This window comes from Chelonoidis abingdonii, chromosome 9 (assembly GCF_003597395.2).
Source record: "Chelonoidis abingdonii isolate Lonesome George chromosome 9, CheloAbing_2.0, whole genome shotgun sequence".
Lineage (NCBI taxonomy): Eukaryota > Metazoa > Chordata > Testudines > Testudinidae > Chelonoidis > Chelonoidis abingdonii.
In genome coordinates, this window is record NC_133777.1 from 59,241,163 (window position 1) to 59,347,405 (window position 106,243).

General features: G+C 42.7%; 1 protein-coding gene across 2 annotated transcripts; it reads left to right on the forward strand.

The window, feature by feature from the left end:
• The first annotated feature begins 19,343 nt into the window (after positions 1-19,343).
• ALDH1A2 (aldehyde dehydrogenase 1 family member A2) lies at positions 19,344-92,708 on the forward strand. Of its 2 annotated transcripts, none has more exons than XM_032774117.1 (13): positions 19,344-19,430; positions 52,223-52,327; positions 52,540-52,680; positions 54,432-54,561; positions 61,912-61,973; positions 65,441-65,569; positions 65,697-65,810; positions 78,574-78,676; positions 82,157-82,341; positions 83,216-83,380; positions 83,832-83,989; positions 84,831-84,905; positions 90,435-92,708. In XM_032774117.1, the coding sequence occupies exons 3-13, from the start codon at positions 52,606-52,608 to the stop codon at positions 90,505-90,507; spliced, it is 1,269 nt and encodes a 422-aa protein (XP_032630008.1). In that variant the 5' UTR covers positions 19,344-19,430; positions 52,223-52,327; positions 52,540-52,605; the 3' UTR covers positions 90,508-92,708. The 2 variants fall into 2 exon arrangements, with proteins under 2 accessions (XP_032630008.1, XP_032630005.1); XM_032774114.1 differs by lacking the exon at positions 19,344-19,430 and adding an exon at positions 21,520-21,678.
• The last annotated feature ends 13,535 nt before the right edge of the window (positions 92,709-106,243 follow it).

A 106,243-nucleotide genomic window follows, 5' to 3' on the forward strand; every position in this document is an offset into this window, starting at 1 on the left:
TTTTCAACCTTCTGAAATAAAAAGTTGTCTGCAATGCAGTCCAGGAACTTATTGGATAGTCTGTGCCCCGCGGTGTTATTTTCCCAATATGTATCTGGATAGTTGAAGTCCCCCATCACCACCAAATCTTGGGCTTTGGATGATTTTGTTAGTTGTTTAAAAAAAGCCTCATCCACCTCTTCCACCTGGTTAGGTGGCCTGTAGTAGATGTCTAAACCTTGTTTATGCTATTCCTGTCTCCAGTCGTGCTGCACTCATAGGGTGTTAGGTGTCTGTGTATTAGGTGCTAGTGTAAAAAACGCTATGTAGAAGGCACCAGCACCTAGCACCATCAGGAATATAGAGCCTGACCTAAAGCCGACCAAAATCAGTGGGAATTCCCATTCCCATGAACATCAGTGGGTTTTGGATCTGTCCCATCCAGAAGAAGGGTCTGATTCTGCAGGACCAGGATAAGGGTAAAATTCACTTCCCTCACTCAGAAGTCTTCTACTCCATTTGCTTCAACTGAGTTATTCCAGAGATCACTCTGGTTCGGTGCAACTTTGGGGTGTAATGTGATTATAGCCCAATTTATTACATTTTGGGAGACACCTTTGCACCACTGCATCACAAAGCTACATGTTCAGGATATTAGTTAATACAGCACATAAAAGATACAACTTTACTATGGCTATGAAAGGAAAAGATCTGTGTAATTATTTGTGTAAAAAATTGCAGCAGGTTCCCGAGGACATGTTCATTACAGCAAGAATGAGGTGAACATGGAGTTTCTTCCTTGAAAGATGTGACATAAGTGGTGTACTTAAGAAAAGTAATTGATTAAGAAGACTGTCGATAGCAATTCCTTCTATAACACAGGCCTAGCTTGTGGCAGGTAGGCACAGCCCTGCGTAGGGAGACAATGAAGATCTGCATTGTTCTAGAGTTGCACTGCATTTCTGTACCCCTTTTTATGCTCAGAGGGTTGTGTGGTGATCACCTCATTAATCCTCACAACAGGTGTGCAAGGTTTGGTAGCCCCATTTTTGGTAGCTGGAGATACATTTGGGAGGGAGAGTCGTCTGAAGCCACAGGGTAGAGTCAGTGGCACATCCAAGATTATGACTCAAGAGCTCCTCATTCTCAACTCTATGCTCCTTTCTCTAGAACACATTGCTTTCCCCATAGTGCTTTTGTTCCTTAGCTAGGTGAGCATAACTCTGAGAATCCGCTTTCTAGTGCCAATACCTACACTTAAAAGATCAGAATTTGCTTTCTTCAAATATTCTTTAATATTTGCTTCCAATTTTCAGTTTTCACATATATTCCTCCCATTGAAGTCATTGGCTAGACTCTTTGCAGAAAGCCAATACAAAAGGGCACAGACATAGCTATAGTGAATTCAGTTTATCGTCTGAGTGATAATCACAGCAGGTTTGTTGAAGTATTCTCCCAGTTCTAACAAATATCTAGATGGCATTGGGAGGAAAAAAGAACACATGAAATTTAAGGAAAAAGAAATGCTATTAAACATTTAAAACCTTAGTTAGTAATCCATGCAACCTATCTTTCCTGTTACTGCTCATTTACTACATAGAGAGCTGGACTGTCCAGTTAAACAGTGGTCATATGATAACACGATGATTACTGTTTTCTACTAATCTCACTCATTCTCAGGTTTACCATCTTGGCTCTGCTCGCAGTGTCATAATGGTAGGAATACTGGCACTGCCAAACAGATGACATGAGCATCCTTAAAGACTGTCAGGGTACCTTAGAGCTTAAAAAACTGACTACTGGAATGTAACTCCTCAGGTCCATGCAGTAAGCACCACTGCTCTGCACCAGCATCTCTGGACTGTGATTAATCCTGGCCTTTGAGCATCACTCATGTGGAAAGGCTGCTATTACTGCAAAGGGGTGGAGAGGGTCACACATGTGCAGAACAGCGCAAAGAGGCTAATACTCCCTGCCTGTAGTTTATTGATTTTTCCTAATGATGTTTCATCTGGACTTGAGTTTCCAATTTGTGTAACATATACAGTTTAAGTATCATTAAATGGAATTCAGGTGACTGAAAGCAGGGAGGCCAAAGCTTTTCAAAAAAGGGAAAGAATGTCTACAATATTAATGTGATCCATTCTTGAATGTACCTATACTGTAACCTCAGAACGGGGCCGCATAAATTGTGCCATTACATCCGTGAAATCTGCATTAAAGTACTTTGGCCCTATGTCTATATCCAAGCAGAATAGGAATGAGGAAAGGTTATATACAGACTGCATTGTTCTACCTTCTTTACATTCCCCCTCATGCTTTGTCCTACAGAAATAAAGAATAATGCTGCCGCATATTGCTCCCAGAGCTTAGTTCTGAGGGGTAACAATATATACAGCACTGAGTTCTTAACAGTATAGTACTCCGAGTATCGCATAAATCATTATTGATGTAAGCGATAAACCCAACATAGCCAGGGTGAGCAAGTTTATTAACATGCAAAAGAATGCACCTTTCAGTATTTGTATAATATGGGCCAAATTCTTCCCTACTGTAAATCTGTTGGTTTTAGTTGAGCTACACCGAGGCAAATATGCCCATTAGCAGTATTTCCTGTCCATATGCAAGTTTATTCACCTAACTTACATTTTCACAGAAAAATTATTACACAATCTTTGAAGGATTTTTCTCTAAAGTGAATCATTGCTATTGCTGGTACATTCAAAGAAAGCAATTATTTTATGATGAAGAGCTGAATAGATTCAAATGCAGCATTACTGATTCTCTGCATACCTAAGGAACACTTTTGCAGACCCTCTTTCCCTTTCTGGTCTGTCTCCATCTATCCTTTGCTGTGATCTCTGATGCATTAGTGCTAAAGTGAATCAGATAGAGGAGTAAAAGGTCTCAGTCCATAGAAGAAACATCAGCCCCTTGGAGTGACAAACCTGAAAGATTCCTATGAATTTATGTTACTTCTATTAGTAAACACTGTAAGCATATTCCACATTGGCTATAGCCTTAAGGGCCTGATTCAAAGCCCACTGCAGGCAGTGAGAGTCCTGTAAACTCCTTGGGGCAAAGCCAACAGCTCTCTGTTCTGTAAAAGGCTGAACACACCATCAGGTCTCAGGAAATAACACATAATGATAACATTTTAGAAGACACAGAAGTGCAGTGTGACAGGGTGCTGGGCATGAAGTGCTTAATCACCCCCTGCCATGGATTGGGGCTGGCTGAATAGCCCTGCCTGCTTGGCAACTAGAAACAGTTGCCAGCCTAATTAGGCAGGGGGGCTATAAAGGTGGGCAGGGGGGAGAAAGGGCAGAGGCTGAGAGGCGCTGGTGGCTCTAGCCTGTTGTTGGTGAAGTCTGGCTGTAAAACCCTGTACATAGATAGCTGCTGGTGGGAAAGAATTATAATTAAAATACAAAGGTGATTGCATGGACCTAAGGTGTTCCTGTTTGGTTTTGTAAGGGCAGCAAGGGCCCAGCAGTGCCTTGCTACACATGGGGGCTTGTCTGGGATATGAAGCCAGCATGAGTGCATGGCGGCCTGGAGAAGGAAGGGGTCCTGCAATGGCTAGCGAAGCAGCAGAAGGAGATGCAAGCCTTCCAGCAATCCCACCAGCTAGAGAGGCAGGTCTTACTCACCTGGCTGCTGGAACAACAGAGAACCCTGCAGGACTTTATAAGAGAGCAGGCTAACATGCAGCAGCAGCTCCTACAGCGACTGGTGAGTCCCATGTGGGGTGATGGCAACAGGATTGGGCCTGTGTAAGATGAAACCCACCAATGACCAGGACGCCTTCCTCTGCACCTTCAAGCAGATAGCCCTGGGTGCCAGATGGGGTAGGGCAGCCTGGGCCCTATGGCTGGTTCCCTATCTGGCTGACACGGCTCAAGCAGCCTATATGATGCTCAGTAATGACCAGGCCAAAGACTATGAGGCAGTGAAGGGAGCCATCTTATCCTATCAGCATAAAAATACCGCCAGAAATTTCAGTCGGTCAGGTGGACAGGGGGGTTGCAGCCCTGGGCATTCACCAGAAGCTGACGGATTGGGCCACTTGTTGGCTGCGGCTGGATACCCAAACAGTGGGAGAAATTATGGACCGAGTGCTTCTAGAACAGTTTTTACAGGGCCTCCCAGAGAGCGAGTCTGGGTCAGATGACACCAGCCGAGCACAGTGGAGGCTTCAGTCAAGCTAACAGAGGAGTATGTGGAAGCAGACTTATCCCGGAAGGAGGATCAGATGTGCAGGGACAGGGAGTTGGGGGGGAAAACCCAGAGAAACACCACCTGGGAAGGGGCCAGGGAAAAAGAAAGAGGAGCCCCCAGTCGTCCCAGTCAACTCGTGTGCTGGCAGTGCGGATGACTGGGACATAAAAGGGGTGACTGTCCGGAGATGGATGCAGCCTAGCCGAGTTTTGTGGCTGGACTAACATTGGAGGGTGGGGGAAGGGGCAAGGACTGCCACCATTCTGGGAAGGGTGGGGAGGAAGCCCCGGATGGTCCTAATGGACATGGCCTCGGCCTGCTTGCTCATCCATAGGGGGCTGGTAAAGTCACACAGGCTTATCCCTGGGGTGAGGTTGATGAAACTTGAGTACGTCCATGAGGATAGGAAGCACTGCCCAATGGACCAGGTGCCCCTGGAAGCATGGAGCAGGTTTTCCTGGAAACAGGTCAGGGTAGTGGAGGGGTTACTGTACCCAGTGGTACTGAGGACCGGCTGGAACCCCTTCCCAAAAGGGAGAGGAGGTGAGGGGAGGAGACTCATGGGAGGAAAAAAGAGAGGGACCCCAAAGAAGGGAGGGGCGCCCCCTACGCTAGTGAACCCCAGGAAGGGGGAGGACCAAAGTCCTCAGGAGAGAACAGAGGAAAACCCTAGACAACAGAGTCTGAATAGGGAAGAAAAGGGAGTAGAGGAGGAGGGGCCAAAGGAGTGCCCCAAAATAGAGCCCCCAGACAAAGAGACCCAGACCCCACTGGACAGGTTGGAGGAACCTTTGGCCCTTGGTGTCCTGGGGGAAGTCTTGGCTGATCCTGATCCCCTGGTTAGGGGGAAAGGAGGAGAAGCAGGGGGGCCAAACCTGGGGAGGTGATTGGTGTGGTGTATGTTCTGTGGGTGGGAGATGAACGAACCCGCAAGAAGGACCCTGAGGAGCACCCAGTGGGAGGCAAGAGACTCCCCTGGAGTAACCCCACTTGCAAAGGAGGAGAGGCCTGGGATGGACCAACCTAGTGGTTACCTAAAGGGGGAGGTGTGTGACAGGGTGCTGGGCACGAAGAACTTAATCAGCCTCTTGTCACACCAGAATGGACTGGGGCTGGCTGAATAGCCCTGCCTGCTTGGCAACTAGAAACAGCTGCCAGCCTAATTAGATGGGGGCTATAAAGGCTTGTGTGGGGGAGAAAGGCCAGAGGCTGAGAGGGGCTGGTGAAGTCTGGCTATAAAACCCTGCACATAGAGAGTAAGCTGGTGGTGTGAAAGAACTATAAATAAAATACATGGGTGATTGTATCAGCTTAAGGCACCCCTGATTGGTTTTGTGAGGGCAGCAGGGGCAGAAGCAAGAGGGGCCCAATCTCGCTACGTGCAGCCATTCCATTGATTGACATAGCTTTAAGGAGCATACAGTATGGCACTTCCTATGCTCATGTATGTGACGACTGTGCAATGATTTGCTGAGAATGTGTGTGCTCTGAGATTATCTAGCTGAAATAGTGTGACCGAGATAATATTTCACATTCACAGGGCTCTAAGAGCTGGGCAGAGGGCAGTAGTGAAATGCTGCTGTATCGCTGCTCTTGTTTCAAAATGCAAGTGTAGTAAACACGTTGTACTTGTACTGCTATTTTTTGTGTCCATGCCAATGTTCTATGTTGGGTTAGTGGTGGCTTTTCCTTCCACCTGCTGGTTATAATACTAATCTAAGCTCCTTTTGTAAGTTACACTACACATAGCTCTATCTTACTGTATGCACATGGGAGAGGGGCGTGTAAATCGGCAGGATTTGGCCAGTGATTTTTTTGAGAATGGATTGATTGAGTAGAGAGAAGTAGTTTATTCTGGCCAGTTCCCTGTCCATTTTCAGACATACACTCCCTTTTTCAGAACAATTAAGGTCCATGAGTTGTGCATACCTTTCTCTGCAAGAACAGAATATTGTTGGCTCATTTCATATTTTTTTATTAATTTCAGACCCCTGAAGAAGAAACACTTCAAAAGGTAGATCAAATGGGTGTTGCTATGAAAGCAAAAGGTTTCTTCGTAAATACATTTGTGCTGCATGAAGAAAGCAAGACAGCCTTGAAGTATTTCCAGCGGAGTTTTCTGATGGTGTAAGTTCTACATTTTCCTAATCAGAATGGGATGCATTATCAAACCCTTTTACCCTGTTGAAAAGACTAAATTCCTTATGGTAGCAGGAACAGTGGGCCTTGTTATGGCTGCGGATAAGACAATAAGGATTCTAGAAGGGCAGTCGATCTAAGCCTTCCTAGTGTGAAATATTATTTTAAGAAAACCCAAGGAAAGTGAGGACTTATTTTCATCTCCACAAAAACAATATAACATGCTGCATTTGGCAAGCAAATCTTTGAAGATGGATAGGGCAGCATCTTTAGGAGGGCAACAAAACTTCCTCCATTTACATTGCAAACCACCTTCCCTTTACACTGCCAGTCCACTCCCAAGGTCAACCCCCCACCCCCGCCCCCCGAGATCTCCTTGTATCCAGGCACTGCTTTGTGCTCAGTGCTTCTACTTCCCTACTTCTAGTAGGACTATCCAGCAATTAACAGCTTGTGGCTGGATCATGCCAGCTGACTTGGGCTTACGGATCTCAGGCTGTGGGCCTGTTTAATTGCAATGTAGACAGCCGGGTTCAGGCTGGAGCCCAGGCTCTAGGATCCTGTGGCTTGGTCCCCCTTTATCTTCTTACTTGGGTCATCTCTAATAGCAGTGTTACACTCACTCCATTGAAAGCTCATTCAGTCCATTACCTGCCACCTAGCAGGTGAGAAGCTTCCTGTCTTGCTGTTTCTAGGTGCTCTCAATCAGGGTTGCCCTCCCACTTTGTTCTCTCCAGAGGTCCCAAATTTTCTGCCTCTCCAGAAACCGAAGTGTTGCTGCTTGGGTTCATTTTGCATGGGGGAATCTATCAGATGCTAGAATGAGGGCAAAGACCAGAAAATTGTCCAATTCACGCTGTAGAGAAATGTTAGCTTGCATATGCGCTGTGCTCTTAGCACTCTGGTTTGTTTAATTGAAAAAAATTGCTCTGAGATTCATAGCATGTTCTTTACAGGATATATAAGTAGGAACACTCCGACACAGCAATCTGCTGTTGCCTCAGTGCTGTATCCATATTCATTAAGGTATAATGAATCTATTAATTGAATATGTAAGTTCAGTTAATTAGATATAAGACTTATTCCTTTAGTTTAAAGGGTAATAATAAAAAATTTAAACTGGCAAACCAGATTGAGCAATTAGAGATGATAAATGTGAACTGGAAAGTGCAATATTCCAATATGAATTAGTTAATTGCATCCGTTCATTAGGTGATATACATTAGCAGAAAGGTCAGTCCATTTGAGGCTTGATGTGTTTTTCAAATAGTAAATTCAAAAAAGCAAATTGAAGAGAAGTTCAAAGTAGGAAGGTACGTTATATATGTCGCTCAGCATAGAGTATGTGGAACCAAAAGCACACCTGGCACAACTGCATAGATGTTAGCACACACTTTATAGAGCACTGACTCAAGACACTGCACATTGTCACCATCCCTATCTGAGGTTTAGTGATGCTCAGCTGACAGCAGTGGGCCAGATTGTGCATGTGGCTCTTCACCTGCTAGGCAGACAGAGGACACCCACATGAGTGGCTATGGCCTCAGGCAGATCTCAGGAGACCTTCAAATGTTGAGGCTACTCCTTGTGCACATTCCATAGGGGGTAACATCAGCCTCAAGCAGACCAGACTAGTGATAAATCTGTGCTGGGAACATTATGTTTAAACTATAGATTTAAAAAGATAAAACCAAACTTTGCAACTGACCATTTCTAATATGGGCCAAACCAAAACCACAGACCCCAACCCCTGCAGACTCTTTCTGCTTGCACCCATCTATGGGTTATAGGTAACTGAATAATTTGTGGCTTGACTAAAATCCTGACTTTAGGCTTAGGATCAGATTAACTGCAGCAGTGAGGAATAGATCTGTGGAGCGTGAAATGGACACTATCACAGGTTTGAAAGCTGATCCATTGGTCTCATTTACAGTAAATAGTATATCAAATCTAGTTTTCGTCATTGGTAGTTTCTGGACTTCCAATGGTCAGGAATCATTGCTGATGATTGACATCACCATCTATTTTGGATTCTATATTGAAACCATTAGTGTAAAAAGTAAATCAAAATATAAGTATGGTTTTGTAGTATTTGTAGAACTTACGACAGAGCTAAAAATCCTCATTAAGTAATTACCACTACAGATGCGTAATATTCAGACACTGGATCCTTTTTGGTATGTAGAATCTTTTTATATTGAATTAATATTTCTCTGTAAAATCCCTGTAGTAAGTTTTAGGACTGTACTTTTATCTGGAGTAAATATCGAGATCGTTCTGCATGCAACTGGAGGAATGTAATTCTTAAAATATTTCAAACAATAAACCTCTCTCAAATCATCGGGCTTGGAGACATTTAAAGAAGTGATTCAATTAACTTGGGGGGGGGGGGAGAAGTGCTATAATGTGTGATTTATTTTTGCAGATAAATTACAATACCAGTATCTGTGGAAGAGCATTTGCTGCCATCATGGCCAGTAATGAAAATACCAGGCAATTAATATGAGACACTTTGAGGCTGAAGCATTGACTCCATGAAGTTCAAATTTTAAAGTGGAAATCTGATCAGAAAAAAAGACTTAGTGGAAGTGGCTTTTTGGTCCTTATTTATTCTCCAGTTCTAATTCCGAAGCATATTTGATCAATTTTCCAAGTTAATTGTTTTTAAACTAACAAAATGTAAATGGAAACCAATCAGCCTATATTCTTTCTTAATTTGCAAGTACATCAACACAAAGCATTACCTACAACTAACAGCCTGGAATAGAGTTTTGCTGTCAATTTGGTTGATGAGTTTGTTCTGCTCTTATGCACCTATACTGAATCAGTGCAAGGATAGAAAAAAAAGTAAAATTATTTTCCTGGAAAACAAAGTGCAGCACTATACAACATTGTTTTTATAATGCCTTTATGCAAACTGAATCCCCAAAGCTTTATGGAGTTAAATGACATAATTACAAAGTTAATGGTGGGGGAGCAGGTGAGAAATATGAAGAGATGAGATATTTGCAGATAAGACTTGAAATGAGAGAGAGATTTAATGAGGCAGGTTATTCAAGATGGCAAGAGCTGCAGAGGAAAAGGGTCTCACACCCACAGTGGTGAGACCGGAATGAAGGAAGTTCATAAAACAGGCTTATATCAATCTATGGAGGGCTTTGAAAACAAGGTCTGTTTTCAACTGGGTCCTGAAATGAATGGGGAGCTAGTAGAGTCGTGAGGGGTTTATCATTCTTTTTACTGATTTTTATAAAGAAACAGACAATGTAAAGTACAAAAAGGTAAATGACTTACAGCTTGTATATGTTTACAAATACCAAGCAGAGTTGTTTGAGTAGCAGAGTGATGTGATCAGACTCCTTTGTGTGTCTGAAAGGGTGGTGATAAACAGTCTGGAGCTGCTAGGGGAGTCTAGGAGAAGCCATTGGGTATAGAAATAGTCCAGGACCAAGGAGCTGAAGGCATAGACGAGAACCTCAACAGCCACGGAGGTGAAGCAATGCCTATAAATGCCAGTGGTGGGTCAGCATTTACATACCCTTTGTTATTTTCTAATAATAGTGGAATACTATTGCATATTTTTGTATAAAATACTTAGTGGGCTTTAAGTGAACAAAATTTAAGATGACCAGGAGCTCAACTGGATAATGATATTAATGAAAATCCTGTCAGAATAATGCCCAACTACAAATCCTTCTCATTGCCTAAGATTTGGTAGGTTTGCTTAGTTATTTTCTGTATGACCTAGACTCTCAGGACATATGAGTAGAGCTCTACCAAATTCATGGTCCATTTTGGTCAATTTCACAGTCACAGGATTTTAAAAATCATAAATTTCATGATTTCAGCTATTTAAATCTGAAATTTCATGGTGCTGTAATTGTAGGGGTCCTGACCCAAAAAGGAGTTGTGAAGGTGGTCTCAAAGTTATTGAAGGGGGTGTGTGGTTCCGCTGCCCTTACTTCTGTGCTGCTGCTGGCGGCAGAGCTGCCTTCAGAGCTGGGCAGCTGGAAAGCAGCGGCTACTGGCTGGAATCTCAGCTCTGCAGGCAGTGCTCCACCCAGCAGCAGCACAGAAGTAAGGCTGGCATGGTACGATATTGTGACCCTTACTTCTGCGCTGTTGCCTGCATTTCTGGGCCCTCAGTAAGCAGCCGCCACTCTCCGGCTGCCCAGCTCTGAAGGCAGCAGCGCAACAGTAAGGTGACATGGTATGGTATTGCCACCTTTACTTCTGCATGGCTGCTGGCAGGGTGTCACCCAGCTCTTAAGGCAGAACAGAAGTAAGGATGGCAATACCATGACTCCCTAAAATAAATTTGTGACCCCCTTACAACTCCCTTTGGGTTAAGACCCCCAGTTTGAGAAATGCTGTTCTCCCTTGTGAAATCTGTATAGTATAGGGTAAAAGCACACAAAAGACCAGATTTCATGGTCTGTGATGCATTTTTCTTGTCTGTGAATTTGCTGGGTCCTACATATGAGCGATGGTCAGCATGAGAACATAGATGACTTTCTGCCACCCTGATCCTGAAGACAACCTGGTGCTGGGTTGGTCCCTTTGGGACTGCTTTTCCAGCCCAGGATCTTTGCAGCACAGATTACTCTACCCACACCTCCTCTCAGCCCTAACATTCCCTGGGAATGGAGGAGTAGTGGCATAGAGCTGCTATGCTGACATTATGCCTGGGATTTCTTTGCATGAGCCATCATCAGAGGCACAGTTAGGGAAACATTCCAGTTGCTTTCTGGACTATTGATAGCCCCCTACACCTTTTGAGTAGTTTTACTTTCTAATGGTTCACACTTGCTGACAGTAATTTGCGCTCTTGTTGCTTCTGGTACAACACAGGTCTAAGGCCCCGTCTACACTGGCAAGTTTGTCCACAGTAAAGCAGCTTTGAGCGCTGTTAACTCCTGAGGTGTAGATGCTGCCAAGCCACTTATTGCGCAGAAACTGCACAGATGCAGCACTCTAAAGAAACCACCCCGAGGAGAGGCATTCAGCTTTCTATTCCAGGGCTCCAGGGCTGCGGTGCCAGTGTAGACACCGTGGTGATTACAGTGCTGCAACTGGCCTCCGGGAGGTGTCCCACAAGGCCTGTTCTCACCTCTCTGGCCATCGGTTTGAACTCTACTGCCCTGCCCTCAGGTGACCAACTCTCAGCCCCACCTCATACATTCCTTTGCAAATTTGAAAGTCCCCTTCCTGTTTGCTCGGTGATGCGTGCAGCGGTCTCAGCGATCCCCTGCTTGGAGCAATGCTGAGCTGCTAGACCTCATTGGCATTTGGGGAGAGGAGGCAGTGCAGTCACAGCTGTGCTCCAGCCGTCAGAATTATGATACTTACGGACAGATTTCTAGATGCATGATAGAAAGTGGCTATGACCGGGACACACTACAGGGAAGGGTCAAAGTGAAGGAGCTGTGAAACACCTACCACAAGGCATATGAATCAAACTGCCACTCTTGTGCTGCACCCATAAGCTGCCGGTTCTACAAACAGCTGGACGTGATACTTGGTGGCAACCCCTGCTCCACTGCGAAGGACCCTGTGGATACTTCGTTGGCTTGCATGCCAGTCAAGAGTGGACTGAGTCAGGAGGAGGCAATCTTCAACAAAGAGAAGGAGAGGGGACCCAGAGGGAATGACTCGGAGGCCAGAGATGCATGCAGTCAGGAGCTCTTTTCTACCCCAGAGGAGCCTAGTCAGTCACAGCAGTTGGAGCTTGGCAAAGCACAAACAAGAGAGGAGGCCCCTGGTAAGTGGATCTGATTTGGGGAATTGCTGAAGCGAGTCGTTGGGGGCAGGAGGGTTGTAGAAACCAGGCTTGTCTTCCACTTCATCCTTAGCCTGAGCAGCGGAGTAGGCTGTTGATACACTCCCTCACTTCACGGGAATCTCCCTCAGAGATCTCGAGGAAACTCTCGTGGAGATGCTGGGCAAACCACTGCTCGAGGTTCCTCAGCAGAGCTGCTTTGTTTCTTGCCCCATTAATGATAACTTTCCCGTGCCAATTTGCCATGACGGGTGGGGGGACCATTGCTGCACACACAGGGCCGGCGCTTCCATTTAGGTGACCTAGGCAGTCGCCTAGGGCACCAGGATTTGGAAGGGTGGCAGATTGCTCCAGTGGACCTCCCGCAGGCGTGCCTGCGGAGGGTTCGCGGGACCAGCGGACCATCAGCAGGAACGCCTGCAGGAGGTCCACCAGAGCCGCGGGACCGGCGAGCCGGCCCTGCGCCTAGGGCGCCAAAAACCCTGGCGTCATTCCTGTGCACACAGGCTAGCTGTATAGGTGCTGTATAGGTGCCAGGGCAGAAGCCACAGGCTTGGAAAAGACCCTCCCTTGATTCCCTGCTCACCCTCAGCAGCAAGATATCTTCCATAATGATCACTCCTGTGGAAAGTGTGGAGACAGGAATGATTATCAGGCCCACCCTACAGTGCTGGCTCTCCCCAAATGCCCAAGAGCCACATACCCATTGAACAGCAGGGTTCTGGAACAGTGATTTACCTTGCCCCTGTGGCTACTCACCATTTTGGGGGTCTTGTGGCTCATGTGTGCTTGCCTGCGGTCATCCAGTTAGTCTGAGTACTGGCTGTGTTTTAAAGCACAAACAGTATTGTCTATGTGGCAAACAATACTGCTTCTGTAAAATGTTGCATTTAAACTTCACAGAGATGGCATGGCTCCTCCGGCCATGCTGTTTCCAGAGCCGGCCAGCAGGCGCCACTTCCGTTCCACCCTGCCGCTGCCGCCCCACGGCTTCTCCGGCCTTGCTGCTGGCAGTGCCAGCCAGCAAGCACCGCTTCCACGCCGGCCGGCTGCCCCACGGGTCCTCAGGCCATGCTGCTGGCAGCGCCAGCCAGCAGATGCTGCTTCCGCGCCTGCCGCTCTGAGGGGAAGCAGCTGCTTCCACTGAACCCCGCTAGCTACGCTACTGGCGTAAGGTTATGATGCACTCTGCCACCAAGAAAAAAGAACTGAAGGAGTGGTGGGACAACGAGAAGGGGACCGAAAGGAGAATGTGTCACACCAGAAAGAAGCCACAGAGCGTCTCTTAACAGTCAGGGGCGGCTCTAGGGATTTTGCCACCCCAAGCACGGCAGGCAGGCTACCTCCGGCGGTTTGGTGGCTTTGTTGGACCTCTCTCAGGCACACCTGCGGGAGGTCCACCAAAGCCACGGGACCAGCAGACCCTCTGCAGGCAAACTGCCGGAGGCAGCGTACCTGCTACCCTTGCAGCGCCAGCAGAGCGCCCCCCGTGGCTTGCCATCCCAAGCACGTGCTGGAGCCGCCCCTGTTAACAGTTATGCAGCACCAAGCAGACATGCTCCAGGCAATACTAGCTCTTCACACTGAGCAGCTCCATGCCCGTCCTCCCCTGCAGCCTCTGTCTCAAAACTCTTTCCCATGTGCCCCCCCCACACACCACCAACACACTGTAATCAACCTCCTGGCTCCACTCTCTACCCACAGCATTCCACTCCTCTCTCCTCACAGTCCAGCAGTGTGGACTCTCAGCACCCATTGCTCTGCAGTTTGGCCCTGCTGAAGTCCAGCACCTCCTGCATCATACTCCAAAGGAGAAGGTTGGGTATGATCCTTGTACATACACAAATCTGTAGCCGTCCCGGGACTCTTCCTCCTCTTGATACCTTCCATTGCCCCATCACCCTCCCTGCTGATGATTTTTTTCATTTGACTCTCCCTCTGGTTGTTGTCTTTCAATAAAATAATTGTATTTGTTTGAAAGCAATCTTTATTCTATTAAGTGAAAACAAAAACAGCACTCCAAAGCAACATACAATAAAGTTAAGGTCCCTTTTGCATCGTGTGCACCAATCACCTCTTAGCATTACAAGCACTGCAATCCCAAGCATAGCAACAAATATTAGTGGCTTTCAGCTTTAAATTGCTCTCTTAAAGCACCCTGATCCTTATGGCCCCACGCTATGCCCCTCTAATAGCCCTGGTCTCTGTCTGTTCAAACTCAGCCTCCAGGCACTGAGCCTCTGCGGTCCATCCCTGAGTGAAACTTTCAGTCTTCCCTTCACAAATATTATGGAGCATACAGCATTTGACTTCCCCTATGGTGATCTTCTGGTCAGGGAGAAAGTCCCTGCTTGCAGCTTCTTGAACAGGCCAGTGTTCCAAAAGATGCATGTGTCATGCACCTTTCTGGACCAGCCTGCATTAGTGTCTGTGAAATGCCTATGGTGATCCACAAGCACCTGGAGAACCATTGAGAAATACTCCTTGCAATTAATGTACTTGATGGCTAGGTGGTCTGGTGCCAGAATTGGAATGTGCGTGCCATCGATCACTGCTCTGCAGTTAGGGAAGCCCATTTGTGCAAAGCCATACACAATGTCACGCACATTGCCCAGAGTCAGGATGCGAATAATGGCCCTGCACACTTCCATCAACATGACTCCAACGGTCGACTTTCCCACTCTGAACTGGTTAGCAACTGATCGGTAGCACTCAGCTTCCACACTGCAATTGCTACGTGCTTCTCCAATGGCAAGGCAGCTCTCATTCTCGTATCCTTGCACCGCAGGCCTGAGGCGAGCTTGTCACACAGTCCCATGAATGTGGCTTTCCTCATGCGAAAGTTCTGCAGTCACTGCTCGTCATCCCAGACATGCATCACGATGTGGTCCCACCACTCAGTGCTTGTTTCTCAAGTCCAAAAACAGCATTCCACTGTGGTCAGCACCTCCATGAATGCCGCAAGCAATCTCGTGTCATAGCTACTACGCATGGCGAGATCAACGTCGCACTCCTCTTGACTTTGTAGTTTAATGAATAACTCCACTGCTACTCATGACATGTTGGTCAGTGCGAGCAGCATACTGGTCAACAGCTCGGGTTCAATTCCTGCAGCCCGAAAGAGGCAGGGCAGGATGTGCAGTACACAAACTGTTGAAAGATGGTTCCAAATGAGGACGGAAGTACAGGGATTGCTGGGATGTGAAGCAATGCATCATGGGGCATTGGGACAGGACCCAGGATGCCCTGCGAAAGAGGTGCTCTCTGGGATAGCTGCCCAGAGTGCACCACTCCGAATAGCGCTGCAAGCGTGAACATGCTATTGCGCAAGCAGCTGTCAGTGTGAACCTGCAACAGCGGTTTCTCTTCGGTGCTCTCTGAGCGGCGCTGTAACTGTCGACACTGTAGCTTTGCAAGTGTAGGCGTGCCCTAATACCTAATCCTTGGAGGAGTGAGCCCATTACACTGCAATGGCCAAACCTGGAAGGTGCTGAGTGGGAATGCAATAGGTAGCAAAGATGGGATCCACGAAAGTATTTAAGCCCATAAAACCCAGACTTAGGTGCTTTAGTCCCTGTTTTAGGTACCCAGGGCCCAGTTTTGGCTCCACTGTGATCCATCAAACTCCTGCCAGAGCCTGTAGATACCTAAACTCACTCTGTGCCTTAAGTTTCTAAGGGTAAAAGTCCCCTAAGCACCTATGTTTCTGGCTCTGGGCATGCCTCTGCTACATCTCTATAACTGTCCAGATACTTGCTTGCCACCTAACCTCCAGAGCAATCCATGAACCAGGGGTCCACAGGCATTTGGTTGCATAAGTCATGTGTGAGGCCCACCTGGATCTGGTGCTCAGAGGGCACTTACAGGATTGGGTCCCACTCAAAATCTGGCTGGAGGAGGTGGTGCTGGTGCCCATCTTATAACTTTTTGCTTGGTAGTTAGAGCATTCACCTGGGATGGGGGAAACCCAGGTTCAATTCCCCTCTCTGCCTGAGGGGAAGAAAAGAATAGGGGTCTCCCAGCTCTAGGAAAGTGCTCTAACCACTGAGCTATGGGATATTCTGATGTGGGGGACACTCAGTATCTCCTGTTCCACTGTGGGTAAATGACAGTGTGATTGGGGCAGGGGGACTGGACCCAGGCTTTCCCACCTCCTGCGGGGAGGGTACCCTAACCACTGGGCCTCAGAGTCATTCTAATCCTCTTGCTTTCACCCAATGGCTGTGTATTTATCCACAGTGCAACAGTCTGTGGGCCAGAGAGAGAGGCAGAGTGGGGAACTGAAGCTGGATCTCCCCCGTCCCAGATGAGTGCTCTAACTACTCGGCTAAAAATTACATGGTGGGCACCACCGCCTCCTCCTGTTTCTTGTGGAGCGAGGCAGGTGCCTAAGTCATTCCTACAAGAAACACCTCAGGTGCCTAAGGTGTCTAACTCCAGGCAGTGGGTTCCTGTTCGTGGATCACTAGGCATGGATAGACACCTCCCTGCAGCCTGGACTGAGGCCTGGTCTACACTGTGGGGGGTGGGGAGGGATCTAAGTTATGCAACTTCAGCTATGTGAATAACGTAGCTGAAGTCAACATACTTAGATCTACTTACCGTGGTGTCTTCACTGTGGTAAGTCGACAGCTGACGCGCCCCTGTCAACTCCACCTATGCTTCTCGCTCCAGTGGAGTACCAGAGTCGACGGGAGAGCGCTCGGCGGTCGATTTATCGTGTCTAGACTAGATGCGATAAATTGACCCCCGCTGGATTGATCGCAGCCCATTGATCCAGCGTGTAATGTAGACATGCCCCTGGCTTTGTGGCACAGTGGTGTTGCTGGATTTTGTGTGTGTCATGATGCTCAGTTTGCAATGCCTAAGTCCCTTCCTGGATGCCACCCTAAGACACTAGGCAGTAAGAGTCCCAACTTGCTAATGTAAAGGATGTTTGTGAAGTTTGATTTACTAGAAGTAACAGTAACCATTGCATTCTGGGAATATTGACCTCTGCCATGTGACAAGGGACTGTTTGTAACTCTAATCCTTGTCATGTGAGTGGGATTACAAGCTAAAGTCTTACCTTGACTCTTGGCTGTCACACCTTTATTACATTTGGGTCAGGAAATATACTGCTTCCCATGCCACAGCACTCAATCCTGTGCCCTGTATTACTGTCAAACACCTTTATTTCTGATCTTTGGCAGATGGCATTTATATAAGTGATGCAACTTATTTGACTATGAACAGTACAATTTGAAAATAGAGGCATTAAGGTTTGGAAATGGAGTCAATTTTTTTTTTCTAAATGTTACCTATCTTTTAGATCCACCTGAGCAGAACCGATAATAAAGAAGAATTGTGACAATTATAGAATAAATTTGTTATTGGCTAGATACTAACCTAAATCCTTCCCTTGAAAATAAGGGAGACAATTACTCAGGTCTTTCTCCATTTTGCCGATGACTGTTTCTTTACAAAGTGTGGAGGGACCGTAATATCTTTGTCTTTACAACCTGACACAGAACAAATTTGTTTCCAGATTAAGTGATTTGAAGTTGCTGTCTAAATAGGTGTTTAATTAAAACCCATTCACATGGAAGAAAGTAAAACAGACTGATTTAATTACTGGTTTACTTAGCACTCCCACTCAGAAAAGGAATTGAAGTTGCAAGAGTTCAGTAAAATATTGTCATTTGTGGAACTCCTCAGGTTTAAGCACAGATGGTTGTTTTTTTCCTTTACTATGCAATACAGTTTTTATTAGAATTATTTTGTTCTCCCATGAGAAAGCAAATCAAGTTTAGTTCTATATTCATTTCTATTTATTTATTGTGATAGCAACCAAAACATGGTTGGTACAGACACATAAGGAGACAGAGTCCCTGCCCCGAAAGATTACACTCAAGAAGAAATATTTATATTACCTTAGTGGGGGCTGAACCTATAATATTATAATCAAATACTCATAGTGTTGGGCTATGCTTACAACATTGTTGTTATGTCCAGTGTAGCATTTTGTATTTTAGACCTTGCTATTACTCCCATTTGGCAAAGCTTCCATTGACTTCAATGAGAGCACGACCACACTCTGCTTCAGGCCCAAATGGTTGCCTTTGTAGGAAGAGTGAACACCAATCTTTTCTACTTCTTGTCTTGGAATCCCTATTCAACAATCTGTTCACAAGCAGTGGGCTCAGGCAGGACTAGGGTGGTGCCAGTCATCATCCCCTCCAACCCTTTGGGGAATCCACATAAAAGGTAACGCTAGCAGCCAGCCCCTCCGCATATTAAAAGGTGGTTGGGGTCTAGGGTCTGAGACTGTGTGATAGACAGAGGAGCCTCTAGAAACAAGGGGCACAGAATCTGTACTGTCATGGAGCTGGAGGAAGCTGGGAGGTAGTGCAAAGTCACAGGGCCTCTGTGCAGACTGTCCCAACCCAGACTGAGCAGCATCTAAGCAGGTTTTCCCACTTCAGTTAGTGAGTGTCTTCTGACTTTATCTCCAGCAGCCTGTATTGCTTAAGAATTAAAAGGCCACACCGGCTCTCTCTCTCAAATCTTAGCCAATAAAAACCCCCTAAATACAAATCCTATCGAGTTTCACTCATTTGGGGGGAAGACTCCCTCCTTTGGTTCATTTTAAGGCAGTTTATGGAATATATCACTCATATGATAAAGCGCTGGCTCTGTGTTTTCGGTGTGGCATTATAAACTGCATTGCTAAATTTTTGAAATCACTGGTTCAAATTGTCACAGCTTGACAGTCCTGCCTATCCTATAAAAACACAAAATTATGAAGCCATCTTCACTGAGAGGAGAATAAAGGAAAGAAAGAAGCTAGACAAATATATTTTGACCTTCCTTTTTTGTTACACAGCTGGAACTGTTACTGTGGGTGAATTCACAGATCAGCGCTGTGGCCTATACACCACTGAAGTCCCACTTGAGCCCTCACATGACACATACCTTTTGCAGGCTCGCTGTGGAGGAGTGAAGTTCATCTTGTGTCCTTACATAACCCCTTTTGACACTCTATATTTGTATTTGCAAATTGTCCATGAACTGTGGCCATGTTTGTACAACAAAGAGCAATAAGGATTTGTGGACTCTGCAACCATGTAACAAAACCAGATTATATTGTTTATTCTTAGCTAATTCAATAAACAGAATAACCTGCTCTTTTCCTGGGTGCTTTGATGTGTATTCTTTGTCCTCAGTTCCAACAGAGGGCGATAGTTCTGCGGCGGGAGCTGACTATGGATATGAGCCACGTGGCCCAGTAGAGGGCAGCAGGCTAACAGAAGATGTTGCTGCCTGGACCCAGGTATCTGCTGCCGGCCTCTTTCTTCGGAGGATATTTGGTTTGCATTTATCACTGTCACGCCCTGCGATCCAGCCTCTTTGATGTAAGCGGCCGCAAAAAAGCTAGGCGATTTTGAGAAAATCGGTACATGCTGAGAATAAAGCTGGGAGCGATAGAAGGGAAAAAACACCAGGACCTGTTTACTCTGGTTCCCAAATTGCAGCAGCCTGGGAGACCAATGCAAGAAGAGGCAGGGTCCCTTTTCTGCAAAAGTATATGATGGGGAAGTGGAGATCCGTTTGGTTAGATCGCTTGAAGGGGAGGGAGAAAAGAGGATAAATAAAATAATTAGCAGATGAGAACAAGGGGCTGGGTTGTGCAAGGAAACCCCTTTCCTGTAGTGGGGTGTGATGCAGGTGGGGCAAGGGGAGCAGACCTCCATCTAGAAACAGATCAGGAGGGAAACCAGTTCTAAAGAAACTTTGGGAGTGTACCCTGTTGTCCCTCTAATATCCTGCCACCAACATGGCTACAAGTTGTATGATGTAATATCTGCCTCTTGGTCCAACTCTTGTTGACCAGAGACTAAAGCTTTCCAGCTTACACAGAGGGAAGAGCTCTATGTCAGCTCCAAGCGTGTGTCTCCTCAACAGGAGTTGGACTAATAAAAGCTATTACCTTACCCCACCTTTGCTAAGGGCAGGGCAGTGTGGGAAGAGGGGGCTGTTTCCTAGTAAAGAGGCAGGACTACCAGCATCTTCACTGGTATCAATTCCCCTACATTCTCCTAAGGTGGAAACAAAACGTGTGTCGGCGTGCGTCTGTGCTGTGCCCCTCGGGGGTACTTTTGAGTCTGTGTATATAAAAATAGTGTATGTATCTGTGTGTGTATGTCTCTGGGTCTGTGTGCGTATCTCCGCATCTGTCGGTGTGTATTTGTGGGTCTGAGTATCTGTGTGTGTGTCTCTGTTTATCTGTCGGTATATATATCCATGCCTCTCTGTGTGGGTCTGTCTGTCGGGGTGTATCTCTGGGTCTGAGTATCTGTGTGTCTCTGGATATCTGTCGACGTGTATCTGTGTGTACATCCGTGTCTGTGTGGGTCTGTCTGTTCGGGTGTATCTGTGTGGATCTGTCTGTCGGGGTGTATATCTGCGTGCGATTGTGTGTGTGTGTGTGTGTGTGTGTGTGTGTGTGTGTCCGTCCCGCTGCCTGCCTGGCTGTAGCTCTGTCTCTCCGTGTGTGTTGGTGTGCCTGGCTGGCTCTCCCTGCCCTACCCTGGCCGAGGGCAAGCCGGGGACTGAGCCGCTGCTCGGCGCTCTGGGCTGGGAGGGAAGCTGCTGTTGGCACAGGGCTGAGCCTGTCCCGCGGAGCTGGACCAGCAGCTGCTCCGGCCCCGGGCTGTGGGAAATGTTCCCCCGGCTGTGCGGGCTGCTCCAGGCCGGGAGCGCGGTGTCCTGTGCACAGGGGTGGCCCGGCCCTTGGGGATCCGGGGGCGGGGGTCGCCCCTGGCGCGGGTGTCCGCTGAGCCGTGCCTGCCCCCGGGCGTGGGGGCTGCCCCGCTGGGGCCGGGGCTCGTATCGCTCTGTCCTCCCCCCCTTGCCAGAGCGGCTCTAATGAGGTTCCCAAGTGCCCCCTGCGGCCGGGCGGCGGAGAGCCTGTGCGCCCCTCAGAAACCCGCTTTGATTTCCGCCGGGCTGCACCTAGCACCCGGCTGCTAATGCTCCTGCCCTAGCGCATTTCCCCTGGCATCCGAGCGCCGTTCGCCTGGGTGCCCAGCTGCTGGCTACCCGGCCCATGGGGGAGAGCCGGCTGAGCCTGCTCCCGCTCCAGCCTTGGCCGAGAGAAGAGACCTGTTGAGCGCTGATCTCCTGCGGTGTCTGCCAGCCTGGGGCTGAGGCTGAGCGGCTCATGGAAAGAGAGAGCATTTTAATTCTGTCAGCCTAGGTAGGATGGACCTGCCCCCCTGCCTCTGCCCTCATGGCCAATAAGAAGAGACCCGGCTTGACACCTGCCTATATACAGAGGACGAGAGCAAAATCTTCAGCACTGATCTGTGCAAGGGGGGGTGGGGGGAGGAAAAAAAGAAAAGGGGGGGAAAAGCCCAGGTCAGATAAGGGGGAACGTTTGTACTATAAAACCCCCAAAGACTATGACTTCCAGTAAAATTGAGATGCCAGGAGAGGTGAAGGCAGACCCTGCAGCTCTGATGGCATCTCTGCATCTGCTGCCTTCTCCCACTCTCAACCTTGAAATCAAATACACCAAGGTAAGTTGTGTTCGTTTATTCTGGCAGGAAGCTCACAGCTTTCCCCCCAGAAGAGGGATTTTGCTTAACATCGGTTCCAATGTGCCCTAACCGACTTCAGTGCAGAGATAAAAAACTGCCTTGAAACACTAATAAAGGAAACGGATTGTTGTAGCCCTGTAACCATCTGGAAAGCCAAAGGATAATAGAAAAGCAAATGAGATTTGCTGAGGTTGGCTGTACCATTTCTATGCTTCTTTAAATGTTGTTTTCCACAAAATTGCTCATTTTTTTTCAGTGTAGCGGTCAGTGCTTCCCTTGTATAGTTCAGTTGCTCCTGATGGAAATCAGAGAAACTTACATATACTTATACTTCTCTGTCAGAAAATAAACGTTTTCTTTCTTGAAATGGTCCATGTACCCCTGGGACTTTTTAACAATTCCTGGAGGGCTTTTAATCCTACCAGGTTGTTACAGCCTTGAAACAGGTCTCTTGACTAACTTCCTCAATATCTGAGTATGCCCTTGAAATGACATTGTTTAGAGGGCAAATTATCTTAATATTTAAGACATATAGTGTCATATTATATTTTCATTAAGAATTATCCAGTTGGTTCACTGTAGATACATACTCAGGATTTCTATATTACATTATAGAACTGAACAGTTTCCAGAGGCTAAAATAGGCTTTTAGACCAGTTGTTTGTAAATGCAAGTTCAATTTTTAAATTCGTTTTTATGTTTTGAATCTTTACACCTTTAGTACCTTGAACTGAAGTATGTTTTCATTCGTGTGGAGAAATATCAAATGCATTGTATGAATAGATTTCAATGTTTAAGGTTTTATTCCTAATTACTGAGTAACTTAATAGGAAAAGAAAACACATGGACATTAGAAAAAGGTGCTAACGTTTTTATCTACTGGAAATACACCTTCAGGTGTCTTAGCGCTGATAGGAAACCCATGTTGGCCAGTCCATTGTAATATTTTCTTTCCAATTATCACTTTAAAACCTTTTTTGTCTTTGTTTTTTTGAAGCTAGTGCCAAAACGAATTTGTTCTCTAATTTGTTATTTTTTCCATGTTTTAGAAGAATGTTTTAGGGGAAACTCAACTACTTTAGCCTTCATAATTTTTTAATGAGAAATGAGAGATACAAATTAAGAGTGTGTATATTTGTTTGTTTATAATTTTCCAGAAGGTAATTTAAATGAAAATAGAAAAAATATGTGGGTGTTTGAGGGTGATTGGTGTGTCAGTTGTAAGCACGATGATATTGAACAAATATTTGGCATGAATTTTATTTACCGCTTAAAGTTATTAGTTCTTGTATTATAAAATATGTGTCAGGTATTATGAGTACTCTGACTGATGTTGTGCTTATCTGAGACAATTTGTATAGTAATTGTATATACATTTCTCAACCTTATGCAACTGGGAAATTGGTTTAAAAATCTTTCACATGCAAATTTGTGAGTGACCATATGCTTCTTTTTTGTTTTAAAATATTACCAAGGAATATAAACTCTAATACTTTAGAATGAAAATGCCATAATCTCAGAAGTGTGTGAAATCTGACTGATTTTAGCCTAATAGTTGAAGTAAGAGAGTTCATTTTTCAGTATTAAAGCAACAACAAAAGTGTTTTACCAGAATTTGAAATATCAGGTAACTCGTGATTGCCCTTGAAGAAAGAAATTTGGTATAGAAAAGGTATCTTTAGTATTTTATTTGGCATGTCTTCTGTCTCTGTTTTTCTGTCTGTCTCTATCTCTTTCTCCTCCCCCTCCCTTTTCTTTCTCTCTGCAGGAAAGACAAGTGATTTATAGATAATTGGAGTCTTCAATTTGGAGTCTTGTCTTGGTCAGGACTTTTATCCAGGATCCACTTTCCCACCTATTACAAAGAAAAACAATCAGAAATGAAATAATGGATTGAAACTTGATTCTTTCATTTGGGGGAGGGGTCATTTCATGTCTTAAGTGACAAACAACTTCCATAAACAATAAATAATGCTAGACTAAAGCACTTTATAAAAAACTTGTAAAATCAGACATCTGTAAGCATTTCCAGCAGCCTCTTTCCTCTTGCTTGTTAGCTGAGACCTTTAAACACACAAGCAGTGCTCAGAATTCTTGAACTCCTTATTACAGTTCTCTCTGACTGTAAAGTCTTAACCATTTGGGAGTTAATTCTTTACATAAAATAAAGGTATTCATGGTAATACAGAGAAATTAAAGTTATTTGAAAATGTTTTTTCTACTTAAAGATTGCATTTCTGCTCTGTTTTAAATTCTAAATTTGAAAAATGCTTAGGAAATTTTGTTAAGTCTAAAAGCTATTAGACTTCCAGGGAGCCTTAAGTCAGAATCAATATAGATTTTAAAAATGTGCATCGAAAGAAAGTATCATTTTTTTACCCAGAAATTTTTAAAATAGTAGGATGTATATTATTTTCCCAGGAAAATACCACACTCTTAAGGACCATTGAGTGACATACATAAAATAAACACTGCTTGTGTTTGTGTGTTTAAAGTTGGATATATTTCCACTAGTTAGCAATCAAATATCATAAAATTGTTTCTGAACATCATTAAATGCTAGATGTAGTGAAATGAATCAGCAGAGAATGTTTGAGTTCTATCACATATACTTTTGCTCCATGCTTTGGAACATGCACACTGTACATTTCTTCACTGATCAGGAAGAAAAAAATATTTGCAATGACTCAGTTTCCTGAGGCGCAAATGCAGTTTTCTTTTAATGTATGCTGTAGTTTGCTCTGAATGCCATCCTCAGAAGAGAATGTAGTCTTATTTTTAAAAACTAGTCATAGAAATATATCCCCCTAGATCAGGCACTATAGAAAATGACTAATTTAATATGTAAATAATAGAAAAATGCTGGAAGAGAAACAGCCAGATTCTGTCCAGACTTAAACAAGATTAATGTCCACATGTAGACAGGCTTACAGGTTTAAGGTTAAATATCTCTCCTTCTGATGACACGCACTGGAACTGCTACGTGCAAGACACTCAAGATTTTCATTATAATTATTATTTTTTAAACTTGTTCTTCATTTCTGAGCCCCATATAAATATGTTGGGCGGGATCATTCCCCAAGGATCACCAGAGAGGAGAGTCTTCTGCTCTTGCATAGAAGCAAAGTCATTCTACAGTTCTGCTTTTCTGCCTTCCTCATCACCCTGCTCCAAACCTGTGGAGACCTCTGTCAGTCCAGGGATCCATGTGTAGGGAGGGGGCAGGCAGGAGGGAATACCAGGCTGATACACACCCTCTCCCTGGCAACAAGCAATGAATCCAGTTGTGTCATCTCCATGCTGGGAACTCCTCTAAAATGGGGTGTTCCAGGAGCATCAGATGTTGAGGGAAGCCACAGCAGTGAAGCCACGCCGTCTGAGCATTCTGAGCATGTAGTAGAACCCTGGAGATCTGTGTGCATGTAGGGGGACTCTGCGGTCTCCAGCATCTGAACCCCCTTATCATTTGATCTGTTCTTCTATCTAGTGTTTAAAAATAGACATGGAATTATTCCAATGGAACTATTTCCCCTTGCAGAGTTTTCCTCCCATAAGGCCACCTCTAGTGTTTTTTTCTGCAGGAATTCTTCATCTCTTGCTGCTGTGTAATCAATGCTATTTTATAGATAGGACTTCTGATGTTAGGTTTTAACCAATAAAACAACCCCAATTTGGAAAAAAAATGTGTTTATCCAATAAACACTGGAAAAATACCAGAAATGGTTACTCAATTTGTGTTGACTTCACCCCTTTCAGCAATATTGCTGATCCTGGCTTGTATCTAGATGGAGCAGTAATGGGGATTATGGGGATGTGATTTCTAATGTGTTGCGCATTAATTGGTCTGTGTAGTCCCTGCTGGTGGGCACTAAAGGTTCCCTGCTGCACTTTAACATAAATAGAACCTCAGAATTATGAACACCAGAATTACGAACTGACCAGTCAACCACACACCTCATTTGGAACCAAAAGTACACAATCAAGTGGCAGCAAAGACAAAAAAAAAAAAAGAAGAAAAAGAAAAAAGAAAAGGCAAATATTGTACATTACCTTGTTAAATGTAAACTACTAAAAAAGGGTGGGGAAGTTTAAGATTTGACCCGGTAAGAAAACTCTTTCTCTGCTTGTTTCATTTAAATTAAAATGGTTAAAAGCAAATTTTTCTTCTGCATAATAAAGTTTCAAAGCTGTATTAGGAATGTTGAATTGTAAACTTTTGAAAAAACCATAATGATTTCTTCAGAGTTCCGAACATTTCAGAGTTACAAACAACCTCCATTCCCAAAATGTACATAACTATGAGGTTCTGCTATAGTGCCATTTGAAACAGTGCTATGTTAAAGCTCAGTAGGGAACAAATGCACTGAATGCTAAACCAACCGTTCAATAACAAGGATAAAACTTAAACTAACACATAAGTCATTTTTATACATATAATAAAAATTAAAGTAGATCTGCTTAGTCAAGAATTTTGGGAAGTATCTCCACAAAAAATCTTCATTACAATATTAAAGAGAGACTCCCAAAAACCTGATTTTTGGACATCTACACAGAATTCAAAAATTGCTAAAAATAAACCCCGAAAAATAAAATTAATAGAGCCTTGTTAAATAGAAGCCCTATGTGCAGAGCATTGTCATAATGATTTTAATGTCACATTAACATGAAGGGACAGGGTCGGGTAGGGTGATTTGAGCAGGAATAAAGAGCCAGGACTCCTGGGTTCCTTTCCCAGCTCTGCCGTTGGCTTTGAGTGAACAGCCTCATCCTTGGTGTGTTTCACTTTACCTCTGTATAATGGGGATGATAATGCTCAAGTTGATGTTGAGTTCTAATTCTTGTTTGCATGGCATTTTTAGCTTGACCTTGAGCTTGAGTAAGAGATGCTAAATTAGGTCCCTTGAGATCCTCTGATAAAAGGACTGTAACAGGATGAAGTTGCTTTATTATGAAAAGAGTGAGTATATAGTTCTATTAATGGCTCTTTGTTCAGAAAGAATTATACATTAGGATTAGGTGAATAGACTGATGGCCATATTAAACCTGTAACAGGGATCGTCTTCCACTCCTAAACTATAAACTGAATTTAGGCCAGTTACAGTTCAGACAATTTAGCCAAACTGTAAACCCAGCCCTACAGTAAAGCAGTAAAATTACACAGTTTGTCCTAGGGATGGGCAAGTGACTTCTGGTGAAATAAGAACTGAACAGAAACATTTGAACTTCCAAAAAAGTAAGTGTTCAGGCTTTTTATTGGTTGATACTAAATTCTCTTGCCCATCTCCACTCCGTGACATTGCCTAGAATCCCTTTTCTGCGGGTTTTCTTGCCTGCCGGAGATTTTCAGAGTAATTTCTTGACCAAAATTCAGATTAGGGGTGGCAGGGAAGATGATTTATTTAGAATAACCTGAATGTGTTGAACTGAAGCAGAATGTTTGAAAAAATTCAGGTGAGTAGATTTCTCCCCAGCTACCTTTATCCTTTCTGGTAGCAGATCCTCTTTGGGTTGACGTGTCTTGTTTCATGTAAAAAATATATCAATCTATCTGTGTAACTGACCATTATTCGCTGGCTAATTTCTTGTAGATTTCTTGGTTGAAGTTGCTCTCGGGGAAGTATTTGAATGGGAAGGGGTTAGTGGCCTTGTGGGTCAGCTCAGCTGGAAGATTCCAGGAGTAGGCGGTGCCTGGATGAAAGACATCAGAGATGGGATCTGAGAAGTGGACAAATGGAACCCCTCAGTTCCTCTGTCCAGAGGGTTCAGTTGCAGAGATGCTGCACTCTGTGATGCTTTTCTCTCTGCCAGCCTGGGTCGCGGGTTGGCCACAGCTCTGCCAGTCTGCTCTCTGTGCCAGCATGGACTGGAAAAGTAGCTATTGGATTTGATGCTATGTGGATCCACAGGCCTAATCTCTCAGCATTAGGAGTATTCTGGAACTGACCAGTAGACCAACTGGTGTGTAACAATCTCCCACTGTGACCAGGTCTGTATGTTTCAGAGGAAGGCACACTGAACTGTGCAAAACTACATTGTGGTCTAAAGGGGAAATTTCTTCCTGACCCCTGATACTTTGAAGCTTGAGTATAGATAATACAATTGAAAATACTATTATTTCCATATAAATGTCTTTATCTGTTCTTAGACTCATAGAAGTTGGAGACCGAAAAGGCCTGTTAAGTTAGTCAGTTAATCCATCTGCCAGGCAATGCAGAATGCCCTCCCCACTCCTTAATCAAATCCTATACATGTTATTATCTGCAATAAACTGAATATAGTATTCCAGGTGAACACATTTATTCCACTGTATGTATCTTCTTCTGTTCACTTCTTTGTGCTACCCATTAAGATGTGTCTTCAATGAACTGTCCACAATAATGCCTAAATCCTTCTCCAGAGGTTACAACTAATTCAGATTCCATTAATTGTACTAGTAATTTAAATTCTTCCTTCCAATGTACACTGCTTTGCACTTACCTGTGATGAATTTCATCTGTTGTATTGTTTTCCAATTACCTAGTTAGGTTAGATCCTGATGGAATTTCTCACAATCCCTTCCAGTCGCTTGACTACTTTGAATATTTTTTACCTGCAGCCAATGCAACTCACTGTTAATGATCTAGTGAACAAAGATATTGATTGCCACTAGTCATAGTAATGATCTCAGGGCACCTTTCTATTAACCTCTTTCCACAGTGAGAATTGTCCATTTATTTCCACTCTTTGCTTCTTATCTCTTAACCAGTTTTTAATCCATGACAGGACTTTCTCTCTCACCATGTGGTTACTAACTTTCCTTAATAGCTTCTTGCAAAGGACTTTTTCATCAAAAGCTTTTTAAAAGTCTAAATAAATTATAATCACTGATTCTTCTCTGCCTATCATTTGAATAATTCTTTTCAAAGAACTCTTAACGGGTTACAGAGGCACAATGGTAGAATCTATATCAGTTTGCTCATATAGCCAAATGGTTCATAAAATATCACAGTTTTTTATGATTTTTCTCAACTATTTTTCCTTGTACTGAAACAAGAGATTTTGCATCACGTCATTTTTTTTAAATGACTGTTTTTCATTGTTTTAGCTTTTCCAGTATAAGAGTACCACTTCCTCCCTGAAGCAAACAAAACTAAAAGCACAGATGCAGAGACAAAGATACACAACTCAAGAAAATGAAAGATTGCATAGGCCAATGTGACTAATGCATTATTATAAATCAACATGGATGCATCAAAATTCAATCTGGCTGAAAGAGATGCATTGTGACAGTCCAATCGTGTATTTATTGAGAAGTACCACTATAATGGGGCTATGTAAAGACAAGGTATTTTTATTTATTATCAAAGAAAGTCAATTTCTTCAGCAAATTAAAGCTCTTGAGCACTTTCATGCTGTTTGCATATAAATCTCCCTCCACCTTCTTCTTTGGAGAGGCATCCTCAGTCAAGAGATGAGGGGTACCTAGGAACAAACACAAATAAGTGGCTAAACTGGCTACTTGAAGACTTTTAAACATTATTTGTATTTTATATAATATATTTAAATGATGTAGCTTAAAAAGTGATTGCTTTTTAAGGACCTAATCCTGCATTATTTGCACACTCATTACTAGTGAAGGGCTGGCTGCTCTGATTGTATATGAGCAGCTTGTTTCACCCAGAACACAAGAATTTCTGTACGTTGGACTGAGTCAAAAATCATAATAGCCCTGGCCAGTGTTTTCTGTTATTTTCAGTAACAATCTACACTATGTGTAGATAAATGTGACATTTATTTAAATTAATACAACGTGGTCAAATTTTTAGTGCACAAACAATTCCTTACTTAACTATGCAGTACAAATCGCCACATCAAAGTGAAACAAAGTCAACACTAAAATAGTCTCCAACAAAAAAAACAGAATTCCTCCGAATTCACTCTGAACCCTGCCCATAGGGTACCTGGTGAACTAGATTTTGCAACATGATCTGAAAGTCAATGCATTCAGGTGTTGCTGGACTGAAGTAGGAGTAATTTTCAGAGGGGAGGGCCCTCCAGTGAAAATTCCCTGACACTCGATCTGATCTCAACTTTTACATTGAAATACAAGGAGAGAGGCAAGCTCTGGGATACACAGGAATTAATCCATAAAGCAATTAGTAGGTCACAGTCAACACTCTAAATTGCACTTAGAACCTAAGTGGAAGCCAATGTGACCTACTGAACAGAGGTATAATGCAGTCCCTGCACACAAATGTATGCAATGGGCCACATTTTAATCCAGCTGCAATTTTCATGTGGTTTTCAGGTGTAGCCCATAGTAGAGTTGCAGGAATCGATGCTGGAGGTGGCAGTAGCATGGAGAATTGTAGTGAAGTCCAACTCTGAATGAAAAGGTTACCACCTCTTTGCCAAGCTCCGATGAAAAAAGAAGCACTCTTCACTGTTCACTGGACATCCAGCAGCAGGCAATGACTGAACATTCCTAAAATTGCAAACGTGGGTAATAAAAAGTGCTTTTCAAAACAAAGAAACTCCAAACACACCTCTCTCTATAAAACACTTTATCCATCGCTGAAGTGAATCCACTTCTGGGGTGCAACACATTAGCTGTGTAACAATGCAGAGCAACACAAGACAACAGTTTGAGACTGGAAGTGAAAAATACTAGCATCAATTGAACTTGGAGAGGATTTTAGGACGGTGAAATGTAATTACCCAAACTAAAATGTGACCATAACACAAAGGCTAACAACCCAAGCCTCCCCTTGCTCTCCAGATGAAAAATGCCACAGGATTTTAAATGACAGTGGTTGGTAAGGACCTCAAGTCTTCATTTCATCTGAAATATGACATCTCTAGCAGTACCATGCTGGGGCATTGTTTCAGTACTGGCTCAGTGGGAAGTATGCCACGTACTAAATCACCAACTCCACTTTTAGCAGCACCCTGGGATTTCCTAGGAGGTTTCTCATGCAATTATTGGCCATGCCTCAGCCTGATTAGGTTGTGAGATTTGAGGTAGGTTAGCATTTGGGGCTGCTTGTAAGATCTCCGAATTAATCTCTTTATAACTTATATGAAATGGTGGTACCTTTGTCTAATAGGTTGTTGTTTAAATAGAGTAGTAAAGAGCAGTCCCTCTGACAGGTATTTCCCCATTCTCTTCTGTGGTGAAGACTTATGACCCCCCTTCCTCCAGGCTCCCATTTTTTAATTTAGGTCCAGACTGCCTAGAAAGTCTTCTAGCTTTGTGTGCTTCCAGATATGGGTATTCAGCTTGAGACACCACAAAATCAGGGGCCAGTTCTGAAAATGTCAGTCTTAGCTTAGTCTGTGGCCTCCTTTATTCTCCCGTTCACAGCCAGGTTGTCTTGTGATCCTGCTGACTCTCCTAAAGCTGCTTTAAAAAAAAAAAAGTCTACACTTTATTTTTAATTTGCCTTTACATCTTCAGTATTTTCTCATCAAATACCTCAAAGCAGTTTTTTAATTTCCATTTTATATCTTGCTGCCTCTACATTTTATTTTCTCTTCTATTAGCATCACTTAGGCAGGATTGCTTTTGTTTTTATTAAGGATATTTTCTGGCCTGCTTAAACCCTTGTATCTTTCCGTTTAACCATCCCATTTGTTTTCTTGTCTCTTTTGTTTCCTTTTTTTGGCCTTGGGAATGCAAATCTTCTGTGACTCGTATACTTCGTAAGCCTCCATGCTGATTCTATGGATTTTAATTTCCTAACTTCAAGCAGGAGGTTTCTAACTTCCTTCCTTTTCTTAAAAAAAAATAAAAAAATCCTCTCTTGAAGTTTTAGTATCCCAGAGAGTAGTGCTTCTTCATGTGATCCTCTCCTGCAATGATACTGAAATTATTTATGTGGTAACTGTTGCTCAATGGTTCAGCTACAATTACTTCTTCAACGAACTCCTGTATGACAGGACTAAGTCAAGTGTGGGTTAGAATATAGAGAATTTTTTTTTTACACTCTCTTTCACAGCAGAATATTCACGTGGGTAATATGAGGTTATTATTCTAATAGCTTTTATTGCCTCCCTGTTCTTTTTCAAATTTAACTTCACAATTATTGTTCTGATCCAGAGGTCAGGACTATGCCCCTGATATTGTGTTTGTATTTTATGATCACAGATTTGTATCCACTGCTGAGTCTACCTCAGAGTCCTCTCTACTAAGACATTTTCGTTCAATAGAATTCATGGAATTCTTTATGTATGTGGCTACTCCCCCCATCTTTGCAGCCTAACCTGTCCTCCCTATGAAGTTTATAGCTAGAAATTATGGTATGCCACTGATTATTCTCACCCCACCATGTTTCAAACATGCCAGGGTTTTTTTCTCGCAGTGAGACAGTCCAGATCACCCATTTTTCTCTTAAGCTTTTTAGCATTGGTTTATAGGCACTTCTACTTTTATAACTGTAAGATGACTTGGATGAAAGCTGCAGGCTGACCAGCTGAAAAGCCTACAAAGCCTCTTCAACTAGATCACTATGGCATTTCCTGAGACATAGGACCTATTTCTCATTTACCACCCTGGCAGTGCAAAAGGTCTTAAAATGGAAGTAAGTTATATTTACAGCCACTTTAAGCCCCCTTTATGCTGCCACAGTGATGTAAAGGGGCTTGGAGAATCAGGGCTCATGGACCTGAAAAGAGGCATTTTATTTTGCATTTTGAAATCTAACAAGAGTGTTGTCGCTGCTCTTTTTGATCCATTTTAGAAGTGCCTTCCTCAGATCCCACCACTTGCCACTGTGCATCTCCACCAAGCACCAATTTACCTTATCATGCGAAATCTCTATTTCCTCCGAATTGCTCTGAATGCTAACCAACATTAAGCCATCTGTATAGGTTAACTTAATGGAGTGGGTAGAAATGAACAGTGTAATGGGCTGTCCACCTGTTCAAATCAAGGAAAAAGGAGAACTTTCTTTAATGGTTCCCTCTTCTTTCAGCTGGAAAGTGTGGTTCTAGCAATTTCTGTACTGGGGCACCCTGAAAGCTCTGACAAGAACTTACAGCTCCTGAAGCTAACAAAGGGGCTCATCCAAAGCCCCCACAAGTTAGCAAGTCTTCCCATTGAGTCCAGAGGAGTAGGCCCAAATAGGAGCCAATAACTGAACCCAGGATCATCCTGTTCAGGGACCTACAATGGTCTTCACTTGTTTAACATTGTTTTTCTTTAATTGTAATTTTTGCAAACTTAAAATACCTGATCCAGCTGTTTTTCTTCCTAGGTGCCTGAGGTGCTGAGGCTACCATTACGCTGTGTCTGTGGCATATCTTAATAAGATTTCAGCCCTGACTTCTCCGTCACCCATGAGACTTTCTTGGGCTTTCCTCCTTGTCTCTACCATAATTCCCCAGCCACTTCTACTAAGGGTCTGATCCAAAGCCCATTGAAGTCAATGGGACTCTCTCCATTGACTTCACTGAACTGGAGCAGCTCTAATTCCCCACCTGTACCTTTTAGGCAAGCAGCCCAGGTCTCAACTGGCTGTCTGAGGCTCCAGAGCAACGTGTCTGTGCTGTGCTAACCTGGTTCTACTGGTCTGAGCCCTTTGATAGTCATTTTAAAACCATTTGTTATTTTGGTAAAGACATTTTTACCTAAAATCATTCCAGTGCAATAAATAATACTCAGCCCTTTCCCTCCAAGGATCTCGAATCTTCTAACAAACATCAATTACTTCAGCCTCCCACCATCCCTGGGAGACTCGTGAGTGTTAGGTCTGTTTTACAGCTAGGGAAGCTCAGGCCTGAAAGGTGGTCATGGTGATCAAGGTTATACAAGTCAGTATTGGAGTCAGGATTCAAATCCAGCTCTCCTGACTTCCCCATCCCTCACTGCATCAATTAGACCATGTGTTTTCCTGGTCTTTGAATAGAGAAATGGCATATTTTAAATAGTCCAAGTGGCGAGTTCTCTAAATTACTTCCTCTGCAGAGATGCATGAGTATCAAAGACCTGAGAGACAGTCATAACACTGGAGACAAATTAACAGGCTGAGAGCCCTGGACAAGACAATGCACTTTTGGAATTGGGCTGCTTCCTCAAATGCTCAGAAGGTTGAACTTAGTGTATTATATATTGTGCATGCACGCACGCGCACAAACACACACAAGCAATATTACATTTACTTTCTGCTCTTTACCGCTTCTTTATGTAGCACAAAAATGGACTCAGTGTTTGGGGGTTTTGCTGCTGCTGTTCATTAGAGATATTAGGTTCAGATTTTGTTTGGAGATCTGAATAATCAGATCTCATGAGGCTGTCCCCTGAAATGCTACCCCCCTTTTTATATTTCTATAAGTATCAGAGTTCTTTCTGGTGGCAGGATGTGGAGAAGAAGACCTGCAGCTAAGGTCATTCCCACTTGAGACATCATTATTCAGGTCCTCCAAAGATTTTAATAAGATCCTCCTTTTTTCTTCCTTTCTTTTTAAAGGGGGGCGGGGAGGCCCTGATATTTAATATGAACAGTACCCCAACCCCACAGACAGAGATATCCAGAAACTGGAACAGCTCAGCGCCACCCACCCCCATCTACCCAGGTGGGCCAGACTGCATAGAGCTTTTGGGGCCAGATCCTCAGCTGGTGTAAATCAACATAGCTCCATCTAGTCCCTGATAATTTTTTTAGATCAGTCTATGATAGTCTCTGTATCTCTCACAGCTTTTTTTAATGAACTCATTTTGAAAGAAAGCTGTTTTTATGGCAGCCTGACTTTCCCTCCAGTTACACATGGAGTAAGAACAAATTGCTTTTCTCTTTTGGGTTCATCTCTCTAAATAAGAGTGTGGGCATGCACACACGCAGAGGACTTGATAAAGGCTTCTGACCAGGAAATCAGTTACCTGTTTTCACAAAGTGGCTCTCTGTGACTGAGAACCTTTGTAGTCAGCTCTTCCATCTGTTTGCCTAAATGGTCTTAAGGGAGACTAAAAGCAGTGAACCTGGAATAACAACGTTTGACTTCTACTAGGCCCTCTGAGAGTTCAGTTATTACTTAATGGATTGAATTGGCGACATATCCTATACCAGATAACAGTCAAGGGTTGTATTAAATTAACCTTTGCAAATGGGTATTTCTTGGTGTGCGCTTTAGAGCAGGTTAGTTATAGGGCTACATGTGCTAGCTGTAATTAATATGGCTCTTCATGCTTCTACATGCTGATACGTATTTGCACTGTCTGCGTGAAAAATTTCTCAGATTAAAGCCTTGATGGTGGTTCTAGCCATTTAGCGATTAAGTGTCACTGTGTTCACTACATTGAGCATAAATCCTGTCTTGTAAACAGCAAGGAGACTAATGAGCTTTGCCCACATTCTGGTATCGTTACAAGGGGTTCCAGCAGAGTAAAAGGGGAGTCGTTTGGAGAGAGGAAGAGAAACAGTGATTTGAAAGCAAATGGAAAAATTCTCAGGATTAGATAAATGAACTTGTGTGTAGGAAAGGCATTGTACTTACAAGACTTATAACCCACTCTGGTCACTTAGGGAAATCTCTGGGTTGTGGGGTCTTAGTCCCTATTGTAAAAGCTGCTTGTTTGGTAAAAGGTGAGGCTTATGTTTTTAATTTACACACCTAAAATTATTAGTCTGCTTCTATTTAGAGGTAAATAAAAGAGCTCATTTTTCATGCGGGCCATAATGAATAGCTCACAATTATAAAAAGACTAGTGTTAAACACCATTAAATATTGGTATGATTTTGTTATACCCCTAAGTGTTTTATTTGCTCAGCACTGTAATCAGCTCCTGCAAGAACTCTTCACATCCAATTTTCGTCTTAGCACCACAGTGTACCTTGGGGTGTAAATCTGTCAGATATCCAAACACAGTGGGATACTTTTGACAGCTTAATCCCAGCCTTCCCCAATCAGCCTTATGGATAATAGAAAGTAAGTCGAATGGACTGTTCCAGTTTTCTATTTGTGGCCTCAATAGCTAATTGACTGATACAACTGAAGGAGAAATCAAAATTGAACTCTGAGGCAAGGGACTCTAACTAAAGTTTTATTTTCTTCAAGAGAGACCATGTTTAAAATAAACAAATCAAAATTCCCGAGCTCATTTGTTGGAAAGAAATGCCCCTGTTCATCTGTGCCTCTGAGCAAGGAGATTCCCTTGTTTTTTTGGAGAAGAGGAGAGATGATGTGCTCTATATCTTTTTGAAGTGCAATTGATGAAAGAGTTTCCAAATTAGTCTTTTGGGAATTACTTCACACCTGCATCTAACAAACACAACAACTTTTTTTAAAGGCTTTCACCAAGGATGTCATGGGTGGTATTCCTTACAGTATAAGTGGTACATAATGTGACGTAACTTAATGCTGATGATGCCAAGCTATTCTCTTTCTGAAGCCCATTAATGACATCCCATTTTCAGGAAGACTAATATTCCTGCATAGTATCCTAGAGATAAGTGACAGTTTAACCAGTGTAATAATGAATGGTACCAGACCCAGAAATGAGCCCCAGGAATAAGGGCCTCCAGATCTTTGAGAAAGTTCAGATTTAGATCTAGACTTTGTGGCTTGGGGTCTTCAGTTATAACCAGTCTAGGAAGTCAAAAAATCACGTGCATGTATCTTATTAGATGTATTAGTGAATATCATGATTACTAGATATATCAGTGAATGCACTTTGGGTAGAACAGAGTTAGTGTAAACTTTAAAATGTATAGATGTTCCACAGAAATCCAATCAGGCTGATAAATATTCAGCTTGATCTTATATATCCCTGAAGTGCTGACAATTAGAACAGTTAATCCAAGGTTGTATTCCTAAATGCTTTTTAGACTGTCTGGTTTTTCACTTTTAGGTAATTTTTGCACTGCAGGACCTACAATAAAAGGAAGTTTCACTGGTATCATTTAGCAAATACATTCAAAATGCTCTAACAGAAATATTTGCAAACATTAAGTAGGTTAGTGGGATACTAGTGGGGAAAATTTTTCCAGAAGCTATGACTGTTCACTTGGGTCTAATATAGACTTAGCACTTTGCAGGTCAGTGGCTCTGCTATTTGTCTCTGACCTAACAGATCTGGAGTTCTTCACATCAAAACCAAGTCTTGCTGAGCTGAGATCAAACGTGCTAAGGTAAGGATCCTGCCAGTGATTTATCATGCCAGGGAGAGTGATCAGGCCATATGGGGCCACTGCAAATGAAGTTGACATTCCAGCAATTTCTCATATGTGATTATAAAGTGATTTTTTCATATGGGACTTTCAAGTCAAACTGAACTCTTCCATGACGTTTTTCTGAGGGCAGAGTTGTCTGTAATGTTCAAGATCTTAGTAGGAGTAAATACTTACCTAGACCAGCTAAAATGTGGCCTAATTTGTAAGCAACACCGTGCACTTTGGTAATGAACATGTGAAATAGGAAATAGTTAATTACAAACAATTTTGAAGACTAATGTTGCTGTCTTCATTTAAATATTAGAATCATTCTCCCATGCAAAAATGAACACATAATTCTGTTCTGTATTATTATTTAACTACCAAATCAGTGCTGAGATGCACAATAACAAACACAGCACCCAAGTATCTATGCATGATTCAGGGAAAACATGCTATTCAATTTTAGATTCATTTCTAAAAAAATCCCTTATCTGAATAGTCCTTATGCCCACTGCCTAAAATGACAGTCCTTTTATAAGGATACTGGTGAGAGGAAGGGTTTCCAAAATTGGTTTCTTTATTGCCACAACTTCATTAAAGTTCAGTGACAGCTCAATAATTGATTTTTCAAAACAAATACCTCCTCCCTCCCACCAATGCCCAAAAATGAATTTTTAGAAATCTCTCACCATTTAATTTGTAGGTCTCAGTAAATGCAATCAACCAGATGACCTTGTGACCTAAACATATTTTTTCCCCTCACATGTAACCAAATTTGCAGTTACTTGTTCACGAGTGACTTTTCTTTTCTCTAAATGACAGATCCAGTGCATAATAAATGCTTCAGGAATCCTAGTTTCCAACAAAACCCTTTCTGATGTAGGGCAGATTAAGACAGTGGAGAGTTTCACCAGAAATTAAAGAGAGAGCCCCACTACTGAAAGCGTGACTGAAAGTTTTGTTAGGATTACATGAAATATTAGCTGGATTAGAGCAAGTGTAATTGTTCCTGTATTGTGCTACTATCAGCAGATAAATTCTTCATTAAATGAAAAGGTGCAAATTACTTTGAGAAAAGCAATTACTTCCAGCGCTGCATGTAAAATTGTGTTTATAGATTCTAATAATATAGCCAAAACGAATAAGATGTTTCTGATCTGTTACAAAGACAGTGTAACAAACAATGCACTTTGATATATTTTCCTGCCGTACAGTAATTTTCTGGAAGAACCATAAGCAAAATTAATCCCTTTAGTATGACTGAATTAAAATAATGGCTGCTTCATCAGCATGTACCACAGTGAGAAACTCAAATAGAAAAGGGTATAATCGCTGTTTGGCAGACTAGGTTTTATGCAGGAAATACTTGTGAAGGAAACAAGTTAAGTAAGCATGCTACTACTGCATGTTGTTAAGACATACTTAATCTCCTCAACTAATTACTCAAACCTCCTAATTCAAAATCATATAAACAAAAACATTTAGATAAGCTGGATGTTTTTTCAAATAGGTGTCCCCTATGGCTTAGAAAATAAACACGACAGGTCTCCCCTGGTCTGATGTGTTGCCATTTGCAAAAGACCAGACTCAACTCTAAGAAAGACAGAAGACTAATTAAGCCAGGGAGATAGGCAGATCAAACATTTGGTGTGAGGATTTTGTTTCATAGGGAGAAGAAAAATCATGTTAAATTCCACTTGCACAACCGATTAACAGGAGGTTGTCAGACCCCATCAGTGTCTCCCCCTACTACTCAGGATTTGAATTTCCCACAGAACATCTCCTCAAGCCACAGCTACTTCTGACTCTACCATTTTAACTCAATTGACATTACAATGGAGTAACTACTGATTTACACTGGTATAGGTAAGAACAGGATCTGGCCCTGAAACCCTGTTCTCAAGATATTGATGTACTTTACTATTTTAAAACTTAAATCCTGATCCAGACCCCAATGCAGTGAATGGAAAGACTGTCATTGACTTCAATGGATTTTGGATCAAGCCCTTGTTGTTTGAGGATTATATCCAGAAAGCTATAGGCCCCAATCTGAGCTATCCAGACGCACTGCACTTGAGATAGGCCTCAAAGGGGTGGTAAAGGTGATTCTACTCCATTTCAATCCATCCCAATCCATGGAACTGCTGGGGGCAGTTCAGCTGTCAGCATAAGTTAGCAGATCCATTGTGGTCATTGCGGCACCAAAGATCATGAGTCTGGCCACACGCTTCCTGCCCCTAATGTGCCCCCTACACCAGAGGGACCCCCAGCTGGTCACCTAGACCAACTTAAAGCTTTATTTGTGTCACCATTATGGTGCAAAGTACCTTATTGGGGCTGGGGATTGGGCTCAGAGATGGAATGACTTGATCATGAATTTACTAGTCTGCAGAGCTTGATGCAAGACGCATCTTGTCTGACTCTGGAAGTCTTCCCCTGGGCCCAGTCCTTGTCCTTGCTCATGGTCTCATTGGGAGAAATCTTGACTCTACTGAAGTCAAGGCAAGTTTTGCCTTCATTGACTTCAGTGCGGCCAGAACTTCACCCACTGACTTTATCTTGGACTTATTGGTTGAATAAAGGCTGCAATATGGGGCTTCTTTTGATGGTTTGGATCACTATATAGAGAGAAGCTGTTTGTCCCATCAGTTGTGTAAAGTTTAATGTCTCACTTGCTTGTAATTAAAATAAAATCTCTGAGACTTGAACCAGATTAAGATGGAATCATTCTTACATGATGGAGGCAGGGGGAACTGTCTTTGTCAGTAGAAAACTAAATTCTTCTCTTTGAAATATGACCTAAAGGACAATGTTAAAACAAAAATAATGGGCCAAATCCTTTCCCAGTCTAACGAAGCTAATGGAGGGTACATTAAATTGTCCCAGTATATTTCATAAAGATCTTATCTGTTGTGCACAACACTTTAGATTATTCAGAAGAGAAATTTTAAAAATTAGTTTACTTTTTACCTCAAGTGTTTTGCATTTCAGCCAGTAGTGACAATGAAACTGGGCTGATCAGTGTCACTTTCACTGTATCGGTTTCTTGGCAATTCGCCCCTCTGAGTCTTATACTTTAGTCCCTAGCTGTAAATGTTTTAAATTTCCCAATCGATACATTTTGGATTTTAGATATTTTGTATCTTGTGTTTCTTAATAAAACCTAAATTTGAGTTAACAAGTGAAAACCCCATTCTATGGCAGTGTTTCCTTAAAGGCTATGACAACTTGTTCCTGGCTCTACATCCAACTTAGAGCTGGGAAAAATCCCACCTGGTAAAAAAAGATCACTTTTCTTCCTTTAGAAATCTCTTCTTATTTGGGATGTCAGGCAGAGGTGAATAAAAGTCAACAGACAGGCAGCCAAAGGAAAATCAACATGTGTGTGGGGCTCCCAGTCTCTCTGGCTGGTTTCAGTCTCCAATAAAGCGACGGAACCTCCCAATACAAACATCTCCCTACTGGCTGCTTGCGTAGCTACCTTTTCATCACCTACTGGCTTGCTCCTGCTCCCTTTGAAGTCAGCTGGAGTTTTTCTATTTACTTCAGCGCAAATGGGATTGGTCCCCTCATGATGGAACAGCAGTTCATTGGCAGTCTTGCTTGTCAGAGTTTAAATCTCATCCACAGTTCATTGTCACTCTTATTAAAATGATTACAAACAGTCCCTATTTGAAAGACACCTTATTATGAGAACAAATGCTGTACAACTTCAGTGGGAGCCACACTGTTTCCTCAGCATAGCTTTAGTGAACAACAGAATAGCCACTGGCAGTTCATACCATTAATCTGTAAATCCTGCCTCTAGCCATGATTCTCCTACCCATCTATTGATACAGTTTGAAAAGTGGTCCCACCACTGACACAGCCCAAACATTGGACCACGTCATGCCGCTGGCTTTAGAAACAGAATTCCACATTGCTTAAAAGTGCACAGCCCACATAATTTGTTTAGTGGCAAGCACTGTGTACTCTGTTCATTCACTGCACTACCCCTTATTTTATTTATATTTAGTTTGCTGACCAATCACCAAGTTCTCCACCAACATGCCAAGATTGCATTTTGCAAACTTTATAAAACATGGATTTTCCTAGATTCTGTAGCCACCTGTTGATTCCCAGGCAATCACAGAAATGCCCTGTGACACACACTGTCTAGAATGCTGGAGGCTTGTTGTGTCAAGGCAGCCATAAAAGTGAAGGAAAACAAAGTCTGAGAAAATAAACAAGCTGCACCTCTGATTGGCAATCTCGTCTAGTTCATTCCCTTCCCAATGACTAACTGTTAGGACTCCTGAAATGTGTCCAAAGGAAAGGAAATTAAGTTGCTGAGATGGGAAAGGGATATGAAATTTCCTGACCAGACTGAGGTACAGGTGCCCAGTATCTGTGATGTTAGGAAACATTTACCAAGGGAATGATTCTGGATTTTTTGCATGCCTCTAAAATTGTCCCTACCCCATATCCCCCAAAAAGTCCTATTATGTATTTCTTAATTCGTCCAGCTATGAGAAGATGCTGGGGGCCAAACAGCTGTGATTCCTTCATAAAGTACTTTGGCATCTGATGCCCCCTCCCCCTCTCTTGTAGCCTTGGTGTTGAAGGCTCTCCAAGGAAAAAAGCCGCATATGAAAAAGGGATCACTTTGATACAATGAAACTATAACCAGCTACTAAATCAATGGAGTTAGGAAATTCCCATTCATTCCTGCATTCATCCAGAACCATATCTCCTGTGGGAAGCCATTATTATTTGGATGTTAAAATCCTCTTCCTGTACCAAAAAAACATTTTTGGATCAGCAAAAGTACAAAAACATTGTTTATTAAATCCATGGGAAAATAATTCTGTCTCAAAGGAGCTGAAAGCTAGGCCACTGTCTGTCCACTGGCAGAGGTTCTTACTTGTGCACCTGGGGATCTTATAGAAAAAAGTCTGATGACATCATCACTAAGCAATATCAAATTAGGAATGTAAATCATCATTTCACTAGCACATCATCTGAGAACGTTTTAAAAAAAGGAAATGAAAAGTTACTTTGTTGCCACCTGTGTTGATTGCTCTGCTGAATTAAAACAACTCCAATGCTATTGTTCCTGCATATTTTTAGAGAAGACAGTAAACATGAGAAGCAATGAACATGCAGGAATCCCTGGTGGATTTAAAAATCAGTTCCGCTTCCCAAAGCCAGAGTTAGCCCCAGGGTAAACATCAGAAGAAATTTGTAATTCAACAAAAACAAATTTCTTCCATTAAGAGCAGCACAGAAGATATTAGCTCTGTGGCATATTTGTGGGTGTGTGGGTGTAGGGGGTGTCACTTAATAGGCGGTTGTAAACATAACTTTGCTAACCGATCATGTTCTAGAAATGAATTACAGCTATGTTTCGAGGTGAACATTGTTACTAATAATTACCAAGCCTCAGCTGAGACAGACTACTAGCTAACTGGGCTATTATAATGGAATCTTCATGGAGCTTAGACTGCTTTGCATCAGGCTAAAACAGCTACTACTACCCTGATCTTTCAGAAATGATGAACATCTACAAATCCTACCGATGCCGGTGCTCAGCAGCTTTAAAACTCAGGCCATATATACCACAATGCATGATCCAAAATAAAAGACAGGCCTGAGATTATATGTCTGCAGTATCTCTGGGTGACACTGAGAAGTTCATTGCTTGTTTTCTATAATATTCAGGGTGATACCGCAGGTTTCATTTTTCTAGGTATTACATCATGTTTGGAACAGTCAGGTGTCCTAATCAATGAGCCAATGCTTTCTTTGGTTACAATGCCCAAGTGAAGTCAACGGGATTTGTACATGATTAACCAAGGGCAGACTTTGGCCCTTCTAATGAAGTGATTCCCCAGGCATAAAATGGAGCAACCATTAGGCATTCAAAGTTTTGGATTAGAAACTATCAGTGCATGCATGTGCACATGAGAGAGAGGGAGTGAGAATATTAACCATGAAACCCTGGCCCGGTGAGAGAAATATGGGAACTCATGCTCTCCCATTTTATTTTACTAAAATGTTATAGATGTTTTCTGGGAGGGACCTGAGCTTGGGGCTCCAGGACAACCCCCCATTTTTTCCTCCTTGCTCTTCATCCCTGATGACAGCAGGAATGTCTCTACCCTTTTGGGAAAGTGTCATGGGCCTGTCCCATGAGCTGGGCAAGTGGTCCCTCTTGTTGATACCCCGTATGAATAGATGGCACTTTGAAAAGTGAAGAACAATCTCCCCAGCCTGTTACATTATGGCGTCAGCACTGATGCTTTGCTAGTGAGCAAAAGGCTGGCATGATTTCCTCAGTTAGACAATTTGTAGCATTGTAGGCCAATCAAAATCAGCTTTGCTCACCTAAGAGGGGTGTCATATTTGTTGCCTAGATAAGTTTATGGTTGGTCAGTTCATTGTACTGGATAGATTCGTGGGCTATTTGACAAGGAACACAAATAAAACGGGAGAGTTTCTGTTCTCTTTTCCTGGTCTGACATGGCTGAAGTACTCACTTAAATGAGGATAGGTGGCAAACTTAATGCTCACTGCATTGCTTCCAAAACCTCTCCACTGCTTTCCCCCCTCGTTTGGCACAGTTTCATTGACAGCACCCAGTGGACTAGATTACTTAACTACTCACAGTGCCACATAGCTAATACATGACATACTGTATGCTTATTCTTTTCCCTATTGCAAACCACAAAAGTGAACACTAGGATTCAAACAAAAACAAATTACTTCAGCAACTCCTAGAAAACTCAAGTGGTTAATCAGTTACCTGTTATTTAAATATATATGCTTAATGCTGAATTAAGTTGTAAAAACCAAGGGCTGATTTATGGCCTCACTCAGCCTTAATTAACATTGATTCCAGGGGAATAGTAAATGTGAATAGCCTTCACAATTGGGGTTGAACAATGAGCTCTCTGGGTGTTGTCCAATTTGTAGCATGATTTACATGGAAGCAAGCCCTTCTTTTCCTAGGGTTATCCCTTTTTTCATCTAGTGTTTAGGATGGGTTATATATAATCCATAGATAGGAACATTTGCTGTCAAATATTTTCCCTGATTTAGAGCGAGCCACTACAATGGTCACTATAAATAAGGAAGAAAAAAAAACCCAATTTGAGGCTTTGCAGGGATTCCTTGTTCTTGCAATGTGTCATCACTTGTCCATTCCATGGCATTTTTACGAAGTGGCCATAATGAAAGTCAGATTAAATGTACAGGATATATACATTTAATCAACAGCCATTGGAGTCAGTAGTGCTGGAAGAGTTATAAAAGCTCCAGTGAATGCAAATTTATTGCAAAAGAATCTGAATCTTGGTGGTATGAATGTCTCCTGAATGGTACTACCTGACACAGAACACCTAAAACTTTCAAAAGTGAGTTATTTAAGTGTAACGTTTTGCTTGTAAAGCAGCCAGCTGCTGGATTTCAAGACTTGAAACTGTTCCAAAACGTTAGACGAGGTACTTTATATGTGCACTAGAGTAAATACTCTGATTTTACTGCCAATTTAAATGTGCTCAGTTTACAGTAATGAGCTTGTGTAGGCATTACCTTGTTTATAGAAAGTGGAACAGGAAGAAACTAACATTAACCATTAACAGTAGCAATTTCTTTTGCCTTCTAGCTCAGCATTATGCCAAATAGATCTTTCCCATGTCCTATCTAAAAATCTTTGCTGATACTGCTTTTTAAACACTATGGGGATAAACGGGATATTGAATAAAAATATTACATCATATAGGTCCAGTTAGTTTTGTGACTTCCGTGTTGCTACATCCAGTCCCTGCTTTGAAATGCATTTTAACAATATCTACAATATGTGTCCTAAATATTGGTGAACTTGATGATAGCAGTTGGTCCCAGCAGAACATATTCTGGCATTTTTTAAGCTCTTTACAAAACCAGAACAATTTCATCCGGGAAGAAAACCAAACTGCTGTTTCCGTATCCTGTTCTCCTTTTCAACTTCTCCATCTAAACTTCTTTTATTCAGTCCAAATGTTTTATTCTTTCAAGACAGAAAAAAAATAGGAAAGGAGCTTTGTGTCTTTGTGACTCTGCAACCTTGGACAAACATCCTTGCCACCTCCCTGGCCATCTGTCCAGAGGTTCTGAATGTGCCTTGCCTCTCTGCCCTGCTGCTGACACTGCCTACAGAGGTCCTATGGGGGTGGGGTCTCCTTCGCTCATAGGGCTGGCCTTCCACAAGCCCACATGTCTGGGAAAAGGAAAAGGGGCAGGGCGGGTCTTGGTTAGGGGAGGTGTCCCCAGAAGGGCTCAATGGTGGGTGCAGGGAAGGGACCAGTTGGGGCTCAATCCCTTTCTGCTATGGGCCACTGTGAATACAGAACACACATACATAATCTCCACAATATTTTCACATCAAGTCATTCAGAATTAGTTACCTTCCAGTGGCCCAGTCCATAAAAACCCAGAAAGCTGAGATCCAGCAAATCCATGTACGTGCAGATTCATCTTGCTCTTGCAATTGTCCATTGGTGTGCACCATTAATGTGTGTGTGTGTGTGTGTGTGTGTGTGTGTGTGTCTCTCTCTCTCTCTCTCTCTCCAGGTCCAAATCTCACCCTTGACTTTAAAAAAAAAATCAGAGCCATAATACTGTCCTTCACTTTTCTCTCTCGATTTATAGGCCTTTATTTATTTCTGAATGACAATGCCTCCTCTGTAGGTTCCTGTGTGTGTTTTCTAAACTAGCAATAATTTATAATTCTCCAGTTTATTTTTCTAAGATTATCCTTTTGTCTTTCCTTTCTCTTTAAGAATTTCCTTGTATCTGGTTTTGCCTCATCTCTTTACTATTTTTCTCACTCCCTCACTTCCCAGCAGACAGACTACAGCCTTATATGATCTTTCTCACTAGTCAATGATTCAATGTTACAAAGACCTCTAAGGCTGGTGCTTTTCTCAAGGTCCAAGTAAGTTATAACATTGTCTAGTTAACCCTAGAGGCAAGCAAGTGTTACTAGCCTTGCATTAGAGACAGGGAAATTGAGACAGAAGGCAAAGTGACGTGCCCAAGGCCACAGTGGAAGATATTGTGAAAGCCATTATTGGAATGGAGGAGAGCCTGGCTCCAAGCCATGTGTGCAGACTTTTAGATCCTGGTCTCTCTAGTAGAAGCCAGCTCAGCAATAGTTCTATTTTATATGTTCTTTGCACAGTGAAAAATAGAATTATGGATTAATTTGTTATCACATGAGTTTCACCAAAATTCATACCCCCATGGAATTGTGTGATACATAACATCATCAAACACGCAGTCAACTGAGGAGCATTGTGCCAGCCAGAGTGACCACAATGGATGGTGTCACACAAGGAATCATGTATGGAAGTGCCCAGTTCTGGCTCAGTCCTGCAAATCCACAAATCTCTGGGGTGTCCTTGCAGGCAGTGCCAGGCAGGGTCAGGGTGCACAAAACTTTGCACATCGTTGAAGAGTTTGAGAGCATAGTGTACTGGGGTGTTTTCCTGGTAACATGGCCAAAAAGCATGTAACATGTCTTTGGAATATAATGAGCCGTTGAAGGAAGTTCAGATCTCTGCAAGATTATGACATTTTGCAAAAAGTCAAACCACTTTATCCTCAGAATTTGATGATGACATTGCATATTGAATGCCTCTAGATGTTCCATGTCTGCCTGTAAGTGGGTCCAGGTTTCTGACCCATATAGCAATACAGATAGTACACAGGTTTGAGAGATCCTGAATTTTGTCTCAGGGCAAAGTTGTTTTTGCAGCCATAAGTTAAACATGGCCTTCATGAAGGAGACAGTGAGATCTAATTGTTGAAGAAAGTCCAGTTTGGTGTGACTGTTTGACTCCGCCAGCAGTTTAGGTAGATAAATTAGTCAACACTCAACTCCACTTGTACCAAAGGTTCTGTTGGCCCAGATCTGAGGTTCTGTACCTTGGCCTTCTGCCCTGAGATGCCTCCACAGTGCAGGCAGTGTCTTGGAGACTGGGGATTGAAATTCTCTGACTTCTTCACAAGTACGACACCATCGCTGGCATAGTCTTGGTCAGTGAACACTTCTTGGCGAATCTTGATTCCAACATGTAGAGCGACAAGTGCTTATATCCACTTGATAGTCTGACAGACTAGTGCCAGGGTGAGAATGCATCCCTGTCATGCAGCTGAGGTTGAGTAGAAACTGTGAAAGCTGGGAACAAATGCACACTCTTACACTGGTACTGATGTGAAGATCATGCACCAGATTTAGCAAAACATCTGGAACACCAATTCTTTTCAGTGTGAGCCAAAATGCTGATCTGCTGTCTGAATCAAAAACCACACTGATATTGATAAATGCCACATGAAGCAGAAATGCAGCTCAGACAGAAGGTAAAGTCATCATCCACTGTGGACCACCCAATGGTGAAATCTGATTGCGTGGACAATAATATCTGTTAAGGAGCAGCTGCATCCTGCCAAGCCAAATGCAAGTGAAGATATTTCCAGGGACTTATGATAATGAGATTGGCCTGCAGTTGCTACATTCGGTGTGAGATCCTTTGCCCTTGTACATGGACACTATGATGCCATCTTTCCATTCTGCTGATGCTCACACTTAAGAACAATTGATGCAGGGCAATGCTCACTGGTTCCAAGGCATCTTTGAGTAGCTAGGGTGGAATGCCACTGGGTCCAGCAGCATGTCTATTCTGTAACTTTTGGATGACCTTTCATACTTTCTCAGATGATGAAGGATCAGCGTGCATCTCTGGCTCTGGAGCTATGTGATGTGCCAGGTCACATAGCTCTGGATCGTCATCAGCATGTGTGTGGTTCAGCACATTTTTGTAATGTGTTTTCCATTTGTCCAGGACCTCATCCACTGATGAGCAGGGAGAGCTGTCTGATTTTGTGATGGGGATGTTAGAAGGCTGTTTATGGCTGCCAGCCAGGCACATGATGGCTCTGTGCCAAGGCTGCACTGTATCACCAGCGAGCAGCAAAAATCCAGTCAACTCCGCCATATGACATACAGCTAGTTCTTGGAGATTTCAGTGCCGTGACTGGCTGTGATCAAACTCAGTATGAAACTGTGACAGCTTTGGTTAAGATTCCCCAAATCATGACACCATCACCCAGCTTTTGGTGTGTGCTGCAAAGGGCTTGTCTCATATGGGTTCCTGGTTTAGGCACCTTATCAACCATTGAAGTACCTGGATTTCAAATAATGGATATGCCATGAAGGAAACTGACCACATCCTCATCAGAAATTGATCCATAGTGAGATCTTATGAGGCCTTTGATGGTGCAGAAGCACCAGCAAACTCAGACCAAGACTAGCTGTCCCTCAGGTCTCACTGCATTTTCCAGTTCCTCACAAGCCACATGAGAACCAACAGTCAATGTCAGTGTCTGTCCAAGGATCCTGTTGAAGCTATGAAATACACACAGGCAGTTGAGGATCATATATGTAAACTTCATATTCTCTAGGACAGGGGGTTCTCAAACTGGGGGGTCAGGACCTTCAGGGGGGTCATGAGATTATTACATGGGAGGATCACAAGCTGTCAACCTCCATCCCAAACCCCACTTTGCCTCCAGCATTTATAATAGTGTTAAATATATAAAAAAGCATTTTTAATTTATAAGAGGGTTTGCTATGTGAAAGGGGTCACCAGTACAAAAGTTTGAGACCCACTGCTCTAGGACAAAGGGGTGATCATCTAAAGTGGTATACACAGGACCAGCTATAGGTTTTTTGCCACCCCAAGAAAAAACATTTTTGGCTGCTCCCCACCCCAGCCCTGGGCTCTCAATGTCCCACCCCTACCAGTGCCCTCCTCCACCCACCTTCCCTGCCGCCCTAGCCTGGGCTCGCCCCCCACCAGTGCTGACTCCACCCGGTCCCCCCTTACCTCCAGCCGGTCCGGCACTGGCAGGGTTGGGGTAAGCAGTGTGACTCCCAGGCCGCACCTCAGCCCAGGGTCCCTCCAGCCAGGGCTCCCACCTCCAGGACTGACCAGGACCCAGGAGGGCAGAGCCGGGGAACCAGGGGACTGCCCCAGCAGGGGGCTGAGAAGCTGGGGCAGGGTAGCCCCAAAGGGAGAGGAACCCCAGAGAGTGGGACACAGGCCCTGCACGGCAGCTCCCTGCCCTCTTTGGCCCCACTGCTGCTGCTGCTGCTGCTTCTGGCCGCCCTGCCACAGTACCTGGGTGGCTTGGGCCGCTTCACCCAGCCCCAGCTGCAGCACTGGGTGGCGACTGCCCTGCAGCACCTGCAGGTGGCTCAGTGTGCCCCACTGGATGGCCCCCAGCCCAAGTGTCCCCTGCTCGGAGGCTGCCTGGCCCACCCACAAGGTGTGGGTGCTGCTCCACTGCAGCATGATCTGCAGCAGCCCCAGGGCACCCCCCACGCACGACGTGCTGCTGCTGCCTGGGCTGGCTCTAGACTTTTGCTACCAGAAGCACACAAAAAATGATGGCCGGAATGCCGCCCTTGAAAATGTGCCACCCCAAGAACATGCTTGGTTTGCTGGTGCCTAGAGCCAGGCCTGGGTATACATAATGCTATGTCACATGCCATGGCTGGAACAATTGGTTTCAGATGATCATGCAATAAACCTGGACTTTCTGAAGAGGACTTTGATGTACCAGTGAAAAAGGCAGAAGCATATAAGCAGGGAAATATTTGAGAACATAAATGGCAGATAGGAATTTTCCAGGCCATGGCAAAATGTGACCATGAGATCTAAATCAACTCCCTGGCCAATGAAGCAGAGGAACTGGAAGTCGCAAAGTATAACAGTCTGCCTTCTGCCTACAGAGCCATCCCATGATAAATAAGGCGATGGGTTTGTCACACCAGATTTTTCTCTAAATTTTCTTTTAGCTGTTTGTGCAGCTCCATCATCCAGGCACATCAGTTGTCAGGGAAGTCAGGGCCCTTGGCCATCTCTCTTAACCATGTTCTGTGGGTGGATGTCCAGAGCACAGCTTCAGAGGCACTTTTGTCAGTATGACAGCAATACCTTCACTTGATTCCCTGGTATAGAAGTCAGAGCACAGACTCCTGCAGTGGCAGTAACAGCAGTCAATGGGGTGACAAAGTCAACATATGACTTTTGTCTAGACAAGTCTATGATGTTTAGGTTACTTAAATAGGAAGTACCAGTTTTGTCCGAGCAGTGTCAGCAGTTATGGTTAACTGTGAGGAAGCAAGAAGGGTATGAAATGTGTGTCATGAACTCATCTTCTGTCATGTAGCTATGAACTCAAAAGTGGGCCAGTTGTTGCATGTATTTTTCCAGTGAAAATGGGCTAGGTTTCATGAAGAATTTCATGGAGGGATGTGGATTTTCTTAGTGAAAATGGGCTGTTTTCAAGTGAAGAAGGGTTCACACTGAAAACTCATGGAAACTTATGGCTTCCACCCAATGTCAGTGCCCAAGTCACCATTGAATTTTTGTATTTTGAGTGGTGGAAACAGCAGTAACAGAGACAGCCACATTACAGTCTACCAGCAGCAAACTATTATGACCCACATATTTTGAACTCTGCAGATTTCTACATAAAAACAAATGTTCAGATATTTTCTGAGTAACATAGATCGTTCCTGGTGTTATGAATGAAACGGCCAATCCTGAGTGCCTTACTCATGGTTAGCGAGTACAGGGTGTATACAACCCTGAATAAACTGCGATATGTGCTCACACCATACCTGGGGTGCAGAAATCCTATCTTCAGTGGTGCAACATACTCCTATCTGCCTGCCTTTCCCGCTCTGTGAGCTAGCACACATGGGAGAGCATGGAGCCATGCTCTCCTCATCCCCTTTTGGGGTGGACTGGGCCCCAGAGCCAGAGGAATGAAGCAATTCTGATTCGCTCTTTATATGGGATGAGAAGCTCCTTGTGCCATTGTGTAATGGCCACCCACATTGTTGTCACCCAGCATACCAGAAAAATCAGCTGTCATTAAAAAATCTTAATATAAACCATAAATAGTAGAGTAGATGTCTACAATTTAGGGTATGTCTACACTACCCGCCAGATTGGCGGGCAGTGATCGATCCAGCGGGGATCGATTTATCGCATCTAGTCTAGGTGCGATAAATCAACCCCCGAGCCCTCTCCTGTCGACTCCTGTACTCCAGTGCCAAGAGAGGCTCAAGCAGAGTTGACGGGGGAGTAGCAACGGTGTAGACCAGGGCTTAGAGATGGCTCTGTACAGCATATGTCTCATCGGTCATGGTATCAAAGGCCTCCTGGCGAAGTGGACGGACGTTCAACACTTTGCAGGCTTGGTCCCTGTGTGCAGTGAGCCTCTTCAACTCCCATTGACTCAAAGGGTCACTCAGCTTCTTGCAAGATTAAAGGGCCCATAAGGGGCTTTCTGTGCTTTAACCAGAAAAAGGGACCTACCCTATAAACACAATTTAAACTACCTTGCAGGAATAGGGCTATGAAGTTTAATCCTGTCGCTCCAGTCTAAGAGTGAACTCCTACGCCCACTGAAGTCAATGGCAGAACTTCTGTTGACTTCACTGAGGCCAGGACTTCTCCCTAGAGTGACTTATTGAAAGGGGGCATTTCATATTTTCTAATAAAAATTTGTATTGTTTTCTCCAAAGTCAAGCAGTAGAAATTTGGACCCCTACTATGTAGTTACCTACACAAAGTCCCGCAGTAACAAACCTTTGCCAAAATAGCCACTGATTGGCAGAATTAGAATCTGCATTTGATTTGCCCATGACAATTAAGATGATATTGTCACTAACAGGACTTAACAGTAATTTCCATTGTTCTGTGCAGATATTTAATTCTGTGTTACGACTTTTCAGTTTGGTCATAATCAACTCACTGTCTCTTGGAGAATTGTGGTGTTTGCGATGACTTAATATTGACTGGGTTATTTCAGTGACAAAACATTTACTTGCTGAGATGGGGATTTGAGTGACTAATCCACCATCTTGCCTTAGTCCTGGTAGTTTCAAGGTTTTGCTCCCATAAATTGATGATATGTGATTGTTTTTGTACTGTGGGTGACTCAAATTTCAATTTCAACCATGCCACTTCGGCCAAGGTCCTCCCAGGTATTTAAGCTCCTAACTTCCCATTAAATCAGTGGAAGGTAGGAGCCGACATACCTTTTGAGGATCTAGGCCTTAGGGCCCCTTACTTCAGTGACGGCAGGATCAAGCCCTTCATATTAACTTTCGAACATTGTAAAGCAGAAATGAGTTCAGCACTTTGGTGCCAGAGTCTGCAGACCTTTATTGATGACTTTACTGTGACTTCAGTGAGGTTCTCATATGAATAAAATGCTACTTGCTAAATGACTGGTACCTGCAGAATGATTCAAAGCTTTAAAGTGCCTTTTCTTCTTCTTCTTCCCCTTTTTAGATTTTCATAAATAATGAATGGCAAAATTCTGAGAGTGGGAACATATTCCCAGTGTATAATCCATCGACAGGAGAGCAGATCTGTGAGATCCAGGAAGCTGACAAGGTAAAGTATCCCTGTGATATGGTTACACTAGACCAAAACCTATACATCTTACTAGTCCACTCCAGAATCCCCACTGATGATAGACGAATCTTTTATTAACCCCTGCCCCCATAGTATGATTATGGTATATTGTCTGTTCGGAAACTTCAGATACCAGCTAATACTCTGTCAGTATTTACCTCAGGGCTTTATTGTTCCTTCCTCCTCAACAGGTTGATACGGACAAAGCAGTGAGGGCAGCTCGCCTTGCTTTCTCTCTAGGCTCAGTGTGGAGGAGAATGGATGCATCGGAAAGAGGCCGTCTCTTGGATAAACTAGCAGACTTGGTTGAAAGAGACAGGGCAATTCTAGCTGTAAGTGGTGTAAGGAGAAATCAAAAGTTGTTTTGTGTCTGAACTTTATATTCTGGGAGCAAATAAGTTCATAGATGTGAGTGACATTGGTGTCAGATTGGCAGTATGTCTGAATAGGTTTTCTATTGAATTAAATGGGCTTTGGATCAGGGTCTGTGTGTGTGTGTAATGCTGACAGACCCCAGTCATCAGCGGACAGGATCGAACCTGGGACCTCTGGAGTTTAGTGCCTGAGCCTCTACCGCATGAGCTAAAAGGTAACTTTGGCTGTTAGCTAAGACTATAGAGCAAACTAATTTAACTCTCTCTCTTTAAGTGGTCTCAGTGCCACTAGATGGGACAGAACACCACACCCAGGAAGTGTGTGGATTACATGTGTATTTGTAAATTTGTGTTATGTTCTAAAATAAAAAAATGGAAAAATGCATAAATCCAATTGTGCAGTAATAATTAATAAAAGGATAGGCGAAATGCTGTGCAGTAGTGAACCAGTAATGCAGTTTAGAAATTATGCTATTTAGCATAGACATTAAGCTTATAAACTGCAGCATTGTTAATGTCATTTTCTGCATGTCAAGTGCTTTGGAACTAAGCTGGTGAACATCTTAATTCCAGCTTTGTCAACACTTAAATATCATGTTACCACCAATGTATGCTGTAAAATCACCATGGGGAAAAGGAAGTGGACAACAAACCAAGCTCACTGTGCCTGTCATTTGATCTGTATGTCTAGAACCAAATTCTTTGCTGATTTGCATCACAGGCAATGCCGCTGACTTCAGTTTGGGATGTAAGTCAGTGCAGAATTAGGCCCCTACTCTTCAGTATACAAATTACATTTATGGTCTGTATCTAGTCATGTGTTCCACCTGCTATCTTATCTCCACTGTGCCCATTCATAACAATTTCTGTTAGATAATGCTAACAGTTGAAAGTTAGTTAAGCTACTCAACATCTAAGGAAATTTTATTGGATTCTTTTCACTAAACAATCTTAGGGACTCTTAAGAGGATGCCTAATAAGATACTGTTGTCAAAGGGAAAATTGAATTAAAATAAGGGCCTTAGCTTGTTAAATTATGATCTTCCCTAGGGGAGAGCTTGTTTATTTGATGGTAATAAATAAGCTGGCTGTACACTATAGATATCCCAGGCCTCAACAGCAGCCTTGGCAGCCAATTATAGAAAATTTTATATTCACATCAATTATATAAAGAGGAATACATCAGTTCTTCTCTCTACAAAGTGAGATAGCTAAGGCAGAGTTACAAAGAGCCCCTTCTCAGCTGTTATCATGAACGTAGCAGATCCTACTTTGACAGGCATTTTTATCTTGGCTCCTGATTAAAGAAATGTTGTGTTTATGTATTTGAACTAAACAAGTGACTATTAAGTGTACACACACACTCACACTCTTAAAATCATAGGGCTTTTAGGGGCTTTGAAAATTACTAGAATTTTTCAAGAAAAATTCTGTATGTTTCAGATCAGCTGAAATATTCAACAAAAGCTTCACTATGCAACTCTTGAGAAGTCTTTGTTCCTACTAATATTGCCACACACACCCCCACAAAAAAAAACCAAAACAGTAGCAGTAAAAAGGGGTCTTAATAGCTATTGGGAAGTTCCTGATGTTGGGGGAAGCCTGGTTTGATCCTCATTACTATTTGTCTGTCACTAGTGTCATTACGTGAGTGGTTGGAGTATTGCAGTCTGCATAGCCTGATGTGCTACTTTGCTCTTGTCCTCCAGACCATGGAATCGCTGAATAGTGGCAAACCCTTTCTGCAGGCTTTCTATGTAGATCTTCAGGGAGTCATCAAAACGCTGAGGTATTATGCAGGTTGGGCAGACAAGATTCATGGAATGACCATTCCTGTGGGTAAGTAGAATTCACAGAAGCAGCAGATTCTACCTGCAATATGATTCTTCTTTGAAATTTTGTTTAAATATCTACACAAACACGTGGGCAAAATGGAGCAGCCTTGAGACCTATTAGATTATGGAATAATCTCTTGTAGAAGGTGGAGGAAGCCCTGCAATTGGATTACTTAAAATCAGATTGGAAAATGCACTAGATAATATGCTGTTGAGTACAGTATTAAACTGGCAGTAGGATGGATTAGATAATTAGATCACTTACTGTGATTAAAGTCAATGAAAAGCTTCACATGCACATCCAAAGGAATGTTTGGACCCCTATGTATGTGTACCATGAAGTAAACTACAGATAGCTTTTGATAGCTATATGTAAATATAAATATAACTGTCAAGGTGGATATTATGAACCCTGATGGATTTGAAAATATAGGCATAATTTGGGCAAATTCTGTGCATAAGCCTTCACACAGCTCTCCTACTGAAGCTACTCCTTACTTTTCACCCCTATTGCCCCTGCTTCTCCAAACGTGTTGTCATGGTACAATTCCCCACTCTGAACCTTAGCGTTCAAAAAGATGGGATACCAGCATGAATTCCTCTAAGCTAATTACCAGCTTAGAACCTGTAGCGCTGCCACCAACCAGGAATTCTAGTGCCTGGTACACTCTGGTCCCCCCAAAACCTTTCCTAGGGACCCCCAAGACCCAGACCCTCTGGATCTTAACACCAGGAAAGTAAACCCTTTCCCCCACCGTAGCCTCTCCCAGGCTTCCCCTCCCTGGGTTACCCTGGAAGATCACTGTGATTCAAACGCCTTGAATCACAAAACAGAGAGGACAATTCACCTTCCTCCCTCCTTCTCTTTCCCCCTCTCAGACTCTTCCTGAGAGATACAGGACACAGAGAGACAAGCCTTTCCTCCCCCTCTCCTTTCTCCCCCAATTCCTGGTGATCCAGACCCTGTCCCTGGGGTCTCACCAGAATAAAAAAACAATCAGATTCAAACAAGAACTTTAATTAAAGAAGAGGTAAAAAATTATCTTGTAATTTAAAATGGAATGTACAGGTCTCGTATAGACACTGGAATACCCTCCCTAGCCTACGAATATCAAGTACTAAATTAAAATCCATTTCAAGCAAAAATACAAATTTGACTCCTCCACAAATGCAACAATTAACACTCCTCCACACAAGTCACAAGTTTGCATTTGCAAATAAAGAAAACAAACATAAGCCTAACTCGCCTTATCTACCTAGTACTCACTATTTTGAACTTATAAGAGCCTGTATCAGGGAGATTGGAGAGAAACCTGGTTGCACGTCTGGTCCCTCTGAGCCCCCAGAGTGAAGAACAACTGAAAACTAACAGCACACACAGAAAATTCCCTCCCTCAAGATTTGAAAGTATCCTGTCCCCTGATTGGGTCTCTGGTCAGGTGACAGCCAGGCTTACTGAACTTGTTAACCCTTTACAGTCAAAGAGATATAAAATATTTCTGTGCTATTAACTTTTCTTATCTGTTTATGACACTTGTAGCCTTAGTTGTGCTCATTTGTGTGGTTTAAAATGGGCATTAGTAATACCCAGCATGCACCAGGATGTGACTATCCAACTCATTTTACTTATTATTCAAACTTGATCCAAATTCATAGATACTTTGTGAGAGTTTGAAATTTCATTAGAGCAAAATGTCCATAAATACAAGATACTTTTTTTTTTGTGGTATCTGCTTCCTTCTGAGGTACAGTGGGATCAGTGGTTAATAATGTTGGTGGGAGAAAAGCTGGGGCATAAGTGGTGGGGAGACGTTATTCTGCTCTTCTATTTTAGTAAAGAGGTAAGAAAAAGTAGCTGAGTTTTCTTAGCTTTCATTTTTAGCTGACAACCCACTCCCTTTTCATTTTCTTTTGAAAGCATACTAATCAATGGTCTACAACGAGATTGCCTACAATGGGATATGGCCCATCCACAACTGCGATTAGCAAATATTTCCAGTGGTTGGAGATGGGACGTTAGATGGAGAGGGCTCTGAGTTACTACAGAGAATACTTTCCCAGGTATCTGGCTGGTGGGTCTCACTCACATGCTCAGAGTCTAACTGATCACCATGTTTGGAGTAGGAAAGGAATTTTCTCCAAAATCAGATTAGCGGGGACCCTAGGAGTTTTCACCTTCTTCTGCAGCATGGGGCATGAGTCACTTGCTGGTTTGAACTAGAGTAAATGGTGGAATCTTTATAACCTGAAATCTTTAAATCACAATTTGAGGGCATCAGTAACTCAGCCAGAAGCTATGGGTCTGTGACAGGAGTAGGCGGGTTAGGTTCTGTGGCTTGCAATGTGTAGGTCAGACTGGATGATCCATGACAGTCCCTTGTGGCCTTAAACTCTATAAATCAGTGTATTTTCACTAAAGAAGTGGCACTGTAACATTGGGTAAAAGCTCTTCTGTAAGGACTAAAGAAAATATTGCCATGAAATTCTTTGTGTCCTGCTTTCACTTAAAATTGACACAAGAAATAGTGCAGAGCACACTATAGATTCATATATTCAGCAAATTTCCTGCTCCCTAATCCCTTCTTCCCTTGTCAGTGAATGCCTACTCCTCACTTACGAGCCCAGCAGGAATACAGAACTTAAGTCATTGAGTAAGACGCATTGCCAACTAGGGAGAACAAATACTCTTGTTTATTCCAGTCCTTAAAAATGCAAACAACCAAAGCACTGCAGGAAAGCAGCTGTAAAACTGAGTTTGTTAGTGAAGTGGTCTGAGTTCCCGAGGCCACATTTTCAATAAGCCTCCCTAAATACAAACCACAATGGCCTGCACAATTACTGGTATCCATATCCTTGTGCAAACGAGGGATTTTCCAGACACAAATGGGTGAAATCTCAATTTCTGAGGGTGCAATTTGGCCCTTTTAAGCTAGCAAGGATTTTCTTCCTGAATCTGATTCACCCCTGTGTTACTCTGGTAAACTCATGGCTGTCAGTAGAGTTACACAAGTGTAAAGTTAGTTACGCTAGCCTAAAGCTGGAGTTACCCAGGGATGACTGTTTTCATAGTTACAGTCAACTTGTCAAAGGAAATCAGACTTGACAATAAAACCACCAAAAACCCCCCAAATGATTAAATTTCTTCCCCCAACCTGGTCTGTTAAATGTGATAATGAATTAGACACCCTGCAGTCCTCTGATGTTTATTTTTGACAAGGTTTTTCTTCTCTAAAATAACTACAGGCCAGGGAGAGACAGGGAGGAAGGCACTGGATATAGGGGTGGCTAAGAAGGAAGAGTGATCGTTAGAGTCACATTTGTTCCGGTCTCAGTGTTAGGGCTCCACCCTGCCCTTTGCTCCCAATTGCAAAAACCTATTGATGTCAAGGACAGCAGAATCAGGCCCTGACTAGAAACTGTTAGATTAATAAAGCTATTGCAGACCAAAGAGTAGCTGTAGCTACAGTATATGCATATCACAGGTTATAGAACCAATTCTGCTCTGGTTACATCCAGGCTATCACACAATGTGTTTCCAAAGCTGAGTCTGTCATCTCTGTTTCCTATTTTTATATGTGCCACTATACGAGCCATGTGGTTACATATTAGACCTGCCATATTACCATATATGTGAAAACTAAATACCCAGGACATGGTTTTACTCCTGTGAGAGATCTGGTTAAATACCCTTATGGAAGGTGTTCCAATACCAAAGTAGAGCTCCCTGAATAGAATTATGATTTTCTAATTGGGAAATTTAAAAAAAGAAAAATCTTTGGGCCAGATCCTCAGCTGCTGTGAACTGGTGGCTCTATTAACGTCAGTGAGCTAGGCCAATTTACACCAGCTGAGGATATATTTTTTAAAAAATAACATGCTCTTTTCTTTAAACCTGTTTTAATACAACTTGAAAAAGAGACAAATTCAGTTTGTTTTTCTGCATTTATCTTAACGATTTGGTAGAAAAAAATAGGAGAGGTGTCAGATTAGCAGCCTGGCTGAAGTCCCTTACCTACCAAATGGCTACAGTATGGACGGCTACAGTATGGACTGCAACAATGCAAGCTTCACACATTGTCCTGCCATATGCCGCCACCCTGACCTGGAGGAACCAACTCTAAGGGTCCTACATTTCCTTCTTACTCCACGTGCAATTCTTATTCTTGCTGGTGAACATGCACTCCTGCAATATGTCCCATTTGAAACCAAGGGGATGACCCATGTAGGTGTTTGCTAGCATGAGTAAATGGGCACTCAGTTCAGCTCTCAATTACCACACCCATTTGATCTCCAGTTTCTTTGCTTACTCCCTACAAAGTTGATTGATAATGAATGAGGTGGTGAACTTCGTGATACAGACGCTTGTCAGCTGAGACCTAGAGGGTGACCTACTTCAGCTCTCAAAGGACATCAGGCAGTGACAACTTCCATTTACTGCTAATCTGGACTGGATTTGAATCAGTGGCCTAGATGTGGAATGGCATATCCTGTTGCCATTCCCTCACACCGGTCACAATCATGGGAACTTTACAAAGTATCTTTCAACACATGAATTATGTTAGAAGTCATGAAATTGGTTAACAGGGATGATCCTTTTGGATCTCACAGCTGTCCCTGGAGAGTCTCACCAAACCTAGATCTGTGTGTTTTCTGCTGAGTAATGGGCTAATAACGCGCACAAAGATATCTAATAATGGCTGTAGTACAACATACCAGAGCCCTGTCTACCAGGGCTAATTCACCAGGGCTAATTTTGCTGATTTAAGGAGATCCCAGTGGGAAGCTTGTCCTTCAGAAGGGATGGCCAGGGCTAGTGGACAGCCGATTCGCCCTCCCGTGGGGATTCAGCGTAAGCTGTCTCAAGTGACAACAGCTCACACTCCTGAAGCAGTTGCAGAAAGGTTCAGGTGCTGCAGAGATTAAAGTCAAGACCTTTGTGCCTGGCATAGATGGATCTTCTTTCAGTCACTTCGTGTAGGTGTCAGATATACAGACCTCACTCTGGTAGTCTCCTGCCTGCTGACAGCTACTAGGAGAGCACTGGGGAGAGTGAGTGAGAATTATCACATTTTCACACCATCTTAAAGTAGCAGTGTTTTCATTACTTTGAGGTTTATAAGTTTATATTAAAACTTAAAAGTTTCATTGTTGCCTGTGTAGTTTCTGAGCACAAGGGATTCAGACTTTTTCACTATTATTGTTCAGTTAAAATGACTAACTTCATCAAACTTAGTTATTCTGCCATTTCAAAAACTTGTTTTATGGTGTGCACCAGGAAGCCTAGCGATGCACCTTTGGTATTTCCAACTTCACCTTCACCCTCTGGGTAATTTGAAATCTGCAGTGATGGCTGAAGGAAATGTTATTAAACATCCCTAATATTTTACCAGAATTGTGAGGTCCATGGATGACCAACATTTAAAGTAGGTGTCAAAAATGGGCAGTTATTCTGGAGTCTGGCAGCAGCCATGCAAACCTGAGAGGTATCACTGTGAAGAAGACTCTGAGTGAGGGAAGAACGGGCCTTTTATGTCCAATCGAATTAACTGCGATGTGGATGACTTCGCAACCATGTTTGGGTTCATTGCAGCGTTACCTCATGGGCCATGAAGTAGTGCAATAATGATGATACAGGGATGGCCAAATACAAATGGTGCTACTGCCCAGTTACTGTTATATTGTCAGAGACTTTCTGCCTAGGATCAATTTATCTTGGCATTAGCAAGCAAAGACTGGTATTTTCACCTCACGCTTCTATGATTCTTTTAAAAATATGCTCTAAATAGAGCATTGTGATAATTTTGAAATATAACCCAGTCTCTATAGTTCCTTCTGTTCTTTTCCTTCTGTCTAGCCCAAGCAGACCAAATTGATTCATCAACCATCTTTCTTCTTCCTTCCCCGTGTTACACTCTGTTTCTCTCTCTCTCTTATCTATTAAGCTTTCTCTCTCTCTCTCTCTCTCTCTCTCTCTGTGACCCTTTTCCTCTTTTGTCTCCCTCTGCTGCACATAACCTGCTGATAACTATTTTATAGCTAATATTCAGTTTCTGGTCTCTTGAAAACTTTGAAGCCAAATCCCAGCTGATAAATGTACAGTAGTGCTTCATGGGGATGTTTCCCCTACACAAAATGAAACAGACTTACAGAAACAAGTAAAACTAAAAAATTTTGTTTCTAATCAAAGCTAAGCTGAAGCCTGTGTTTAAAACCAGGAAACTTTCTGGATTAGCCCATTTATTGTTACCAGATGTATGGGACCAAAGTCTGCTGCAGGTTCCCAAAATCATTCCGTGTTCTAATTTTTGCCTTTTCCCCCTAGATTGAGCCTAGGAACACTTCTCCCCAGTTGTTACCCATATTTAGCTGAAGTGATTGTGGTGCATAATCAGATGCCTATATTTGTAAATACGTGTGTGTTCCTATAGACACAGACCCACTCAGAGACCTACAGCTCTAACTAGGGCAACGTGAGAGGTTGGCAGAGAGGAAAGATCAGACCCCCAGATCAGGGAGCTTTCAGATTTCTGTTTACTTCTTGAAGTGAGTCAGCTCACCCCCTTCACTGTAGTGATTTAGCTCAGGAGCCTGCCCCCCACTAAATGAAACCTCCAGGCTGGGCATAGGTCTCATTTTAAAGCTTGGTACCTACCACATTTGGGTTTTGCCATCTTGGTTTTCAAGGCTCTAAAAATAATTGTCGGTGATTCAGAGAGACAAGGTGGGTGAGGTAATCTCTTTTATTGGGCCAACTTCTGTGGGGTGAGAGAGACACAAGCTCTCAAACCACACAGACCTCTTCCTCAGTGATTCAGAGGATTAATTCTCTTCTTCCAGCCTGGAGGCAAGTAAGTGGCTTCTTTTGAGGACACTGCCAAAATCTCTGTGGGTATGTCTACACTGCACTTAAAAGACTGCAGGTGCCAGTGCCAGCTGATTTGAGCTCTGGCTAAGGGGCTGTTTATCTGGAATGTAGACATTCGAGTTTGGGCTGGAGCAAGGTGGGAGGGTCCCAGATCTCGTGCTGCAGTGAACAGCCCCTTAGCCAAAGCCCACAAGCCTATGTCCACTGGCCCAGGCCAGCCACAGCTGTCTATTGCAGTGTAGACATACCCTTTGTGCACAGATTGTCCTCCTCTCTCCCAAGGAACCAAGCATGTCATCTTTGCATGTGGTGCAAACAATTGGTTTGCTCCAGATTTCCCACGCTGGCTCGCGAAAGATATTTCAGTGACTACTTTATTTCTTTTACTGTCGTCAAAGACTGATCCTTAAAGCTCTCCCCCCGCCCTTTTTTTTTTTTGTTCTGCCAAGTCAAACTGCTCTTGAGACTAACCATTCTCATCTGTTTCAGATGGAGATTATTTTACATTTACAAGACATGAACCCATCGGAGTGTGTGGACAGATCATCCCTGTGAGTATCTCTGCTAGTGCCTTGTATTTATTTTCATTTGAACCAGCTCTCTTTAAAAGACACATAAAACATAGACCTCAGCTCTATGTGTTTTCCATTAAGAAAAGAAGCTGAGCTCATATTGTTGACATATCTTTAACAGTCTCTCTGCAAATGCTTATTTGAACACGCTAATAGGGTTTTAGCTCTGGTATTAGGAGTTAAGTTCTCAAGTCATAGAATTCTCATGATTAAAACAAGCAAAGCAAAACACAGTGTTAATATGCTGTCATTGGTTATGGATGTTCGCACAACTTATGGAAAATTGATGCTTTGCTGTGGCAGTCACTTTTTATTTAGTTAGTTTTTACTGCAATTTAACAGACTCCTCCAAGTTCCTGGGACAATGTTATGTATTTTAATTCTGTTCTTTCCTGGTGTTTCTTTTTATAAAGCTTTTAGAAAAGAAGAAAATCCAGAAGACACATCATTACAGTTAACATTGTGCAGATTATTAAAAACATGAAGGGTTTATTGTATTTGTTGCAAGAGAGAAGGACACTTATTATTTCATTAAATTCAATACTCTTCTCCCCGCCCCCCCGTATGCACCCTCGGCAAACTCCTGTGATACATTGCATGGGAACTTCATTGAATAAGCATTCTTTTCAAAAGTACTGGTTAATGGTTTCTCGGAGAAATTTCAATGGGAGGCTCATGTACAGCTATTAAAATATGGTGCGGAAGCTTTTCGTTTACAAAGCATTGGGGAACTAATCAAGAATTTTTTGTTGATGTTGGTTTTTGTTTTATTCATGTCTACCGCAAGACCCTGAGCAGCCAGGGTGTGTTTGTAATATGCAGCAATTCCAATAAAAATGAGAAAACCCCAAAAGATGATTTTTAACAGTGTCAAGGCCTTTTTTCTCTTACTATTTATTATTATATTTCTTTGTCAGAGGTGGCTCTTGTGGTTGGCACTCTATATGTACACCTTGGGAAGGAGCAGGGCTGGCTCCAGGGTTTTTGCCTCCCAAAGCAGCAAAAAAAAAGCAGCGATCTGCAGCTCTACTGCCGCCACTTCAGTCTTCGGCAGCAATTCGGCAGCTGGTTCTTCCCTCCGAGAAGGACCAAGGGATCCGCCACCGAATTGCTGCCAAAGACCTGGACATGCCGCCCCTCACCATTGGCCACCCCAAGCAGCTGCTTGTTGGTCTGGTGCCTGGAGCCGGCCCTGGGAAGGAGCTCATAGTCTAAGCCCCTATCCTGCAAACACCTATACATATTCTTAACTTGTAGTCACATGAGCTGCTCTGTGGAATGAGTGACTTCAATGGCAATAGACTGGTGCAAAGTTAAGCATGTGCGTAGGTGTTTGCAGGATCGGAACCTTAACGCCCATTCCTGGGAGCTGCTCAGTGCCCTCAACTGACAAGTTCTGCTGAAGTTACTGGAAGCTGCGGGTACTGAACACTTTGCTGGAGGTGCCCAAGGTCCTGAAGAATGTAGGATTTATTTACTTTATTTAGATTTGTACAAAAGTATAAAAGGGAACCTTATCCAATGCACCTGCAATGTATTACAAAAATAAAACTGAACAGCCAGCACTACACAAAACTTCTCTCCCTGCTCCAGATCTAATCCCCATCACAACCTACTCTCCACTGTAGCCTTGAATGCTGCAGTATACCCTGAATGTTAACAAACCCGGGCCATTTGGGGCCAGGGTGCGAATTTCTCCCTGACCTGAGATCCCCCATGGAGAACACTCTATTGCTGAGCTCCTATCTTTTAAAGGAAGGAGGATCCAGCTCAGGTGCTGCTGCTGATCACAGCTGTGGCATCACGACACAAGTAGAGAGGAGGTCCAGTAGGTAGAAAGGTCCTAGGCCAGAATCCAGCTGTAAATTAGGCCCCTATCAGCACAGTCCAAACCTATTTCCACATTATCCATTGCATATGATTTATGCAGATATGTAGGTTGAAACTTTATTTATTTTTATTTTTAGTGTCTTACCTAGCGAAACCTTCCTGGAGAAGGATGAGGAAAGACCTTGCAAGGTTCCTAAGTAGGGATGCCTATTTTCATCCTGCCACATTTTGCACTATAAAACTCTTCAGATCTTTACTGCAGTAGGCAACACAAGTGCAGGCTGTCAGCATACTGTTGGCCCAATGTCTTCACTCCCAGACTTATATACTGGTGATGGAATTAAAACATCACTCTGTCTCCAAAGTTTATAAACAACTGAGGGGGGAAAAAATTGGGTGTTCAGTGAAGGAAAGACATTTGTGTATTTTTTCAAGCTTGCCAGGGGCTAGCGAGAGGTCTATGAGAGTGGCAGCTGATGTGCATCAGGCAGTAACACCTTCTAGCTAGTGGCTGACTCTTCATGACTGATATTTCTATTTTCTTCCAAGTGAGATTATTATAGTTACAGCTATGAGTTCAATGCTGCAAACACAGACGTGAATAACTTTACTCACATGAAATCTACGGGACTGCTCATGTGAGTAAAGTAACTTACATGCATAAGTGTTTGCAGGATCAGGCCCAAATGCAGAAGGTCCGATACCTTTGATTATTGCTACCAGATGAAATCCTAGCCATTTTGTGCAGCAAATAAATAAAATGGGCCAAATTTTCTGCTGCGGTAAATTGGAATCCTTCAGTTGAAGTCAATGGAGTTGCACAAATTTACACCAGCAGATAATCTGGCTGCACCAATTTATTGTCTCTATTTTTCTTGTGTGTTTCATACCAATTGTTCAACAAGAACTTGCAATGAAACCAACACAGATAGCTGACTGTCTTTTTGTCTCTGCTATTTCCATGGCAATGATCTGTAAACACGTTAAAACTTCCTCGGTAAATAAATAGACAATACAGACTCCTGTTCTTTTTGCGGATACAGATTAATACGGATGCTACTCTGAAACCTGAGTGCTGATACTGTAGAGATATTGGGAGAGATGTGGGGGGAATTATTTCTTATAATCCCATCAGTTAATTATATATGGGTTTGCCTAGAAATGTTATGGATTTCTTAAAAAGCATTCAAGGATTCAAAATCTATCTAGCTATATATAATATAAAAATCTCTGGCACTGATGCAAATAGTTCTTTCTGAACACCACAGAGCCAGGAGGTATTTGTCCTGGGGGGCGAGGGTGGAAAGAGGTGCCAATCGCAAAATAGTCAATGAAATTAAAAGCTCTGATTAAAAAAATTGACGTATAACCCAAAATTCTTTTTGAGAAGATAGGGGGTGGAGGTTATAATTCTCTGAGTAGAGGAGAAAGAAGAACTGAAAGGTCACTGTTGCCTCTTTCTTAATGGTGGTAATTAAAAAAACCCTTGCTTTGTGCTGGAAAAGATTTATGTTGAGGATAAGCCTGAGAAATCTGTGAGGTAGCAGCTTGACATCTTGAAAACAAAGCACCACTGCAATATTTTTCCATCTATCAACTTTTATTTTTTCCTACAGTGGAACTTCCCCCTGCTGATGTTTGCATGGAAGATTGCCCCAGCTCTGTGCTGTGGCAATACAGTAGTTATTAAACCAGCAGAGCAAACACCACTCAGTGCGCTTTATATGGGAGCCCTCATCAAGGAGGTAAGAATAATTGACAGGAATAATGTCTCTGGCTCTCCTTACAGCTAAGGAACTACCACAGCATGTCTAGTTCAACATGCCTGGTCAATTTTCACAAACCACATTTCCTCTAATTCTGTTTTGCTAGGCTGGCTTTCCACCAGGAGTAATCAATATTTTGCCAGGATTTGGTCCAACTGCAGGCGCAGCGATAGTTTCTCACGTTGGCATAGATAAAATTGCTTTTACTGGATCTACTGAGGTAAGTGTATTCTAAAATATGTTACTGTAAGATATCAATCCAGAAAATATTTGGGAATGACAGCCAAGCTGTTGACTGAAGTTCCTCTGGGTCATCCAGCAGAAAGGATATACCCACACCAGAATGGTCTGTCCTTCCCAGCTAAATCTGCATATTATCACACTACCAAAGCAAAGGTGTCAGTTTTCCCTTAACAACTGCTGTACGAAATACCATGGCACAAGAAGCACATGTGGAAAAATATTGCTAGGATTTCCTATGGGCTTGTGAGGATATGAATTAGGACACGGGTAGATAGATTGTGTAGTGTAAGCCATAGGATGCACAAGTCCCTCTTTGGTGTCCATAATCTGCATGACCTAGAAGCTATTGAAGAGGTTAATGCTGAAGAGAATGGTTTTAATCTACATAAAAGGGGCTGAACCAATCAGAACAGTGACTTTGCCTAACTCTCAAATATGTGCAAAGACCACTGTTATCATTCAGGAGTTGGGGATAATAGAGGTGCTACAGGCTGATGCCACCAGAAAAGGGTCCTTATCTCTCAGTCTGAGGAGAGGAAAAAAGGAACTAGAAGGAGAGGAATCTCAATGGGAGTTTCAGGATTGGTAATATTTAGAGAGTGCTAAGAACAGGCTCTGTTCCATTGAGACTTTGACAGACCATTGTATGGGCAGATACTACAATTCCAGGGGTCTGTTCCCTCCTTGATATGTGTATGTGACTCCCACTAGGCTCAATGGGTATTTTGTGTGCATCAAGGGTAGACTACACTCCGTAGTGAGATAGATTTGCTCTTGGTGTGAGATTATAACCTGATCCTTATATGCAGGCATGGTAACTCTCACTGAAGTCACTGGGAAACTTGTCCATGCAATGACTGCGGGATCAGGCTAACATATTACTTTTAATACTTTTTGGTGCTATACAATCTATAATAAATCTTAGGTACCACAGTGTATGGACCTGAATTGTCAGTATAATGTGTATGCAATTGTGTGCCTAGTTTGCACACACAATTACCTTGCAGAAAATTACCATGTGTAATTGTGTGTGGATTTTTATGAAAATTTAGGTTATAATATACAAAAAGTAACAAAGTCAATTGCAACAAACGTCAGATTTCAGATTACTTTGAGAAATTGCAACAATTTATTCTGTAAGCAATTTACCTTAGCACCACAGAATATTGGAAATTTTAATATGAGGTCTGTCTCTCCCCCTTCTTCCCGCCCCCCCATAAATTAAGTTGAAACAATTGTTTTCACAAAGGTATGTGGTCTGTGTTTAAGATAAATATTCTATTATACAGGATGTTTCGCTGTTTGGAGGAGAAATAATACAGATGGGTTAGGTTTCAAAGTTGTCTTTTGTAGCCAAAATAAATTTTTATTGTAGTTCAAGACAGCTTTAGTTTTAATAGGCGTTTAAAACTCAAAAGCTGTGGGTTTTGTACTAACTCAGTGCCTACCTTTAAAAGCCTTACTAATAGGAAGTGAAAAGCATTACTGAGATGAAAAAGCAATTCTCTAAGAACCTAAAGCAAGAACAGATGGAACATTTTAATGCAGAGTTAGTGTAAACTGTTCCATATTGTTTCTGATTTCCTGTAACACTGAATTCTTGTAACAGCAAGTCAACATTGTAACATTTTAGACGTGGTCCTGTAATATCAATGGTCATACAGAGCATCAGACTTCTCAGAAACTGTTTTCACATTTTTTTAATGAAATAAAAATGGAAATATTTTGTGTGTCTACTCTTATCTACAGCAGGTCAGTTGTATATTCCAGTGATGTGGTTTCCTACAACTATCAGATACACTCAGAGCCAGAATATTCCATTCCCACAGCTCTTCCAGGTGCTAGCACAGGCAGTTAATATTTTAGCTCTAACAAGTTAATGATAAAACCTTTTAGAAGAAAAGCAAAGTTATTGAAGTTTAAGTGCCTGAAGCATGGGTTTTTCTCAACTCTCCACCACTAGAACCTCTTGCTTATACAGTAAACAATTCATATTTTCCTGTACAAGCTAATTAAGCTCCCCAACTGCCTGAAAAAAAAAGTATGTTTGCAGAATCTGAATTAATTGGGTTTTATTGTGTCCTTTTCAGCAGTGTTCCTTTAAGGAGGGTTAGGGGAAGAGGTCATTCTTGGTACAATTTCATAAATAATAAAAACTCAACAAACAAAAGAAATAAGACTAAAAGAGTCCAAGTGGATGACCATGACTCCGTGCTGGAGTCCACTGTGAGGGTTTAAGTCTAGGTCCATACAATGATGACAATTTTTTTCTCATATTTTGACTTTAATCTCTAAATCATTGAGGCCCCACTTCAGGGAAGCACTGAAGCACGTACTTTATATCCATGCCTGTTCAAGACAACACATCAGAACATGCTTTAACTTTAAGCATATGCTTAAGTTCTGTCTTGAATAGGGATGCTTTCCTCAATTAGGGCTATAAACGACATCTCTCATTTTCCTCTCCTAAACTGAGATAGCCAATATGATCCCAATTGACTGGAGTGATAAAAGGCTTCTGTTCTCTCAGTAAACAATGTAACTCATGATAATAGCAATGGAATGCACATTGAATCCAGAGAAATATCCTCCCCCCACTCCTCGAGAACTTGGCAGAATCTTCTGGTTGAGCCAAACTCACTTTACAGTCCACCACTCATTCCCTTCTGCAGCACAGCATAAAAGGGAGTAAAATAAGGTTGCCAACCCTTCAGGATTGTCCTGGAGTCTCCAAGAACGAAAGATTAGTATTTAAATAAAGATTATGTCATGTGATGAAACCTCCAGGAATACATACAAGCAAAACTGGCAACTCTAGCTCAGTAAATCACTCAGTTAATCACATGGAAAAGGAGTCAGGGGCATACATATGGGTCAGGTGGCCACATGCTATGTCTTCTCTCACTGTAAAGCCGCCAGCATGCCATATTACACAAACTCTGCTCTGTGCAAGTTGGGGTGCGTGGTTTGACTTGCCAGCAGCAGACAGAGCTGGAAAGAAGTGATTGTATTTGTCATTCTCAAATTTCAGAGTGGTAGCTGTGTTAGTCTATCAGCAAAAAGAATGAGGAGACTTGTGGCACCTTAGAGACTCACAAATTTATTTGGGCATAAGCTTTCGTGGGCTGAAACCTTCATCAGATGCATGGAGTGGAAAATACAGTAGGAAGATATATATATATACAGAGAACATGAAAAAATGAGTTGCCATGCCAGCTCTAACAAGACAGTCCTTCACTCTCACTGATCTTGGGAGACAGGCCAGTCCTCTCTTACAGACAGCCCCCCAATCTGAAGCACATACTCACCAGCAACCATAGACCACACAACAAATACACTAACCCAGGAACCTATCCCTGCAACAAAGCCCATGCCAGCTCTGTCCACATATCTATTCAAGGGACACCATCATAGGACCTAATCACATCAGCCTCACCATCAGGGGCTCATTCACCTGCACATCTACCAATGTGATATATGCCATCATGTGCCAGCAGTGCCCCTCTGCCAGTACATTTGGCCAAACGGACAGTCTCTATGCAGACAGAGATAATATGGAACACAAATCAAGTCAAGAATTATAACATTCAAAAAATCAGTCAGAAGAAGACTTCAAACCTCCCTGGACCATCACAATTTACATGTGAGCACTAAAAAGTAGCAATTCTCAACAAAAAACAAACCATTCAAAAAATTAGAGTCCAATAAAAAGGGTTGGCGAGAACTGGAATTGTTTTGTGTCAACTGGACGCACATTATTAGGGCTGAATAAAAATTGGGAGTGATTGTGGGTCATTACACAAACGTAAAACTATTCTCATTGCGTAATTTTCTCCAATTGTTACATAACACACCTCCTCGTCACTGTTTTGAAACGGGCCATCCTGATTATCACACAAAGAGTTTTTTTTTTCTCCTGTGATAATATCCCACCTTTAATTGATTTAGTTATGTAGCATGTTGGTATGGCAACTCCCATTTTTTCAATGTTTTATGTTCATTAGTATAGTTGTGACAGACCCAGACCAGTGGGGTACAGGAGTGCGGTAAGGGCAAATAATCTCGGTCACTGATGAGCAGTTTTTCTGTTTCCTAGTGACCAGAGCAGGGGCTGCACTGAGTAATCAGAAGCTGCTAAAACCAATTAAGGCAACAGCTTGATTTTAAGATCACTGCAGCCAATCAAGGCAGGCTAATCAGGACAACCGGGTTAAAAAGGAGCCAACTCCATCAGCGCGGCGAAGGAGCCAGAGGAGAGGAAGGCATTCAGGAGCTGGAACACAGAGGCCAAGGCGCTGAGAGTTGAGAGGTTTGCTTCTGGAGACTAAGGAGTACAAAGCATATCAGACACGGAGGAAGGTCCTGTGGTGAGGATAAAGAAGGTGTTTGGAGGAGGCCTTGGGGAAGTAGCCCAGGGAGGTGTAGCTGTCACACAGCTGTTACAAGAGGCACTATAGACAGCTGCAAATCCATAGGGCCCTGGGCTGGAACCCAGAGTAGAGGGCGGGCCCGGGTCTCCCCAAACCTCCCAACTCCTGATCAGACACAGGAGGAGTTGATCCAGACTGTGGGGGAGATCACTGAGGTGAGCAAATCTGCCAATAAGCGCAGGACCCACCAAGGTAGAGGAGGAACTTTGTCACAACATATATATATCTTCCTACTGTATTTTCCACTGCATGCATCTGATGAAGTGGGTTTTAGCCCACGAAAGCTTATGCCCAAATAAATTTGTTTGTCTCTAAGGTGCCACAGGTACTCCTTATTCTTTATTCTCAAGTTTATATTTCAAATTGCCACATAAATTAATTATGTACTCAGCAGCATTGACTGAATCTCCATAATCTTCAGTGGAGCAGGTAATGCCTGGCCACAATGGAAAAGACAATGGATAGCTGGCATTCACAAGCCCCTCATCCAATCCTTCTGATGGCCTACATTCCCACTGGCTTCACCTCATAGAATCAAGGAACCATGAGGCAGACATTTTTGGAAGTGTGCCTTTCACAGGTCTTTATGTGGAAAGGGGGACATTTGTCCCTAACAGGAAGTTTAATTTAGATTAGAGAGGAGAAGAATCCATGCAGAACTTGCTATAGCACTTGAATCAATCAAAATATGATCTAGTCACTTTATGATGGCTCAGATGTTAGGTTTGTGATTGTTTTGTTGATCAGTTTGTACTCTCCGGTTTGTCTCTATTTCTGTCTGACTCTTGGGCACTTTGAGAATTGTTTTAAAATGTCACATGTGTGCAGAGTCCATCTTCCCTTCATGGGTGTAGTTTGGGGAGGCCAGGGGGTTTTGCCCCTCCCAAACTGCAAGCCTTGTGCAGGCATGGAATTTGCCTCCCCTATGCATGGCCCCTTTGGCCTGAGTGGAGCTGCCCCCACCCCAAATATAAAGTCAAACTATGCCTATGCTTCCCTTTCATCTTCCCATTCCATGAATAATGTTTTCCCTGATACTATCACTATTCCCTTCCCCTATACTGTTTCCTTCATGGCTCATCTCATGCACAAAACAGTGATCCTTCACCTCTTTCATCGCGCACACCACTTTGCAAGACAAACATACCTCCGTGGATCACCTCCTCTTCTAATCCCCCAATGCATGGTTCTCAATGGTTCATTAGGAAAAGTTCTCCAGATCATTGATGGTTTATGAACTACGCTTTGAGAATCAATACACTGAAGGAAAAAAATCATACTGAGCACAAGGTCCAGATTTGGAACATTTTGCCATGGTCTCTTTAGGTTTCAGCAGCGCTGTTGGCTTCTCTGCTTGCACTGGTTTATACTCTTCAACAGATTGCTTGATGGAAGGATTTTTAACAAGGTTGGTTGTTTTGATTAGGTACTTTTTAATGAACCAGACCCCAATTGTGTCCCTTCTCAATTACTGCAATCTTCTCCTCTCTGACCCCATTGACACCCTATTTCTCCCCCACCGCCCCGGTCAAATGTTAGCTGCCAAATGGGACCTTCCTCACCAATTGAGCTGACCATGTCACCACCTATTTGTATTCCCTCAGGGGCTCCCACTACTTTGAGTTTACAGGTCTCCTCCTTGCTTTCACAGCTCTTTGTGACTCCGCTCTTACCACCTACCTCATGGGTTTGGTTTCCTGTCATATTTCCCTCGCTCTCTCTGCCCGACCATTGGTGCCAATCCAGGGTGAAATCCTTGACCTGTTTGAAGCCAGTGGGAGCTTTGCCATTGACTTTGGTTGGGCCAGGATTTCACCCCAGTTGCCCTGTTTGTTTCACATAACCTTCTCTATTTTTTATATGCAACCCTCTGTTTGATTTCCTCACCATCTCACTACCTTATCCACATTTACATCCCTTTTAAAAATACAGTTCTCCCAGGAGGCCCACAAGGAATGATTATGTTAAAGTTACATACAATCAAATGATCTTTTAAAAAGTTAAGGTATCCCAAGCTCTGGTTTTCCCAGTGTGTCCCTGTACTTGCCTTTAGACTTTTAGTTCTTCAGGGCAGGAGATATCTTCATATTTTATCACTTTACAGGTCTCTGTAGGTTGTCAACACTAGATAATGCAATATTAATGGTGGACAGAAGTGAGAACTGAAGACTGATCCAAAAGCAACTTTAATGTTTTTTTCACCATATGGAATGGGGTCATGTATTAACTGAGCCATTATCACACAATTCTCTTCTCTTTCCCTATAGTAAAATGAACTGCTGCAGCCATTGTTTACAACAACATACATTCTTGTGAGGGGGCAACAATTTAAACATATCTCAAATGCAGAGCAGTAGTTCTTCCTCTTCCTAAGATCTTTTGATTCTTTAAAGACTAGTTCTCTAAATAGTGAGGGGGAAAGGGTTCAGAAAGGCAGAAAAGCTGTTATTGTACCTGCCAGCCAAATTCTGGAGCCACCAAAAATGCCTGTGTTATTGAACGCACTAAAATATTAACTTCATATTTAGAACCCACAACACATTGTACGTTCAAAAATGGAGGGGGTTGAGGCCAGGTTGAGAATCAGGCCCTCTATGTTACATTTACTAAACTAGTAATAGTATTATCATGATAAGATACTAACACAACTAATCCAATGTCTATGTGTATATAAAGTATGAGTTCTTGTAAGGACATATAGGACTAATAATATTATCTAATGAATCAAGGAAAAGGTATAGTACTGTAGTTGGTAAGTATCTAGTCAATAGAAGGATGAAAACAATACAATATAGATTAGAAATGTAGTGACAAGGGGAAGCTTTTAATATAAATTTGCATGTTGCTACATATTACCCAGCAGTTTTCTCAGCAAATGTTTAATGTATATCAATAACTTCTGTTGAAAAACAAATGTGTTGCCTCCAAATCTGAACTGGTTTGCAACTCCATCCAGTTTTTACATGCTCTCAAGATGATAGGAATCACAGATAGCATGCTAAACATTTGAAGCACTGGCCAACAAGAAATGTGTATTAGGTGGCTGGTTTCCATGCTGTTCAAGCTAAACCCCATTAAAAAGCAGACAGAGTAACTCAGATTAAAGATATGATTCAGTTCTATGTTCATGCAGTTATGTGCATAAGTCAAATAAATATTCAATAAATGGGTTTGGATGCCTATGTAAACACAAGGTCCATAAACAACTTCAATAAAACCCAACAAAGTGTTCTGCATTTTGTTTGGCAGAGTGTTTTCTTTATGCAGTTAGATTAACAAACCATGATCTCATCATTAGTCAACAAGATACTAGAGAGACCATCAAAGCAAGCTACAGGAGAGTCAAGATTGATTCATGCCAAACAAATGTTTGTAGCTAACAGCTGTATTACCATTGATTCTAATTTACTCAGCAGGATTCTCCTTTCATTTCCTAAGTGAGATGAATGTCATGATGCATGATATAGACAGCATGTCTACCTACTGCATGAGTAATGAGGTGTGTCAGCTCTCTTGTATCATAAAATATTTCCTTGTTTTTGGATCTTCTTGAAGGATTATGTCCTGATTTTTCTTCCACTAACAATAAAATTCTTAGAGGCTGTGTGTTCCACTGAAATGTCCAATATAGGGTGGTTTTGGGAAGGATATATTATAACTCATTCATAATTTAGCTTAAGCCCTCTTGATAATTTTTGTCACTCATTCTGCTGGGCAACTTGTGCTTCCTGAATGACTAGGATACCTGAAATAAAACCATTCTTTTTTCTTTCCTTATTGCATTTGGTAGAAAGCTAGGAAGTTGTCCTTCTTCCAGATGTGAAATAAGGACACATACCAAAAGCTGCTCTTGTCCACTTTAGGATTGTGAAGTTCACTAATCTTTGCTGGTCTGAGAACAGTCCCCAAGGTCACTTTAGAAGCAGAGTACTTCATGTGGTCAAACAGTGTTATACTGAGTGATCTGGAGACAATCTGGAACCAAAGTTCACACAAAATGAGCAACATCTCTTAAAGGTTTTGTCCAAAAATCCCACTGAATTCTTTTACCTCAGAAGTTTAAAGAGATAAACTGACCCTGCTGTGTGAATCTAAGGATTATAGATAGTGCTTACTTGATTCTTAGACCACTAAACAGCCTCAAAACATCGAGAGGTTCAGGTCAGAGAAGCACCTGAACATTCAAATGCACTATTCAGGACTGGAGTGGAAACCTCACAGGACTAGGGCATTGTTTTGGTTTTTGTGATGGGGGAAGAGGTTTTGAGATTTCCAGGGCTTTAGTAAGATTAGAAATTACTGCTTTTCTTGTATGATTTTGAAATTTCCACTTCTGTCTGGAATCAGAAAGCACAGAGGCAGATGAAAATAAAATTTAATGGGTGCAATAGCTTACCCAAAACCTAACCCTCTAAAAGAATCTGGGTAAAGTTTTGTGTCCCATCCCAAACTGGTTTGCACACTCCTATTTAATATATGACTAGATGAATCTCTTCTGGTAAGAAAGATTGAGCATTCAAAAACAAAAAACAAAGCAATCTATTGAATGCTTCTGTCAATTATTTAATTAATACAAAGAAAACAGCAATCAGTTTAATAATTTAACACTTTTAGGGACTGCAATTCAAGTAGCTGTTTCGAACAGAGGTGTCCTGTACAGCTGGGTGTCCCATTCCCCCCCGGCCCCCCAACCACCCACCACCACCCCTCACCCCACATAACAGATTGTTTTCTTCAAGATGAGCCAAATTACATCTACCCACACTCTCCATGCAGTTTACAGGGTTATGGTACTTCACAACTTATCCAGGGATACTCCTGATATCTATCTTGCTGCCTATTCCAAACAAGGATGGGGAGTTGAGGTTTTCTGTGCCAACATTCCTGCTGATTAATCAGCTCAACTCCATTATCTGTGGGGGAGTCCTCGTTTCCAAAGTTTCCTCGCTGCCTGTTGGAGGTTCACAGATATAGCTAAGAGACACCACAGGGAACATGAACTAAAGGCTATCACTTATCCCTTGGTAACTCTCGCTGTGGATGAAGAGAGAAATGAAAAAGGCTCCTTTTCTCAATAACTAATCACAGCCCCAGTACCCTCCTTAAGGCTCCCCTCATGCCATGAGTGCACAGAGCACCATACGGGCTGAACAAAATGCCAGTGCTTACTAGCAGCATGCCCCATAGTAAGCGGCTTTGTGCCTTACCCCCCCATAAGCGTGAATTTATTCCCAGTGTTAAGGCTGAAGTGAGACTCTCTGTTAAGCTTATACTTGGAACGTTGACAACCTCTGTATATTAAAGACAACACATTTCCAAATTAGGACCATGGTCTCCAGCCCCTTTGGACCTATAACATTTGGCAACCAGGGCCGGATTTCCAATTAGGCACAATAGACACGTGCCTAGAGGCACCGGCATTCTCAGGGTTCCTTAAAGTTAAAAGAGGGTTAAAAGTTTCATTTTTGTACTGAAAACATTGGGGTGCTGAAGATGCTGTGCCTAGGGGCGTGTAAGGTGTAAATCCAGCCCTGTTGGCAACCACTTGTTTTGCCAGGTGTTTTAATCTTTTTTGTTAACTAGTCACAAATATTGTGATATTAAAATGGAAACAGGGTGTGTGTGTGGCATATTCTGCTTTTTGTCTGTATTGTGATTTTGGGGTGGAACTAATTAATTATTGGTCTTTCGAAGAGGGAGGCTGAAGACATAAGGCTGCAGAGTGCCATTGGCTAGCACCAACTATAATGGCCAGGCTCTAGCTGATTTTCAAATGTACATTTCATAACAGTTTGGGAGATGTTGGGATTTCTAAGCGACGAGTTAAACATAGTCAGTGTGGCCTGGCTGTCAGTCACACATAGTGGTAAAATCAGCTCCAATTAAGGGGATATGTAAGGAATTTCATGATAATGTCAGCACTCCATTTCATCATTATAGAGGTAAAGAAAAGATACTGAAGTTAATTTATTTTTTAAAAATCCACAGTCAAACTTGATAGTGGCATTGCCAGATACCCAGTTAATCACTGAGTTACAGGGAAGGCTGATAATTCCCTAATTATCCTGTGGGTTTTTTTCTTTGTTTTTTCTGGTGGGGGCCCTGGGTTCTATTTCATTTGCTTTATGATTACTCCAGTGCTGGCTTAATTTTCTCCAGAAGACTGACATTAATTCTGCAGGTCAGCTTCTCTCCCATTAACCCCTTAATGCTGGCACTCACAATCACCTGGCCCTGTGTACAGAAGTTTAACATTGAGAAATATCAACAGCTAGGTCCTGCAGCACAATGAAAGCGTAGATGAAAGTTCAGCTGCTGATGGGAGTTTTGCACAAGGAAAGACTAATTTCTAATGGCTGGAGAGAAGGATTGGGAATCAAAATGCATGTGTTCATGTGTGTCAGCCAGCTACTGACTTGCGGTGTGACCGTGGGCGTGTAATTTAGACCCAGATTCTCATAGGCTTTTAGGCATCTAATTCCTTAGTTGCCTAAATACTTTTGAGGAGCTCAGCCTTTGGCCCTAATTCAGCAAAGCACTTAAGAACATGCTTAAGTGTATCCCTTTTCAGCAGAGTACTGAACCCTGTACTCATGTTTTACTATATCAGGGCCTTAATCTCCCCGTGACTGTTTCCCAAACCTACAAAATGGGCATAATAATACAGTGTGAACAATGGAAACCATGCAGAAATCTGGTTAAACTAGTTATTGGGGATTTCCCCAGCCCAGGGGAATCTCCAGGAAACACAGAGCAGGTGTTACCAGCTCCATGCTACGCAACCCTTCTGACATTGGCATAGGTAGCATGTCATAGGTATGCCTAGCAGAAGGTGGGGGTGGCCAGGCTGGTGCTGCACTTTATTGATCCTCATCTGCAGAATCATCTCTTAGGGCTGCTCCAGACTACACCAGGGGCTGCATTTGCTTCCAATGGCCCCTAGGATTGAGAAGGAGCAAAGGGATCTCAAAACCACTTTTGACTCCCACCCTTACTACCTGTTCTAGCTGTGGTGCAGCTTAGTATCTGGCCTGGTATGTGTGCACTGTATTTTGCCTGTGCAATCCTTCTGTAACTACTGTATGCTGTTAATCCTATATATAATGCAGCTAATTTTAAGATAATGTGATATTCTCTGGTTTATAATTTCACTCTTCAAATTAGTTTAATTCTTTGGGGACTAAAAATTGAATGTTTGAGAGGGTGTGTGTATATATATATATATATACACACACACACACACACACACACATTCCTCAGAACTTATTTGGCTTACAGTCTGGAAAATGTCAGTGTTTAGAGCAGATTGCAATAAATTACAATACAATTAAAGTAATCGTATTACTAATTGCTGTACTGTATAAAAGAAGCATGATGGTGCTTATTACTAAAGAAGAACTTAATGGATTCTGCACTAGTACAAGTGATCTTTTTTCAATATCAACAGAAAGCTGTCAGCCTAAACCTCTTGTTAATGGTATAGAAAACCCTTTGCACTTACTCCATATAGAATTAAAAAACTGGCTTGTGTAAGAAGTCATTCCAGTTACACAGATTTCAGCTTAATTCTCCTATTGATCCTGGCAATAAAAAGACAGAAGAAAACGATCACTAAGCCAGGCTTTTCCCCAGCTCCAAAATGTACGCTGCCATGCCCAGTCTCGTTCAAGAAAGTTTATTTTCTTAAGAGAAGCCAGCAGACGAACACAAAAAAAGTCTTTTAAGTCATTCCTTAGCCTTAGGCTTCAGGGCCCCCCCGCCTCTTACCCTGAGGGGTCTCTGGTGCTCCTGGCAGTTTCCCAGTTTCAGTCAGCTCTGCTCCCTTCCTGGAGCAGCAGCCCCAAGCCACCTGACCCCTTGCCCTAGAGACCCAGTACCCAAGTTAGCTCTACTCCACATAACTTCTTTGCCCCTGCCCACCGCTGCCACCATCCAAAATGCCCTTCATGGGCCCAGCTGTAGCCCAGCTTTCTTTAATTAGCTGGATTGGACTCACCGGCTGTGGTCCAGAGGCATTAGGCTTGGCTTAGTCTATCCCTAGGGACTAGCTACCCTGTGAGTGACAAGAACCCAAACCCATTTCAGCACAGCTATTGAAGGGGCATGCCTATTAACAGGTTTGTCCCATGTCTTGGCCACCCTCCAGTTCTGGGAAAGGCCTGGGAAGTTGTCTCTTTCTTACATGAATCTGTGGATTTGAAGAACCTGCTGGATTATTTAATAGCTATGTCCCACTGATATCCAGAGCTTGCTAGTGCAGTTAACTGTATGATGGCATAGTGTGTAAAATGTTTCTCCATTTCCTTTCAGGTTGGGAAGCTGATTCAAGAAGCAGCTGGAAGGAGTAATTTGAAGAGAGTAACTCTGGAGCTGGGAGGGAAGAGCCCCAACATCATTTTTGCAGATGCTGATTGTAAGTAAGCACTTACACATTCTCCTTAAATCTGACAATGAGAATACAATCCATGCAGTATTCCTTTTGCTATGTGATTTGATTGTATATTTTACACTCCTCATGAACTTCTTAATTTGCAGTATGCTGCAGAATTGTGCATTAACAAAACATAACTGCCTTTGTCAGAGCCTCAGAGGGTAGCTGGAGGTTTGGCAGCTAGGTAAGGTGTGTGCAGCTGAGAGAACGTAAGAATGGCCATACTGGGTCAGACCAAATGTCTATCCAGCCCAATATCCTGTCTTCTGACAGTGGCCAATGCCAGATGCCCCAGAGGGAATGAACAGAACAGGCAATCATCGAGTGATCCAGCCCCTCTTGCCCACTCTGGCGTACGTGTACTAGGCCAGATATTTAGGAGTTTTGGCACCTTAGAAGTTCCAGGCAGCATTTTAGGATTGTGGGATTAGGGGCGGCTCTAGCTTTTTTGCCGCCCCAAGCACGGCAGGCAGGCTGCCTTCGGCGGCTTGCCTGCGGGACGTCTCCGGTCCTGCAGCTTCGGCATACTCGCCACTGAATTGCCACCAAGTCTGTGGGACTGGCGGACCTCCCACAGGCAAGCCGCCAAAGGCTGCCTGACTGCCGCCTCGCAGGGATCAGCAGGGCACCCCCTCCCCCCCGCAGCTTGCTGCCTCAGGCACATACTTGCTGCGCTGGTGCCTGGAGCCACCGCTGTGTGGGATAAGCACATTAGTTGGAAGTTTCTGCTAAAATGATCAGCAATTAAGTAGTTAAAGTGTTGACATTTAAATTGTTCAGCAGGAGGTTTTGAAGTTAACACCTTATTATAATGAATGGGTCAGTTCACACCTTGCTTTGAGCTATTGTTTCAGGCTGCTGTTCAGACACACTGCACTCATTGCACTTTTGAAAAGTTTTCTTTGGCTTTGTCTACATTGACAAAAATACACACACCCTGAAAGACCAAAGTTCTGTCGATGAAAAGCATCAGAGTGAACAGCGCTTTATCTGCATAAGCGCTCCCCTGCCGACAAAGCTACCACCACTTCTTGGGAGTGGAGAGCAGCTACACTGCATGGCTTTTAGCAGCACAGCTATAGTGGCACAGCTGTGCTGCTAAAAGGTGCGTAGTGTAGACAAAGCCTTTGCAACCATAGGGGCTAGAAATTTAGGGTTTTTAACTAAACAAGAGAAAGCAGTGCCACATGCCGATCAACAGGATACAATCCTATGTCCACTTTCAAAGCTTTCAGATAGGCTCTGCAAGATTAGGATAAAGTTGAAGAACTCTCAACTACAGAGAGCTAATTGGTATGTGGAAAAGTTACCAGCTCTACTGATACACAGTACTTATACAACTACAGTTATCCTGGTATAAATCCTGTGTGGACACACTTATTCAGGTAGAAGAATGGCTTTTATCACGTTAATCACTGTCCCAAGTGACAAACTACAGTGGCATAAGGGCATCCACATAGAGAGTTTACCATGTAACTATAACTGTTTCAATCCACACCTTAGATCGGGGTTGGCAACCTTTCAGAAGTAGTGTGCCAAGTCTTCATTTATTCACTCTAATTTAAGGTTTCGCGTGCCAGTAATACATTTTAACGTTTTTAGAAGGTCTCTGTCTATAAGTCTATACTATATAACTAAACTATTGTTGTGTGTAAAGTAAATAAGGTTTTTTTTAAATGTTTAAGAAGCTTCATTTAAAATTAAATTAAAATGCAGAGCCCCTCGGACTGGTGGCCAGGACCCAGGCAGTGTGAGTGCCACTGTAAATCAGCTCGCGTGCCGCCTTTGGCACACGTACCATAGGTTGCCTATCCCTGCCTTAGATTATACCACCAAAAAAGTTCCAGTGCAGACAAGGCCTCAAGTCTTGCTATGCACAGACTTTCACTGATTTAACTCAACCAGTGCAAACCCATTTACGGACACCCTTATGTTGCTTTGAGAAGTTTAATTTGAATTATTTAATGCTATTCCTATAAAGCTATTTCTACAAAAAAGCTAAATTGAAATAAGTGATTCAAACTGAAATTGTCCACGTACTTTTTACAACCAGTTTAACTAATGTGGCTGAAATCACATCTTAAATTGAAGCAGGTGCCACTAGGCATGTAGACAAAACTTGACAGAATTTTCCTGGATTGGGACAAATTGTTCTGCCAAAAGCTTTGTGATTTTAGGTAACCTGAAACAAGCAGCCAAAATATTAATTAATCCATCTCTACAATTAACACCCTTCAACAGTTGTCCAGTTCTTGCTCAAAGCTACAGTTTTCACAGACAATTGTCAGGCGACAACTTGTTTTCCTTCCAAGCACTTATTACAGATCTCATATGCTATAAATCTTTCAAGAGCTTCTTTCCCTTCTTTCCCCTATATTCTGCTTGTCCTACAGAGAAATTTAAATATAAAGTACAGTTATGTTCACAGTGTATCATACAAAACAGAGGATCAATAGCAGGTTTGGTCTCCTTGCAAATCTACTGCTAGTACCCAACCTGAGATTTTAAGACACTAGTTAAACATTGAAGAGATTTTGCTGGCTGTTACAAAGGAACTGTTTAATCTGTTTACAGAACAACGTGTGTGAAAGTTTGCTGACAGCGTGGCAAAGCCATAGAAACTATACTGTTCTTTGAAAAGCCACAAGAGGATGGTTACAGCCCTTCAGAGCGCAAAACTATGTTAAGAAAAGAAAAAGGAAATCAGTTAACCAGTTCTAAATGCTATTGTTCTCAATCTTTGTGGATTCTTCCTGGGAGAATTTGAATGAGTTTCAGGAAAACAGTCTGAATTACTTTTTCAAGATGATGGCGACAAGGAAACACATTTGACATGTTTCTTAGACAGGGTTTTCAAGGATGTTCTGAAAATAAAGCATTGTTGTTGTTTTTTAAATCCCCAAATTGATCATAATCTACACCAAATTCAAAGTTCTGCAACTGACGGGGGGTAATGGCTACCTTGTTAGACATTACTGCTTAATAAGGTGGTATTTTTAATCTTTATAGAGGCACATGAAATACTATGAGGGCCAAATTCTGTTCTAGGAATCTGTTGCTCCCAAATAACCAAGGGTGCAATTTTTGTCCCTATATACCTGATTTTCCTCCCACTGGTGTACAGGAGTAACTCCACGGAAGTCACCAGCATTTCAGTAATGTCAAACCTCATGTAAATGAGAGAAAAATTACACCCTAATAGTCTATAGCATTTGATCTCTTAAACTTAAAACACATATTGTGTACCATGTTTTCACTGGGATTGTTACATAAAATAAAATGAATCCTCATGTATAGGACCATACCGGAGTAATGTGTTTTTAATTTTTTTTTAAAACCAAATCCTGTAATTCTGCTATGAAGTTATAAAAACTTAACACTAAATAATATGTCTGATGCTGGCTACAATAGCAGTGTGTGAATTACTTCTCACAGCAGTGTGTGGCTGTCTTGGTTTTGTAGTGGACTATGCTGTGGAACAAGCTCACCAGGGGGTCTTCTTCAATCAAGGACAATGTTGCACTGCAGGCTCGCGGATTTACGTGGAAGAGTCAATCTACGAGGAATTTGTTAGAAGAAGTGTTGAACGTGCCAAGAGAAGAGTAGTGGGGAGTCCTTTTGACCCAACTACGGAACAAGGTCCCCAGGTAACGAGTAATGCATCAGCTCTTCATGTCACATGGGCAGTCCATAGAGAGTATGGTGGTGCCTGTTTAGCACTGAGGTTCTCGTTCAAACCACAGCATGTTTTGTGGCCAATGAATGCATGACTTGTTGTGGTACACAGGGATTGAAATAACAAGCATTTTAAAAAGTATAGTTCCAAAGGGGCCAACCTTATCTGCTGCAGTGCAGAAGTAGGTCTCTCGCCCTTCATGAAAAGTCACATTCGCATTATATTTGAGCATACTGGCAAATTCTACAAAGTGTGCTTCATAGAATTAAAGGTAGATTCTGTCCTTAAATCTACACTGTGAACCTCCAAGCTATGAGCACATGTAATGGAGAGGCAGACTCCCAGAAGCCTCTGCTCTACGCTGTCGTCCTTCAAAAAGTTCATAGTGCCATAATTGTTTGTGATTGTTGATCTCCAAAAAGGGGTGAGTTTTGAACAAAAATTAGGCAGATTTGGAAAAATATCTAAATTGCACTAAAAATTACCTATAAATACCTAATTGTAATTAACGCCCCCTGGTTGGGTCATTTGTAGGACATCTGGACCTAAAGGCATGACCCATCTACCAACTGAACAAAAGGCTCAGCTTCATTAGCTGGAAAGCAATAGCAGACTTATTAGCCTCGATATGTGGGCCAGCCACTATGGCGGGACAAAAACCATACAGGGTTAATTTGGGTTACACTATTCTTTGAGATGGGGAAGTCAATAGGAGTTGCAGGTATTTAGTACCTCTCAAGTTTGAGCCAAAGTGAGCATTTGTGAGCATATCTCAGACTCATTCTGGTTTGTAGTCGAGAGTACTATCAAGCAGTAGAACTAACACGGCTTTTTCAACCTTTAAGATTGATAAGAAACAGTATAACAAGATCCTGGAACTTATCCAAAGTGGCATTACTGAAGGTGCAAAACTCGAATGTGGAGGTAAAGGACTAGGAAGAAAGGGTTTCTTCATTGAACCTACGGTGTTTTCCAATGTAACAGATGACATGCGGATTGCCAAGGAAGAGGTATCCACAGATTTCCTTTCTGGGGCACAATCATCATAAATTTGTGTCTAAACAGGATTTATTTTATTTTATTTATTTGAGGATATGAAAGTCTTAGAGTTGGAATTTACTGCTGTAAATGGAATATGGGTCTTGTTGGGCAATGGTGTGCGTCTCAATACCCTTTAGAGGTAGAGAAGCTCTCAGCAGCTGTTTGGGTAAAGAATCTGTCTTAGCCAAGTTCCAGAGCTGATAAAAGAGAAAAGAAAGTGGATGGGATTCGTTGAGTGGATGCTCTTCCTAGGGCTCTGCTTTGGGAAAGCTCACACAGTTTTGCAGGGAGCTGGTGCCGCTAATAAATATTCCTTTTGGAATTGGTAAAGAGTAAAACAGGAAAAGGGAGACAGCTGGAAAAAATGGGGATTTTTATCCCAAAGCTGTTTTACAAATTAACCATTTATTTCTGTTGCAGATCTTTGGGCCTGTTCAAGAAATACTGAGATTTAAAACAATGGATGAAGTTATAGAGAGAGCCAACAATTCAGATTTTGGACTGGTAGCTGCTGTCTTTACAAATGACATAAACAAGGCCCTGACAGTCTCATCAGCAATGCAAGCTGGGACAGTCTGGTAAGGCAGCAGTCACCATGCATTCCTGCTGTTGGAGATAAGGAGTTTGACTCACCATTGTGCCACCCTAGTTTTCCACCCTTTCCCAGGCCCAATCTAGATATCTACTAACCGGAGAGGTAAAAGTGTTTTATCATCACCCCGCCCAGTTTACTTGTGTTTTGTGCCTTCCCCCATCTTCTTTAGATTGTAAACTCAGCCGCTGGCATGCTGGTAGGCACTGCTGAAAACAAATAATAGGAAATCATCGTCATCATCCTAATAAAATAAAAATAATGTCCTGTGTTGTTTTCAGAATGGAGGAACCCTGTTAGATTTTTCTGATGAACACACCAATAATAATGCAGTTGCTGATGTTAAAGTACATACATCAAGAAAACAACAGGCACCCACTGTCCCTAATCCTTAGGGACTGACAAGCTCCATTTCTGAGGGTTAACAACAGCATGTAATTTGATACGTCAGAACTGGATAAACTAAAGAGCCCAGAGGAAATCAGGTGGAAAAAGACAATTTCAAATCTAATAGCAAAATGTTACAAGGTGGCATGGAGGTTTGTTACTGAAGCTGAATTCAAGCTACTTTACTTTTTCCATCAACATGTGAGAAGCTGACCCTGCTCCCTTTCGAAGACAATGGGAGTTATGTCATTGTCTGCACAGGGAGCAGGATTATGCTCATAAAAGATAAACTGCTTATGTTTCTTTTAATATGATTGAAGTTACTTAGTTACTACAAATAGTTGGCTAGTGTCCTTACTTCTATGAGTTTAGTCCTCCCAACTGGATTCCCAAATACATAACTGACAATGCGCCAGATTTAGCTCCTTTTCTTTTGACAGGATAAATTGTTACAATGCCTTAAATGCCCAGAGTCCTTTTGGAGGGTTCAAAATGTCTGGCAATGGGAGAGAAATGTAAGTATCATATTGTTGTCTTCTAAACTTTGCTCAGATAAATAAGTAAGGAAACATTAGTGAATTTTTAGCATGAAAATGATAGAGATAGTCATGTACCACCCTGATGAGCATGGTATGAGAAGACAGGGATCAGGGGTGGCTCCAGGCCCCGGCATGCCAAGCACATGCTTGGGGCGGCGTGCTGCGGGGGGCACTCTGCCGGTTGCTGGGAGGGCGGCAGGCAGGCTGCCTTTGGCAGCATGCCTGCGGGAGGTCCACCAGAGCCATGGGACCGGCGACCGGCAGAGCACCCCCCGCGGCATGCCGCCGTGCTTGGGGTGGCGAAATGTCTAGAACCGCCCCTGACAGGGATACTCATGTCTTGGTTGTATATACATTTGGCTTGCATGGCCCTATTATTTTTCCCTTGGAGATTTTGGAACAGCAAGGTGACTTAGCGGGACTGTCTTCTCATTCCTAAAGAGAATGGAAGTTTCCAAATATCGCCCTGATCCAGGAGATTTTTCCTCAGACATATTAACTGGCAATTTTCTGGGAAGATTCCCATGTTGTCATTCTTCTGCCATATTGCTTGCTTTCCTAGCTGTAACTCTTTGTATTCTTTCTGTCTCCACTGTTGTTTGCCACAGTTCCCAATACTGGACCACCTGCTTGTAATTAAAGTGCTATTTATCTCTTCCAGATTTAACAACGTTAAATGAAATCAGACCTACACTAACGTGATTCTATTAACACTTCCTAAAAAAAATCCCCCTTCTGTTATGGAATATCTCTCTTCTTTCCTAATTCAGTTGGAAGTAAATGGCAGATCTCTTGGAGTGGAATCCCACCCTTAATCTTCTTCTTACCATACCTAGTTTAACATCCTACCTGTATTAAACCCTCATGGAAATAGCAAGATATTTTATCAATTGTGTATGCAGCAGATTTGATTATGTTTTTGTTAATATATATGTATAATAGGCAAAATCCTGTGCAGAGGGCACGTGAACCACTTAAGTCCCATTTAATCCCTGAAAATAGCTTGTGGCTGACTATACATTCAGCAGTAAAATCAAAATAAGGTCAAATATTTCAAACTAAATATGGTGAAGTAGATTCTGATCCATAAAATGGGCTCTATGCAGATAGATATATCTTCCCTTGTTAAGAACCACTTAGCAGAACTCATTCATGAGTCAGACTGTTCTCAGGATACCTATGCCTACACTGAATGTGCTGCAGCTGGGCTGCAGAAGCGCTGAAGTGTAGACAGGGGTTCTTCCATCACCTTAATAAATCCATCTCTCAACCCCTGGGGCTTAGGTTGACTTAATTACATCACACAGGGTGTGAAAATTTTCAAGGCTCTGAGTAGTTAAGCCAACCTAACAGTGTAGTGTAGATCAGCCCTCGAACTGGCTAATTCTTATAATTGTGAAAATATTCCAAAAACACTGAGCACAATAGAGCACACTTTGTAGTACCTTTATTGAATGGGACGACCTGTGAGAGTAAGGATATTCATGTGTACCTAGAGGAAGATTTGGAGCACACAAAGGGCAGTTGCATAACCCAACCTTTACTGAAAATCAATGGGAGTTGGGCACTTGATTCCCATTCGTGCCTTTGAAAATCTCTCCCACAGAAAATAATGTTTAGATCTGATGTAATATTTGTCTCCCCCAAGAAAAGACACCTGATGACAACTCCGCTGTGAGTTATCTTTCTAGGCATTTAAGAATCATCTGACCAGGGTCCATCATGTCTTTTATTCTCTCTCCCCACCCCATGTGCACACACGCACACACACATTTTACCGCAAAGTCAAGGTTTCAATGTTAAAATCACAAAGTCAAGGAATGAAAACAGTGAAGGTTCTAACAATGTTAATTTTTCTATGTTGCGCATCCATGTGTTTTACTGCACAAACCGTAGTAAGCTTCACATGTTATTAGAAAAATAGAACTAGGAAACATATTATATAATGTGCATCACAACTGAGTTAATATTATATTAGAGTTAGGTAATAACCGTGTCACCTTAATGTTGCATTAGCAAGATTTGATTTAGGCCTTGCATTTCATTTCCTAAATTTCTCCACTATTTTTTCATAGGTAGGAAAGAGTGAAAATCAACACTCGAGGGCTGCTACACCAGTTTTACACTCACTTTGCACAGGTGTACCTGATGACACAAAGTGAAAAGCTGTGGAGAATCAGACCTTACATACATATGAGATTCAGGTCTATTGTCTACTAAGGCTGCCCCTTTACAATGCTCTGGAAGCGTAAAGAGGCCTTAAAGTGGTCTTAAGTTACCGTTACATTCCTATTAAGGCCCCTTTACACCACCAGAGTGCTGTGAAGGTGACCTCTTGTAAATGAGAATCAGGCTCATCATATTTAGTATGGCCAAATTAAATTAAAATGACCCAAAGAAAGACTTTCTGATTTCAGTCCAAACTTTCCCGAAGGAAGTTCAGTTCTACTTCAGCCTCATTGTCTATCATTGAGTTAATTTGTAAAGTCTAGATTGAGCTTTTCAGCTTGGTCCTGCTTACAGGGCAATGCCCAGCTGCACTGCTCAGAAGGATCCAAGAAGGAATATCCCTGGGTCATAGTTCCTTTCCTGATTGTCTCTTGTTCTTCGGGGGAGGGAGAGAGGGAGCATACATTATTTCACCCATTTTTGGAGTGTAGCTTACTTCCACCCTCAAACCTGATCAGCTGATAGATGGGAATGGAATGATGGCTCTGACCACTCCCTGAGCATTGACTCCTCCATTTCCCCTTTGCAAAAATTGGGTGTGCAACAACAACTGTCTCCTTGGTTAGGCCTACACGTGGCCATGCACTGGGGCTTCCTTCCTGCTCCGTACTCTCCTGTATGGCTATATTAGAGGTAGGGACAATCAAGATAAGGTTATAAAGGGGCATCAACTTCCTGGTAGCTCTAGGACTCCTCACGTTTGTCTACCTTCTCAAGTTCAAAACAGAAAAGGGAAAAAAAAAGGTTGTGAAGGCCCATATCACTCCCCCCGCCCCCACTGTTTTGTTTGCTAGACCAGAACAAGACAGCGGCTGGCAATTGTGGTATATAAAGGCTCTGGATTCTATTCTGGCTTGGTTAACTATTGACTCAAAAATGTGTCCAAGGGGTATTTGCAGCCAAGTTTCAGCCCTACTGAATCAAGCAGAAATTTTCACACAGAGTGACTTATTAGCATTAGTTCTTCAGCTCCATGGAGCTCTCTGTGACAGCCTCTACTGAGCCTTTGGAGAATGGCTCTGTGGCTCAGCTAAGTTTGATAAATGTTTTGGTCATTGTGCAGAAGACAAATCTGGGGACTTTCTGTTGCAAGTTGTGGGAGTTTGTCCAATTGAATGTGCAACTTAATTGTGAAGAATCCTCATTAGTTCATTTCTCTTCCTATACTTAGTTTCTATTAATTCATACAATGCTGACTGAAACATCAGTCTGACTGAGTTAAATATCAACTGGCTAAGTCAGGTGTAAGCTTTACTGTGCCAACAGGCATGTTGGAAGGGTTTCAAAACTGCAGGCGGGGTGAAATGACCTGATAAATATCAACATCTCTGCACAAATGAATTAACACTCCAAAGGGAGGTCAGAAGGGTCTCCCCCCGGGGAAACATTTGGGTGTAAAAATGTACACTTTGGAAGTAAATTCAGAACAGGCTATGAAACATCAGTAGCATACCCAAGGGTTTTATAGTGGACAGCCTCTGAATAATAACCCCCCTCCCTCTTTTGAAAGCAACATTTATTAAAAGGGGGGTTCAGGAGAGTCCCCCTGGAATTTTCTTAATGGTGCAATTTAGGATTCCATTCTGCGCTCTTGCATAAGGAAGAAGGGAAGATCCAAATGCCAAACAAACTCACATGAAGTGCAGTTACAGGAATTCTCTAGGTTTTATCCTTACAGATAAGGAAACTAAACTCAGTGCAGCCTCTTGCAGGGAGAAAAAGGGTCTAAACAAGGAGCAAATGCCTTTATGCCTGGAGAGCCTATGTGTGAGACTTCTAGTACCAAGCCAGGTCAAAAAGATGCTCAGCTCATGAACTTAGATTGTAAACTCTCAGGGGCAAAGCCTATTTTTGTGTCTCAACACAAGAGGCCCCCAATTCCATGACTGCAATGCTAATATCAAATAATGACTTGTCAGTCACCCCAAATGTATGGAGAGGAAAGGAAACGAGCTGTTCCTGAGAGAGAAAAGGATTAGAGTCAGGGCTGGCGCTACCATTTAGGCGACCTAGGCAATGGCATAGGGAGCCAGAATTTTTGGGGGGTGCTATTTTACCGGGGGAGGAGGGGGCAGCACGCAGGTCCGGTGGACCTAACGCAGTCATGCTGGCGGACGGTCCGCTGCTGGAAAGGCTCCGGTGGAGCTGCCGCAGTCATTTCAGCGGGCGGTCCACTGGTCTAAAGGCTCCGGCGGACCTACCACAGTCATGCCTGCGGCAGGTTCACCGGAGCCTTTAGATCAGCGGACCGCCCGCCGAAATGATTGCGGCAGCTCCACCGGAGCCTTTCCAGCAGCGGACCGTCCACCGGGATGACTGCGGTAGGTCCACCGGATCTGCGGGGGGGGCGGCGAAATGGCCGTCCGCCTAGGGCGTCAGAAACCCTGGCACCGCTCCTGATTAGAGTCATGCAGTGTCCACGCTAGAGACTTAGCAGAATTGCCCAAGAGAGGAGCTGGGCCAGAGCCAGTTACAGAAGAATCTATCACCAATAGCTTAATCTCCATATTTCCCAAGTAGTGGATGTAGCCAGCAGTATCCAAACCCAGGTAGATGAGAGTAACTAAACTTTAAGAGCTTATAGGCTCAGTTAAGTGTCATTGTGCCAGGGCTAAAAGGGTTTCTGGCTACTGGACATCTGGGTAGGTTGAACTCTGGAGTGGAGTACGTGCTAATGCCCTAAATTCCTGCTGCTAGGTATTTCCTCAGTCTCAGCCTCTGTAACTGCTGCTACCACCCTCTCTACTCATTGGACAGGAACTAGCAGGGATAGAAGACAGGCAGGTCAGGGTTGAACACAGCTCTAGTTTAGGGATATGAATAGTTCCATTTTCCTGCCATTCATTCCTTGACTTCTCTTTGTAGAGTGCTAACACAGGTGCCAGTTGTGCTGTTTGTTCTTGGCATGTGGCTATTTTTCCTCCAGAACCTGGAAGGGATGGAGACCATCAATTCATTTTGCATGGCTCCATCAATGGACAGTGGGTGCTTCTAGTCACTATTATCCTAGACAGGATTCATAGTGGCTCCACACCTCATTACCAAACCCTGGAGCCATCCATACTCTTCCTTTCTCAAACTGGGACTTGACAGTCAGTGGTTTTAGAAGATAAAATGAACCTTAATCCAGTGTTAAATACACAATATAACAATGCAACTGAGCTTTGGTGTTCAAGTTATATCATGACTTCATCAAGTAACCTTCTACTACATATTATGGCTGGATAAGGAACTAATGCATGGACATGAGTTGATAGGCTACAATTTGTTTTCTAGGGGTGAATGTGGACTGAGAGAATATTCTGAAGTTAAAACTGTGACAATAAAGATTCCTCAAAAGAATTCCTAAGAAGATGAAGGAGCATGTTGTGCAGAACAACATGTGATGCCACCCTCAATATTCCTTATGGGACCAGCACTCAGGAATAAAAAGTGTTGTTATGCAGTATATATTTAAGATATTAAGTTACAACATATATACCAGGCACATAATTGCATACAAAATGCAAACCAACTCTGTATTGTTTCATAGCACTCCACTGGGAAACCCCCCCTCCCACTTTTTTGTAAATCAAATCATGCAGCAAGAGTTAAAATTGCAATTGGATACTATTTAATAACTGTACTACTACAAATCTGTTAGTTACACACACAACAATCCTTTGCATACATATGCAAAAAAGGGAAGTTGTTTTAAAATCATTTTTTCAAACAAGGCTGGACTGGGCTGATATTCTTATACGGTGCTTTGCTACAGATCTCATTTGGAGGCCACCATTTTAGCCATACACAACTGACCAAGTATCACTGATGTTCTTTAATAACCAAAAGTGAACTATTTTGAATTGGAGCCAGCCAATATGGTATATTGGCAACTTTGCAATCAGTATGATATTTTGAAATGGTTAGACTTGAGGGAACTAATTTATTGTATGAATTACTACATTTGGAAGGATTCTAGTTAGCAATGAGGTTTGGTTTCCATGAACACACAGAGATGATCTGATATTCATAGTGCATCTTAACAGTTATTTTATGTCTTATTATAGGTACCAGCTCACTTATAAGATTTTTATAAAGTTTTCCCATCCTCCCACAAGTGCATGGCTGGATGGGCAGGAGATGCCAAAGGCTATACAGAACTAATTCAGCTTTCTAGCCCACCACCTCCCGCCGCGTGCCATGAAATATCTGCATAGACTGACTCTGCAGGCTCCTTGGCCAGCAAACGACTCGTGATTACAGCAGATGTTTCAACTTTGGCACGTTGGGAAACTGTGATGTATTCATTAGCGCTGGAAAAACCCGCCCGACAAGCTTGATTTTACAAAAAGATGGCTTGCCATCCTCACCCTGCCGGTGAGCCCCAGAAAAGCTTAATTGCTGCTAGTGGACTTTTCATTGATTACACTTGTGTTTTGACACAGCACCAGAATAAGAGCAAGCCTATTTAAAAGTGAGACGTTTACAGTACACTGCCACACCCGATGGTTCCAGAATCCCTCCTGATTCCCAGTTAACAAACTGAACATAAACTCATCAGTCTTTGTCTTTTTCTTCTTTCCAGCTGCAGAGTAACACTCAAGAGCCAGTTTGGGGGGGCCAGGGAGGGGGCGGAGTGTTTTATGTTAACAACATTTATTTAAAAGTACAGTAAATATCCTACTGTAGGTACATTATGTGGAGTGTAAGGACAGAATTATAGCCTCATGTGTTTAACAGTTTGTTTCCTAACCATAGGCCAAGGTGCTGAGCACTCTGGGCCCAATCCAGCAAATCATTTAGGCACTTACTTAACTTTTACGTATTGACTTTGGAGGGGTATGCCTGTGGGTGAAGTTAAGCCTGTCCTTAAATGCTTTGCTGAGTCAGGACCCAAGTGCCCAGCATCTTCCGGCACTGAACCCCAAATGCATTTTGTATTTATAATTCATGCCATTTCCTGTGTGTGGTTTTTACGTACTATGTAACATGCTGTTATTCACAAGTGACAGTACATTCACAAACAGAGCTGAAACCAAGTATTCCTGAGTTGTTACATGTGAATGTCATGTACTCCTACTGTAGCGTATGCCAGAGTAAAATAAACATACAGCAAATAACAAATTAGTTATCTTTTTAACTGCAGTATAAAATGTGAAAAAGGAGATTTTATTTCTTTTCTGCTATTTACTTAAAAACAAAACAAAAACAAAAAAAGAAAAGAAAAGAAACCTGTGCTAGCAATAAGCATTTATATTGTGTATTCTTCTGTATTATTTGTGTGTTTTGTATGTCTCTGTGTTATTTCAATTAAATTCAGGTAAATAATATACAGCTGCCATTTCCCCCCCCCCAACTTTTGTCACTGTTGCTACATTTGATGTACATGAGTTTGTGAAAACACTTTTTTGAACAATGTACCATCTGCATGTAGTCAACAAAACATTTTTTCCAATCCCTGCAAGTCTTTGTTACAGTTTATCATGTATATAGTTATGTTATTAAAAAAAGTAAAAGGATATGAAATATTTTCTATGAAGTTTTCCATTAAAAAGGTTTAGAGAAAGATTTTGTAGCCTGCGAGAGTTCTTTGTTGTTGATGGAGCCAGGAGGGAAAAAAGCATTACATTAGTGAAGGGACTGCTCTCACAGTAGCTTTATTTTCATTTGCAAAAGTGAATGAAGTAAATGGCCAATTATGTTTTTTGGAATATTTTTGCAGCTGTATAGAAAAAAAACCCTGTGAATTGTGGATCCAGGTCACAGCCAAAGTTCATCCTCGCCCTCTGTGCTCATAAAGTTTAGCTATCGGTGACAGTCTGAAATCATTTGAACCAGTGGGGCATCCTTGCAAACTGTTGCATCGCAGCTTGAGTTTTGGATAAAGTTTTTAAAAAAATGATGATGACTTTACTTTCCCAATGAGTCACAGATACAAATAAATTAACACCACAATCACTTATGGACTGATATTCCATTGGCCTTTAGTCTCTAAAGCCAAAAGGGCAGTTTGAATGTCACAGCACTTCACAAGCAGTAGAGTTTGCATTCTATGGTATGTACAACTCCCCCACAAACAATTGGACAATCCCTTAAATTCCTCACATATTTTCATTGCCCAGACCAGTGCCCATGTTTTGAAAAATTGCCTATTTTGCTAAAATAAAATAGATATGGTTACATCACATGGCTTGGCAGAATTCAATTTTTGTTTTTTTAAAAATAATTTTGATGTACCATATCAATGTTTTTTTAAGCTTTTTAATCAATTTAAATTTTCACATTTGTGCAAAATTATGGGTTTAAGCATTTTTTTTCAAAGCAATTTAAATTCACGGTTGTGGGAAATTCCAGGGAGGAGGTCAGACAATAATTACTTAATCTCACAGTAGATATTAAAAGTCAACAAGTTAAAAATTTAACTGTTAAAACACAAATTGTCAACATCACATATCAACAGCTATAAAGTAACGATCCTTAACTCAAATGGTAACAAGTTTGCAAGCAGCATTTTTCTTACTCTACATAGCTGTAAATTTTTATCATGATCAATGGAAATATTTTTTCAGTTTGTGTGTGTGTACAGTGAAATCGACATTTCCTGACACTGAGCAATAAAAATTGAATCCCTCCACACCTAACAATTGAGAATACCTAGACTAAACAGAAAATACTGGGGTAATGTGATTTATTTAAATATATTTTTAAGGGTGACCATTATACACAGGGAACCTCTAATAGGATAGGAAAAGAGGAACCACTTGATGGGGAAGTTGTTTTATTGGAATAGCAACTAAATTGCAATATGAGAGAAAAGGACACAGTTATTGACAAATACTGGGAATCAGGAATGTTTTTAAATGTTGCAGGGCTTCATTTCCACTTACTTCAGTAGGTAAGCTGCAATAAGTTCCCATGGACATACATATGGACAGTCAACACTTTCCGCTGTATCTCCGTATTGATGTGTGTTCTGTTAAGCTAACTATAGCAGCATTCTGACTGTACTGTGCAGCCACAAATTGCTCACACAAGCAATGGAAAGTTGGTGTAAAGAAAAACAGAGTAGGGCCCAATCCTGTACCACTGATACCAATGGAAGTTTTGCCATTCAACATCACTGTGTGCAGAATCCAATCCATGTAGCCCTTAATTAAAACAAGCTAAACTAACAAATGCCAAATGAGCACTGGTGCCTGCCAGAACAGTGAGAGTAAACACATTACCACACATACTATACTGCAGAAATGCTTAGTTTTAAAAGCTGCGCAGTCAGAATTTGGAAATGATTTTGGCATTTCCATGCATAGATCTTTGGGAGGAGGCTATAAGATGAGGAACGCATACTCCCCCGCCCCGCCCCGAGGTTTCCACACACACTAACTGAGTGGTGACAATATTTTAATGGAAGTGACAATTTTAACAATGCACTGTTAGTATGGATATAGACAGTATCTACCACTAAGACAGTCCCTGTCTCAAAGAGCTTAAATAGCTACAGGGGAAATGGTGCCACAGCAAGATGAAGTGACTGCCCTAAGGGCACAGCAGCAGATCAGTGGCTGAGCTGAGAACAGGTCTCCTGAGCAATGAAGAGGGACATTAGAGAGGGGGAAAAACATACGGAGAAAGATTTTTTTTTTTAATAAAAGCTAAATATGTTTAGCATGCCAGACATAAAATCATAAACAAATACTTGAAGGACGTAACCGCTGCAAAGGAAGAGGAATTACATGGTACACATAGGGGTCTATGTAGAAATGATTTAGTCTGACTACCAGCACATATTTTCTAAAGAGTGAACTACAGGCTCCTGTGGATTGCCTCCCAAGGAAGAGCATGGAAGCCCCAGCACAGGCCTTTTAAAATTGACCTGGAGTATTGCATTGGACAATGTACCATATGGGAGAAACCTCAGCTGGCAGGCAGGGGAACTGGCCAGACCAGCCAGCATCTCTAACTTAATGTCATTCTTTACATTTGTGCACCCCATCACCCACTCTAGAAGGTAAGCTATCTCTGAGCATGCCACCTAAGTAGCCACTATAGTGTATTTCATAGGCCTGATTTACTTTGGACTCACAGCTGTATACATCCACTGTCGCCACTGATGTAAAGTTGGCCTAAGTGAAGAACCAGGACCACTATTGACATCATCTTTGTATCTGGCATTTACATTAATATTTGTAGGGTTATGTAACATGTAAATCAAAAGTTAAGTGATACAAAACTACCCTGTGCATTATACTATGATCAGCTGCTCCCGTGTGAGGCTGTGACTCGGGCGCTGCCAAGCAACAAACAAAAAAAAAGTACTTGTCCACATTTCAGCGGCTGTTTCCAAACACATTGTTTCTGTTGTGCTGGGATCTTAGTTGTGACACTAGCTGTAATGCCCAAGGGTTCTTGCTGGAGACATTCTGGGTGGGTAAAGGAGAAATGAAGTTTGTGTCACTAATATAGTTCCCAGAATGTTGTTGTAATTTTCCTGTTTTCTGTTAATTAAAAATACTGTGCTATTTTGAGGCTGGGTTTCATGTGCACAGCTTCCCTAATGGGGCCTGCTAAATAAACCTAGGTTTTGCAACAGACGACCTCACCAGGCAGGAGTTGCTGAAGAGGCTGTGCGTGTCGCCTGCTGCAGCATTCTAAAAGAGTGTTTGTGCTGCTGGCAGGCAGTGTGTTGCCAGGATAGCTCACACATAATGCATTTGCACATCAAATGAAGCTGGCCTGCTCTAAGAGCATGGGAAAGGCCTGTGTGGAACGGCATGTGTCCTACTTCCTAAACATGTATATTTTACACTTTGCACTTGGTTATTGGCCAGATTTAAAGTACTGCAAGTTCCGCTAAGCTTGTCGTTTTGCCTTTGAAGTGGAACTGTTTGGATAATGTTTCCTTTGGCCATTTATCTATGTAGCAAAGCTGGAACCAAAAACCCAGCTGTATTGGCCACTTTAAATGTGAGATCCTTTTAAAGTATCAAGAAAACACACACAAAATTTGACCATTTTTCAAGACCTTGCTTAGCCACCATCCTTTACCCCTGCCAATAGCCTAGTGTTATTACCAAATGTGCTTATAGCAACTCATTTCTAATGTGGCTTTTCCTGCTGTTTGGAAAAGTGCACAGCTGCATGCAGATTTCAGACAGAAATTGAAACCAGAAAGACAGTTGTGTGCAGCATGACAAATTCGCTGTCCTACAAAACTGAAACAAAACAGATTCCATTGACTCCCGCAACAAATGGAAAAGGTGGCAGTGGGTAAGCCTCCCCACATTTTTGTTTGATCCTATTGAATCTATGAGATGGGGCTGGAATTCTCAAGAGAGCAGGATGTCTCATGAGGTTTCTGCTACTTCCTGCTTTGAATTGGGCCAAAATATGATAGAAATAGCCTCTCTCTCAGTCTTTTGGCACTTTTGTTCCATTCCCAACTGTAACCCAGCAGTACAGAGTGTGGCAAACAACAATTAATAATACACAAAGTTAGCCATGGGTATTTAAACCTCACAAAGGTTCAGTGTAAGTTTTAGATGAAGAGAGGATGGCAGGGAATTGTAAAGCAAACATTTTATTTTCAGGAATTTACATACTGGGGACTATGACCAAAGCATTTGTATTGTATCTGTTGGGCAGACACTGAACTGGGGCACACAGTTCTTTTCTGTGGCTCTTTTCTGCTTACTTCATGACTAGGGCTTTTAGGGCATATTTTGATAATAAACTGATGTACACCTAACCCAGGCCATGACAGCTGGGGGAATAATCACGTTGCCAATTCTGTTACTCTCAGACACACAAAGGTCTAGCAGAGCTACCACGTAGCCTTCAGCCATATTTCTCTACAATAGTCAGTAATTATGTCCAAATATTGTTTAGAGCTAGCCTTGCAATCTAATTTGGGAGCAATGTATAGTGCTTTCCACAGAAGGTTACACAGTCTCTCCATTCACAGAGTTATGCCTCTAATATCATCCACATGATCATCATCTACCAGTATTGCATGGAACCTAGTACTCCAGGAGTGGAGTCTGCCCCCAATGTTGCAGTTAAAAACTCTCTCCATGACAGGTCACTGTCTGACTTTGGACCTCCACAGGTCCTGCCCACACTACAGTTGCCTTCCAAGGAGAACCCTCTTTTGCCAAGCAAACCTCCATTTTGAGAAAAGCAGCAGGACTGCCAATGGTACCACAGGATTTATGGGGATTTGATCTGTTCCCTCCCCTGGGCTCTCAGAAGGCCTTTCCAAATCTCTCAAGTGCCCCTGCTTCAGAATGTTGTACTAGGAACCGTGCAATTGGAACCTGGCCCTCCCTCTCCTATTCAAAAAGACAGGCATTGAAGCCTATTTTTAAGCATGCCGCCTCCTGCCCCCACGCCAATCAGCATGGGCTGTGGCTTGAAATCTAACATTATGGGCCAAATGTTTTAAGATCATTTCCTATTCAGGTGCACTAGATGTCACACCTTAATACAGACAGGCTGGTTTAGGGTTGCCAGGCATCTGGTTTTCATCTGGAACACCCTGTCGAAAAGGACTGGGCTGCTAAAAAGCCAGTTGCAGCACAGTGGGGGTAAGGCAGGGGGCGTCTGCAGGGACGGCGCCTATGGGAAGAGCCCCCTAGCCGCCCCCCCACCCCCTGTAATCCTTCCAGACATGTTTCAGCCACCTGAGGTAAGTGCTGCCTGGCCAGAGACTGCACCCTGAATGCCCTCATGCACCCTCAACCCCTTGCCCCAGGTTGGAATCCCAAACTCCCTCCCAGAGCCCACACCCCTCACCCCTGCCCAGTGGCATAGCCAGGTTTTCAGTGTAAGGGCAGCAAACATAAAAAAGGCACCCTCCCTTGGCTCCTCCTCTGACCACGCTCCCTTGGCTCCTCCCATTTCCCCCTCAGATTAACCCTGGGACCAGTTCAGGACTCCTGCAGGCTTCCCAGGGGTGCGGATACCCCCCTGTCTCTCCGCGGTCCCGGGAAAGTCTTTCCTGCCCAGCGCGCTCTGCAAGTATCCCCCACTGGGCTGTGCCACCCAGCCCCACCCACAGGGTCCCGTCACCCCCACCCCAGATAGTCAGACCCCCCCAGTGCAAGGCACCAGATTCCCCCACTCCTGCCGCTCACCTTCCCTCCTGCACTGCCGCCTGTCACCGGCCTGCTCCTGGCGCTCGGCATGCTCTATGCAGGGCTCACCAGCCAGGCGGCCTTAAAGGCACAGGGGCCTTTTCACCTCCCCCCGCATGCCACATTAGCAAGGGGCGGGGAGCACTTGGCTGCTGAGCCCTGAGCCAAGGAGCCGGCCCCCTCACTCCTCCAGCAGCATGTGCCACCCCCCCCCCCATGGCTCCTCCAGCTGTGCTGTTGGCAGCACCGGCCAGCAGGTACCACTTCTGCGCCTGCCACCCTGAGGGGAAGCAGCGGCTTCTGCTGAATCCTGCTAGCTACGCTACTGCTCCTGCCCCAGCCCTGAGACCCCCTCCTGCACTCCGAACCCCTTGGCCCCAGCCTGGTGCCCCCTTCTGCACCCAAAAGCCCTCATCCCCGGCTTCACCCCAGAGCATGCACCCCCCCCAGTCAGAGCCCTCACCCCCCCTACACACCTCAACCCCCTGCCCCAGACCAGAGTCCCCTCCCACAACCTGAACCCCTCATCTGTGGTCTCGCCACGGAGCATGGACCCATAGCTGGAGTCCTCACCCTCCTCCCACACTTCAACCCCCTACCCCAGACCAGAGTCCCCCCTCCCACACCCTGAACCCCCCATTTGTGGCCTCACCATGGAGCATGGACCCATAGCTAGAGCACTCACCCCCATCCTGCACCCCACCCTCCTCTCCCAGCCCAGTGAAAGTGAGCGAGGGTGGGGGAGAGAGAGCGCCAGAGGGACAGGGAATGGAGAGAGCAGGGAGTGGGCCCTCAGAGAAGCAGTGAGGGTAGGGGCAGGGCCTTGGGGAAGGGCAGGCAGGGGGCGTGGCAAGGGTGTTCGGTTTTGCGTTATTAGAAAGCTGGCAACCTTAGGCTGGGAATTAGCTAAGATAAAAGGCTGCACTTGTGGATAGTTTACATTTTAAAACAGAACATCCTGAGCTCTTCCTCGGAGTTTTTGGCACTGAGGCTTTTTCAGTTGCACTCCTCAGTAGACCAGCAACAAATAGTGGCATGCTCCGTTTTTACAATGTCCACTCTGGGAAGAGTAATTACCAGTTAGCCTTATAATGTGAAGCTTCAAACATTCAGGGCTCCATCCTTATTAAGACAGAACTCCTACTAAGGACTGCAGACTCTGGTCCCAAATGCTTGTCCACATTATGTTGCAAGTTACTAGCGGCTTGGGGATTCTACTGGGTTCAAGAGCCTTCACTGTGCCTATATTGTGCCTGTAATTTTTTTAAAATGAGAATAAAAGAAATATATTTCCCCTTAATGTTACTTGTTTCCTTTGTGTGTGTGTGTAATGCAGCATCACAGCAATAAAACAACGTCCTCCCAAATGCTGTAATCTCAGCATTTTGTAAACACGGCACAAAACTATTACTGCATCAATTAATTGTAAGCAACTTTTTGACACAGTATTAAGTAACACAAATACTAATGCAGCCAGTCTGCAAGGTATGATCTGAATGGTGTGCCTAGCCAGTCAGACACTCACAAAGAAAAACAAACTGATGGCTAGTTTCCCAGTACCTTATTTTCATGGTTTCTGGGAGAAAATGGATTTGTCCCCTTTTTTTCCTCTAATGTTCATTTTTAAAGATTATTTTTCTCTCTTCTATTCAACAATTTCTTCCTCTTGTGCTTGTGCTCAACAGATACTTGCTCAGAGCCACGTTCAGTAACAACTTTAGCTAGTTTACACACTACAACAGCACATATAAAGTTGTGCTAGCCTGGAGGCCCCAATTTTGCAAGACACTTATGTGCATGTTTAATCTGAAACATGATTAAATCCATCCCTATTCAGCAAAGAATTTTAGCAGATGCTTAACTCCAGCATGCAGACTGGCACCGCTAGCATCTTTTTTTGCCTTAGGCAAAGTGGTGAGTAGAGGTGGTTGGGAATTTTTTAATTAAAAGTTTTTGAAGAAAAGTGTTGATTTGTTGAGACTGAAGCTGTTAACAAACCAGGGTTGTGGTTTTGAAAAATTTCCCGATTAAAACAATAATGTTGAGAAATTTTTTTCAAAGTTATCCAAACTTTTTTATTCTTTTTTTCAAAAGGAAAAAATTCAATTTTTTCTGGTTCTAAATGACTTTATGTTTTGAAATTTAAGCTAAACGTTAAAAAAAAACCCATCGACATTGAAACAAAATGTTTTTAAATTACTGGAACTAAACACTTCATTTTTTCAGTTCATGAGTATTTTCATGCTTGCCTTTCCATCCAAGTTCGAAATGGGAAAAACTTTCAAACTCTCAAAAGTATTCCTGGGTCAGGCAAACCATTTCCTGCCCAGCTCTAGTGGTGAGCACCCTACTTGGCCACTCACCTTTGGGCAAACTGGTCAACTGCTCCTCTTTGGGTTTGGGGAACTTGGAACTCAGTGAACAGCCAGAACAAGGCTGGGGAAGGGAACATAACGTAGCTTTCGTGAAGAGTTTCAGTTCACTAGAGTTCATTAAACCAGGGTTTTGCGCCACTAAAAATTCACACGTTAATACACTGGAAATGACTGTTCTAACTTGTCATTTTTTCCCCCAGTTCTAGCTATCAAGTGTCATATGTTGTCATCTATCCTTGCCAGGAAATTAGACAGTGGCGAAGGTGCTATAGTCACAACACATCGTTCAAAAATATTGTTGTAACCTTTAAAAATAACCACCCACAAGACGGGCTAGATCCCCACATACAATCCAACTTTTCCTTGTTTTTGAAGGTGATTAAAGTTCTGGAAGACATGCTTGTTTACATTAGCTTGAGTCACACACCATCTCCCTACAGATATTAGCTGAGCAATGTGCAGATGCTGCTAATTCAGTGAAGAACCTGATGAATCAAATTCAACCTGAAGAGTATTTATGAAAATATTTCCCTTTATATTAGAACCCAAGCTGCACAACCTAGATCTAGGTCCAAAATTTCCGCAGTTTGAGAGTGTTCAGATCTGGAGAATTTGGTTCAGCCAACTATCTGTGTAAGGGCCATTCATGAAGTCCAGAGCTGGATTGGAAGTTTCCCCAGTATTCAGGTGTGTGCAGATCCTGAGCTGGGCCCTTCTCTAGATAGTGTGGCATGTGATTATACTGTCCAGAAAGAGAAGTAACAGAACTAATTAACCAAGTTTACTAGCACAGAAGCAGTCAACACTATGAAGCAAATGCAACATTATGAAGCAATTTATTTGAATGGATGATTTTTTTTCCTTCTCTTTTGCAGTATCTCTGTCTATGTTTTATGTCCCATGGCCTTCAGAGCATACGAAATACGTGAATTAGCTATGGTATTATTTGTATTAGGGTTGTGCCTAATGGCCCACCAAAGACTAGGCCCCATTGTGCTAGGTGCTCTAAAACATAGTAGAAATAGTCCATGCATTGAAGAGCATATAAGGTAAATAGGCAAGCCAGAAAAAGGGTAGGAAAAAGGAAATATTATTACCCCCATTTTACAGATGGGAAACTAAGGCCCAGCTCCTCAAAGGTATTTAGGCATCTAACGCCCTTTGAAATCCTTAGCAGTTAGGCCTGGTCTACACTACACAAGTAGGTTGACATAAGGCTGCTTACGTCAGCCTAATTATGTCAGTGTCTACACTACAGCCTTCCGCCTGCTAATCATGGACAGTGTTTAGTTCTGAAGTCAGCAAGATATTGCTCTGTTATTCTGGACTGCACACCTGACATCAGCCATACGGAACAAATGACTTTAATGGAGCGTTTTGTAACAACAGAACCTAGTGAAAATGTCCCTGCAATGGTGACTGTCAGAGAACATTTCTAGAATTTATTGATGATGATACTACAAGAGCTGGTATGACAAATGTGCTTCTTAAAAAACTGGATGATACAGGAGTTGCGATAGATGACATGAGAAGTCAGGGCTACAATAATGGTGCCAATATGAGAGGAAAGAATAGAGGAGTGCAGACATGGATCCGAGAGTTAAACCCTCAAGCTTTTTTGTCCCATAAAGTTCTCATTAATTGAACTTGGTGGTCAGTGATGCAGCATCGGCTTCTAGTGAGGCTGCTGAATTTTTTTATGTAATTCAAAGCATCTACGTAGTCTTCTCTGCATCAACTCATCGATGGCAAATTTTGAAGCAACATTTGGTAACATCCTTTCTGACACTGAAACCACTGAATGCCACGCGATGGGAAAGTTGAGTGGAGGTGATAAAGCCTATCAACACCAAATTGGGAAGATAGATGATGCCAGAGTTGCCATTATGGAGGATAATGCTATGACAAGAACTGTTCGTAGGAGAACAGTGGCAGAGGGAAATGGAATCACCAGAAACATCCATAACTTCAAATTTCTGTGTGGCTTAGTGTTGTGGCATGACATACTGTTTGAAATAAATGTTGTAAGCAAGAGACTCCAAGGTATATCTGGAGCAATGAATCAATTGGACAAAGCAAAGTTATACCTACAGTCTTACCGGTCAGATGAGGGTTTTCAAAACATTCTGAAGAGTGCACAGAAGTTGGCAGAGGAACTTCACACTGAAGCTATTTTCCCTCCCATTCAAGAACAAAAGAGTCACCAAAGAAGACATTTTGATTCTAAGGCATGGGATAATCCCATAAGAGACCCCAAACAACAATTCAAAGTTGAATTCTTTAACCAGGTACAAGACTGTGCAATACAGTCAGTTGAAGAACCTTTCATGCAGCTCAAGGAACACAGCAGTATAGTTGGGATGTTGTATGATATTCTAAAACTCCTCACTATACCTGAAGAAGACCTATACCAGCAATGCAGGGCTCTAGAGATGGTACTGACACATGATGACATTCGCAATATTGAAGCGAGTGATTTATGTGATAACTGAAAGCCCTTTCAAGATAAATTTCAGCAGGACCAACTCTAAATTCTGTTCTGGAATATATGTGCACAAATAAGATGACCACCCTCTTTCCAAATGTTTTTGTTGCTCTGTGCATACTTCTAACACTTCCTGTAACATTTGCCAGTGGAGAATGCAGCTTCCCCAAGCTGAAGTTAATAAAAACATATATATATGCGCCACAATGACACAGGAGAGGTTGGTCAGCCTTGCAACCATTTCAATAGAACATGAGCTGGCCCAGACTGTGGACCTTCAGCAGGAAGCAGTTCAAATCTTTGCAACCAAGAAGGTACGGAAAGCACCACTTTGATTATTCAAACAGATAAAAATGCCAGCATTTACTATGCAGACAAGAAAAGTTAACTTTCAAGCGCCTGAACAGCAAATGCAAGTGTTACTTAAAACTTTTGAACAAGGCATTTTAAGTTGTTAGTTCTCCTTTATTGAGGTAGGTAGCAGAGCAGTACCACGAGAGAAGTAGAACAGGAAGAAGGCTTTCAAAGTTTTGGCCTAAGTGAGGAGGAACGGGGGCATCATTTGAGCTCCCCGCCTCAGGTGCCAAAATCTTGTGGGCCAGTTCTGCTTCCTGGGTTCATCAGTAATCTCCCTGGACTCCAGAGAGATTACTGATGAATCCAGAAAGCTGAGTAGTGAATACTGCCTCCTCAGCTACCCCAGAACCTGCATGGGGCATATCAAAAGCTCAGGTTCTTCTTTGGGAGGAGACACTTCCATGCTGTGGCTTTTCCCAGGCAGCTTGGAGTCTGGGGAGGGGAGGTGCTCCTGTGGCTGGCCCAGGGCTCTTCTGAATAAGTGGAGGGGCCTCCTCCCAGCAGGTGAGGGAGGGCTTGGGACAGGTGGTGGGTGGTTCGGCCAGGGGTCCTCTGGGCAGGTGTGGGGGACTGGGTGGGGGGGGGGGTTCAGCACTGGGGCTTCAGCCAGCCCGGGGCTCCTCCAGCCAAGGGGGAGGCACTCGGAGGTCCTCTGGGCAGGGGGTGCTCATTGCTTCAGCCCCAGGGGGGCAGGAGGTCTCAGGGCTCCGGCTGCAGGGGGTGAGGAACTGTGGGGCTCTGGCCTGGGCAGGGATGCAGGCAGAAGGGGCAGAGCCAGGGGCTAGCCTCCCCAAAGGGCGGCTCCACCCACTGCCCATGCGGCCAACATAAGTGCCCTAGTACACCCACATAATAACTTCACCTCCACCAGTGGCATAAGGCTTATGTTTGTGCAGTTAGGATGACACAATGTCAGTGTAGATCAGGGTTCTCAAACTGGGGGTTGGGACCCCTCAGGGGGTCACGAGGTTATTACATGGGGGGTCATGAGCTGTCAGCCTCCACCCCCAACCCCGCTTTACCACCAGCATTTATAATGGGGTTAAATATATAAAAAGTTCTCTTAATTTATAAGGGAGGGGTCGCACTCAGAGGCTTGCAGTTTGAAAGGAGTTTGAGAATCACTGGCATAGACACTGTGATCCTTATATTGTCTGTTGGATGTCTTGTCAGTTTCATGGCAGGAGCTGGACCACATTGCCCATGGGATGAGCAGTCCTGGTGGCTTCCCCCCATGCCTGGTTGGGAACAGGAAACGGAGTTGGGGGAGCAGCCTGCCAGGAGCCCGGGACCAAGCTCTTAGGTCGGTGGAAGTGCTCCTGCTGAGGACACGCAGCACTGACCCAAGGAGGTAGTGTGGACTGTGGTGACTGTAAATCAGCCTAATATAGGGCAACTAACCTTTCTAGTGTAGACACACCCTTAGTCACCTAAATAGAGTTGAGGATCTGAGCCAGAGAAATAAAGTAATTTACCCAAGGTTACATAGGGAGTCTATGGCAAAATCAGGAGCTGAACTTGTCTCCCCTGATTCCTCAGTCTATGCATTCACCACAAGATCATTCCTCCTCTCTGATAGTACCAGCTATACAGGCTGAGGTTTAAGTCTATTTTAAGACAAAGAATAGCCAATACACATGCATGCTCACATACACTCCCTCCCCCCGATCCCGCAGCCATTGCACCTGGAAATACTATAGATGTAAGTGGGACTTTCATGTACCTGAAGAACTGCAAGAGCAGATTGTAAAAAGTTTTCATTTTTGACGTACCAAGTGGGGAAAAACCCCTTGTAACACTTTAAGATTAAAGACTATTTAAGATATTGTGTTTGATACTCAAGTAAGTAATGGCCTGAAGACAAATCCCCTACTAGTAGCCACAGCAGCTATTCATTTTTACATATTAATACTCAGTACAGGATCTCTTAGCTAATAAATAATAACATGAAGCTTCACCAGGGCCTGGTTTTGGAGAAATTATCTTTTCAGCACTTGTTCACTTGTTTCAATTTACTGCAGTTTAGTTCAGTTGTTTCCTGTTTCTCAGAAGCCAGTTGGCTTCTTCCTTAGTTGGAAGTGACAGCAATTTAAAAATAACATATTTTGTTTTTATTTTACACATATGCACCCATATTTTGGTCACAATTTTTAAACATGAGTGCCTAAAATTAGGAACCTAGCCCCCATTTACACACCTAAATCAGTGGCTTGATTTTCAGAGGCATAGGGCATTGTTAGCCCCACACTGATTTTAGTGGGAACTGGAGATGTTCAACACCTCTGAAAGTCAAACCACTTATTTGGATGCCTAAATAGTGGCTAAGAGCCTCAATGCAAGAAAGCACTTAAGCATGTGCTTAACTTTAAGCACGTGCTTAATTCCATTTGATTTTAAATAGGGATGCTTTTCTGAAATGGATCCTAGGCACCTGACTTTAGGCACCCTATTGTTTAAATTTTGGCCTTAGGCTAGATTCATTCTGATTACTTACAATGTTCTCTTCTTTGGTCAAGAGCATTTTATCACAGCAACTTTCAAATAACAGTTTGCTACAGCTTCCTGGGTCATTCTAAGCTACAACTGATGTAATCTTATTACAACTCAGGCCAGGTCTACACTGCGACTTTAAATCGGTTTAATGGCCGATATACCGATTTAACGCTGTATCCGTTCACACGACGTCGTCATTAATATCGAGTTAACCGCCTCCTTAAATCGATTTCGGAACTCCTCCCAAACGAGAGGAGTAGC

Excerpts from the sequence above, each read along its gene's own strand:
- ALDH1A2 (XM_032774114.1), top strand. The coding sequence starts at position 21,562 with ATGACTTCCAGTAAAATTGAGATGCCAGGAGAGGTGAAGGCAGACCCT. Across the intron at positions 65,811-78,573 it reads CTTTTACTGGATCTACTGAG|GTTGGGAAGCTGATTCAAGA; the intron begins GTAAGTGTATTC and ends ATTTCCTTTCAG. Across the intron at positions 84,906-90,434 it reads TCTGGCAATGGGAGAGAAAT|GGGTGAATGTGGACTGAGAG; the intron begins GTAAGTATCATA and ends TTTGTTTTCTAG.